Source organism: Molothrus ater, chromosome 5 (assembly GCF_012460135.2).
Source record: "Molothrus ater isolate BHLD 08-10-18 breed brown headed cowbird chromosome 5, BPBGC_Mater_1.1, whole genome shotgun sequence".
NCBI classification, from domain to species: Eukaryota; Metazoa; Chordata; class Aves; order Passeriformes; family Icteridae; genus Molothrus; species Molothrus ater.
The window spans coordinates 65,757,625-65,878,609 of record NC_050482.2 but is presented as its reverse complement, the minus strand read 5'-3'; the positions used below and the strand labels follow the sequence as shown (position 1 = coordinate 65,878,609).

The 120,985-nt window shown below is 40.3% G+C and overlaps 1 protein-coding gene across 1 annotated transcript; it reads left to right on the top strand.

Annotated features, from left to right (window-relative positions):
- Positions 1-24,708: 24,708 nt before the first annotated feature.
- Positions 24,709-101,126, top strand: ATXN10 (ataxin 10). The gene is made up of 11 exons (XM_036401663.1): positions 24,709-24,799; positions 29,004-29,195; positions 30,644-30,726; positions 47,173-47,269; positions 48,156-48,320; positions 58,532-58,612; positions 63,652-63,817; positions 67,504-67,612; positions 68,570-68,739; positions 84,232-84,295; positions 100,421-101,126. Exons 1-11 carry the CDS (start codon positions 24,717-24,719, stop codon positions 100,606-100,608), a joined length of 1,398 nt encoding a protein of 465 aa, XP_036257556.1. The 5' UTR covers positions 24,709-24,716; the 3' UTR covers positions 100,609-101,126.
- The last annotated feature ends 19,859 nt before the right edge of the window (positions 101,127-120,985 follow it).

The following is a 120,985-nucleotide window of genomic DNA, read 5'->3' as shown; positions in this document are numbered from 1 at the left end:
TACCCAGGAAAAACCAAGACAGGATAGAGGCCTTGTACCACCAGGGCTTGGAGCTCTGGAATTTGTTTTGTGTTCCTGCCTAGGGAAAGGGCAGGGAAAACTACTGGGAAAACTAGCTACAAATGCAATAATAACCTACAGAGCTCCAAATGTATGTGTAAAGAATACCAAGAATATATAAAAGAAAAAAAAAAGGTAAAACCTAATAGACATCCAAGGAAAGCAGCTGTAGTGTATCATACCATGGATGATGGGTATCTTGTCCTGGCCATGCTCACAAAGCAACATTTGCAGGTTGATCCATAAGCTGGCTGTTAACAAAAACTCCAAGGTTTTTTGTTTTGTCATTAGCTGATGGTTTTCACATGAGTGAGATCCCCAAGATGGTGTTAAGGTTTTTTGTTTTGTCATTAGCTGATGGTTCTCACATGAGTGAGATCTGGTGCAGGTCATACAGTGATTGGGGGGAAAGCTGATAAAAGATTTTGGGCTCCTCCACTCAGGCAAAGCCAAAACCAACTTTATCTGAGCTCAGCCCACGAGTGACCTTGGTCCTGATGAGAACAACCACCCCTGACTCTGGATGTGAGGTAAGTTAAATTGCATGTTGCCAAATTGTCCTAATACTGCCAACATTTTGAGAATAAATTGTAATAACAATAAAAAAGCACTACTGTAATGGATACCATCATAACTCTGTAACTGCAGTTTAGGTTTTGAAAATTACAAATATGTGTTTAACTAAGGCTAGCCAGAAAGTACTAAATGGTGCTTGAACTGTGGCCAGCTGTCTAGAAACTAGAAATTAGAAAAAAAATGGGGTTGTTCTCTTCCAAAGTGGAAAAATTGTGTACATTTGTACCTATTGAGCTGGTGACCATTTGTCCAGCTCTACCAGGAAGCACCAGATTTTCTGTGGTATTGAGAGGATGAAGTAGTTTGTAAAACAACTGCCAGAAACTTGAAGAAAAATGGACTGTCAAGCCTTCAACCTATGATGCACTTTACATCTTACAGATTAAGGGTCTCATTTGCAGCCACTAAATCTCCTACTTTTTTTTTTTTATCAGATCCCATCAGTGAAGAAGTCATGGTAAACTTTGTTTTCTTTAGCAACAGTGAGTTTCATTTTGTCTTGAATTATGTGCATTGATTGATTTTTAGTGCTGTTTCTTCAACTCATGTAAGCAGCTTGATTTTTTCCAAATCATTGTAGAAGAATCCACAATGTGGAAGAATCTCTGGCTACAGAGCTCTGTAAACGTTTGTGATTACAATTCTTTTTTACCTGTCTCCAGAGCAAGATTTACACCTGACCTCTTATTCCACTTCCCTCTCCTTAAGTTTCTCAAATGGGGAACACTTGGGAACATGGAAAGAGTATTTCAGATGCAGATGCCTGTGTCATTCAAGGAGAAATGAGATGTTCTGTCCCATAAATTCCTGTGCTGTGGAGCTGCTGTTTCTGTGTCAGAGCCCAGGGAAGGTGGTGATGGGAGTGGGATGGGCAGAAGAGGCAGGAAAGCGTCTGTGTTAGCAAGCAGGAAAGGAGTATTAATGCATTCTGAGAACTTGTGGCTTCCCTGAGCTCCTCCCAGGCAGAGGTTACTCTGAAATCAGCAGTGGCTGAGGCTTTGGTTTTGATGACTGGCCAAGTGCAGTTATCTGATAGGTGTGGGTGGCTACAAGATTGCTCCCATTGAAGGGCACTGGGAAAATGAGCTGCTGGCTTTTTTTTCCCCTAAACCCACAAGATTTCCCAGATCTGCAGATGCACTGCTCACTGGGACGGGGTCAGAAAGCCACTAAAGCAGAATTCCATGGACATGGGCTCACCTGGGCAGGGGCACAAGGACTCTGACCAGGCACACACAGTCAGTGAGGCAGGATCTGGAAACCCCCTCTTCAGCAGTGGTGTTGTATTTGATGCTTGGAGTAGAGGCTGCCTCTGCAGGAGCTTGTCAGAACCCAGGACATTCCTCTGACTGCCCTGGAGGATCAGAGACCCTGGCAGGGGGCTCAGAGACCTTGGCACAGAGTCAAAGACACCTCGATTTTAGCCCATGGAAACAATTGCCAACTTTGAGCGAGGAGTTACAAGCCACAAGGGTTTGAGTAGAATGTTAGTGAATTTATCACAGGGTGAAAAGGTAGAATTTTGGGGTTTTTAGAATGGGGGTTCAGGAGGCAAGATGGAGGAATCTGGGCATGTCCAGTCTTTCTTCTTCTTAGCCTCTATCTTCTGCTGTGATGGTGACACTTTTGGATTTGTTTAGAGTAGAGACAGACTAACATAGGGGATAGGTATTGGAAAATTATTGTAAATAAAGTACACGTAGTTTGTAGTATAAAAAGATAACACTGCCGTGAGGGCAGTCACTGTGCCTCAACCCAACCTGCTGGACAGATCTCAGCAGATTAGGAAAATAATGTTTTAGATAACAAAGAATGGGTGGTGTCTCTGGGGCCAGCCAAGGAGGTCCACGGCCTGGGGGGTTCCAAAATGATCTAAAGCAGAGCCATCCAATTACTCTCTGCAACTGCACTGGGGGCAGGACATTTTGACTTCGGTTTCATCTTCTGGCAATGGCATTAAAAGCCTAAATTGATGTCCATTGAAGTTAATGAAGACTTCCTGATTTATCAGGCACACAGCATTTCAAAGAGACCTTGAACAAGTGTTTTACTTCTTCATCTTTTATCCATTCCTTCTGTGTATGGAGATTATGTAGATAGGTATCTGAAAACCCCACATTCTGATATTTTGGAAATAAAAGCCAGTTGTACTGAACCCTTGGGTGGCAGACTCTTTGAGAGAATGTGGAAATGTTATTAACTGGTTTGTCTTTAATATGTATCTTTAGCTGTATAAAAATATTAAGAGGTTTTGGAAGTGTTTTCAATTCATAACCCAGAAACTTGATGGAAAGAGTGGAAAGGCTGTCTGGGATCACTGCAAGGTGCCAATAAGTTACTGGGGAGGTCAAAGGGGAAAATCTCTTCAGCAGAGAGCACAGCCCTGCCCCTGTGCTGCAGGGGGATGCTCAAAGGGTGGCTTCCATTGGCTCTTGCTGTGGAGGATCCTGAGCTGGGAGGATCCTGGAGGGTTGGTTTGATCCTGCAGAGCCAGTCCAAGGGCTCAGTACCCTGAAGTGCTCCCACCTACAGCTCTCGATCCTTAGGTACTTCTTTCCTTGAACTGTCAGAAGCCTTTAAAATGACAAATAACTACTTTTGGGGTGGGAGAGATCATTTTCTCCCTATAAGTGGGAGAGAGAAAATGTCATAACAAAAATAAAGATAAAGCATAGCTATAACCAAATTAGCCATGGCTAATTTACAGTGCTCTGTTGGGGGCCATCAGATACGTGTAAGTTCAACAAGTCACCTTCAAACCACAGAGGCCTCACTCAAGGCTGTAAGTCTCACATATGTGAGGTTAAAGGAAATCCAAGAATGTAATTACTTGCAGTATGTTTTTAAAAAGAGTTTACAGATTTTTTGAAGGAGTTTGTAAAAGAAGTCTATCTCCACCTATATTCTGCTTATTTAATCTCCTTTTCAATTCCAATGGTGTCCATGTTTTCCTCCCTGCCCTCTACAGTTGTTTGGCCCCTGCCAGGCTCTCTGGCGTTTCTTTGGAATATCATGTAAGCCACTGGGTTGATGTAAACTGCTCTGTTGTGTAGCTGGTAATTGTTCATGAAACTGAGCTCATGCTCAAATAAGGAGCCTTTGGATGAGTGCAGCCTTGGGTCTGCCTCAGAAATGCGCCATGCTGAAATAACTGAGTAGCATCTGTCTCTTGAGTTACCCTGCGTGTGTGTCTTGTCCACACAAGTTTTTTATTCTCTTTGAGTTGCAGTTCATGGCCTGAATTTGCTTTTTTTGAACTGCAAGGAGCATTGCCATTAGTTTTGACCAGTGAATTTCATTAGTGACTGAACATCTTTTGCTAGCTCTCTCCCTAACCTGTTTTCTTTTTGATTATTCTACAATTCTTAATGCATTAGATACTCTATAACATATCAAGTGTATTTTTTTTTTTACCAAAAATGAAACTCTTGAGAGGAGGGAACCCAAGAATATTTGACAGGTCTGTGGATCCAAAACTGTTTTCCACATGGCCAGATTTCTGAAGATCTGCAGATGCCTAGTTACGTTGTCATAGGAGTCAAGACAGATTAGCTATCTGTGGTATTTTGGTATGTCAGCGCTTTTTATTATCTACCTCTTAATCTCAAAATTTGGCTGTATAACAAATAAGAAAGTATATGCTAAGGTATTTACAGAAAGGCATTTTTTAATGCCATCCTGCTGTGACTAGAACATGAAAATAAAATACATTGAACTTGCTAGAAAGCAACATTGTGTTTTCCCACTGTCCATCCTTAAATTTAAACCAGAGATTATGCATGTAAAACTTGCAGCAAATTGAGCATGGTATTGACCCTTCAGCTGGGACTGAGGAATAGAAATGCCAGTATTTTATAAGAGTCCAAGGCAATATGAATCAAACAAACACAACCAACCTAGACAGCAGAGCAAACAGTCACTCGTTAAACAGTGGAACAAAGTCACTGATGAATGAATGAGCTGCATCCTCTCCACCTTGAGCTTGCAGTCAATAAATCTCACTTGAAAAGTGATGCTGCCACTTACCCTGTCAGCACCAAGCTGTATTATTCCTAGTCTCACAGGATTTGTCCTGTTGGCCTATTATTAGCCATGTGATATCAACATCTATGGCTGGGTGTTATCAGAAGCCAGTGGGTGGAATTGTCCCAGGTCACTGCGGAGCTCACCGATGGAAACAGAAGCACTTTTCTGTGGGAAAGGAAGAGGGAAAGGGCTTGGACAAGAGAGGGATACTTCAGGCTTCAGCAGCTTCTTTTTAAACAAGTAGACTTTAGGTGCACATGTTTTAGGTGAAAGCATCAGATCTCACCAAGGCTCTTTGATATTGAACCATTTTAAGTTTTCATTTTCAAGTGCTTAATTCTCTGCCAAACAGCATGCCCTGAAGTGTCGACCTGACCTTCAAAATTCCCACCTCCTGCCTTGGGTCATGAGGGATTTGTGGGTCAGGCATCTCTGCAGCCTCTCAGTTCCTTGGGGAGCTCAGTTTGTCAGGTGTGCCAGGCCCTTTGCTGCTCAGGCACTGGACTGGACCAATTATAGGTAATCTCTAGAATAAACCAAATATTCTGAAGGGGGCCTGGTCCTAGTTGTCACACAAACTTTGAACAAAAAGGTGATAAAAAGATAAGAAATCTTAGAATGGAAAATGGAGTTTGAAGGAAAAGTGTCTGCAGCCAATGGTGTTACAATGCTGATGAAATTAACTGTTTGTGTTCCAAGAAAGAGCATTTATTTATACAAAATCTCCCAAATCCAAGGCAGTTCTGTTCCACAGGTGGCCATGTAAATGTGGCACTCAGGCTGTTCTGCTGCAGGAGTCTGCCTTCAGCTACATTGCTTGAGAGATTGCAGGTGTCCTACAGCAGCATAGAGCTGTGACTGTTCTTACTTTGAGATTATATTTTGAAATGGGAGTAATGAATTCAGAGTAGAGCTGGAGAAGCTGCATGACTTTACTTGGTTCTAGTTGTGTAACTGGATTAAAATGGCATTACACAATAGCAGACCTGTACTTGACATCCCAATTTTTCTTCCTTAAAGGGTTTTCCATGCCTTCAGCTGCCTTTTTTTTTTAAACTTGTGGTAAGAGTTAGGATGCCAATTTGGATGGGTTAGATATGTGTTTCAGCAACATTATGATGACTTTTTCTTTAGTTTTTTTAAAATGCTGATATATGAAATATAATTTTTTACAAATTCAACTAAATAAACTGGCTTTAAAACCATAATACATGTTCATTTTAGCAGCAGATCTGTAAGGAAAGCAGGAGAGTGTCTTTGTTGTTAAAAGCTGCTGGTAAAGGGATGCACACAAAAAGCTGTTTGCAATGCATGGAAGGAAGCTTGATCTGGTCTGGAGAAATCAGTGCCATCCACTTGGAATTCATCCATCAGCAATTAGCATACCTCCACATCCACACACATCTCCTTTCCAGGATGTGCCCATTTTTCTGCTCTAGTGAAATGGAGCTGTGCAGTATGGCAGAGCACGGCCAGAGGAATCAATCTGGGGCAGAGCCCTGGGACTGTGGGAGGAATGATGCTGTGCTCCCACTGAGGTCTGATTTTCACACTGCAGTGCATTTCCCCATGCATTCATGCAGTATTTTGTCTTGCCAGCCTCTCAGGGCTGACAAATTATGGGCAGAAGCAAGAGCCAGACTTTCCGCCCCAATCCTTTGCAGAGATAATGTTCTTGCATTTAAGGAATTTCACCTCATCCCAGGCAGGTAATGGAAAGCAGGTCCTGCAGCTCTGCTCTCTGTATTGCAGCAGCTTTGCTTGGTTTTCACCCTTGCTGTCCTGCTGCTCTCCCAGTCCAAGGAGATATTGGGTGTCTGCTTTGTGTGTGCTGGCTCCTTTCCCTCTGCATTCCAAGGACAGCCCTTCCCTGGGCTCACTGCAGCATTCTCTGGGCATCTGCTCACTCTCCATGCACTGAGACAGAGCACTGATCTGTCCCACTGGTGTTTGTTGCTGTCCTTGGGCTCCTGAGCTGCCCCTGGCAGTGGAGTATGAATTTGGAGAAAGTGGGGCTTGACTGCAGATGTGAGGCAGCTTGAGGAATCTTACTCCAGTTAAATTCCTCTAATGAAAAATTTCTTTTGTATACAAAGTCTGGCTAGCCTGCTAGAAGATAGGAGAGAATCCTGAAGTCAAAACAATTAAAGGAACAAAGTTTCTCTCTCTCCTCTGAAGAGTTTAACCCACAGGCCAGTAGATTTAGTTGACGGAGGGATTGGAAAACCTGATACATGCAGACAGATGCAGACATGTATAAGATACATAAAGTAGTTACCTGTAGGCATAAGGATTAGCATACAAGCATACTGAGATTTGTCCTTGCAAAGATGGGAATGCCAGCACAAATGCTGAAGTGGTGGTTTCTATACATCACGTAATGATTAATTTTTGAACCTTGATAATGTGTGGCTCAAACTTATGTATTCTGTGGAGGAGCAGAGAAGCAATCTGCCCCTCTGATGGCTCAGGTATCTGAAACTGGCTGGGATCTTGTAAAGGTTCTTTTACAGCCTGCCTGGGCTCTGAGTGCCCCTCTGGAAAGGTCTGTTTGTTCCACAGCTCCTGCATCACCTCTGCCAGGCTGCTGTGGGTATCACAGCTAGCCCAAATCACCTACTGCCCATCTCTGCTCAGGTGCCTGAATTGCTCCCTTCAGGAATCTTGCTGGAGCCTCTATTTAGAATTTTGACCATTTTGGATTTTTGCCATTGGGAAGACCAACACACTGTGGAAGGAAGAAAAAAATTAGAATGGATTGCATTGGGATTGCCTGACTAAAATGCTACCAGCTGTGTGTTGGAGCAGGGAGTTCTGTTACTTCAGGGAGGAAAGGAAGAAAAATGCCCACTTTGTTAGCTGAGAAAACCCAATTTGTAAAGTTCAAATCTGCATTCAGACCAGAGTCCAGGGTTATTTTGATCAAAGTACAGCTTGCTGAGAGACAAAAACAGGCAGGGAGGGAGCCAAGGCTTTCAGCCACCAGCTTCTCATATCTTGGGAGCATTGAGCCTGGATACGGCAGTCTGGGAGTGAAAAAGTGCACAAAGCAGTGCACATTTGGGGGCACTGAGGCTCTGGTAGGTAGATAAGGCACTAGGAGGAGATTAGATTGCAGTGTGTTGATGGAACATGGGTTCTGGGGAACAGCAGGAGGAACATAAAGGAAAAGACAATATCATGTGCAGAAGATAAGGTTTTGACAGTATTGTCAATTATTAGAATTTCTGGATTTCCAGGAGAGTTCTCCTTGTCCAACCATTGGTGAAATTCCCTGCTGCTCCCTGCTGGCAAGGAGCTGTGTCCTTGCAGGAGGTGCAAGGAATTTGCATGTGATGGTTACTGCAGCAGTGAAGGGCCAGTTCAAAATCACACTTGATTTAAGGTAGTGAACCATACCAATGACAGGGTTTATGATGTTGTAAAAGAAGCATCTGCATTGCTCAGGGTTATTTTAAAACTGTCTTTACTGAATCACTGTTTGAGTCAACAATATGAATTTAACAGCACAAACCACTCCTGCTCACCCCTTTTTCATTTTTTAATCTCTCTGCATGTTGTGCTTTTGTCCTGAAAAAATAAAAATAAGTGGTCCTAACAACACCAGTTATTTGAAGAAATGAAAATGCTGACAGGATGGAATGGCTCAGCAGCAGAGAGCAATTTGGCACTTAGGGTTGCAGAGGCTACAGAGAGCTTCAAGTGCTGCATTCCCAATGAGAATACCACTATTGATTTATTTCATAACTTCACCTGCCTCTCACTGATAGATGGCTGCTTGTTTTGATCCCTGGAAAACAGTTCTGCACAATAACATAGGTGCATTGAATGCTCCAAAGGTCAGGCAGCTTGAGCATGGGAAAATATTTGTGAATGAGGCCCAAAAAAACTACTGAAAGAGGTGATTTCTGGCTCAAAGATTAGTCTTCATTTAGAGACTGAGAATTTATTGCTGCCCAAACCAGCATTATCAGCTTTCTGTCAGCAACAATCATCAGGATTTCCTTTCCCAATCAACATGAGCTGTGACCTCATGGCTGCAAAGGTGAAACCCTGACAGGGATTAAAGGCTAATAGAAAGAAATGAGGTAGCAGGGCTGAACAAAGAGGAGCTTGTTACACAGCAATGGCCAACTCAGGCAGAATGTTGCAGCTGAAACACGAGCCACTGAACTGAAGGCAAAAAGGAGTATTTTTAAGAGCCTGAGTAATGCTGGGTCTCCCCATCTTTCAGTGGAGAAGGAAGGCAGACTGCTGTCCTTGCCATCAGAAATTTTTGAAGTGGGATTAGCATAGCCTTGTGGTTTGTCAAGTGTTTAATTGCAATTCTGCAGGGATGCAGTCTCAAAGACACTGGAAGCCAATTTGATAATCATGCCTATCATTATAGACACCAAATTGCTCCTGTGCACAAATAATATTCAGTAGTCTGAAACAGAGAGGCTGAGTCTAGGGCAAGGTTTAGAACATGAAAAGTGATGAAAGGCAAATATATGTCTGATATTCATCAAAGCAACTTAATCCATGGTGGAAGAGTGAAAAGAGGTAAATATGGGTTTATGTTGTTGATCTGTGAGTTGCTGGTTTTTTCACTCATCCCCCAAGTTCCTGGAACCAACAAGTGAGGCCATTTTTTAGGGGGGAATTCCTTTCTCTTAAAGGTCACCCCTGACTGCTACAATACCTTTTTATCTTAAGACTTGGTTCAAGTCCCAGTGCAAGCCATATGGATCATAGCTTTCAATGGGCTCTGGATAAATCCCTTTGTCAGTCACCAACACATCCCTGCTTTTTCTAGCAGAGGTAGACTTGTACTGTAGTCCAGATCCAAGCCTCTTGGAAGTTTATGGCATCCAGGATGCTTTCTGCATGTTTCAAATATCTTCAGCCCACCAACACAGGATAGCATCTCCTCATGCTGTGTGCTGGGCCCTTTCAAAAAGGAACAGGATAATTTGACCTCTCACTGGAGCACAGAAATCCCCTAACAGGGCTGAGGGTACTTGACACCTCATGGCATGAAGTCTCTGGGCTGCAGTCTATTCTGAGGCTGCAAGTAGAGGATTAGAAACCAAATCCATCCCAAACATACAGGAATACTATTGAATTTGATGTGGACGAGATACTGTCATATTCCACATGGTGTACTTTGAGCACCTCTCAATCCAGCACAAAGAATCCAAGTGAATATGAAGCAGAAAGGATGAAAGAAAACAGTCCCATAAGTAGATGCATAAATCAGGTTACTTGCTGATACTGAGTAGGCTTCAGAAACTATTCAGAATAAAAATATCTCCAGCCTACACATTACAGAGCTTTCTGTGAGGAATCAATGCATCTTTAAAACCTCCAAGGTGCTTCATTTTTGTATTTTAGAGATTAATGTCAGCACAAATACCACAAGGTTAAGTCCTTTTCTTGTAAAGAAATCACCATCTCAAGCAGTCTGGTTGATCCCCAGCTCCCAAAAGGTGGAGCTGCAGGAACAGCCTTCAGCTGCCTCTGAAATGTTTGTAAGCTTTCTCCAAACCCTGAGGTCGAGCCATGTGGATAATCCCCAGCCCAGCATTAGGATGCAATGTTCACAGCTGCAGAGGGTAGCCTGGCTGAAATTCAACTTATGATCAAAACCTCTGCAGCAGCTTTTGAAGGCTGGGCAAAGTCTGTGTCCTTTCTGGGCAGATTTGGCTAAATCAGCCCAGAATATGGCTAAAACTTTTCACTCAATGGCAGCAAGATATTTAATTGTATGAAAACCTTAGAAATTTTAGATTTAGCAATGCTATGGCTTGAGTTCCTTTCATTTAGTACTCTCAGCCTAAATAAATATGAAGCTGATTGGGATAGAGGAATTATGAACCCTGTAGCAAAACCCAAAGCTACTACCCAGCATTGAAAGGCAAGTGACAGGTTTGAGGTTTGTCAGACAGTTTTCAGAGAGAAAGGCACGTACATAATGCTGAACTGAAGGGAAAATTTAAGTAGGGACAATGTAATTACCAGGCCAGGAAACTGGGCTAGGATCTTTATTCTTTATGAAAATGGCGTAGATTGATGTTTTCCAAACTAATTGCCATGAATAATTTATTAATTTATATTATTTCTTTTGTTTTCAGTTTCATTTTTAGTGAATTGATGGAGGGGGAAGAAAGAGACAAGTTACCTTTGTTTGCAGGTGACCACCTGCAAACAAAGTTAATTTTTCTCTTTTTTTCCCTCCATCAAGTCTTCAGAGGTGATTAAACAGGATCCATTTCAGTTGCTGCCTTTCTTGCAAAGTTCTTGTTTTGATCAACTTAATTTTGTTCATGCTATTTCTGCTTCATGCAGAAACTAAAAAGAATGCGAGGCTTCAGTCTGTTTTAAAGTTGGGTTTGACCATTTTTACCAAAGAATGGAGGTAAAATGAGAATGAAGGAAGTTTTGCAGATTTTTACAACATGGGAATGTTTTAACAACAAAATCAAAAGTCTCGTATCTCTTGTTCCCATGTCTTTGTCAGGAGTGAAACTGGAAATTTCACACTGGCATGTGGCCTAAGGCACCTGTATCTCCCTCAGCTCACAAGGCATACTGGCAGTTCTACCAAACCTCTTATCCTACTGAATTAAGATATGTTCCTTTGAGAGCTTTTCCTGGTATGTTTGAGTACCTTTTTATTTGTATTATAATCAGCTTGAAAGCGTGCCAAGGGAAATAGCTGTGCCCTCCACAACAGGACCTATTAAAGGCAGAGCTCAGCATTACTCAGCTACAACTATCAGAGCCTTCCTCATTTCCTCCCTTTCTCTGCAAACACACTCTAATCTGGAGTGAGCTAGAACTATTTTTTTTCCCCTGCATATATTGAAGACAGACTTGGTGTTTGTATTGGCACAGGGCCTGACATGGCATTTGTGAGGATGAACCACAGGCATGTGTACTTCAGCTAGGCTGAGCTAGGGAAAAGTGTGCTAGAATCAGGAAAAACCTTCTTCCCCTCTCCCTCTGCTTCCAAACCAATAAGGCAAGGGGGAAAACACCCTTTAGGCTTCTTCTTTGCAACCTGTGGCCACAAATTCCTCTCACCTCTCTTGACATGCACACATGAGGCCCCTTCACAGGGCTGGGGACTATCACGGCTGCACGAGCAAATTTTGGGAGGTGGCTTTTGCATGGGTGCAAGGGGAGGAAGATAGAAGTGGCCAGACATGGATGATGCTTTTGCTTTCTTCTCCAGTAATTTGCAAGGCAGCACAGCTAAACTTTAATGGAAGAGAAGACAATATGCCCCTAATATGGGCAGTAATTGAGCATTTTCCCAACTAGGATACAGTGAAGAGATCTCTGTATCTGAATTTTGTCTCTGGTGTGCTCCTGGAGCAGCCCTACTCCCAGCCCCAGCAGCAGTAACTTAGACACTGCCATGAGCAAAACTCCCTGGCATTTTACAAAGATGTGTTCCATGTTGGGTTCGGCTGTCTGTCTCTGCCCCGACACGGGTAGTGTGGTTCTTGGGTGGCACGCGTTTTAAAGGATGAGTCTGGACTCTTCAGCTTTTCGGTCTTCAGGTTGTTTATTATTTCTTATCTACAAAATTTTCTGTCTGCCCAACAGAGGTCTGATCTGCAAGCAGTCACAGGCACTCTCTGACCACCCACGGGGCGGTCATGTCTTTTTATACTAATATCTACGTACATAATATTTACTTTTATTTCCCAATGCTTTTCACTCATGTTAGCAAGTGCACCTTCACCATAAACCAATCTCCAAGTGCCAACATCACCACAGGAGATGGAGGACAAGAAGAAGAAAGAAGAAGGACGAGACACGCCCTGATCCCTCCATCTTGTCTCCATAACCCCCCTGTACCAAAAACCTTAAAGTCTATATTTCACCTTCTGAATGTGTCCCTTTTACACCTTTTACTCTAAAGTGATTCTCTTGTCCTCAAACTCTTGTTATTTCTGTGGATGGATCAAAATCAAGCCACCAGACACTCTTGGCAACATTCTAGTATTTTCGAGACTTCCAAGGGTTCTCCTGGCATCTCTGGACATCGGGAACGATGTGCTGAGATCCCACAGTTCCATAGTAAGGTTAATCTAAAATGCACAAAAGAGTGGTTTGGTGTGTGGAGCAGGGAATGAATTGTGGGACCTTTCCACTTGATGGTCATCAGTTCAGGTCTCACCCAAGCTGGTACCAGCCAAACTCCCCTAAACAGACTCTCCTGCTCTGGAGTGCCTTTCACAGGGAATCGTGGCTTTTTCACTGCTACTCCAACATCCACCACAAACAGCTCCCTGCTTGGTAACTTCCCAGAGACAGACTGGTCCTGTACCAACAGAGCCAAGAATTAATCCCTTTTCAACTGGGACCATCTTATGGTAGCACCTTTGCTGAGGGACATCAGTGCTGGAAACTGAGTGCCAGTTGAGCAGGCTATTGCTGTCCCTTTTTATTCATGGGAAAAACTCCTGGGATAGTGCCCTGGTGGTATTTGTGCTGTGCTCATTCTGGGGGCAATCCCAGACATTATTTTCCAGTAAATGCAGACTGATGTAAGAGGAGATGAAATTAAGTGTGGGTACATGTGAATCATGTCTGTAGAGTGTAAGGGCTTTTCAAGAACAAACTGTGAGCAAACTGGGCTGGGCTCAGACCCTCTGCACTGGCAGAGATGCTGAATACTGCAGCAACTGGACTGAGAGGGGCTACTGAGAATGGCTACTGTGCATGAGGATGCTTGTCCTTGTTTGAGGTCAGTGGAAGCTTCTTGATGCCCTAGTAACTTTTGCTTTCAAAAAAACATCTTCTTTCCACCTGTGCTCAGCAGTATGTTGTTTATCTCCTGGAGGTAACTCCTAAAAAGTATCTTGATTTGCAGTATGACTGGAAAAAATCCTGTCACTTCAGCTCATTAGATCCTTTGAGTAATTAATGGTATTATTTCTGCTGCTAAATCAGCAAATTTGGTCTGCATTTTTTTATAATAATTATTTTTATTTTATAATATTTATATTATTCCTTGAGATTAATATTGGCACTTAGTATTTGAAGTATTCTGTGCTTATATTGTGATTATAAAAGTAGTTGTGTGTTGTCATTCCTACCCAGATTAGGATACACTCTATTTACTCCTGTTTTATCCAAATGCTGCAAATCCTTTAATGAACTTTTCTTTGCTTCATCAAATTAAAATGCTCATAATCATTTTAATCCTCATTTCAAATTGGGAAAATTTCAGAGAATAATCTACCCAAGAAGGAAAAAAAAAGAAGTACTGTTTTTGTAAAAAAATTTGAAAATCATTTTATTTGATCTAAATTCAAAAATGTGCAAAGGTGATATCATCCAAAACTTAGAAAGCTTTCCAAAGAACTGAGTCAGTTTTATTAACTCTAAAAACTGGATATAGTGTGCTGGGGGGTTTCTGTGATTCTGAAATGGATAAAAGCTCTTTAAGTTTAAGGTTAGGAAGAGCTAACTGAGGCGGTCACCTTAGCATCTCCTCTAAGTAAATGATTAAGAATGCAAAGGTAGAAAAATCAGGAAACTGCAGTTAATATGTTTCCCTGATAGATTCCCAGTCATTTATACCTCCTCTTTTTGTTTAATCATTAAATCAGTCAATCTTTTCTGCTTCACATGTATCTAGCTTCTATCGCTTTGTAGCGATCTCAGACAACTTTTCTCTCAGAAACCCTGCAGGGATTGACAAGATGTTTTTATAAATCAAAGGCAAAAAAAGTCGAGAAAAGAGATTTTTTTTTTTTTCTATAACCAGTCTGGCTTTACTTTCTTTGGAATTTTTTTCCCCTTTACTCTCCATAAGAAAAAATAATCTGCCTACCTGGCTTACTGTGAAGTGCTCTTTGCAAGTTTCTTAAATGCAAAAGACAAGTAGGATGGTGGTTTTAAAAGAGATTATTAGACAGAGTGTCTGAAGAGGTTGAAATACAACTTTAAATAGAAGGTATTTTTAAGAATTTGGGCTTGAGGGAAAAAAGTTGCTGTCAGCTCAACTCTTTGTTTGCCAGAGGTCAATGAATGATGAGGAAGAGATTACACAGCAAGCAAATAATGTTGAATAACGAGTTTGAAACTCTTCTGAAACTTTAAGCTTGTATTTACTCCTTTTGTTTCTTCTGCATTGGTCAGAAAAAATCTTTTTAATCAAAAAAAATCAACATCTGGAACAAATACTGATTTGTCATGTAGAGCACGGGGCTCAACAAACGTTCTTGCTGTTTCTGGCCTTAGCAGACTGAGTGTGTGGTTATGGCTGTGCTGTACCTGCTTGGAGGATGCACTCTGTAGGGATTGGTCCATCCACCCCTTCTTGGGAATGTTTTCCCATGGATGTAATTCTCTAGAGCTATCCATGACTAGCATCTTCCTGCCCTGTGCTCAGATAGGTCTGGAGAGCCCTGCGCAGTCCTGTCCCAGGATGGGACAGAAAGGATGCAGATGTCACTCCTTTGTTCATGAGCTGCCTGTGGTTTCCTTGGGTATGTTCTAGTTCTGAGCTGTCACAGAGCTACAGGTGCTGTGCCATCTGCCCAGCACAAACTGCAAAGTTTATCTTCCTTTCCAGCTCTGACTTGTCTTCCCAAAATTCCCAATGCTCTGTAGGAAGGTGGCAATGCTGGTTATCACATCCTGCCCTCCCACACTTCCTGTCCCTTGCTCGTGCAAGCCCCCATCTCCTGCCTTGTGCTGAGGTATGTGTTGAACCACTCCATGGTGGATCAGCATCAGGAACTAATAAAAATAACAGCAAGAATATGATGATGTAAAATTGGAGCTGTTAAATCCAGTCACCAGCCCACAGGGATGAGGTGTGGGGCACCAGCAACCAGGAGCGGCAGGAGGAGGAAGGGCAGAGAGTCCTGGAGTCAACTTCCAGGTTTCCTGCTGGACCAGCCCTCTCAATCAGCTTGCTCTTCTACTGGGTCACTGACTGATGGACCTCAAACAATGGAGCAAGGATGGGAAGTGGCCCCCAGGGCAAAGCAGGACTTCCACTTTCCGAGAGCTGTCAGCTCCAACATCAATCTGCAGCCATGACGCGCACTTGGCTCAGCTCCCTGAGCTCCCTGAGCCAGGTCACCAGCAATCACCACTGGAGGAAGGAGGCCAGACCACTTCAAGGCAGACTATTTAAGTCATCTTTGGCTTCTGAAAGTTCAGTCTCCTGCAGGATACTCACTGCTGCTCCCTCCATCCTTGCCTGCCTGCCAGGGAATACCACGGGGTAGGAGTAGGGCCGTGAGGTGCATTGGCAACCTCCTGTTGGTGTTTGCCACTGCACCAAGTGCTGAAATATATCCCAGTTAATGACACCCCAGTAAAATACCAGTGTGCCGGAACAGAGCTACATTTCTCTTGTTTAAAGGAATATATGAGAGGACGGCCTGTTGAGAATGAACATATCTTCTGAAATAAGGAACTCCTCAGAAAGGCTCTTTCCAGCATATTAACAAGTATTGATACTGGAGTAAAGCAACCCAGCTTGTTAAAGACTGGGATCTTTGTTAAACAGTGCATGCAAGCTGAATGTCCTGTTGTGTTTAAATCTCAGCTGTCCTTAATGAGATGGGAGAGGGGAGGAAGAAAAGACAGAAACAACCCATTCATGACGAAACCAGTCACTGTTTCTTCCTTTACAAACAAAGGAGGGGGAAAAAAGGAAAAGAGCTCTCACAAGAACCTGTATGAATTTCCTTAAGAGAGTGTACTTTAGATGGAGAATAAGTTAAATTCTGTGAGATGTTGGGGTTACCAGGGTAACAATGTTTTGAATACAAAACCAAATAGATGTATGAGCCCAAAGTAAATCATTAATGTGCATCAGTACATTTGAGATGGGTTGGAGTGATTTATATATTGTCGTCCTTCTTTATTTTATATTTCAAAAGTGCTCTTTGATTTAAAAGCAAACACTTAATAGGCCTCTTTTCAGACAATTATGTCCCCTTTTCTACAAAGCACTTTGAAAAGAGACTAGTCATTGATGCCATCTAATAGAACAAACACACAAATTTGATGGAGTCAAACAGAATAAAGGGGCCTTGGTACATCAAGGAACTTAAACATGGGCATTATTTTGAGCTTGGTAATCATCCCAAGACTACTCTGTTTCTTGCAAATTTGCATTCAGTACCCTGCTGAATTCAAGCTTACATGGTCAATCTGCAATATACTTTTTTACTACTAGGAACATTCCTTGGTAACTATTTTTGAACTAAGTCTTTCTATAATAGATGAAAAGAGTTATTATAGATAGGTTGGGGCTGGATGCAACTGTTTCCCAAGCAATTATCTTCTTATTCATACCTATTTTCCTCGTTTAATACAATTTATTTAGTCCAGGAGACCTCTTCACAGTAGCATGAAAAATAACAGCAAAAACAAGTTAAATGGTCAATTGAAGAGATCTCTTACAGGATCCTAAATTAGCCCTGGTAAGTACTGAACCTCTGTTGGTTAACAGTTGCTACTAACTGTGAGTGATTGCTTTCTTCCCAACATTTCTTCCCATCCTCATTGCTATTCTCGGGACATACTCAAACCTTGGGCTTCATAATTAGTAGGAATAAAACACGGTCATTTAACAATGCCACTAAGCTGGAACAAATGGGGTTACTTTGCTTATTGAAATTTGGGGCAAACACCAGAGAATAATATCCTAGAAGAGAAAAAACATACTGCATGCCTAAGGTTATGGAAGGGAATTAAACTCTGACTCGCAGTTAGAAAATCATTGTAACTATTTTCCTTAGTCCAATAAAAGAAACACAGTTCTTCTCTGAAATAGGAAGAGTTAAATTTATAGCAATTTAATAAATGCTGGAGGTTTTGCAGTTCACAGTGTACTTGAATGATTATAAAAAACAAGTTCTTAAGAGCTGAAGTGTTTCTTCCAAGGATTGTTTTTGGAAGCTCCTATTTGCTGGGTGTTATTTGTGTCCCTTTCCAAGCAGATAAAATGGGAATAAGGAGTTCACCAATAAAAATAAGAAAAAGAAGTACCAATAAGAATAAGGAAAAGAACTCCTCTGGCTCCTGCAACTCTGCTAATGGTCTGACCAAACACACCTTCCTGGGGGAGAGCAGCTGCATCGTTGAAGGTCAGCACAAGAGGAAGGGGAGCTCTGCCCAGCTTCCCTGGGAAGCTCCAGCCAGATGACAGTAGCACACCACATCACTGCTGACAGTTCCTTGAGCAGATTCCTGCCATGGGCAATTAGCCTTCACAAAGCATGAACAGACTAGTTTTCTATGAGGAGACTGAATTTTAGCTGACAAATTAGACAGGTTCCCTGAGGCCAGTGTTATGCGGCTTTGCCAGTCTCACTAAAAATGTGATTTATAACAGATTCCTCAGCAGAGGCACTCCTTGCTTCAGGAATGAAGGTGCACACTGTACTCAAACTCTTCATCTAACATGATGATCTTACAAACCTTTGTCTTGTGCAGGAAAAATTGACTGTTGCTTGCTTTTGACTTATCAAGTGACTCCTCATCTGTCCATGAATGGATAGTGGGAAACTACAGTGCATATTTAGAAGTCAGGCATGCACTAGTGTAAATAACATTTTAGGAGGTAAGAGTATATTAGTTTGGGAAATTAAATCAGATGTAGCTGGATGGAGTTTCTAGCTGTGAAAACAATGCAACAGATTTTTGTCTAAGATGTGTCTCTGGCTTTTGATGACTCTGGCATACAACAGAAGCAGAGGTTGTGATGCACAGGACTGCACTATTTCTATGTGAAGTATCTCACCCTGCCTGCTCCCAGCACTGGGTGCTGGGCAGGTGACTCCTGATGCCTGGTGGTTGTGATACACCCTGGGGGCAGGATGAGCCAAGGTGGCTGTTCCATCAGTGCAGGGCTAGCAGGGGTGAGAGACAGAAATAAAGTCTAGCAGACACAAATACCATATTGTGCTTTGTTGCCTTTAGTTCTGCCTTTAAACTAGACCATTCTGAAAGAAAAAAAAAAAAAAGTTTTCCCAAAGGTAATGGAAGACTCAGAGTTTTTGTGCAGTTGCAGAGTCAAAAATAATGGGCAAGGAGAAAAGGGAAGAGAGAAGTCAGGTCCCAGACCCAATTCCTGCCAAGAGGCTCCACCTCTGACTCATTACAAGGTTTTCTCCTTGTTTCCCCCTCTGGTGAAACCAGTATTTGTATTCTGTGAATATCAGCACTTGCTCAGATCAAAAAGCAGGCTCACCCCTCCCTGACAGTGTCTTGAACATGTCTGTGTTTGCATGGAATTAACAGTTAATATTTTAATTATTAATTTGTATTACTTAATAGCTGCATGCTGTGTTTCTAAGGTATGAGGCACACTGAGAGACTGGTAAAGTATGGGAGGGGAGGCTAACAAAGCTTTGGTAGCCTAGCAAGTGGATAATGTGTGGCACACAGATGCAGGCACAGGGGGCTGATTTTATTTGGATGAGTTTTGGACTTAAGGAGAACATTGCACAGGTGAACAGATGGACAAATGCCTCCTTCAATATCTGCTTTTATCTCCATGTGTGCTGGGAAATGTATAACTCTGAAGTATTATTACTCCCAATCATTAAAGAGTGTGGGATTTTTGAATTTAGAAGCCTGGCATGCACATACCAATAATGACTTCTGCAGAGGCTAAATCTTATCATCAGTAGATGCAGATGGAAACTATCAAACTTGACTTATATTTGTGTCTGCTTAAAAAAGATGTTAAAAAAATTAATAACTTATCACTTTAGTCTTCTGATATGACCTTCTGGAAATAGACATATAAAAAAGGAATGGATCAAAGCTTCTCTTCAGATACATAATTACACAAATGGTTTTGGACAGCCTTACATATTGGTTTAAAAGAAACTTAATTTTCTTTTTTGCAGATCCACAGGTATGACAGGGAGGTTTCATCAGATATTTCTTCAATAGGTTAAGGTTTTGAAATTTAAAGGCAACAAAACATCCTTTTATCTGAACCTTCTGAAATCTTTTGATGATGTTATTTTAATAGCAATATTTGTTCTTTTTCAAAAAAAAGTTTAGATTGCATGCTTCTTTCAACAAATACTAAGCTAGCACAGGAAAATTCTGAGAAAATAAGTTCTGAGATTTTTAACTAGAACTTAACAAGCTTCATAGTATTATATCAAAAATGAATGCTCACAATTTTCAATAACTTTTTCTTGTAAGTATCGAAACCTTTCTTATAGCTGCAAAAATTGATAAAGAGCTAAAGAAAAAGATTCTGTAGAACTGAAGTTTAACCCTTTATTTCTCAGTTCTGTCAGTCTAGCAACTCTATATAACTGTATATATTTTCTCCTTAGAGACAAATAGATAATGTATGTAGCAACTTCTACTTACCAGTAGCATCTTCTCAAATATTATTTCTTAAGATGCCATTAGGCTGGCTTTCATAAATTCTGCAAGAGCAAAATTTGTAGGTATTTGTCTCCTAACATGAAGATACCAATCCCAGGCCTATTGCTCCCACCTTACAAAGCTTATCTGCTGACAGATGTTATACATATGGAAAACCTTCTAAAGGCTGAGGTTATTGGGATTTAAAATCCTAAGTTATCCTGAGTTGGAAGGGACATGTATCCTGTGATTTTAGTGCACAATAAAGATGAGCAGGCTGACTCATATTTCACAGATGGAATTAACAAATTAAATGGACTCTACACCGGCAGTGAATAATACAAACTCTGCACTCCAATGGTTTTAGGCCGAGTTCTGCTGCCCACTATTTTACCTCCACTAGATGTCAGGCTTTTGACAGAGCTGGAGGGGTTTAATCTCTATTTCTTAGTATGAAGCTTGGTCAGAATCACAGCTACAATTCTCCAATTCCAAGCACCAGCAGTAACCCAGAACAGGGGATACTATGAGTGGCTGTATGGGTGTTTCTTGCTCTTCATTCTTTTATGCCTTGTTTTTTCCCTGCAGCAAATTTCTCAGCATTGACAAGATACACCAATGCTGGTAAATGGGAGCACTTCCAAGGAATGTGGGATTCCCTGTGGGCATTTCCCTTTGCTCCTCCATTCATTGGCTTGACACATCTGTTCAGGAAGACTACATAATAACTGGTGAGTTCCTCAAAAATATTCAAGCATGTACCTCTTCACTCTCTGAGAGCAACCAGGTGGTGGAAACTTTTCAGTTATTTCTCCTCCCTAGTAGGGATATTTATTTCTATTTTCTGGGAGTGAGATACGATTTCAGAGAGTATTCCCATCTCTCCAACAGCATCTTTGTGAGGTATCTGAAGGAGCCAAGCTGGCCTCCAAGCTTAGCAAATGAGTTACATTTTCCAAGCAACAGAAGGCAGATAGCATTTCCAGGGCTTTACACAGGATTTTGTAAGACTTTGCTCACAGACGCTAAGCAGTGATTGCCACAGTCCCCAAAAGGTGAGTTTCCCATGTGGAGCTCTGCAAATATGGAGCAATCCCAGCAGGTTTAATGTGCATGTGGAGAGTGACTCCACACTGTGCAAAAGCAATGAGTCTGCTTGAACTCCCTGTCCTGTGCCACAGAGTGACTCCACAGAAGCACAAAAGCCTGGTGAGCTCAGCACAGAGCACAGAGGTGATTTATGTGCACTGGCTTAATAGCAGCTTTTTGGCTGTTCAGCTGTCTGGGCTGCTGAAGTCCAGAAAAGCTGTTGCTGCAATGAAAACCAGGGAAAGACAAGATTTGCACTTGACAGATGAGATCTGATTGTATTTGTCTGGGAAATCTACATTATATGGCAAAAGTGTCAAATCTAGCTCCCACTCCACTGCTTGTGGGAGCATTTTCACACTGGCTTCTAGGACTTAAAGCAACACTGGATAGTGGAAAAAGTCACAGGAGGAGACTAGTAAGTGCATGCTCTCACCTCCACAGCTCTCCTGGAGAATCCTTCTTTACCACAAAACCTTAAAAAAGACCCTTAGAACTTATTTCAGATATATTGTCTCTATGCAGCATTTCTGCAAGCTCATTGCTTACTGCCACATTCCCCACACCCACCATTTTTCCTTCAGCCTCTTGACTGGAGTCAGTGGCAGCCTGCCTTGTGGAGAGAGATGTCCTTCCCTGCTTTGTGTAGGCCCCTGTGCATCCCTGTCCTTTCCTACAGAAATTAAGCTGCAGTAACCAATTTCTTTCCCTTGCAGCAGTGTTAAACTACACACCACTCTCAATCTCAGAATCATGGGTAGTTTGGGTTGGAAGGGACCTTAAAGAGCATCTCATTTCACTCCCCTGCCTTGGGCCGGAGCACTTTGCTCTAGAACAGTTTGCTTCAAGCCCTGTCCAATTTGATCTTGAACACTTCCAGGGATAGGGCATCACCTGACACTCAAGAAGATGTGGAATCAGTGACTTTTTTAAGGCTTAGTTTTATCCAAATTTGTGTTAACTCTGTAACAGGGACATTCTCTATCCATGAGAATACATTTCTAAACAGAAGGAGGCCTCTCCCTGGTGCCTCATAGCATGGGAAAAGCTGCAGGATGACACGAGTTAACATACACAAAACCTCCTTGAATTCAGCACCATCCTTCTTAAAATTCAGCTGTGTTTTCTTCTGTGCCAGACAAACCCCTGACTCTAAATTCTACATATTAAAAATCAACTGGTACATGAATTCATGTACCAGAAAATTCCCCAGGCTACCAGGGAGCCAGACTTTGGGTACCAGATATGCTCAGCAGCATCTCTTTGACTCAGCTGACCAGGGCAAGGATAGTGTCTTTCCACATGCTTGTGCCACTGGCTGATATGATGAAAATTATGCTGATCCCAACAAAAACATGCTATGCAAATGTGGCATAAAACCTTTGTGAAGGGCACATGACAGTCACAAAATTCCTCATTGCCTCTAAAAACTGGACTGCCTCTAACAAATGAGGCAAGAGTCCCTGCAGTGACTCGGAGCCTGGCAACTGTGCAGCTGACAGCATTTCAGCTGCATCTCCCTCTCAGAAGACATCATTTGTTTCCAGAACAAAATGCAAGGGCTTTGAATATCTCCTCAGAGGCTTTGTGGGCTTTTTTTTTTTCCAGATGGAGGGATTTCCTTCTTATAAAGAATTAAATTTATTTATGATATTACATAACAAACAAGTGACCCATAAATCTCAACATCAAAAATAAGTGCTCTTTTATGGCCTTCAGACACATGTGTAACACCTCACCTGAAGCCAAATAAACTCTGTAGCTGGCTTCAGATTGCAGTAGTTATTCTTGGGTTTGAGACCGTCTGCAGTATCCATTTCATGTGGATTCTGTTTTACCTCTGGTGTTTAAAAAGATGGTGCTACCACCTCTCAGATCTGCTCTTCCTCATCTTAATATAGGTGTTCAGAATTCCTTGGCAAGGTAAGGAATGCCTGTAATTTGCCCAGTGTAAGCAGGAAGCTGAGGACATGATGGCAGGGTGTGCTCCACAGATTTAGCAACAGAGGCTAATGAAAAGCATTTTTCCAAGTGCATTGATCAATTTCACTAGATCCTATTAAAGAACAGAACAAAAATAAAAGCTTTTGGTCTACAGCTTCAAAGCTGTGTGGGCTAAATCGTACTTAATATAACGCAGACCCAAAATAAGAGTCAGAAAATGAGTATTTATGCCGGAAACATATAAAATATTTATGCTGCAGGATTTGCTTCTTTACTGTAATTTTTTCCAGAGCCCAAATTTTGTCTTCTGATGGAAGTTGCCCCCAATAAAAAAGAGGTACAGTCAGTATACATAATGAGATTAGAGCAAGTGGCCCTCTCACATCATTTGAGATAGGAGGGACTCAATGTCTTTGACCTGCTTTGCCTCCTGCAGAGTCAGCATTTGTTGGATGGGGCAATTTTCTTCCAGAGTCTTAGCTAAGACAGGTCCTTCCCTTTTGCAGCTTCAAACACTGCTGCCTCAAGAGTATAGTTTATCTCTTAATATAGATAAGAGACTGAGAATTATTTAAAATGAGTTCTGCACAACTTTGTTTTCAGGCATAGTTGGCTCTAGGTGGTGTTTCCCTTCTTGTAGTTCCCTAAAGCTGTGCTAAGAAAAATAAATGCTATTTAGACTCTAAACTTTCAGGGAAAAGCCTCATCTTTAAGGGATCTGCCTGTTTTTTCACAGAATTAGGTAGATCAGATGAGCTTAACATACAACATCCATGAGTGATCTGGAAAAAAACGACTCTATTTTATAATCTGTGTAAGAATTGGCTGATGATTAAACTCTGAGTGTCTTCCCTGTCCCTGGAAGTGCCCAAGGCCAGGGGAAATGGGGCTGGGAGCAACCTGGGCTAGTGGAAGGTGTCCCTGCCCAAGGCAGGGTGTTGGCACTGGGTGGGCTTTAAGGTCCCTTCCCACCCAAACCAGTCTGTGATTTGATGATGATTGTCTAATATAAAGTGTTTGGCCACAATTCGTCTTTTTAAACATTGGAAGCTAATTTCCATACAGGTTAACTTTTCATACATGTTTAGAAAATGCTGAATGATATTTTTAGAAACTAAATATTTAAAATATAGTGTTTAATTTAAAAATATTTTAAAACTGAAGCAAAGTAGTATTTACTTCACAGAAAGGCTTGGACTGGGAGGGACCTTAGAAATCGCCTATTTTCCCATCCCAGCCACAGGCTGGGAGATCTGTATATAATTAGGATGTTAAGCACGAAATAATTATTCCCGCAATTTATGTGTTTTTATATTCATTTAATATTTGTTTTTATTCATTTAATATTTGTGTGTAACCCCAAGAGCACACGGGGCGCGGTGTGGGGAGCGCAGCAGCAGCTGCGTGACGAGAGCGGGCCGCCGTGAGCTTCCCACCGCGGAAACTCAGGTACAAAAGGAAAAGGTGAGGAAGAAGGAAAAGCATGGGAAAACGAAAGACCAAGGAGCCGGTAAGGAAACAGACACGGAAAAGCCACGCGTCTCCCGGCCAGGAGCGGCCATTTTCCCGCTGGCTCCGCGCACCCACCCACCCTCCCCGGCGGGGCGGCACCGCCGCCATTTCCGCGCGGCGGGGGCGGAGCGGGGCCGGGGCGGGCGATGGCGGCGGCGGAAGCTTTGCCCGCGGCCCGCCTGGAGAGCGTGCGGGCGCTGTCGGGTCTGTTCCGGGAGGCGCAGCCCAGGTAGAGGGGAGCAGGGAGCGGCGGTGCCGGTGGAGGTCGGGCAGGACTCGCCTCGGCTCCCAGCGAGGTCCTGCCCCTCGTGGAGTCACTGCGGGCTGGAAAAGGGGCTCTCCGTACCCCCATAGGGGGTGAATGAAGCCCCTTCTGGGGAGCTTCTGCACCCCCAGGCTTGTGCTGGGGCTGTGCTTTTGGGGGGTGAGCTGTCCCTTCTCTTGTCCTGCCCCAGGGGGCCCATGAGGAGCTGCAGTGCGCTCAGTCCTTGTGCCTGTAGCAGGGAGCAAAGGTGTTTGTCTCTTAGCCGTGGGTGGCATAAAATATCCCAGAGATACAGAATGGCTTGGGTTGCAGGAACATTAAAGCTCATCCCATCCCACCCTTGCTATGGGCAAGGATACCTTCCACTATCCCAGGTTGCTCCAAGCCCTGTCCAGCCTGGCCTTGGACACTTGCAGGGATGGAGCAGCCACAGCTTCTCTGGGCACCCTGTGCCAGGGCCTCACTGCCTTCATTGGGAAAGATTTATTCCAAACATCCAGTCTAAACCTTCTCTGTCAGGCTGATGCTATTGCCCCTTGTTCTGTCACTTCAGGCCCGTGTAAATAACCTCCATCTTCCTTGTAGGCTCCTGTCAGGTGCTGGAAGGCATCAGGTCAGCCCAAAGCTGCTCTTCTCCAGGCTGAGCACTCCCAAGTCTCTCAGCCTTTCCTAACAGCAGAGCCGCTCCATCTGTTTAAACAACTTGGTGCCTTCCCTGGGTTCTCTCCAGCAGCTCCATGTCCTTTCTGTGCTGGGAGCCCACGGCTCAAGGCAAGTGGGGTCTCACCTGAGTAGGGCAGAGAAGCAGAGTCCCCCTCCCCTGCTGCCCACGCTGGGGGCTCAGCCCGGCACAGGGGGGCTCTGGCTCCCAGCACACATGGCCAGGGCATGGCCAGCTCTCACCACCAGCACCCCCAAGTCCTTCTCCCAGGGCTGCTCCATCTGCTCATCCCAAGCCTGGATTGATCCCCGGGGGTTGTCCTGGCCCGGGTGCAGCACCAGCACTTGGTCTTGTTGTCAAAGTTGTTGACACCTGGCTGTGTGATTTACTTGAGGCTTCCAGTGCTTTTAGTTAATTTCTTTATATGCTTCCTTTACTAAGCTACTAAAAATAAGAAAATGGATTTATTTTGTTCCTGGGAATGTTGTGAGGATAAGTACATTAAAGGTGTTTTAGGAATGGAGTTGTGCAAGTACCTAAAACTTAGAGTGGAAATACAGAATTGTAAATTTGTGGGTTTGTTTGTGTCATTCCTGACTAATTTTGTGATTTTTTTTTTTGGGGGGGGCCCTGGTCTTTTGAACACAGTTACATTACTGTTTCTAACTCCATGTTCACCAGAGTGGTATCTGGTAGAGTTTCAGTTTTTAACAATCAAACAGGTCTTACAAGGAGTGACAGTAATCTTCCTTTTGGCATGGGTGCAGGAATTCTGACTCTGTTTTGACTTCACAAGAAATTATGCATGTCTCCTTGTCCAAGGGCTGGCTGCTGTACCCTTTGCCTCTGCTTCCTTTTGTATTCCTGCAGAACTTGATGTGGTAAATGAAGGACAGGTAGCAATAGCAAAATGTGGAGCTGCTGTGTTAGGCACCCAGACATAGGAAACTGAAATTAGTGGAATATCCACAAAGCTGTTCTGGATGGATTTCAAGGGCTGTTTACAATGCAAGGTATTATTTTAATCTAAAATCAACTTAGGGGGCTCTCTGGTAGTATTATAAATTAAAAATTAGGGAAAAGATGTTTTCCATTTCAAAAATGCATTTTAAATATTTATAGCTGCTACTTTGTATATGAATCTTTGTTGTACTGCTGGAAAAAGATTATTTTTTAAAAAACTTAGTAAGCATTGCTGTGGAACAGTTTTCTGAAGTTAGTCTTGGCTGGTTTCTTGATATCAGCTAAATATTTTCTAGTGTTCTTGCTAATGTGAGGATTTTTTTATTCAGAAGGACAGTTTTATTTAAATTCCTTTGTAGCACACACTCAAGTTGCAGTGCTATTTGAATGCTTAGGTACAAGAGTCACATGTAAATTTTCTCAGAACAGAATCCTGCTCTATCAAACAACATTTAAGTCAGTCTGTGTTCATTTGGAATATCTTTTGCTTGCTTAGGCTTTGATTTCTGCCTGGACTGATCTGGCTTGAGCAGTGTGGATTTTCTTTCATAGTGTTTAAGAGACAGATTTGGAGTTCTGTCCTTCCTCAATGATGTAAAAAAATCAGCATCTCCTTCCACATTTACACTTCCTTGCTCCATTAGGACACACAAGGTTTTAATCTTCATATTTTACTGGAAATGTCTGTACTCTTAGGTTTTCTTTTACTTTCAATCTAATTCTAAAAGAAAATTTGTCACAGCAGCTCAGCATGCTTCTGATCCAGTGTCTGGCTAAAAGTTCTGTTCTGCTGCATAGCTCTGCTAGGAGAGCAGAGCTTTTCCAGCATAAGAATAACTGTAAGGTGTCCTTTTACCCATTTAGTCACAAAAATATGCACAAAAGTTCTTCTGGCTTCTTTAATTTCTCTTTTTACCAATTGAAATAAGTGAATGTTGTACAGTAGTATGTCTTGCACTGACCACTGGCTTCTGTATTTTGCAGCTGTGTCAGGAAATGATTGGTTTCATGGGATAATCCAACAAAAGGCACAGGCTGAAAGAAGGAAACTCCAGTGGGCTGAGTGGTCCCATTTTCAAGTAATGTCAGAGTTCAAGAACTTGGAAGAGCTAATGGTTCTGCTCAGTGTAGGAAGCACTCCCTGGCTGGGGACTGCCTTACCAGGCTTTAGCTCGTCTGACATTGAGAAAAACTTGTCTCTGGTGCATTTCCCATGGGGACTGTGGTGTGTCAGCCACTGAGTCTTCTCTTGGCACATCATGAGGTGGCAGGAGCTACACTGCTTCTTGTAAGCTGAAGGTTCAAGTTCCATGAATATATTTTCTTGGGTCTTGAAACCAAAACCTAGTTCCAAACTTTCTTTCTGGTTATGTAAGCTCCACTGTTTTCTTTAAGACTGAGGGCCAGCTCTGCTTTTGGTCATTGTTTTTTTTTGTGCCACTTTGACTTTGGTATTTTCCCTTCAGTATTGCACCAGTGTAAAATGTACATATTATCTTCCCCATAATGCTCAAGTGATGGTGGGATTTTTAATGTTTCAGTGTAGATGGAGAATGTGTAAATATATTGCTCTTGATCAGCTGTGATGTTGCAGGATAAAATACATAGTTCCTGAAGATCTGAGACCTAATGTTGTGGTAATTTAGTGACATTAGTGTACGTTATTGTATTTCTTACTGCACTCTTCCTTCTTTGTAAGTTTCCTCCATGCCCTAACAGACCTCAACATTGGAGAGACACTGTCCTGTCTGTAAGATGTAGCCTAGCATAAAAGTGTCACTATTGGAGCAACAAATCTGATAAGGAACTTTGAAAATGTAAACTGTGAGCAAAGACTAAGAGAGTTTTGTTTAGCCTAGCACAGGAAACGTGGCAGGAGCAGAGGTGGGAAATAATGGCTCCAGACATGTCTAAGGGTGTGCTTAGGGACAGGGTAGATTGGCAGTGTTTGGTCAATGTTGAACTTGATGATCTTAAGGATCTTTTCCAACCTTGCTGATTCTATGGTTTGATTTATGGACGTGATCACTTACAAAAGAGAAGGTAGAATTTCTAATTGTGCAAATGTGTGGGCATTTGAGTGAGCATCAGAATGCAGGTAATACCATATCACCCAGTAGAGTTTGATCAAGAGGACTTTTAATGCTCCTTTAGGAAGAGTTTTCTGCATGAACATTTTATTTAATGCTACTTTACATTTCCTCTCATCTCATGCAGTGTCATGTATAAACCTACCAGCTATACGTATTAGGGAGAATTTTTTGTTTCCTTTTCATTAAAATTCCAAAGACCTGTTGAAAAGTCATGAGGAATACTAAGGCAGCACCAGTCTCCTACAGCCCCTTTTCTGAAAAGGCTGATGGGAGGATTGTGTGATGTTTTTGTTCCTTTTACTTAAAATTTCTACTATGAATAGTTAAAGACTCAGAATAGTTAAATATTGTTGCAGAAGCATCTTTGAGTTTAAAATAAGAAGTGCCAGTGTAGGCATTTTGGTAGGAGTGCATTTTAATTTTTTCTTCACCACAAATTTATGTATTTCAGAGAAACTGCAGAAGAAAGTGTATTTCAGGATGTCCTGGAAATCCTGACAAGCACCTCAAGTGCCATTGAGCAGAGCTGCAAAGACTCCTGTGGACTGGCAGACCTAGACACCTGCCTGCTGCTCATAGCAGAGTGCTTCAGGTGTCTGAGGAATGCCTGTGTTGAGTGTGCCAAGAACCAACATGTCTTGAGGTACAGTTATTAACCCTTGTAACCCATACCAAGGTGCCACCTTCTGATGTTGGTGGGGTTTTATAAAAGAGATTCTTATTTTACACTGCTGTGTTAGTCGATTTATTAACTGGCATTTCCCGCTTGATGGAATCACTTGAATTCAGATATGCAAGACACAAAAACAGCTGACCTATTTGTAGGTCAGTCTGGGGCCCTGCTCAGTAATAGAGCAAAGTGTTTGGATCCACAATACAAGTTGATTACAGAAATGAAATAAGCCTGTTGGAAGCCTGACTGTAGAACTATCCTTTTTTCCCCTTTCTTTAATTTTTTATAACATAATGAATAATTATATAGTCTTAATAATCAGTTACAGAATTAGTATGTCTTTTAAGGTTCAAATCTGTCTGGCTTTCCTGGCAAAACACAGCATGTAAAACTGTGCATATTAATCCTGATTATATATATACAGGCAAGTAGAGCTTAAAGGATATTAAATCAATCTGCTTCCTTAAGTTATTTAGCCTCTCTATTCTTTGCCTCTGTCTGTTGCAGCATTGAAGGGATGCTGGTGATACAACCAGCTGTAGTTAGTGAAAACCTGACAGTCTGGTTGATGTTTTTAAAAAACCCAGCAAAATAGCAACAAACACCCTCCTTGCCTGCATGCCCCATGAGAACCCCAAACCAACCAACCAACAAAAAAAAATGGCCTAACTTGTCACAAGTTGGTTATGTCAAAGAATTACTGGAGACTACAGTCATAAAAACTGGCTTATTTGGTCGTGTCAAATTTGATTTATTGAACTAAATATAATTTTGACATGGGACTGAGTCTTAATTTCTGTGCTGGGGCAGAATTCTGTTAATGCCCCAAAAATTGCAATGCAAATCATTCTGAGAGTTTATCTATGATTCCTCCTCACTGGAGAAAGGATAAATGATTACTTGGCTTTCTCTCCTTCTCTCTTTGAGCTGGCCCTGTTGTTTTTTGGTAATGGTCCCTAATTGCTTTGTTGGCATTGAAAATCCTCCAAGTTTATTATAGATATAGATAGATACTTCTATAGATACTTATAGAAGTAAGATACATGATTTTTGTTCTGGATGCTTGACCTCCAGACAAAGCAAAGTTTTTACAGAAGTAAAGCTGTTTAAATTACAGGAATAACATGCTGATGTTTAATATCTGATAAGAAGAATAGCAAAAAGGGAGGAAAGAGTACTTAGCTCTGAAGATTCTGTGCCCAAAATTGGTAAAATGCAGAATGATGCAATAAACCCCTTTGATTTGCTTCTGATGGTAGTAATATGGCTACTGATAGGCTGGCAGTAATGTAGGAGAAACTATTTTTGTTTCAGAGGTCCTGAAGATGCTAAAGATTTCCTGTTAACTTCAATGAAAACCCTTTTAAATTTTTTTGAGTGTATTTCATATCAATGTTTTATTCCCAATTTAATAATAGGAACTTGGGTCTCATCTCTACATCTGTCCATTTGATAGAGTTGCTTCATGGAATACAAATCAAAGAAGAATTGTTGCTGACTGGTAAGGCTGGGAATTTATTAAATGTATATAAATAGCCTGCATTATATTTTTTTATACATGTGGTATGATGTCACTTTACTGATGCATTTGTTTTATAAATAAGCTTAATTCTTTCTTGAATTGCAGTTCAGAATTGGCCCTCTCTTAGACTGCTTGAAAAAGGTCTCAAGTCTAGTTCAGCTGTATTTTCACTGAACTGTTCCTTATAGATTGCTAAAGGGAAGATACTTGGAAACTTTTTAATATGATGTACAGTAATTGGGTTTTATAAAAGGAAAAGTTCGTGTACTACCTCCATTCAGAATATATTCTGCTGTTTTACTGTCTTTTTATTTGCTGATACTTAAGATAATTTATCTGATTCCAGGAAGCAAATTTTGGCTGCGACTTCTTAAAAATGGTTTTTCATTTTCATTTGGATACCACGGTTGCTGGCCAGTCAGGATGGTATCTGCCTAGAATTAAGTACTGATTTGACTAGTGTTCACATTTCCCTAACAGATGAGTTTTTTCTTTCAGTGCAGTGAAAATGTGGCTGTGTAGTACTAGTGGTAGTTATTGCTACTCATTTCACTGGATATTAAGGGTTTTCAGTAATTCTCACAATCTTGTGTTTCCCAGTGTGTGCATGTGGAGCTTTGTACATTGGACTCCAGATGTGACTGTCTGTGCTTGCAGACAGTATAGCATGTTTATTTTCTTGTGTGTCTGTTATTTCTTTTCACTCCTGTTCCTCAGATAAGGTTTTTTACTGGATTTCTGCTGCTGCTTTTCTGCTGTTTTGTGAAAGCAGGTGAAACAGCTGTCATACAGTTACAGTTATGCTATACTAAATCTATACTAAAGAAAGAGAAAGGATATATCAGGAGACTTAACAAGAATGAATAATAAAAACCCATGACTGACTCAGAGTCCAACACAGCTGGATTGTGATTGGCCATTAATAAAAACAATTCACATGGATCCAATCAAACATTCACCTGTTGGTAAACAATGTCCAAGCCACATTCCAAAGCAGCAAAACAGGGAGAAGCAAGTCAGATAATTATTGTTTACATTTCTCTCTGAGGCTTCTCAGCTTCTTGCTCAGGAGAAAATCCTGAGCAAAGAAGATACTTCAGAAAATATTATGGTGACACTGTCCAGCCTGTTACTGTCTGTGCTGGGGCCTTGGACAGCAGTGGGCTCAAAAAGCTGTACAGGTCAAGTGGGCTTGCCACCTTCAGCCCCTTAAAAGCATCAGGAATTGTGGTGTAGGAATGCCACCTGCCAGAGGGGCTGCCCAGCACCTGCAGGAGAGGGAGCAGGGTGTGCTCATTGTTGGATACAGGCATGGCCTCAGGTCTTCCCTTTGGGCTGATGGCTGCTGGCCCATCCTTGCTGGGCTGTCACGTGGGTATGCTGTTCTCTGCTCAGGGGTTTGAAGGAGAGGGAGTGCTATTGAGCAAAAAGCAAAGGGGGTAAAACTCAGTAATCTGATTATCTGCTTCAGGCACTTTTTCCTAGCCAGAGGGTGGTGTAAAAATCTACTTATCAACATTGAATATAAGGGTGGCATCAACAAGACATTTTTTAACAGGATTTTGGTAGAAGTTGTTTTGTGACTGCTACTCTACATCGCCATTCAGTAAATACATCTGAGTTATAACTAAGATTTGCTGTGTTGGCCCAGGGTAGGTGCTTCATTTGATGCTGTAAGTAGCATTGATCTCTTGGGGAACCTCTGTAATGATCATGGCTTATGTATTCCACATATGTTAGTACAACAACAAAAAAATTGTAGACAAGCAAATGTTGCCTAATTCCTTGCTGAGTGATCTGCTGAACTTTGTGTTAAGTGGAAATTAATGTAGTGCCTAGAGCACAGGTTCCTTCTGCAGGGTTTACCTCAGAAGTTAACAGTTAAATTTGGCTGTTAGTTGCACTGAAGCAAATTGCTAAATTGGACTTGGATAGCGCTGTTGAAACAAAAGAGACCCATGAAATTAATAAGTGGTACTGTATTTATTAACTGTCATTCTGTTTCACGATTCTCCTCATGTTTCATATAGGAAATCAGGTCACAGGGCTAGAGTAGCAAATGTATTTTGTTCTTGCAGATAATTAGGTGTTAAGTGGAGTATTTCAATTTGTTCATTTGGGTGTGTATCATTTCCTCCCTCAAATGGCTGCTTGGATTGGATGATCCCTCGTGGTGCCTGTGTATATTCTTAAGGTTTTTAAAATACCTTCATACTGCTTCCATAGCAACAAAGCACAAGGAGGAGGAGGTAAGGCTGTACTGCAGGGTGAGCAGCACTAAATAATGTTTATGTTCATAAATGTCACATGTTCATGTGAAAAATTCCCAGAACAAATTATTGTAGGCTAAATAAACTTGAAGTTCCAACGTTATCATATTTACAAAGATGAAATTGAAAATTCTTTCTGCAGACTGAAAAATTCATCTAACCTGATCTATGGCAGGTTTTCACTCTAATCCATTGGTAGCTGTTAAAGCTAGTAAGTGAGTGGTGTGCTAATTTTTGTAAGAAAGCTCAGTGTAGTACAATTTCAAATGGATAAAACCAGAAATTAAATAAAAGTATGTATTGTTTGACCACTGTTGTGGCCAGTGTGATGGTTAAGGGAGAGGACATGATCAAAGAAACAAAAAAGGAGGTGTTGTGCAAAGTGGTACGACTAAAAACTGTTGCTAATATTTATTCAAATAAATCCAGACTCCTTTGCATCCTCTCTGCTATGAGTAATACTTTAAAAATAGTTGTCCAGGGGTTATATACATGGTTATTTTGGCTTGTCAGTTCAGTATATTTACTGAAACAACTCTACTGCATGTTTTCACCATAGATCTTACTTTTTCTCTTTTTCACTGCTTTAAAATACGAGATAAATTACTGTATGTCTGTAATACTTGTCCCAGCTAGCTGTGGAAAAAGTTTCTGTTTTGATTCCATGGTATACCACTAAGGCAGTGGGCCAGAATCCTTGAAGGTGAGTTAGAATGTCTGTCCTGAGATAGCTCTTTGAAACTTCAGGTAAGTTGAAAAATGGTGAATTCATACATGCAGCATTCAGAGATTGTTCAATCCCATGTACAAGCCAGCTGTCCCTGTAATGAGAGTCTCCTTTCTTTTTAATACTTGCATTAAAAAGCCACAAACATTTCTAGTCCTTTCTTTTATGGTATTGCTAGAGTTAGCTGTTTGTCCCCACTCTTCCTCCTTGCCACACCATTGCTGGTACAGATTCTTTTTGGTACAGAATGTTTGGAGCCTCTGTTCGTGTCACAGGCCCTGCTGGGGATCTCAGCCAAAACCTGTGTCCAGGTGTGCTGCCTTTTAGAGCAAGGTTTGGGGTGTTCTCTGCTCTTTGCAGTCCAGAAATTTGGTTAAAATGTATTGGATTATAGCTTGAATCTGTGAACAGGAATTTGACCTTGCTTCCAATTTTCTGCAGTGTGTTCAGGTGTAGTTAAGCAGCCACAGATACTCTCTTCAGAACAGAACTTACAGCATGCCTTTAAAAGCTGTGATGAAAGATGACTCTCTGTAAATTTTTTAATACTGCACTTATTATAGTAACTTGAGCATTTTCTGGTAGGAAGTTCAGCAGCATGAATATCATATGTCTAACACCTGTTCATGCTTCCTTTTGTGAGGGAGGATGTGTGGGAAAATATGTGATATTTTAAACATTTTTCAAGTACTACAAATGCCATATTCTTACAAAGGAACTATAAAAAATGTTCCTTTCTTTGAGCTTTTTTTATTCCCCCCCTTTTTTTTTTCTTCTTTTTTTCCCCTCTCTCCATTTTTCCTTTCTCCCTTTTTCTCCATTTTTTCTCTTCTCTTTTTTTTCTGTTTTTTCTCTCTCTTTTTTCCCTCTCTCTTCCTTTTTTCTTTCTCCTATTTTTATCCTCCTTTTTTCCTTTATCCTACTTTTTTCTCTCTTCAGCCACCTTGTTTTTCCCTCTCTCCTCTGTCTACCAGTACCATTAATAGTACCATGGATTCATCCTCAGTCAGTGTTGTTGAACTGCTCCAGCTGTTCTGGACCTGATTGGTTCTCATGCAGATTTTTCTTTCAGTTAATGAAAACCCAGTTGTTCTTGACCCATGGTGCTTTATGAGTTGCTCATGGTCTGGGAAGAAAGTGCCTTTGGAAGTGTCTTGTAATCCATCAGTGTGGAGGAGAAGCACTCTGCAGAAGAGATATCAATGAGTAACCTTTGAATCCAGAACTTTATATAAATAAAAATATCACTCCTTCATAGACCCTAAAAATAAATTTTAAAAAGCATAGGGGTGTGCATGTGCTTCAGAAATGACATGTAAGGGACCTAGGCCTATCTGTAGTTTCCAGAGATTGTTTCTTGTAAAAGCCAAATGGGGTGGAAGAATTTCATCTTTGATGAAGTGAGAAGACAAAAGCTCCCCTGAGATCTACAGGGGAGCATCACATGGCTGAGCAGAGAAGGATACTTGATTTTTTTTTGTAAGCTTTTGAAGATTAAGACATGCTGCGTTTCAAAAGCCACTAAATATAAGCTGTAGGTGCTCCTGTAGTACTAGAAAATCACATTTACATTTCATTGGGAGAGATTGCTGAGAATAAATGGCAAGAGGAAATAAATTTCCAGCTGCTAAATTGGGTACCTGTTCAGTTCTAAAAAGTTGTTAGTTCAAAGTAATTTTCAAAGGTTTACAGAAAAGGAGATATTTAGTCAAATGTTTGTGTTTTTCTGAAGAAGAACATGAGTAAAACAGGGTTAAATTGTTATGTTTGCAAAAATATTCCTGAAAACAAAAATGGCTAAATACCAGTGAAGTGATTTCTATGTTTCCAGGAGGGTGTAGAGGGAAAAAAGTCTTTCAGTTCTGTCCTCACTCAGTGAAAAAAAAACAGGAGATGTTTCTTTGCTCTGACCTTTTCCATTTCTGCACTCAAGGATTGGCAGTTGGGAAATACAGTGGAAAATCAAGACTGGCTGATTTTGAAGGTACAGAAGAGCAAGGGAAGGAAATGCTTTCAAACCTGCCAAAGCACACTGAGTTGGTTTTCCTGTATTCCTTCTTAAATGGGCAGCCATGTGTCCTTAACTGTTTGCTTTTTCTTGTCAATATTTATTTATCTCTTTTTTTATTTTCTTCCTCTAGAAGAAAAGGGGAAGAAGCCTTCCCCTAAGGCTATGGTCCCCTTAAAAAGATTATTTTGGTAGTAGGAGAAGGAGCTAGAAGTAAATACTTGGACTTTTGGAAATGCATTGGAGTGGCACCTTTGCAGAATGAGTGAGTAGAAAAATCTGGGCATTTAAAGCTTAGTTTGAAAATCTGAGCATTAGAGGCTTATGTACTGGCATCACAGTCTAACTAGCTTTCACCTATTCTTGAAATTATTTTAAATGCCTGGTCAATCAGCAAAGTATTTTAAATCAACAGGAAAAAGAAAGAGAGTGGTCAGTTATGGAACCTAAATCTTCTGAAATGAATGCCAATATTGACCAAAAGAGTCAACTCTCATCTTTTGTGCTTCCCTTTTATCTCTTGTCCAGTATTTTTCATTCTTCTCCTTTATTCTTTTAAAAAGCTGCATTTTGCTTTCATTTCTTTTTGTAGTTCTTTAATCATGTTGCACTGAATGGTTTAATTTCCAAATTACTGCCAATGTTTTCTGTATAAAAAAATAAATGTTTTAAAGCTTGTTTAGAAAGTGTGGTGGAACACAGTAACTTTTTGCTAGACAGACATCACAGCAGAGCTCACCCAATGCATTTGGGAAACCATTGTCAAGTTTTATTGTCTATAAAAAGAGGCCTTGTAACTGTCTGAGCAAGTGTCTTCACACAGGCTTGTTTATAGGGATTTGGTGAAGGTGTAATTTCTAAATTGTGTCCTGGAGACTCTTATAGACAATGGCTACTAAATTTAAACCAACAGGATTAAGGAAGGAAAGTTAATCTTTCCTCTCTTCCCACGTCAGTGCCCCAAATATTTATCTATGAAGGAGGAGTCATACTGTTTTGTTGGAGATCTTGGGGGTGTTTGTGACCAAGCACAGTAAATTATTGTGCTGCAGATTTTTTTTGTGCTAGTCATGTTACTTGCTGATTTACATGGAATGAGTGAGTGGGTATAAAGCTTGAATTATTTTACTGTCATGCAGTCACCATGAATGGTTGATAGGTGACATTTCTCAAATTAGGTTCACATTAGCTTTTCTTTTGAGGGAGAGGAAGAGGGAGAAAGCAGGTTCTGAGTGGACCCACAGTCCATGGGATTAATTCCCAAAAAGTAGCATGAAAGAACATGCCTCAGCTGCATGGAAGAAAAGAGAATTTAAAAATCTGCACTACCATTTATTTTTGTATTTGGGGTGTCCTTTTGCTTACAGCTAGCATAATTAAAACTACCTATGTGGTACTGCTTAAATAAACCAGCTGCTAACATAAACAGACTTTTTTTATACATAGGAATAAAGGACAGCCCTGACCTTAAGAGTTGCCAGTTTCAGTGTGTGATCTTTGCTTTGTCTGTTAGGGTTTTTGTATGGGGGACTGGTGCCAATACTTTGCTGCCACTGTTAAAGTAAAAACTATAATTACATTGTCAAAATAATATTTATAGTATTTTCGGGGAATAATTGTGGGAGTGTGATGAATATATTATACTCATCAAACTTTTATGTAAACATAAGCATGAGTTTTTTATTTGAGTTATTGGTGTTGTTTTTGGCCTTTGTGTTTTTCCAATCTGTAAAAATAATATTGGGATTTTCATGGTCTCTAGCATTTGCAGAGTGTGTGCCCTAACAATCAGTTGATATGCTATCTGGTAGAAGTAAACTGCTAGTTGCACTTGTATTGGGATTTTGGTTTCATGTTTCCATAGCTTAAGAAAATCCTCTGTTTTTTGAGTTTTGCTATCCCCTAATTACTATAGCTCAGAGCATTTTGCTACTTTACCAAACAGGAAAGTTTTAAGTAATTGGTTTGTTCTTTTGTACCATTTGTGGCTTTTTGTTGTTCTTGTTTTTCCCTTGTGTTTACCTCTTCTTTTTTTTTTTAATGAGTCTGAGTTCCTCTTAAAAGTGAATATGAACATCTCCAAGAAACACACATGGTAAGAAGCAGTTGTGAGGTTTTCTAGCAATAGGCAGTTGTCCCTTGGCTGGTTGAAGGTACAGGCAGAACTTGCTGCTGGGCACTGGCAAGTTACCAGATGCACAGATGCTCCAGTCCTGCCCTGTATGGAAGTTTTAACTGTAGAACTGTTCTGTCTCTGCTGTGTTTTGGTCAATATTGCCACAGATTTTTAACTGACTGTCTTCAGAACACCTACAGCAAGGATGTGTAACTTCATGTTCCCAAATCACGTCAGCCTGATGCAACCTCCTGTGGCCAAGAACGTTCCCTTGGTTCTTGTAGTTTGGTCCAAAATTCATTGAAGGCTGTGGAAAGACTCTGATTTGGGTGGGTCTTGGTTCAGGTCATTGCTCCAAGGCTTTGTGTTTTGGCCTTTTTGCAGGAACTCCAAAACAGGGAACCAACCTTTACACCACTTCCAGCTGTCTGCGAAAGAAAAAGAGCCAAACCTGGACCAAGAGCATTCAAACTGATGAGTTGTCCTGAGTTAGCAAATACAGAATTCTCTTTAGCTCTTGTGCATGTAGTACTGGCCCTGCCTGCAGAGGTTAACTCTTGCCCCATTCACTGGGAGTTCCCACACTTTGCATCTTGCATAGTGCATATGGGCACAGCTCCCTGTGCCCTGCAGGTCTGGGGTATTTGTGTACATTGTTGTCATACAGCAGGAACTGAGATTTTGAGTAAATGCCAACATTACCAGTGTTTTCAACCTAACATGTCTTTATAATGCTGGCTGTGAACTCTGGTATTAGCATGGAAACTTGATGCATGCCTTAATTTCTTTTTTCATTTTTTAACGTTTGGAGTAGAGTGGGGTTTGAGAGAGTTTAGATCCACTGAAGAAGGGCATTGTAGGATCCATTGTAGGACCAGGGACTCTACTTAAATGCAGCACTTTCTTATCTTAATGGTGAAAAAAAAAGGAAGAGGGAGTGGGGCTTCCAACTTCCAGCAGCGTTTGGGTCTTCATTACTACAGGCAGCTGTAGTTGTAGGCTCTTGTGTCCAAGTATAGTAAGCTCCAGTTTGCTGTACTTATTATCCCTTATTAGTCCCATGGAAGGCTCTAATCTCATTTTAAAGCCTAAAACTCTGGTCTGTATGTCCTACTGTTTGAATGCAGTGATTCACGGTAGGGGTTTTTGTGGGCTTGATTCTGTCCTTGAGTCTTGCTGCTTCTGCAGTAGAGGTCTGATTTAGAATCACAGAATGGCCTGGGTGGGAAGGGACATTAAATATCATCTTGAAGATCATCTTGATCATCCACACCTCCCATGGTTCTACTATCCCAGGTTGCTCCAAGCCCCTTCCAACCTGACCTGGGACACTTCCAGGGCTGAGGCAGCCACAGCTTCTCTGAGCAGCTTGTGCCAGGGTCTCACCACCTTCACAGGGGAGAATTTCTCTATCATATCTCATCTAACCCTGCCTTCTGGGAGTGGGAAGCCATTCCCTCTTGTCCTGTTAGTCCAGGCCTGTGTAAATTGTCTTTCTCTGTTTAAGCTGTGCTGAACTGAATTATTTTATTGACTGTATATATGCGAGTATAAAAATTGTGGAGGCACAATTCGAACTACAGACCAGATCCTGCCTAATGAGGTTCTCCTGTCAGGTACTGATGACATGGCTGGCATTGGAAACAGACTTTGAAATAGGGATTAAAAAAACTGGTGCTTCCCAGCAGTTTGATACTTGTACTGATAGTCAAAACTGTCCTTCTGGTGGTACTCAGGGAAAGGTGTTTTGACTGCTCTACTGGGAGGCAGAGGCAGTGACTGAGTGTCAGTGTAAATCATTTTGCTTCTTCTAGGAGAGAGAGTAACCTGAGGAAACATCTCTTAAGTCAGAACAATTAGTAGGTCAATGGGCTGCCCTGTGGGCTTCCCTGGTCTCATTGCTGGTACAGCTTTTAGACAGTGTGTAGAGCTAGTTTGTTTTTTTCCTGCTCCTGCAATTTGGAGGCTTTCTAGTATAGCCTGCCAAGATGTTGCTGATTTATGCCACATGCATAGTGGTTTTATAATGTGGACTGATATCCACTTGGAGCACAAAGGAAATAGGAGTTTGCTGATGTCTATTTAATTAGAATGGTTTCTGGTTACTTTGGTTGAGGCTTGAAATGAATGGTAATGCCTGTATTTCTGTGGATCTCTAAATACAGTGTTCTGTAAGTCCTTTCCTTCCTTCCTTGCTCTTTAGTGTCCCCTACCCAACCCCAGCAAATAATGTCAGCAAGATTCATAATGAGGCAGGTTTCTGTTCTACACAAATATATGTGAACCAAACCTTGCAGAAACATCCCTAGATTTAAGATGGTCACAATGTTTTTTACAGGGACATTAGGATCTCAAGATAAAGGGGGGAAGAATGGGGCAAACAAACCTTTTAATTGCAGAGACCTTTGTAAAGATAGAGCATCATAAATGTAATGTAGGGAGAAGAAGCTTAACTTTTTGCACATGTGCTGAGAGGAAATAGCCCTTCTAAAGAGTCTCCCACAGAGGCCCCAAGGTTTTTTTTCCAGGGAGAGTGAAGATGGAATGGGGGTGAAAAGAAGCTGGAGTAAGATCTGGGCAGAGGGAGCAATGGGATGCATCTGTTGCCTGTTGGGATAAAAATCCAAGTGGTTATAATTATGTAGAAGTTACACATGTGATTCTCTCAGCTGTTTGATTAACACTGCCATGGCACAACTTCCATACTCTCCAGTTACAGGAGCATTGTTCTGGTGGAAAAGAGGGAGTTGTCTAACCATGGCTTTGCAGACACAAAGCTACAAGACTTTGATTCCCATTCTTCTCATTTCCCTTTCTTGCTAGCAGCTTTGGGCTTGGAGAGAAATATGTCTCTCCCTTTTTGCTGAGAAGTTCAGGGAATATTGCCAAGTTACATGATGTGTAGAGACATCAAGAAAGTTTGTGAGACACATCAAGTTCTTTCCTTTTCTTCCATCCTCTGGGCATATACCAGGTGTGGTACAAAAGGGGCCATAACATGGCCATGAGAAGAGGTAAGCTGCCTTTACTGGTATTAAAATACATTATAGTGCCCCAAAAAGTTTGATGCTAAAACTGTTGCTGTACATTAATGTGGCTATGCAAGTAAAAATACCAAGTGTAAGTTTGCTAGTAATTCTGTATTCCAAAAGGACTGTGGTCCATTTATTAGCCAGGTACAGAATAGAAATGGTGCAAGTAATGGGAGGAAGTCTGATACTCTTTGCACAGACTTACAGAAAAAGATCATTCAGCTCTTTGAGGGCAAATATAAGCACTTCAGGGGAAATTTTGGGTTAAATGAAACAATGTACACAGTATGTTATCAAAAGTAATTGGAGATATTTGTTCATAACCTTGGTTAGTACTTTACATGTTAATAATTTTTTCTTCTTATTTTTTTCAGACCTGTGCAAAGTATCATGTAGGAGGAGTGTGTCTCACAGTCAGACACCACTAATAGTGCATAGTGGGTGGCCAGTCCTTCTTATTTTTCTTGGTTTCCTGGTATGGTTTAAGCCTGGTTTGAGACTCCCCAGTACTTCAAACTTGCTGATTTCACTGCTGCAGGACCTTTAAAGAGACATTGCATTAGATTTAGGCTCAGCTTTTGGGCTGATTCAAGAACAAGGTTTTACATCCTAATGCCTGCAGAAAGCTCATAAAGGTAGTTCCCAGGTCTGCAAGCACTTAAAAGTGTTTCACTTCACATAGGAGACTAATCCCAGGCATGTGCTTTTGCTACTTATGGGGATGTAAAAGGAGTCCCATTTCATATGCCTTTAGATTTCAATAGATAATTTGTTAAAGAAATGAGCACATTTATGTTTACTTTCTAAAACTGAAATTATGCAATTAAAATAACAGGAGATGGATAAAATTGTTCTAGTGCTGTATTTATTAAGCCTTGTTATTGCTTATGAATCAGAGTAGATTTGAACCTGATCTCAAGAGGTCTGTCAAACTGACTCTTAGTAAATGCACAAGTCTTTTTTTAATCTCCCATTATGAGACCTCATTGGAACTTAATTTGCATCAGAGGCTAATTTGATGTGTGGTCTGATGGTTTCTTCCAGCTCCCTTCTAATGTATTTGTAACTCCATGTTTTTAATAGTGTGGCAAGAATTTTAGTTGCCTTTAAATCAAATTCTCCTTTTTAGTCAGAACAAAGTATTGATGTTTTGCCTAGACATTTATCTTCCAGGAACACAAGGGTTGTCCAATCAATGTACATAAAGTTCTGTTAAAATTAGAGTTGGCACTTCTAAAGGGAAAGAAAAAAAACACAAGAGTGTGACTTTGTTTCTGAGGTAAAGGAGATGGAGGGGAGGGCAAGCAGAAACTTATGAAACACAGCATTCTTGGTGTTCCACAGATGGTATAAATGGGTTACTAATCTGAACTGCAGCAAGTGCAGTAACACCAAGGTGAAAATATAAAAGGTAGCTAGACAATAATTTTATTTACAGCAATAAAATACTAAGTACTATTTTAATAACAGTAAATGACAGAGCCCATATATGTATTGTACATTCAATTTCAGTAGTCTAGACAGACTGTTTTCCAAGGAAAATACATTTTCATCAGTATTTGTGGTATGATTCATGGTGGTGAAGAGGGAAATAACTCTTTATGACTGGAAGTTGCTTTAACTTGCAGCCACAAGGAAACAAGTCAATGACCGGATGATAGTGGTGGAAACTGACATTTTATAGCAATAGAGGTCTGCACCTTATGCTGAGTTGGAAGTTTTATTTTTCTGGGACAGGCAGTCTATCACAGAGCATTCTGCCATTATGTACAAACAGCCAGGGCTGCTCTGCATGGCAGCTCACAGCCCACAGTTCAGATTTGCAAAGCTCACAGGAGGCTCCGAAAGTGTGCAGACTCTTGGGAGCCTGGGATGCAGTTCCAGCACTTCCTAGGCTTTGTGTCTGCCCCAGTGCACAGGGGGCACTCCAGCTCTGTTTTTCCTGTGTTATTACTGGCTGGAGCATTAAGAGACATGCAAGTTTGTAAGTCTTACGTTTGCAGTCTGATGAGCAATGTTGTACAGTTTTGTGTGTGCTTTGGTTGGATCTATTTGATATCTCTATTTGTTTTATGACTCCAGTAAAGGCAGAAGCTTGTACTCACAACTATCACTGTGTTGTCTGGCCCAAATAAAGAGAATGGAAATCTCCTAGGACTGTTAAACCTCTACAGTTGCTGTCAAGGTTTTCTGAAATGATTGCTGAGCACATTTGTGGGCTCCTGTTCTAACCATGTGGAACAGAAGGAAACAAATACTGAATTTTAAAATTCTAATGCTTAAAGTCTTTGTCCTCAGAACTTTGGGGATTTTAATTTTCATCTAACACACAATCTGATTCTGCAAGAGGCGCTGTGTGAAATGATGCCTTTGTGTGGACTGGAGCATCTCCCTGACAGGGAAAGGCTGAGGGAGCTGGGGCTGTCCAGCCTGGAGAGGAGCCCCAGCTGAGAGGGGCCCTCAGCCCTGGGTGTCCCTGTGTGCAGGGAGGCTCAGAGCAGGGCCCAGGCTCTGCTCTGGGGGCCCAGCAATGGCCCCAGAGCCATGGGCAGGAACTGATGCCAGGAGGTTCCACCTGGACATGAGGCAGAACTTCTTCCCTGGGCAGTGCCCAGGCCACTGAACAGATTGTCCAGAGAGGGTGTGGAGTCTCCTCACTGGAGATATTCCAGACCCCTCTGGACACAGTCCTGTGCTCTGGGATGGCCCTGCTGGAGCAGGGAGGTGGAACCAGCTGACACTGCTGTGGTCCTTTAGACCATATCAGGTAATTGTTAAATGAGATAATGTCGATATAATAATTAAATGAAAAGCATGCACTGGAGTCTGGCTCAGTTGTTCTGTGATAATAAAGGACTGGAAGGAAGAAAGGGAACTGGGATCTTAAACATCCTAAACTGCTGGAATACATTTAAACCATCTTCATACAGGGCCATCAAGTATCAGCTGTCTCACCTTTGTCATGGGTGGCCCTTGAGCAACTAAATGTTCAGTTTGCATGCAGACAAATATTGAGGTACCAGAATTCATTAGGTAAAGTGTTTCTGCTTGTACCCTTTGCCCTGTTGTGTAAAGAGGTTATTTTTGTAGAACCTAGAAAACTCTCCTTAAGCCATTGCAGACTGGCTGTGAAAGCAACATGTAATTTGTGTATTTGCTAAAGAACACCTGCTTTTACAGGAGCTGTTGAAATCTTGGTGAGGGGAAATCTCTTCAGCTCCAGGGTTGGTTTGTGTATCACAAGTTACATCTTAGTACATGCAATTTCACGGTGGTTGACCATCAGGTTAAAAATACTCTTCTTGACCACACACAGAGTAACCTTTTTTATAAAGTAAAATTTAGCTATGCTGATAGCTACAGAATTGTTTAAGAATATTGTTTTTAGCTGTGTAAAGGTCTGTACATTTTCAGGGATAAGTGAAATTTTCTTGTCTTTTTTTTCCTTCTTTTTTTGTTTTTCTTTTCTCCTCCCCCCTTTCAGAAAGCTCATGGTGTATTGATTGGATGGCAGAATGGAAATCTGTCTTCATCAGCTTCTACATTTTCTTGCTTTTGCTGTAAGGACATGGAAGGGCCATGGAAGGAAATTGCCTCAAATTGTGCCAGGGGAAGTTCACATTAGATACCAGAGAAAGCTCCTTCATGGAAAGGGTGGGCAGGCATTGGAATGAGCTGCCCAGGGAGTGGAGTTACCATCCTGGAGGTATTCACAAAAGGTGTGGATGTGGTACCTGAGAACATGCTTCAGTGGTAAACATGATGGTGCTGGGTGAACAGTTGGACTTCATGGTCTTACAGGTCTTTTCCAAGCTTAATAATTCTAGCTCTGTGATTTTATGATGAAGAAATTCTTAAAGAGGAGAAAAGCAGTATTTATATTGCACAGATATCCAAGTATACTTCAGTCTCATGTTGCAGCAATCAAGTCCAATAGAGGTAAAGCAGAAAAGAAAAACGTGGAAATTGAATGCTAAGAAAAGAGTTACATAGTTCAAAATACAATACTTTCCTTTTATGGCAGTGTTTGCTTTTGTTAACATTCACATACCTTGCTGTGAGTTAACTTCTCTAGTTGGATTTTTGGGGAATTTCTTACTTAAAGTATAAATACCATAGTGTAGATTTTCATTGCTTCTATCAAAATTGACTGTCTTGGTAGCTTGGTGCTAGGCTAGTACATTTTCCATGGAGTTATATTTGAAGAGCAGCACTGCATGAGACATTTATGTATTCCAAGACCGCCACCTGTGGAATTCTGGGAGAGAAGTGTTGGTTCTTTAAACGCAACCATACAGATATTGCTGTGATGAGCTACTCTAGGTGTGGTGTGATGGCTTTTCATGCATCTTCATCTGTGCCTTTCTGTCTGTGGCTGCTGGACATGGTGTGTGACCTGGACCCAGTGCTTTGCTCAGCTGCTTATATCTGTTTGTAGAATCATATCTTCCAAATTGCTGAGATTCTTCATATGAGAGTATTTTTATGGCAAAATGTTGCATTATCAAGGCATCCTCTTTCTCGACTTAGTTGGGAATAAATGTTAATAGGTTTTGTCTTACAGAATATCCACTTGCCCATATATTCATTTGTGTACTCTAACTAAAAGAAAAATCCTAATTCTTACTGGTTAAGAACAAGCACTTAGTGATGAAACTGTTTTTTTCCATAGGTGTCTCAACAGAATTGTTACTTTTTCCTGTATCTTCCTTCCTTGATCAGGAAATCACTGTTGGACAAGGGCAGTGTTGGTTGGTTTCACAAATATTGAAATTTGTAGCTATTTGTGACTGTACTGTAAATGAGTTCATGGCGTTTCCTCTTTGGTACAGTAAGAATGGTAACTTTACAAGATCTTGAACATTTTCCCTTCATCTGTAGAACTTTTTGGACAGACTAATCTCTAACAATCAAGGTGTAATAGCTGAAAAAGGTGAAGCAAATTTCAGGGAAAGATTGGAATATAGTCAACCAACCTTATGTTCCTTTGGGAGACCTTTCCTATTCCTGTATAGGTAAGGAATTCACCAAGGCAAATAATACCCTGTTCCTAGGATTTACTGCCTAGTTTTGTTTTTTTTTCTAGCAGGGAAGTATTTCCATAAAATGTCTGCTGGCATGCCCATGCTTGCTGTCCTTCAGAGACTCCTTAGTCAGCAGGATGGGAACCAGATGGGTGGGAGAAACGGAAGCACAATGATGAGCAGAAAATAATAAACCAGTGCAGATGTGCAGGGGGAGAGAACAGAGATCTTAACTAGAAGAGAATATAGTTCAAGATGCATTATGGTGAATACATACATCTTTTGGGCTTAAATATATCTAGATATATATAGGTATATATATAGATACATATGTATCTATATATATGGCCAAAAAAAGTAACTTTTTTCTAAGCACAAGTGACCACTTCTCAGACTTGCTTTCTTCTTGTTCTCAAGAGAACATATGCCCAGACCTGTTTAGGAAATCTGGCTGCCAGCTGGCACAGCAGCACAGCACCTTTCCAAGAGACCTAATTTTAGATGTGCAGAACCTGGTAATAATAGCCACTTCCATATGTATTAGGCTGTTGTTTGTATTATCTGTTAAACTGAATTTGAAAATGTAATTTCAAGTTTCTTTGCCAACTTATTAATAAGGGCCAGGCTATTGAGAGCTGTTGATAAGGATAAAATAAGTTTTAATTTCATGAAGTCTTTGGGTTCATGTTATTGTGTTTTATGACTTTACACCTTTTGGTGGCTGCTCTAGGATATTAACTTGTGTGGTGAAATCTCATCTTCTATTTTAAATCTATATTGAGAGGAGGCTAAAATAAATCCTTTGGAGTAAGAACAGAAATCAGCCATATTAAATTCAGGGTCAAAAATGGAGGCAGAGGTATTTGGAGAGCTAGCTTTCATTTTCTAGGATAGAAATTCTGGGATAGAAGGTATTGAGCACATCGTAATTGTCTATAATGATTTTTCCAGCTAACCAGAATATAATGTGAGAAGCAAGAACCTGTCAATTAGTTCTTGTAATCACCAATAGCCAGTGTGTAATACTCAGACAAGTCTTGGGTGTAATTCTGAAATACTTTGTAAAATTATTTGTATTAGAAGAGAAAATATAAATATTTATTTACAGTACCTGTGAAATACTGCACCTAAAGCTTCCTGGAGATGGATTCTGCAGTGTGTATCTGGAATATTGAAGTATGTAATTTTTGTGAAATTTATTAGTGTTTCTTTGAATTCTTGTTAATATATTTTCTGGATTTCTTTCAGCTCTTCGTTGTAGTCTTCAGTTTCTTGGAAACATTGCAGCAGGAAATGGAGATTCCCAGAATAGCATTTGGAAGTGTGCTTTCCCAGATCTCTTCTTGTAAGCATGGATGGGTTTTTTTTCCTAGTGTCATTTCTGTGGTTGTATTCAAATCTTTTGTACATGATAGTTGTGCCTTTGCTAGCACCATGAAACTCTGAAAAATAACTTTGGTGAGAATGGGCTGGTTGAGACCATATCCTGTAGATGGTTTTTGTTAGCCAACCACAGGAGTCAGAACCTTTAAAAACCTGCTTGTTCTAAACTATCAGTAAATAGACGTAATTTAACAGAAACTGGAAGAAAACTATTTTGAATGATGAGCTTCAAACATAAGCTTTATTTCAGACATGTTTTCAAGTAGTTACACACATTTACAGCAACACAGCATTATCTTTTTTCATGTTGCTGCTGTGCAGATCTGTCAGTATTGGTGGACCACATGCAGTCTGTAAAAGTTCCTTAATCTTCATCTCTTTCAATCCTTCCATCCCCCTCCTAACCTCACCAGAATATCTTCCTGGGGATTTGTTGACGTACATGTAAGGAAATATTACATAAACTATTTTGTGCAGACACATGACAGCATTGTTGATGTGTTCAACCAGATTTTTTGTAGTAAGGCACTTTGATCAATTTGATAATCATTCTCCATGGGTTTTTGGAGCCCACTTGTCAGCACTGAGTGTAGGAAGACCTTAGGGTAAGAAAAGCAGTTCCAATTTAGCATTAGTTTTGTAAACTTCCTGTAAAGTTTGACCTTCAGCTGTGAGTTGGATATTTTTCCTTGCAGGGGAAGGAAAATCCTTCTTTATCCTTCTTAGACAATGGCGAACTTGTAGTTCTCTAAAAGCCAGCAAAGGACAACTCAGCAAGCTCAGTGCCCCTTGCCTGTTTTTCCAGGGTCCATTTCAACTTGCCTTTAACTTCTTATTTTCTCTTGAAGGACATGTCTGCCATACAGTGATGAGAAAATTGTCTCCTATTGCTGCATGGTGCTGTTCACCTGTCTGAATTCAGAGCGAGTGAGAGAACTGCTGGATCCTGGAAACTTGCCTGTGGCTCTTCATGTCCTGAGAGTCTACAAAGAACAGTTGGATTCTGAGTGGTCGTATGTACAATTAAATTTTCTTTTTAATTTTCTTAAATTTTCTTTTTCCTCACCTCTTAATTAGGTGGTTTTTATGGTGTAAATCACTGTATTAAAATGTCTGAACTTGTGACACTGCAAAGTAGTAAATGAAGATCTAATTAGAAATTAGTAGTTTATAATAGAGATAATTTCCATGGTAGTTTCATGACTGTTTTGATTGTTGCTAAATTAAGACTAAATTTTTTGTTGAGGACATAGGAATTTTCAAATCATGGTCTGGTTTTCTTTCATTAATGAAATGGGGTTTAGAATGCAAACTGATTTATACTTGTGGAGATTTTTTAAATTTAGCACAGAATAGTCTCACAGACAGGTGAGACTATTCTAGGAAGACTTGTATGTCTGTTGTTTGGGAGTGCTACATAAAATGTGAGGGTTTTCCCTTTTTCCTTTTTTAACATTGCCATTTTCTACTGCAACATGCAGTCATTTTTATAGCAAAACAGGGAAGACTTTTTTTGGGAATCTTCATTTCATACTTTAGGAGCACCTAATCAGTGGTTTTATCCCTCTGAACTTTTGCATTTTTTACTAATGGCCATTCTTCTAAATATTGTTGTCAGTTATGCCTTTGATAAATGTGCTGCCCTACATAGCAAGGATGCACATTCAGCTAATTGTTACACCATGTATTCCAAGGGGAAAATCATTTATTGCATGTTTTTGTGGCATTCTCTTTAAGGTCGTGTTTGAATTAAAAATTTAATTAGGAAGAATTGTTGGTGTTTTAGAAGCTATATGGAAAGTCTCAACACACAGTTAAGATGATTGAAAGAAAAGTAAATGTCATTTTGTAGTTTGCTTTTGTACTGAAAAAAATGACCCCCAATTTGTATGTGGCTGGGCTTTTTTAATGGCAAGGGCAGTTTGCTTATGACATAAGTAGTTTTCAAAAAGCAAAATGTAAGTTTAGGGTCACACTATGAGACCCACACTTCAGTTTCAAAAGTGACAAACCAGGTCCTTAGTTTTGTCATCTGTCAGTAACACACATGTAAAGTGTTGCTTTTCAGATAATTATCCTGATTATCCTTAATTTTCGAAATTTGTTTTGACTGAGATACCAAAGTTGTAGTGGCAAATTTATGTTTTGAAGGTAAATGCAGAATAAATGCAGCATCAAAATAAATAGTGAGGGATGCATTTCCCTTACTCACAAATGACTGAAATGGAAATGTTCTTACCTAAAGTCAAAAATATCACTTAATTCCTGCCTACCTTCTTGTCTCTGAGCTGGAGCATCTGATTCTGTGTTACAACAAATAAGAAGTGACTGCCACATGTGTGTTTATTCTTCCTGTTGACTGGACTTTCTTGCTGTCAATTGCTGCTTTTAGGTATTGCAACTCTTTATTTGAATAAGTAGGTAAGTTTTCATCATAGGCAGAACCTCTATTCATTATTTTATTCCCTTTTATTGTGCACTGAAATGTATGAAATTAATGTTTGGGTACTGTCTGAGACAGTACCCAATGCATTCCACAAGTAAACAACTATGATGCTCAAACTATTTTTGCAGTTGCTGTTGTGAATTGTTAGGACAGAGAGAGGATATCCAGGATAAATATTTGGATTTAAGGTCATTGGCTGAAATTTAGTCTCTTCCATGGAGTGCTCACTACTCCACTCAGCCAGCACACTTGGGTTCTCTGTTCCTCACCCATCACAGGAATGCAGGCACACCTTTCAGGTCTTTAGTTTGATGAGCTGGCAGTTCTTTCTCTGTTAATAATCCTGTATTCATGTTTAGAGTCCAGTTTCCCATCTTCAAGTTGGAGAAGTCCTTAGGAAATTTCAGGAGGAACCTCCTTCCGAGTGTGATGCCTTTTGCCTCTTCCACAGCAACTTTATATCCAAGGAAATCTGAGATTGTTCTGAGCAGCTCCTCAGAGCTTCTTTTTTAGAGGCAGCAATTGGTAGCAGAGCTTTTGCTCTTCTTCTCTGCCATAAACTCCTCTCCAGTTAGAGACAGCAGAGGAGGGGTCTCTAAAGGTTGGATGTAGCTTTCTGGAATTTTCCTGTCACTTTTGCCTACTTCTTGAGTCACAAGACATTTGGTAGAAGGCTAAGATTTCGGGTCAAGAAAGAGGGAATATCTGAGATGTTGGCTCTACTTCCTGAGAGGGGTGGGTCATGGGAAATAAGATCTCAGTTCAACAACTTCTGATTCTAATCAGTGATGGAAAGCCAAGTCATTCTCTTCCTAAGCAGTTTCTGAAGCAGAGAAGAGCTGTTTTGCAGATCAGCATAGTGGAATTTCTAGACTAAGCACTGATGCAGTTTTAAAATCTTTGTACATTGACAACATAACAAAAAGTTGCCTTAGAACTCGAAAGAATGAGAGGTAGCAGTGCTGTGATGCACATCTAAGTGTGTTTCTTGACTGATACACATTCTGTTAAGTATTTTTGTGGTGTGCTGTGAGCTAAGAAATAGTTAATAAAGGAGGAGACAGTTTTCTAAGGAATGCCCTGGTCAAATTTTGTGTTCAGTTCTTCTGTGATCATGTTTCTCCGGATCAGATGGTCTGAAGGCTTATTTCATTAAGCTTGTGGTTACTTGTCAGCCTCAGAAATGCTTCTATCTCTGAGATCTGTGAAGCTGGAGAATGTAATACACACATTTAATAAATATTCTAATGATTAAAGAACTGATGGATCCTTCTCTTTTCGAAGCTTGATCTTCTCAACAGCTCCAGGATTATTTACATATTGCTGTCTTTGCCATTTTTAATGTTAGATGCTGAATGGCATATTAAAATAATATTAATTAACATATATTAGACAATGTATTTTTACATTGCCACTAAACTTCTATTCAGTACAGCTCCTGAGCTTGTGTCAGGCTAGCAGTCCTGTAATCCTGAATGCTGGGAGCTCATCTGAGGTTGCTGCTGCTGGTCTGACTCTCAAGAGCAATGGTCTGAGGAAGCAGATGGTATTTAAATTCTGAGATGGTGTATAAGTTCTGAGGTTCTTAAAAATACTTGTCTGATTGGCTCGTACCCCCTTTGTAGCTGGGCTTGTGGAGAGTGCCCAGAGCTTGCTACGTAGGAAAGTTGCAATGTGTGTGATGTTACAGAATGCATTTCAAAGAGTAAGTCTTTGCAAAGACACTAACTCTGCAGAAACAAGTTTGCTTCCTTTCTTGGATCTGATTTCTGGCATACCCTAATTAACTGATCCTATCTCCTCCATTGTTCTTTGCTGTGCAGTTGTCTTGTAGAAAACATGCTGTTCTTCTCAAAGTGAGCTGCTGTCTCCTAAACTCTTACTGATTTTTCTGCATCTTTTTGGGTCTGCTTCTTCCATCCCTCCCTTCCCTCTTATATTTCTATTCAACTAGATGAGCATGGTTTTCAAGCCCTTGTGTGACAGTAATTTATTTTCTGCGTATCTTCCATCTTTCTGAAGTACCTCTGATGATACACAAATTTAATTCTGAACTGTTGATATAATGAGATGAATATAAAGAATTGTAGGATGGTTTGGGTTGGAAGGGGCCTTAAAGTTCATCTAGTTCCAGCTTCCTGCTGATAAGGACAAGTAGAACTGAACAGCATTTTATTCACTTGATAAGGATAGTAGAACAGAACAACGTTTTACTCTGATCAAATAAGAGCCAATGTAGCCTTGGAGAAGCAGACAAAACAGAATTCATGCAGAATGCAAGCAGGATGCCAGCTCAGCTCTGCAAGGCTGACAAAGTTAATGCAAAACAATGATATTGCTCTTAATCAGAAGTGGGGGTCAAGGAGCAGCCACCTAAAAAGGATACTGGATATTGAAGACAGACCCCAGAGAACCAAGTCCATGAGGGCTTCCAGTAAGGGGTGTGACTGTGTCAAATAAAGTCAAGGAAGTGGAAATAGCTCATGAATATGTAATCAGAGTGTGTGATAAAAGTTCTGTTCATCTAATGCTTGGGGCACTCAGTTGAAAGAAGGATCCCCCTAGGTCCCCAGTGCTGCCATAAAGAATTCCTCCTTTCTGGGACTCAAACTGTGTTAGAAAGTTTCTGTCAGGCCAATTTTGGTATCAATGCCATGGGCAGGGACACCTTCCCCTATCCCAGGTTGCTCCAAGCTCTGTCCAGCCTGGCCTTGGACACTTCCAGGGATGGGGCAGCCACAGCTTCTCTGGGCACCCTGTGCCAGGGCCTCATCACCCTCATAGGAGGAATTTCTTCCCTATGTCTAATCTAAACCTACTCTCTGTCAATTTGTATTCATTCCCCCTTGTCTTATCACTACAGTTCCTGTTGAAAAGTCCCTCTCCAGTTTCCCTGTAACCCTTTCAGATGCTGGAAAGTTCTGTGAGGTCTCCATGCAACCTTCTCTTGTCCAGGCCGAACAACCCCAGCTCTGTCATCTTGTCTCCGTAAGGGAAGTGCTTCAGTCCCTTTATCAACTTTGTGGCCTCCTCTGGACTTGCTCCAACAGTTTAAAGTGTTAATGTTTAAATATCTTAAACACATAAGCAAACCTGCTCCATCAGCTGATTCCTGTTCTGGTGCTGCTTGCTTTCAACAGCCACTTCCTACCAAAGGATGCTATCAGGAAACTGGACGTGTCCATCCTTTAGGAAAGAAAGCTGGAATATAACTGACTATAACTGTTTAATAACTGATATGTATTTTCTACTCTGTTTCTGTGTGAGTACTTCCAGGACCTGAAGAGCCCTCTGTTACAAACTCCTATGCAGTTCCAAAGAAATGCTGTGTCTTATTTTTTTTCAGTAATAGCTTCTCCTAAACACATGCAGACAGCCTTTGGCTCTGGAATATTGTGGATCCTTACAAAAGTTGTTTCTCTGCGTTTCCACGTAGATCCACACTCACTCCCTCTTGGGTTTGTGTTAATCAGTAGCAAACTATGTCACAGAGTGTAGAAGGTACAGTATTTAGGAAAGAAGCCAACAGAGAATGCCACGTGAGATCTATTTTAGAATGTGAACCTGGAAAAATATGTCTTTTAAAAATAATTAGGAAAAAGTAGTAAAAAAAATACATTGTAATTTATCCTAACCAAGATCAATGTGTGTTCTAAAAGCTGTTTATTTTAGAAATACCTTGGTGGCTCCATTAGAGATGAGAGTATAGCTTGTGTCATCAGTTTTTCCAAGTGTGTGCATGGGGCAGTTCAGCCAATATGGATAGGAAAAACAGGTTGTATTTTTGATTCCTGAAGAGCAAAGTAGGAAAATCCTCCATTTTAAAAGAAGAGGCATAATGTGCTTTTTGGCTTTCAGAAAAATGATATTAGGAGTGTGGTCAGCTGTTTGGCATTGAAGTAAGTTTTGCTGAACATCCACTTTCTCTTTCTGAAACCACAGCTCAATGATTACTGTAAAGATTAGGCTGTGGGGCTACCCCTCCCCAGTTTTTTGCCTTTGAGTTTTTTGTCCTGGCTTATGGAAATATGTGTGGACAGAAACTGGTACTCCTGTGGCAAGGACTCTCAACTATGGGCAAGATTTAAAGGCAAGGATAGAACTCTTCCGTGCTGCTCTTTTTGCTTAATTGAGGTGTGGGGGTTGTGTGTGTGAGGTGAAGTAACTTTATTTTTCAGTTGGGCTGGCAACTCAGTTTCTTCTGTTGGACAGTTTAGAATGTCCTCTACCCCTTTCTTCTGTTCTCCAGAAAATAATTATTTTTTAATTCCAGGAAAGTTGAAGTTACGTTGCAGGTTCCAAGTTCAGCTGTGGTTTTAAATAGTACTGACCCTTGGAAAAGTTTCCTTAATTTTAGAGATCTGAGTAACTTCTACTTTCTATTTGCAGTAGCAGTGAATTGGCACAGATTTCCTCAATCTTTCAAAGCTCAGCCTCATACATTTAATTATCTTGTCACCTCTTTTTTCTTGTGAATATTGTGGAGAGGGGGGAGCAGGAAGTACTATTAGCCATTGCTAATCATCTTCCATTTATTTCTTGGTAGCTCTTCAGAAAAAAATTATTTCAATTTTACATATAAATTAGATGTAATCTCTGTTTAGTGCCTTTCAGATGTAGCTGTCAAATTCCAAACTCCAATAGTGGGAGTGTCCTCTGAATCAGAGGAATACTGCACATTATTTGAATTTAGTCTTCTAGACCGTGGAGTTTACTTGGTGGGAGCTATCATGGTCAGTAGGGAGGATGCTTTCATTGGGGAATGCCTTTGGAAGATGGGAGGATGTTCACTGTTGTGCTTGGTTCAGCACAGGAGAGGAGCATTGTGATGTTTGATAGGAGCAAGCCTTCCATATGAAAATGTGTTTCCTTATTCTCCTTCTGAGCAAGGAGTGCTGGTGTGGGAATGGGGTGAATTACTTCTTTTCTAGGGATTTTATGGCAGCACACGTTCCATTTGTTATGGAATAGCTTTATGCTTGTAATTGTTTATTTAAATGGTTTTGGTAGTGTTCTGTTCTTGTGCAAGGATGAAATATGCTTCTTCTGAAATGTGCTCTGATTCCAAATAATTCCTCATGAGGCCTATTGCTTTTTTAGCATCTAAAAAGGCTGGTGATGAGAGTTTGAAGGTTGGCTGAAAATAGCTGAACTTTCTTCTTTACTTTTCTTCAAAATGTGGATGATTTATTACATTTGTTTGTTAAATTACAGTAAAAAGATAGCTATTTAGTTCTTACTAAATATTTTGGATAGAGTGGCATTATTGTAGGGTGATGAAAAATGCTTTTGGCTTTGAGATTGAAAAAGAAGTTTGCTGATCAAGTAGAGAATTGCCATGTCTTGTTCTTTGTACTTGGAAAACATGTGGGGTTGTCTTCCTCTTTTCCTGAGACTGAGGAAATTGTTCCCTAAATTTGCTAATGGGATAAAATCAACTTAATATGGAGCATGACATTTGATGATAAAGTTGATTGCTTACACCCAGCATTGATTGGAGCAAGCTTAGTGGCCATCTGGAATATACTGAGTGCAAATGTAGCTCATACCGCTTTGTCTTGGCTGCTTCAGAACTGCAGTTTGGTACAATACAGCCCTTGTGCTCTTGAAAAGTCTTTGAACATCTCCTCCTGTATTTGTCTACTATGGAAGCACTTGATTTTTTTAGGATTTTAGCCAAACAGTTTTTAAAGAGTCAAGAAGATTGGCATATTTAACACTATTCATTTCTTACTGTGTTACGCTTGCATAACAGCTTTAATTTTCATGATTTCCTTCACTAAATTACAGTGATCTTCAGTTTATTCCAGTGGTTCTGCTGTTGGCCCCCAAAGAGAGTTTAAATCTCCTACCAAAGCCTTCTGTGTGCATTTGAAATGCCATGTTCAGTCAGTAACCCAAAACTGAATATCTTTTTATATTTCAGAATTGTGGATGATCTTACTTTTCCTCTTCTTTTCTCGTGCCACAAATGAAAAACAGGAGTGCTGAGAGGACTAAAGATAGTACATTGAATTTGCTGCATCCTTGCTTAGTTACCTCCAAAATTGCTAGGCATGGTGAAGGAGTTGGAAGTGCTTTACTCCACTGTTCTTCTGTTATCTCTTGGTGATGATGCTCATGCTCTGTTCTTCAAGATTCCATAGTGCAGAAAGTGGATAAGGTAAAAGGGACACTTAAATACAGAAGCAGATATTTCATAGAATCACACACTGGTTTGGGTTGGAATGGACTTAAAGCTCATCTCCTTCCGCTCCTGCCATGGGCAGGGACACCTTCCACTATCCCAGGTTGCTCCAAGCCCTGTCCAGCCTGGCCTTGGATGCTTCCAGGGATGGGGCAGCCACAGCTTTTTGTTTTCTGAGGTGTTACATCACATCATGAAACCAGAAGGTGTAAGAATCAGAAATTTTAGTCTTAAAATATTCCAAGCTCCTCAAGCAGTAGAGGTCTAGCCCACAGAATGTGCAAAATGCATGTGAGGAAATGCAGGAGCACTGACCCAAGGAACAGATGAACTATGGGCTTTCCACTTCACAGTAGTGATCAGGAACATGAACCTAGGAGCAGAAGATCTTTTTCTGTGATAATTATTGATCACTTTTTAATCATAAGACAAGTAGGCAAGAAGGTTTCCCCAATGTTGTCTTAAACGTGAAAATTAAGCTTTAAATTAAATAGCCCCAATAGCAAAATAGAAAAATTGGGCTTCAGGCTATCTCCTCAGATGCACTTTTTACTCTACTGCCTTGTCAGCTGAAAATTGTACATTCTTAGGCCAAGTTCTGTGTTCTGCACAGCACTGATCTGTGCTATTTTCTTCCGCAGCTCCACACAAAAGTTTGTGGCTCTGCTTAAATCCATGGAGAATGAAGTTGGTTGTGACGATTCTGAAGGTTTAACTGTGGATGGCTGTGAGATGTTAGTTCAGGAGCTGTGGAAGAGTTGCCCTTGAGTGCCCTGCTGATGGCTCCACTTGGATGTTACAGCTGAGTCTGCACAGCTCAGCTGGATACATTGATGCTGCTGACTTTGAGTCTCCGTGTTTTTTGAAATTTGTATTGAAAAGCTTTTGGATCAATGCTACACTCCTCAGCGTGCCAGTTTTAAATTGTTGATTCCTTACACCTCTGCATATTTTTTTATGAATATTAATGTGCAAATATCAGTAAAAAGAAGTGCAGTAGAAAATAGTTTTTCTTCCTCCCCCTCTTAAAAATGTCAAATTTTCAGTAACTGAATCAGATGCTGTTTTAAGTCCACAGTTAGCATTAGAAATATAATAGCTATTAATCTTTTGGACCTCTTAGTCTCCTATTTGCCCAGCTGGCATTGAGTATTTGTGCAAAACATACTTTGTTGCAGCTGGAAGACTTCGTTGTGATTTTATTGACTATGTAATAGATTATGGCTATGCAAAATAAAGGCTGTCAGCAAGAGAAAACTAGGGAGGAGGTGGAGGGAGTACTGAAATCACTTGATTTTAATATTATTTTAGCTGTTCTTTTTCTGTGACTTCATCAGCTCAAAGGATGCTCTGAGACTTGTAATTCCTAGACAAGCTACTTTAAAAATGCATCATCTTGTTTGAGTGTACCTATGCACCATAAATATCACTGCTAGTGCTCTTGGGGATGCGACTTGAAGAGCTAAATACTTTTACCTACTTTGATTTTTTACCTACTTTGATTTTTTCCCCATAACTGGGATTATGAGTCTGGGTTGAAATTAAATGAGTGTCACCTGCAGTGGACTGCTGTAGATGGTGCTTGGGAGAGCAAACAGTGAAAATACTGGCATTAGCACAAGGCCAAGGCTGACCATATTTTCCAGAGAAAGTATTAAGAAGAAAGAATGAGCTATTGCCAGTTTTGCATAGATTGTTTTTTAAATAGACTTTTTTTTTTTTGAGGAAGGTTGATACCATAGATCCCTTGCAACATTTTGGTGAAGAGAAAGAGGGAACCAGTGGCCGGTTTGTCAGCTTTAGTCATTTGTTGGACTTTTTGTATTCCAGACAGAAAACCCAAATATGGTGTGAGAAAGGGAAGGTGGTGATAATTTATTACAGAATATACTTCACTGGATTTTGACTGGCAAGATCCTTGTGTTAAAGTTGGGGGTGTCTTGTGCAGGGCCAGGAGCTGAAATTGATTGTCATTGTGGGTTCCTTCCAGAATATGAGATTCTATGATTCTATACCTACCTGCCTTGTAAAGCAAGGACTTGGAATTGGTTTTCAGCTTAGGTCTCTATTACACAAGGAGGGGATATGTTTTTGAAGTTCAGAAAAGTGCTTTGTTGCCTTGCATCTGACAAAGAAATTCCCATTTGCTTTGATGCTTTGTTAGATGGCCTTTTTTTAAGAAAACTCAATATATTATTTGGGCATTTTTTTTACTTTTTTGGCTTACAGACAGTTTGTGATGAATAGAATAATAATTTTCAAGCTTAAATTTTGTCTTTTTGTATAAACCATTGGATGAGTGTTTCATTGTTTGAATTGAGGTGTATATAACAGGCCTAAGACTCCAGCCAGCTTTCCTTCAAGCATGTGAGTAAAAGTGTGCTGAACTGATGAGAAATGGGCATTGCTATGTTAAGGGAAAAACTGCAGGACAACATGCAATTATTTTGTGCCAATTTGTATCTATTAGTGAGTAGGACTAAAAGCACAACACACATTAATCTGCAAGTAAAGCTAATCAGCACCATTTGAAGTAAATGTGGATACTGCTTTTATAGCTCTAATAAGACTTCTTTTTTCTTTTCCCTTAGGTTCCTGATTGTTACAGAACATTTGCTGAAATGTCCAGAGCTGGTAAAAGCCCTCTATGCCAAACTGAGCAATCAAGAAAGGTAACCCCAAAACCAGTGTGGCTTTTAGTATTTAGCATTCCATATAGAGTATCCTGTTCACATGATTGAAAAACTGTGTGGTTTCATAGTTGGCACAAAATATCTAAATACATGTTTCTATGTTAGTAATGGTTTTAAATTGGTTGGTTAACATTACAGCTTAGCCACAACTGGCAGTGATTTATGTAGGGTTGCAGAATCCAGGTTGGCGCCATTACTCTGTAAAGAAATACTTCACACACAAAAAAGGACAGGATTTCATGCCTGGGTCTTGATTTCATAAGAGCACCACACCCTGCAGAGTTTTACAGCTCGATTAGAAATGTCCAGAGCTCTTCATGCTTCTGTTGTTGTGTCCAGAAATTAAGAGGAAGCCTTTAAGAAAGATGGAAGTGTGTCTCATGCTGGTTAGCAGAACCTACATAACAATAGATGAGCAGATGCCTGTGATTACTTAGTCTTTAATGTTTCAAGTGTTGAAAAGCTTCAACAAACCTTCACTGAAAAAGTATTGATAGCTTCCTTCAAGTGTTTGAGTAAATGTGTGCTGAATTGATGGGAAATGGCCTCTGCTATAATGGGAAAATGCTCATTGCTTTAATAGAGAATTGAGGAAGATTAGGAAAGATACTTTATTAAGACAATCAAATTTGGGAAACACTGCTAGAATTCTGCAGCTCCTCCAACTGCTTGAAGATTTTGTGGTCTCATTTATGTGTTTACTGTGCCTACATTGTTCTGCATCCACCCAGGGAAGCTGCAAGTTCCTCTCTAGTTTTTGCAGGTGAAAGACAAAGCACTAAATGAAACAGTGCCTTTGTGGTTTTTTCTGTGTTTTGTGTTGCTTCCAGTGTTACCACGGGTCAGGGTTCAGGTACTGATTGGAGATTATAAGAAAACAGAAAGGATGTCAGACAAAGAAAGAATATGCAATAGGTGTGAACTGTAAATAAAATACCATTACTCTATAGGGATGGGAATGGTAAATAAATCCTGTGTTAATGTGATCAGGTTTTTAGTGGTATTCTGGCCTGGAGAAGTGCATGGTGTTGTGACAATGCCTGCTAGTTCTCTGGAAGGGATTACTGTAGAAGGATATGGCTATTGAGGTAAAAGAGTGTAGATTCTTGAATTCTTTGCCAGATTTGAGATTTTCCTGCATGTCTGTGCAGGTATTTGGCAGAAGTATTTAGAAAAAGCCTTGTTTGCATTCATCCAAGTTAGCCTTGAGCATGGACACACTAAGTTCATGCCTTTCTTGTCTTAATTATAAAATCTTCAAAAATGAGCACATCTGTTGTTGTCCCTTCCAAGAAGGGTTTTTTTTTTAATTAGCAGCATGAAAAAGTGCAGCTGAACAGCTTCATGTGTTTTTAAGATGCTCAAGTACTTGCGGCTCTAACCTTGATTTTAGTGTTGTTGATTTTAGTTTTTAGGTGAAGTGTCCAGAGTGAAGGATGCAGCCATTGATGGAATTGCCTGCCAGGAAATGGACACTCAGCTCCTGTAAGCAGCAGCACCACTTGCAAATGCTCAGCTACAGGGCTGCCTTTGTCAGTGCTTGGAATGGTTTTGTTCCTGGCAATGCTCACAGCCCTAGAGTAGCTGAAGGTAGCAGTGATCTACAGTTGCTCACAAATTTACCAGTTTTCATTTAATGTGACGCTTGCAAGTATCATTTGAAGATGAAAGAAGTGAAAGTTTTCAGGAAGGAGAAGCCTCAGTCACAGAGGGAGACTGTCCCAAGTGTCTGGCCCTTGCTAAGAGGTTATAAACAAAGTATATTTGATGCAAACATTGTGTGATCCTAAGAAAACCAATAGAATTTTACACTGCTAGTTTTAGGCTTAGTAAGGCAGCATTTTATTGTGTAGTAATGAGCTTCCAGATTTAAATTGCATTTGAATTCTGTTGTTTATTTGCAAGCTGCAGGAAACAGAAGTTTGTTTTACTGATGACTACAGATACCTTATAGTGGCTGTTCTAAGTTTATGCCAGTTTTGTCAGCTTCAGGAAGAACTGGTTTGAATTTGGCTAGGGGGAAAAAAAAACTGCAAGAGAATCACAAAAGTTCTCCCTCAGTAGTGCCGAAAGAAGAGGAAGATGACATGCCATGATTATTTCCAAACAGAAGTATAATAGTAAATATAATACACAGAATTAGATTTGAGATACTGAACTGAGTATTGCAAAAATTCAGCTGGTACTGGCAGTTGTCATATTTGTTGTATTTAGCTGCAGGCAAACAAGTAGGAGGAGATGCTGTCGTTTGAGTGCCTGAACAGTTGTGAGATCATTTAAAAGAAATGGGCAAATTGCATTGTCTGGGAGAACTAACTTCAAAAAGTTAGGGGTGAATCTTGAAAGAAAACTGAGAGAAACAATAGAAAAAAGTAATGTAATTGAACTTGCACCAGAACAAAGCACTGCACTCTCAAGAAACTACTGGCTGAATGGCAAGACTTGCTTGAAATTCAGGGCAAGAGGGGCATGTCCTGAATGACTGTGCCTGGAAGAAAACTCAGAAAAATTATTTGACTTGAATGCCTAAAGAGACCAAGAAACTTCAAAAGAAATTACATCCAGGTGTTTGTTTTAAAGAAGGACTGCAGTTGTTGAAAAAGGCATCTATTCATATTGCAAGGGGAAAAGTAGTGCAAAAAATTTCCCTATTCACCATTTAATCTATTAATTTGGGTTTATGGAAGTGTGGTGACTCTCCAACTTGTTTACAAAAGGATTGTTTGTCAGTTTTAAACATTTATTATTTGCATTATTGGTGCAAGAAGTGCTGACTAGAATCCTGTCAAGCAGAAGGTAGCATTTGTATTGGGTTTGCATGGCCTGGTTTTGGTAGCAGGGGGATTACAGAGGTGGCTTCTGTGAGAAGCTGCTGGAAGCTTCCTCCATGTCTAGCAGAGCCAATCCCTGGCAGCTCCAAAGATTGACAGGCTTCAGGACAAGGCTGGGACAATTAGAGGTGGTGGCAAAGCTTCTGTGATAATATATTTAAGAAGAAAGGAAAAAAGAAGTTTTTGCACAGTTGTAATTGCAGTTTGATGGGGAATGTTGCCCAGGGATGGACTCACACTGCAGCAGTTCACTGGGATCTGTTGCCTGTGAGAGGGACTCATGCTGGAGAAGTTCATGGAGAGCTGTCTCCTGTGGGAGGGACCCTGTGGGTGCAGCAGGGGAATGACTCCTTCTCCTGAGTAGCAGGAGAAACAGTGGGTGATGAACTGAGCATAACCTCCATTGCCTGTCTCCCTTCACCACTGGGGTAGGAGATGGAGCTGGGAAGGAGGGGGTGGGAGGAAGGTGTATTTAAGGTTTTATTTTACATCTTATTATTCTGCTCTGATTTTGTTAATAATAATTTTAAGTTATATCTCTAATTTTGAGCCTGTTTTTCCCATGACAGTATTTGATGAGTGATCTCTCATGGCCCTTACCTAAACTCATGAACGCTTTGTGAAGTTTTTCTCTCTTGTCCAGCTAATGGGGGTAGGAGAGGGAAGGAAAGTGAGAGGGTGGCTTTGGTAGGTGCCTGGCATCTGGCCAGGGTCAACCCACTGCAATACTGGAATAATTCCTTTGTTCATCAAGTCAAGCAGACATGTCAAGTCTAGCCCTGTGTTGGGGGCAAATGACAGATGTGTGGAGTTGGGTTTTGTATGGGAGGCCAAATGGGAAAGCCTTTGGTCAGTGGGAGTGTTGGGGAGCTGGACTCTGGTTGTTTGGAGATTGCCAGGGTTACCTGGCTGTAACCTGCAGGACAAACAGACAGTGAGCAGAGCCCCTGAGAGGCTGCTCCAGCCTCCTGCCTGAAGTCTGCCCTTTGCCAAGGGTGCAGGCAGCACCTCTGTGCTGCTGTGTTGAAAAAGCTTTTTGTCCTCCTTCAGATAATATTTTAATGCAGCTGTATTAATGACACGGAGGATTGAGTTTAGCAAGGACTAAGTAGCTGTTTTGTGATTAATAGAGGTGGGTTCTTGGAGGTTAATAAAGCAGTGACTGAGCTTTTCCACAGAAAAAGACATTTCTCTTCCTCTTCTGACAACCTGCTTGGTAAATTTAAAAGAAAAAGCATTTGAGCTATTCCACATGTTTGAATGTCATTTGTTCCATCTGAATTTCAAATATTTCACTGGAAGAAAATCCTGAGCTGGCTTTTGAATTAATTTAGTAAAGAGTGTTCTTAGAGTTTGAGGGAATGGCAGTGAGACTTCACCAGTCCCTGTGTGCTGGACTGGGGCAGGGATCTGTGGGAGGGCCTCTGCCATATCCAAGTCCTACTTCCACAAAATGCTTCTTGCTTGCCCTGACAACATTGAAAGGACATTGGAAATAAAATAACATTAAAGCTGTTAAAAAGCCCAACCCAAATAGATTTCATTCAGCAGCTTCATTTTGTTTCTCGTTACTTGCCAGCTTCATGCATTGAATATCTCTGAGTGGTACATGAGTGATTAACTTGGATTTTCTCAGTCCATCTAGTAACAATTATAAAATGACTGTAAAGAACAGAGTGTGCATATCAATTTTTATTTTCCCTGTTTGGTCTCAGAATTGGTTTGGGATTGTGGGGGAGAGTTAGTGGAGGACTATGAGCAAGGCAAGGGCTGTGAAAACCTGTATTTTTCAAACAGAAGCTGTCAAATAGTCTGTGCTTATTTTGCTGTGCTTAACAGCTTGTAAGAGCTGGTTTGCTGGAAATTTTAGATGTAGGGAATATGCAATCTCAGTAATGTTTTGTTAGGACATAAGAAAATATAAATTGAAATAGACCTGAGAAAAATATTGACTGTCTGGTCAGGTTGTATTAATTTAATGATGAATTAAATTAATTCTGTACAGAAAAAAAACCCCCGCAGACAGAAATTGATTGCCAGTATTCATGAGGCTTGTTAATTTTTAAAAATCCTCTCTGTTACTATTTTTATCTTTTTAACTATTTATTTATCATTTTTAATGCTTATTCTACTGATAGTGGTATGTGGCTCAATGAATCTGACTAACAAATTGTTTTCTGTCTCCAGAGTTACTTTGTTAGAGCTGATGATGGTGAAAGTAAGTGACAAGAACTCAGTTAGCAGTGAAGAAATGAATGTCTTTGTGAGACATGCTGGCTTCCTTGCAGACTGTTTCCAGGAGAAATGTGGAGCTGTGCTCAAGTTAACTGCTGCAGCAGCTGCAGAAGATGAGGTATGACTGATAACCATTTCAGTACTAGAATTTGATGTGATAAATCCTCATTGCCACTGTTGCCCAGGGGGACACACACATAACAGTATCTTTTCCAGTTTACCTTGGGAAAGCAGTGGCAGAGCACACAGTAGAGTCTGTAGGACAGCAGCCAGCTTTTGCTTTTAATTTGAGGATGGCAGAGGATATGGTACATAAAAATAAGTCTACCCCATTGTTAAATATTTCAAAATCTAAAAAATGTTCAAGTTGTCACATATTTGGATATTTTGTTATCTTACCAAGGATCACTTGTATAATTTATTTGAGTTGTCAATTGTGATTAATTCAAATTTAGAAGTGTAGTGACAGGACAAGGGGGAATGGCTTCACACTGATGGAGAGTTAGATGTTAGGAAGAAATTCTTCCCTGTGAGGGTGGTGAGGCCCTGGCACAGGGTGCCCAGAGAAACTGGGGCTGCCCCTGGATCCCTGGAAGTGCCCAAGGCCAGGCTGGACAGGGCTTGGAGCAGCCTGGGATAGTGGAAGGTGTCCCAGCCCATGGCAGGGAGTGGAACTGGATGGGCTTTAAGGTCCCTCCCAACTCAGATCATGACTGAGATGAGCTCAGCTGGTCAGAGCATGGTGCTGATAACACCAAGGTTTGGGTTTGACCATTCACCTAAGAGTTGGACTTGATGATCCTTGTGGCTACCTTTCAGTTCAGAATATTTTGTGATTCTGTGATGACCCTATGATTCAAATATGCACCAAACCAAAGATATTTATTCTGTTCATAGATGGGAAGCAGTAATATACATGGGAGTCAGAATAATTTTATTGTTAATACAAAGCCAATATGCAACAGTTTCACTTCTAGAAACTCTAGAGAAGAAGTGTCATAAGTAATTTACTATCAAAGTAAAAAAACATTTATCTTAGATGCCTTTATATGATAATCTTAAAAAGTGTTGGACTTGCTTGGATTTTTTTTTTGTCTAAATAGGCACAAGAATTTTAAAAGTAGGTTTGAGCTGTGTTGTGAAGAAGTACCATAAATCACTTTATGGGGAGGTGGTAGTTGGATGTGTTAAAAAAACCAAACACCAACCAGCAAGCACACAATCTCTCTTATCTGTCCAAGAAACACAGCCTTCCCCACTGCCCCAGCTGTTTAGTCTAAGTTATGTCAGATAACTTAATTGACTACTTCTGGAAAAGGTACTAACTTGGCAGTGAGAGGACATACATTGAGACAATTCCATCTTTACTTTTTTCTTCTTTTTTTGTTTTTTTATCCTTTGTGGTTACTTTCCAAACAACTTTCTGTGGTTTCAGTCATGGAAAAAAACTTATTTGTTTGCACACCAGAAGGAGGTCTCTGTCCAACCAGAAGGTGCTGGGACAGCAGTATTGTGAATATTACTGCATAACTTACCCTGCTTGACACTGACTTCTTATTCTTCTCTCACATAAACAAGAGGTATAAGTTGAGAATCACTGTTTGGTGGGAAAATGGGGCTCATTGAATTAACATAAAATATAAGTCCTAATAGATAAATAAATGGAGGAGGAATAAATGGAGGACAATATATGTGCATGCATATTTGGATACACACTTGTTCACAACATATTATTGCCATGGGAAAAGAGAAATGCCAGTCTAAATTCATAAAACTCTTTTCTTACAAGAAATTATAAAGAATTGCACCAATTTCTCCTCATTTGTAGAAGTATTTTTAGGGTTTTTTTTGTAGCAGTTGTATTTAACTGCAAAAAATGTGGTTGTGCATGTAGAGTCTGTCATTAAAAATGCTTTAGGCAACATCTGTGATATTCAGCTTGGCTTTGCCTGGCCTTCTCTGTGGCCCACAAGCAAGTGCCTTGCTCAGGCCATGTCTGCAGTAGTAAGCTACCTTAGACTCCAGAACTCTGAGGCCACATTTAAAAACTTTTGGGAACAGTCCTTGGACTGGCCTGACTCCCAGAATGTTGTCTGGGTGTCCCATCTACTGTTTAACTTGTTAAGTGTAGACACTGCTTTGTTTTCTTAAGGAACATCAGGTCTTGTAGCTTGCATCCTAAACCCATGAGAAGCTAATCATATGCTTTTGCAGTGCTTAAACCAATGTTTAAAATAGCTTTTCCATTCAAAGCCTGACTTCAGCATCAGTTTGCTTGCACTAACTTTCAGCCATACTTGCAATTGCAAAATTCTTTTGCATACTTGCAAAATAAAACCCTTCCCTGGACTTAGTTCATCTCTTTATAAGGAACATCTTTTCTGCATCTTTCTCTAAATATGTTTATTTTAAAAAGTCTTCAGTTATTTCCTTATTTACTTTTCAGATTATATCCATAGCAAGATGTCTGTCAGAGTTCAAACTATTTTGGGTTTTGAAATTCAAAAGGAGGTATTTTCCTTTACTGCCTTTCTTTTGTACAGGTGGAGGGCAAAAAAACCCCAATTTGGAAAGTCAGCAGCAGGGAGGAACTTTTTTTTTTAACTTAGCAAGTTTCAAATATACATGAAAATTCAGGAATTCTTTTATGGTTTTTAAATAATCTGTTCCTTTTAAAAATTGTAAAAAAACTGGTTACTGTCTCTGAAGTGCAGTTGAGGTATTACTACTTTGTAACAGGATAATGGCCTGATTATCTGCCTTTGTGCTGATGAAAGCAGTTTATTGAATAATTTAGGGCAAGACTTGCACTTTCCTACACCTGTACAGGTCAAAAAATGAAAATACAGCTTTAGTACCTGGGCCCTATAGCAATTTGGTGTTTTCAAGGAGCAACAAATGAATATAATTGTACTACTTAATTCCTGAACACTATTGTTGATGATTTGCATAACATTAAATGGATCCAAAATACCACACTATGGGTAAATAAACCTTTTTTTTTCCTGGACCAGACAAGGCAGTAATAGTTACTGTGACCAATGTCTGAGCCTTTTCATGGCTACTTGCAGTTTATGTAACACTCCTGGAGTGGGATCATCTTGCAGTCACAGCCTGGCTTTTGAGCAATATGTGGTGTTCCAGATTCTGTCATGTGCTCCTAAGGTATTTTCTGTAAGTGCTGGATTGTCATTATAGGCAGGACCAACATATTCTGTGAGAAAAAATAGTTCTGTGGCTGAATAAATAATATGCAAATGAAATTGTGTCTCATCCCTAACCAAAATGCTGCATCTCTGATCACAATCCTATTTACCCAAGAATAATGTAAATTCTCACAGCCAAAGTTTGTTTGACCACAGAACTTTACAGAATTCCTGCGGATAACAAATTGGTGTCTTGCAGGCGGTGTTTGTGTCTTTAAAGTGGAACACTCAGACTGAATAAACTCAAAGAAAACATTTATACAGAAATAATTTTCTCAGCTAGTAATTTTCTGTATTTCTGCTTTTGGAAGCTACTGTGTTTTTGTTAAAATTTTATCCCTTATGGCTCTGTTTTGGTTCCCCCATGATTTTTCAGGCAGATATAACACTAACTGTAGAAGAGAAATTATTGCAATCTAATATGTTATTGTTATTTTAGAAAGTTGCCCTAATTTTATATAAATTTATTCTTGGCAGTATGGAAGACCTGCACAGAACCTGAGGAGCTGAGAGTTCCTGTCCCCTGTTTACATTTCTGGGTTTATGTTTTTAGGATAACCTTCATAAGCCATTTTCAGAAATGCAGTTTTCATTCCAGGAAGCACTGGTGACAATTCGTCTTCTCGATGTGCTTTGTGAAATGACCTCAAACAGCAGCCAGCTGGAACATCTGCAGGCATTCCCTGGTTTGCTTGAAACAGCTGTAGGTGAGTGAGCAGCCACAAGGCTTAACTGTTGGTGCTCAGTGAATGAAAACATGTTTTTCACCACTGGTGGTCATTCTAATTCTGACCTTTGAATGAGATAAATAAATAGAAGATGGAGTTAATCTGCATATTCAAATATTTGATTTGTTCCTGGAAATTTTCTGCTTCTCCACTTTCTCTGTTGGCCTCTGTTGCCCAACAGAGCCTGGATTCAAGTATCAGCAATGTTCTTTTCTTACTGAAAGTGTTGCAAGGGACAGTTGCTTCCTACATTCCTACATTCCTTCCTACATTCTGGCTGAATGTGTAGAAGAGTTTCTTCAAGAAGTAGAAAAAGGACTTTTTCCTCCATGCTTTCTGTTTCCCAAATTCCTGAAATTGAAGTGCGGTTTCAATGTTATTAACCAAATCCAGTGACTTTTAAAGGTCAGCTTTAAAGAAGCTAAAAAACAGCAAGGGAAGGACTGTACATAAATAAAATTATGCCAAGATATTCCAGAGTTGCTCAAGGGAGGAAGGAGGGATGATACATAACATGACCAGTGCTTTTTTACATTTTAGTACTTTGAGACTGAGGTATGCTACCATTTTGTGAGAAAACTGTAAAAGTTTGTGTATTTTTGAGACAAATAGGTAAAAATTAAAAAATAAAGAGGTTGAAACAGCTCTATTCTAACTCTTTAGGTGGAGATCAATAGCAGCAGCCTTCAGCCTTCATGTGTCAACTATATAAGGGTGTAAAAAGTACTCAAAAATGCATTCTGACATTGGGCTGGTCTTTTATGGTTGCTTATATTAGCCCATACTACACAGTGAGGTAAACTTCCAAACTTCTTTGACATGATGTTGAATATGAGAAATTATGTTGCTTATTGTTGAACTGAACAATTAAAAATAGAGCTCCGTGCCAAGTGAGACTGATTTTCTCATGGTAATGTATTAAAATGTTTTCTCTAGATACCCTGAGATTAACTCACCTTGCTGGGAAGCAGGCTGTAAATATTTTCACTGCCACACATGCTGTGACAGGGCAGGAGGAAATTTCACATCCAGCTGTTGGTTTCAAATCTCATCTCATTCGTTTGATTGGAAATCTGTGTTACAAGAATAAGGAAAACCAAGACAAGGTGAGCTTGTAGATTTTTATGGCAGAACTCTGATGTGTAAACAGATGCCTGACTATAAGGTAACTGAAATATATTGTTGGTCTAGAAATTGATTTGTAAATTGTAGAATTGATTGCGTCAAAGAAGCTTTTTTTTTTCTTGGTGCCTATGAATTACTATCACAATTATGCTGACTTTTTAATAACAATATAATGTTTGCCTGCCTACCTTTTGTTTCAGCCCTGTAGAATGCAAGCCGGTGCCTAATTCCTTTGTGGTTTTCACTTTTGCACTTTCTTTGAAAAGTCTCAAACTAAATTTCAACTTCACTTTGAAGGGAAATGGATGTGATTTGTTGCATGAACTTAATTTTAAATCTTTGAATTAGTCTGATGTTTTTTCTCCCTTTTTCATGTCACTTTAAAAATGGAGGCCTGCCTTTATCAAATCACTTGAAAACCTTTATCTTATAAATCCTATATAGAAAATCAGTTTTGTGGGGAAAAAGAGGAAACAGCAGCAAGCTTTAAATATTAATTTTTTTTTTTGAGTGATAAAAGATGTGGCTTTCTTCCAGGATTTGTTAGACTATCTTAGTTTCAGCAAGAAAAACACTTCCAAAAGTATCTTTGTCTGACAAATTCTAGTAATATGATCCTCTGGATGGGTAATAGGGGAATGATTTTCCACTTCCTCATTCATATTAAGAGCATGTAATCAAAGCTTTTAATATGTCTGAAAAATATTACTAATACTAATAATCGCTCTTGCTTAGTTGCGTCTCTGACCCGTTATGATGTAATGCTGTTTTTTATCAATGCAGAGATGAAAAAAAGGAAGTCTTCTGGGAGGAAAGGGAAAAGAAAAACTTCTACTGTTAAAACTAATCTTAATAAAAGTAGCGAGTGAAACATCTGGATGCTATTTAGTGTATCTAAATTAGCTTGGATTTATATGTATATATAGATCTCTAAGCCAAATTGTTTTATATGACACTGGCTTCCTAATTCGAAGACTGTTCTGCCTGAAAATATGAACAAGATTTGACTTGTTTGGAATTCAGTTTTCAATTCCTTTTTTTTCATGGGGGCAAGCTGTGCAATTAATCCACTTAGCAAAAGGTGCCAACATCCATAGATCAAACTGTGACCACCCAGATCCTCAACTTCATCTTCTTGCTGTAGTGATTAAAAAATAGACAAGCTCCTATTAAAGACACAGGCTTTTTTTTTTTTTTTTTTTTTTTTTTTTTTTTTTTGCAGAGTCACAGAATAGTTTGGGTTGCAAGGAATTTTAAAGGCCACCTTGTTTCACCCCCTGCCACAGGCAGGGACACCTTCCACTATCCCAGGTTGCTCCAAGCCCTGTCCAGCCTGGCCTTGGGCACTTCCAGGGATGGGGCAGCCCCAGCTTCTCTGGGCACCCTGTGCCAGGGCCTCATCACCCTCACAGGGAAGAATTTCTTCCTAATACCTCATCTAAACTTTTACCCTCTTTCAGTTCGAAGCTATTCCCCCTTGAACTTTCACTACGCTAAGTCATTTAAAAAATGGTTCTTTCACACTTAAGGTTTTTAGAAAAACTTCATGAGCTTATCTGTTCTTCTTCAGGATGAATGTAACTTTTTAAAAATAATTGCATTCTGGCATAGGAGGATTTGAAGTTACATGCAGTGAAGATCATCCCACATTTAACTGCACATGCTATTCAGAGGTAGTGGGGGGAGAACTAAACCTCTGGGATTTCTTAAGTAGAAACTTGCATGATTGGGATTATTGTGTTTTCCCAATGTTAAACAGAAGCCTGAAATGGAGGAAAGATTCTTGGTTTACAGTTGAACAAAAGAGAGGGAGTCTTTTAGACCTGGATGCTCTGAAGTGGAGCTCCTTCACACCTACCAAAAATTCTCCATGCTTCCACTGGTTGGGTGGGGCTGTTCTCATGGAGCTCTCTGTACCTTTTAATGCTTTGCTAGATAAGGACAAAACACTCAGGGTGTTGCAGGACTGAGCTCTGTAATTGGTAAGTTTTGTCTGGGTATAGCACTGTGAAAGTCAGCAGGAAAGCTGAAAATGGACCTTCTGGCAGAAGTCCTTTTAAATGGTTATTAAAAGCTTTTTAAAGGGGTTTTGCTGTGCAGATGGGGGCTCTACCTAACTAATACAGGAGTACACCAAGTAGAAAAGTGTCTGTGGCTCAAGAGTGTCTTTCAGAGTATCTGTTTGGACATATAAGGGAGCTGTGCTGGTCCCATGTTGTTACTTATGTTATTGTGTTAGTCTTCAGCTTTGTTGCAATCATGAAGCCTTAATAAGGTGCTAAGATTTCCATCAAAGCATAGAGACTGGTAAACAAAAGAGAATCAGGCTCTCTCTTAAGGGGCAGGACAAAATGAGTAATAAAGGGTTGGTGTGAGGTTCTTGCCTTGAGGTCAGAGATGAAGGCATAGTGTGCAGTATTGTTTGTAAAGCAATGGATTATTTTGTAACAAGGTGACTCATTTGTCCTTAAAGAATAATACAAAACTTTATTCTGTTGTGCTGCCCCTTCAGCAGCAGCAAGTTAATGTTCCCTCTTGCCCTGCTCCTATTCCCTCTTCTGCCCCTCCACTTGCTGACAGCTGATACAGTTGATCCATTGTGACTTACCCAGTTTGGCCACTTGAAACCTTGATCATACAAAGAATGGAAAGTTAAAAAAGAAAATAACCTGCCTCTGTATACATTTCCAAAGAGTCTGTACCAACTTGTAGGCTTCCTGGCTTCCTTTTGACTCTGGATGGGTTTTTTTGAGCCCTGTGTGGTGTTGAACCTAATCATCATAGTGGTACAGCACAGCCCTTTCTAAAGGAAAGCTTGGTGCACCAGTGTCAAACAGCTCTTTCCAGACCTCTTTGTGCACTTACCTAAGTGTTGAAACTGCATCTGTAGCATTTCTTTTTAATGTGCCTGTTGAAGGTGTAAAATCCTCATTTTCCCAGACAAAAATCTAAAAATAAGGTAATTGACCTTTATATGGAAGAGTTCTCAAGAGATTTCTGCAACTTCTTTCCTGGTCCAGCCAGCTGAGTAATAGTTGTCATACCTGTGGTAACAACTTCAAACATGAATTGAGCTTGGTATTCACCAAAGGGTTTTGTGCTGTTGCTCCTTCTTTTCTTCATCCTCAAATGATTCTGTAAGGCATGGATTATTAAAGTTCTAGTCACTTGAGAAATATTTGGAGATGTTCAGAGATTTTTTGTTGTTACCTATATCATACTCAATGAAGTGAAGAGCACCATATCAACTAAAAACATTCCTTGCTAGTTTACTAGGTGATGAAGAACTGAATTTGTTTGGGGTACACAATGTTAGAAAAACTTACTAAAATAACACCTTCTGATGTGGTTAATATTTTTTTAAAGAGGTTCAGAAGATCTAAGGTACCCTATATTGCAGGAAGGGGGTTATGTGTGGTTCCTGGGGTTTGCCAGTGGTATAGATTGCTGGAAGCAGGAACCCCATATGTGGAAGAGCATCTACCTTTGTGAACGCTCCTTCTCTGGCTCAGATCTGAGCTGTTAATCCAAATTCTTCCCACTTATACTGGTATCAGATACAAGTGACATATTTTCCAGTGTTACAGCAAGAATTTCATCAGTTTTCTGTGTTGTTTTTCATTGTCCTAACCTCAACATGAACTGAATTTCCCCATCTTCTCTGAACTGCCATCCTGCCATACAATCTCTTCAGGATGTTTTGTTTATTGAGTTTTGGGGTTTTTTTTAAAGCTGCACCAGACTTCACAATGGGCTGATGTTATTATGCTGTGAGTGTTGAATGTGATCTTTTTTGAATATACAACTTTCTTCTCTTTCCACTTAAAAGAGGTTGTGCTTGCTATTTTAATTACCCTGAGAGACACAGGAATCATTCATTTTTTCATCTGTTTCCTGAGAAGTGACTAAGTTTTGGTTACTGTGAGATATTAAAGTTTCTCAGCTTATACTTTTATGACAATCCTGAAGTTTATAGGAACCAGCAGAAAAAAAAATTTTTCTTTTAAGTGTTGAGATTTGGCCTTCACTGCTTATAATGTAGCTCAGTTCACATTTTGAAATAAAATAGTTTCATGGAGGAAATAATGATGCATGACATGTGAAAGACTGCATTTTGTGGTGAATTTCCTGCAGTAACCTGGTTTTAGTGGCACACTGTTGCATTCAGGGTGAGGAGAGCACCAGGGAGATGTTGTGTGTAAGGCAGTAGTGGAACAGCCCTTCCCAGTGATCAGCAAGCTGGATGTTAAGCACATGCCACTGAATCCTGATCCCAACTTTCCCACCAAAATCAGAGAAGCTCTGAGCTAGACAGAAACTCACAATATGCTACCAAGTTCCAGTTTCATCACAGTGGGGTTCAGTTATTGGCTCCCTCCCCTGCGACAGCTGTTGCCAGGTTCAGTAGAGGTGTGATGCCATGCAGGCTTCAGCCCAGCTTTGCCTTGTCAAAAAGCAGCTGTCAACCTTTAGTTCTCTCTGCCTGTGTGCCTCTGAACCAGTCTGAATTCTCTTACCAGCCCTGAAAATTAGAATTATGGAATAGAATCTCCTGAGGTAGAAGGGAACCACAAGTATCATGCAGTCCAACTCCTGGCCCTGCCCATGACGCCCCAGTAATCCCACCCTGTACCTGAAAGTGCTGTCCAAACACTCCTGGAGCTCTGGCAGCCTTGGGGCTGTGACTGCTGTCCTGGGGAGCCTTTTCAGGCCTGTCCACCCTCTGGGGGAAAAATATTTTCCTAATATTCAGCCTAAACCTCCTCTGACATACTTCCAGCTGTTAATGAATTGTTTTCTAAAACTCCTGTTGAAGGATGTGAGGCCATATCAGAGCACCTAATCTTCAGACAGAGACCAAGCATTTGATTTTATTAGTTTTTTTCCCCATTTTTCCTCTTTTCAGAGGAGCCAGAAAGTGTAGTGATAGTCATCTGCAGATTTGAATTTCTGCCATTGGGTGATGCTGTTTGTTCTAAATTGTAGCCCTGCAGGATTCTCCTTCTTGCTCTTCAGCATGGCAATGCTTTAGCCAAGTTTATTCATGCCTGTGCCCGAAGGAATCAAAGGTCTGGTCTCATTTTTAAAGAGGCTGGGGATGAGATTGCACAAGTCCATGTAAGCAAAGGTTCTGCCCATTCAGCTGTTATTTGCAGAACTCCATTTAGTTATCTTTTCTGCTTGAAATGTGGGCTCTTCAAAGAGCCCTGATGTTATAAGAGGGTTGCAATAATATAAAAATAAGTGGTGGTCACTTTTGCATGCTTTTATCAACTAATTTAATCTGCCTGCTAACCAGTGATTGGAAGAAACCTACTTAGCTTTTTATGTAAGCAGTGGTAGAACAGGTGACAAGAGTAGAACTTGCAGTCTTTAAGGAGATTTTAGAAATATATCTTCAATTCTTGCATTGTTTAAGGCTTCATAAATATTCAGGATCTTCTGCTGTGTTTTGAGAGAGAACAGACTTAATATTCCTTTTACAGTCCATTGATATCATCAGCATGCTTATTCACATTAACTGTGCTGTTTGGAAGCCTTCTATTCTTTAACCAAAAAAGTTGAGTATTTCAATCAAGAAGTGACAAAGAATTGCCTCATTCATGAGTATTTAAATGTTTAGAACTGTGAGTCTCCAAGTTTGCCTCATAATTGCAGTCAATCAGATGTGTTCAGATTGTTATGGCAGAAGTGGTTTGCTGGAAGGATTTCAAAGGGACATTGACCAAAGATTTCATAAAGACACTGGAAAAACAATTGGGTTTAAGTTCCTTGAATGGAGCATGGCCTATATTTAGATATTGTAGCAGTGGGAGAAAGATCAAAGTATGTCAAGTCATCTCTATGCTGAAAGTCAGAGCACAAGAAGATATTGAATTAATCCTCTACTGTTTGTGAAATGCAGAATGAGGTAGATATGCAAAAGCCAAGATGATGGCTTGATTGTGTGTATTAAGATTTAGTTAATTAAAGACTGCTAGCAAGATTCCTTCCATTATGCCCCAAAGCCTTTCCAGTGGGTAACACCACAAGACTGATTGCTTCCATCACACATGCTGACACTAAACTCTGCTCTAACAAAAGAGAAACCTGTGCCACCAGTGTGATTTTCCTTCTTGCTCATAAGGGGGTCACTCAGTGGGGCAAGAGGAAGCACTTGCTGAGAGTCACTGCATGTCCAGGTCCCCATAGGCTCAGCCTGAGGGACACTAAGGAAGCAGACAACAGGTTGGCACATAAACTAGAATAAGTATTGAATATGAGTGTCTCTCCATGTTTTTCTGCATGTTTTAGCATTACAGTCAGCTTTGGCTTGACATTAATCTTACCTATAACAAAATAAGAAGGATTTAGATTTTCGTCTAGCAATTACTGTTCTAAAGCACAATTGTGGAGCTCAGTGGATTCATATTGAAGCTGGCAACACATGTTGAATTTTAATAAGGGGAAATGATAACATTTACCTTCAAATCAATTTTTTCCTGTCTTTTTAGAAAATGAAGGTTGCTACCCATGGAGCTGTTTAGGGCTTGAAATTTTACATAGGAGAGTTTCCAACTTCTCTAAAAATCTCTTCATCCTTGAGTCCAGGAAATGTATGAATGTGCATTTGGCTTTGGAAATATTGAAGGCCTTTATTTCAGGCAATTATTCAGCATTGTAGCTAAAAATAATAATAATAAAGAAGGGAGTGTTTCGCCTGCAAACAAAAGTGCCAACAACTCAGTGTAATTAGTCATAAATTGGTAGGTTCCCTTTAACCTGCATCTAACTTTTATTCCCTGCTACTTAAATGTCACTCCCACAGTATTTTCCAGCCAGGTCTGTTGTTGTCTCAGCTCTGCCTGTTCCCCACAGCTCCAGGCACAGGAAGCAGAGGCAGTTAGGGAGGACACTGACTACTGCCCCTTCTTTGGGAACCTGCACTCCAAATTGAGTATTTGGTGCTTGGGAGTGTCACATCTTAGTTCCAGCTCTTGAGTTATACAGATTCATGAGTACTTTACCATTCAATGCACTTTTTTAAAAGTACTTTCAGAATTTGTAGCTGCTGAGAAAATAAAAGCTTATAATTCCCCTACAATAGATCAACCTGGTGTCAGCTGATTGAGGTTCTGATTCAAGGCTTTTTCTCCTCTCACCTTCTGACCCACCATTACTGTCAACCTGTTCCTGCAGGCATTTCTATAAAAGTGTTGACCTGCTCCTTTGAAAATCAACTTCAAATGAAAATGTTTATTATTAAGCTCCTGTAGAGATTTTCTTTCTTTTTAAAAATAGTAAAAAAATACTGACTTACAGAATTCAAAGATTTTTGAAAAAGTTTCTAGTTTTTATGATTGCATTAATTTTGGTACAAATTTCATCTATGGAAATGTACCCTCAAGCTCTGTTCATATGAGATTTTTTTTTTCTTGTTAATGGACTTGCTAAGAGGACTTGGCTGTGCTTGTGTAGCTCTCCCTTAAATAATTTTTAATAATATGGTGTATATATGCTTAATGCAGACTAATGAAACAGTCTTGAAACAAGAACTCTTTACTTTTCAGTTAAAGTATACAGCCTTGTCTTTATAGGCTGTCATCAAATTAATGATCTGTGGCAAGAAATTAAATAACAATATAAATAAAGCAAAACAGAACATTCAAAATGGTCTAAAGAATTGGCTTAGTGCTTGAGTGTATATATGTATATAATATATATAATTAGTGCAATAGTATTTTCAGGTAAATTAACCCTATGAAAGGATACATTTATTATGGAGTTTTTAAAACAACTTTAACTTTGAACAACACTTTTGCAAATTTGAAAATTTTGTCACAGATACAGGAGTTCAGCTAGAAATGGGGAACCTTACTTTTGTAGTACCTGCAGCTGTTATTACCAGACTACAAGACATTTAGAGGCACAAATAGTCAGAAAACCCTCTGGTAGTTGTAATTTAGAGGCAAATTAAGAACCAACTATGCAATCTCCTTGTGTAAAGATTCATGTATAATCTCGCTCAGTAGCCTGAGGCATCAGCAAGCTTTCAGCATGAAATTTAGTGCTAGAGCATGCATTCCTGAGTTTTTGTATAGCATGCATATCATATATATGGCTTTTATAGACATATAAATCACAACATCAGGAGTCTTGTTTTCTAAATGTAGAGTTGATCTTAATCTCAACAAGGTGGCTAAATTTATCTTAATAAGAGAGTCTGATCCTGTGCAAAGGTTATGCTTGGTGAATCATTAAAAGAAAATGTGTATTCTTAGAATTTCAGGTAAATGCAGAGAATAATTGCTCAGCTTTCTCTTAAGTCTGGATTGTCAGCAAAGAAACAGTGTCAATGTCACATGAGGGCTGGGCCAGTCCATGGTAGGTACAGCAAATGTTTGAGGGCAAATGGCAGAGTTTGGCATGGTTCACATGCACATCCCAGCCTTCTCCTCTTCCTCCCCTCAATCTTCCTCCACCAAAATCAAATCACAGAAGTGCCTTTCCTTTCCTTGGGCAGAGCCCATGGCCTGCACTGTGTACTCAGCAGTTCCTGAGTGTTGCTCAGAGGAGTGGAGGTTCTCAGGAGCGGCCCCCGGGACCGCCTGAAAAACGCAGCAAGGCAGTGCCAAATTCTGACATCCCAGCTCTGTCTCTGCTCATGCACTCAGAAGCTCTGCTGGGATGAGCTGTATCAACCCAAGTTTATTGCAGCCTTCAGACTTCACCAGTGTATTGTTCACTTCAGATGAGGTTGATTATTCTTGTCCTTCCTTCCGCCCTGTGTTCCACATCTCCTGTAATGGTTTTTGTAATTTTTTTGATCACACTGGGAGGGATTAGACCTTGGGTCCTATTGGCTTGGGTAGTGGAGACCTGCACCTCAAAATGTTCTATGTGGGTGAACCTTTGGCAGATCATTGCTAGTTCATTTGCTAACCTCTTGGATCACCACATGTGGTTTTCAAGTTGTGCCCTGCTCCTGTAATAACCTCATGACATTCACTGGTTCCTAACCTATCCAGTAGGTTATTTCTTGAAAATAGTTTTCAAAATAAAAACAGCTCCCAACTCACAGAGAGGTTTGTTAAGTAGTGCATTTATCTGCTTGTCCAGGGTGGGCAGGCATTCAGGATCAGCAGTGGTATTTTAGAGTGCAGTTGAGCATTCTCTGAGTCCTGTTAGGAGATGCTGGGCTCAGCCTGGAGAAAAGGAGGCTCAGGGGGGGCCTTCTCACTCTCCACAGCTCCCTGACAGGAGGGGGCAGCCAGGTGGGGGTCAGGCTCTGCTCTCAGGAAACAAGGGACAGGATGGGAGGAAATGGCCTCAAGGGAAAGTTCAGGTTGGACATCAGGAGGAATTTCTTCATGGAAAGGCTGAGCAGGCAATGGAAGGGGCTGCCCAGGGAGGTGGCAGAGTCCCCATCCCTGGAGGTGTTCAGTGACATGGCACTCAGTGCTCTGGTGTGGGTGACAAGGTGGGGATCAGTCTCAGGTTGGATTTGGTGATCTTGGAAGTCTTTTTCAATGTTAGTGATTCTGTGGATCTGAGCTGTGTTATGGTGCATGTGGACTGTGTCATTTGATGTCTCCAGTGGTGATGGGGTGCAGTGTAAGGTGCAAGGATTTATTCTGCTTTTATTTATTGCTGTGGTTGTAGATAATTGCTGAAAGGGGGCAAATACTAAACTGTTATACTGCTGTAACCTAGAGTATCATTCAGCTTGTTTTCTGAATTCTTTTGTGGTTTGGCTGTTTGGGACTTTCAAAAACTATGATGGAAAAGATACAAAAACTTTATGCTGCCAGAATCACACTTTGTAAAAATTGTCAGTGGAAAAATTCTCTGTGAGTTACTTTTAACTGCAGTTACATCAGCAAAACGGGTTGCAAATGTCAAAAATGATGAGCCATCACAAAAAGATCATAATTCAGATTTCTTTTGCAGCTAAAAATGAAACACCATTACTGACAAAATTCTGGAATCATCGAGGAATTAATCCTGAGTATATAAAAGGTGTGAAAAAGACCCCAAACGAAAGTAAACTGCTTTCTGCTCTGCAGTGTGAGAAACATTAGACTTTTCAATAATATCCATACACAAGGATTTCCCCCACTTCTTTGGTTAAGCTGATCAGTCATAGAATCCCAGAATGGTTTGGGTTGGAAGGGACCTTAAAGCTTCTCTCATCCACCTTCCACTAGGGTTCTCCAAGCCCTGTCCAACCTGGCCCTGTTAAAGACCAACACTTGCATTCAGTCAGTTTACAAACCTTAGACTGATACTTTTCTCTTTAAAAAACAGAGAAGACTTCTTTGTCATGCTCATATACAGTGGTATTTTTCAGATTTTATATTTGCATACAGTGCTGCTAGCCACTCTGTAACTGGCTGGCAATCCAGAACACCTGTGTTAGTATATCTCTGCTTCTCATTAAAGAAAGAGATTATAGAACACACAGCTGATGAGAAACCAAGTAAAAATTGATTTTAAAAGAATAAATCAAATGTGGAAAATTACATTTGGGGAAAGAGTCACCTTTTTTTCTCAGGGTGAACATTCATTCATTAACGAATGTTAACTTGAATAAAGCTTCTCAATGTATTGAAACGTTTTTTCTATTGAAAAGTGTTTCTCTCATGCCACAGCTTCACTTGTTCTAATACTACCAAATCATTAAATACATGACTGAAAGTCTTTTATTTTCTTTGTTTCGTTTCAGTGTATGAGAGATCATTTAGTCTGTCTTGGATACTCTGATTTCAAGAGAGTATCTTCTTCAGGCAAAGTTCTTAATCATAAGGGGGTTTTATTTGTAAAATGTGTGACTGTTGTCTCAGTAAAATTGTTGCTGAAGTAGTTTGTGACATTAGCTCAGTTGTGCAGAAATAAATTTGCCTGGATGAGTGTGTGATCACTAGTGTAGAACAGTAATGAGGAAATCTTCAACAGGAACATTCAGTGGTAACCTATTTTTCAGTCAACGTCAGTGATTTTCAAAATCAGGATTTTTTTATGGATTGTCTGGAATTCTGTTCCCGAAGACAAGTTATTCTGATTTAATATAAAATGTAAAATAAGAGAGAACAAAACTTTAAGCAAACAAACAAAAAATATCCCCAAAAAATAACAAGCCTGTACACACAACCCACAAAACAAACTCTCTCATTTTAATTGAGAGACTCATAAAATGCTTTTTAAAGCTTGACATGGAAGACAAAAATACTGTAGCCACCAAAACAGTGGCAGCTTGCCAGACTGACTTGGAACTTCCTATTACAACAGTGATTATAAAGGCTGAAAGGTATCATGTGATTTTTTTTTTTTGTTCAACCTTTATCCCTGTATTTTTTCAGAACTTCAAACTGAGAAGTCTTCAGTTTTCACTTTGCTTTAGAACTAAGTACATTTTTGAAGTTTTGATGGTATTGTAGAAGTTGTCTCTAGTCACATAAGAGACTAGAGACAACTCCTAATTTCTATCTAGTTTTTTTGAAAGAAGACAAGAGAATTAGAATCACTTTTTTAGGAGTGGTTGGAAATCAGCAAACAAAGATTGTCTGATTACTGGGGTTTGTGGACTGAGAATGGGAGAGTGTGTGACTAGAAGTAGATAAATGTATACTGTGGTGTTGGTGCAAATTTGTACAAATTCACCTGATTTGCAGGGCAGTGCTGAATACTGGATGATGTTTAGCACTATTTTTCTCTTCCACTGCTGCTGCCAGGATAGGCAAAGGCTACCCTAGCAAGTATTGTGTGTTTCAAGCAAAATGAGTCTGTGTTGGACCTGCTTTATCCACATCAAGTCACAGATCTAAACCATACCAGAGCAAACAGCCTGCTTCCCATGGCAGCATCCATTTGTTGTGGCTTCTGGTTTAGGAGTTGTGCAGGAAAGCTGCATTGTTGAAAAAGCAAATGTTCCAGCTGTGTTGCTGCTGTCTCTGGTGGGAACCTATTCTGAATTCTCCAGTGGTTGTCTTATCATCCCAATGGCTGGAAACTCCTGTGTTTTGCTCTTGGAAAGTCTAGTTGAAAAAATGATTCAGCAGCTGAGTTAGCCTGTTACCCTCTCCTTTCAGCTGGACACTCTGCATCTCCTTATTTTGGCTCAGGCCTAATGGTGTGCTTGGAACCTTCCTCTTCCCTTCCTCTTCCAGAAGGCCAAAACCCTCTTTTCCTAAACTACTTCTCTGAGGAAAGGTTTAGGACATCACAAATGTACCCCACATTTAGATTCTAAGATTTTTTTAATTTTTTTTTCCCACCTCCAAGAAGGAGGCAAGGCTCTCCACTTTTGAGAGAGTTGAAATAAACCTCATGGCTCTCTGGGAAATAATGTTGAAAGAGAGCTGATATCTTTGAAATTAATGTAGCAGGAGCAACAGATTTTGTTGCCCTGGTTTCTGAGTTTCAGACATTAAAATATTAAATACATCCTTCCCTAGGTGGTATAGAGGTGGAAGAGTGTTCTGTAGATGTTGCCTTGGTTGAAGTGGACCTTGGAAAAACAAACAAAAAGCGCAAAACCAAGACTCAGAAATTAAATAAATGAAGTAATGTTTTTCAGTATCATCATAGATGCAGAGAAGCCTGTTTGAAACCTAACAGCTGCTGTGTTCCTACTCTTACTGAGCTCTTCTGGTACCCACATTGAATGCTGGATTCTGCCCAGGTGTCTAAGCACTCATTAACTATTTGTTGAGGAGGTCTTGGAGAAAAATTGACTCATGTGAGTCAATTTAGGTGTCAGGGTCTGAAGGACAGATTTCTCACTACATAAGTCATTATGTGGTCTCATGTGGTACATTCAGAAGGAGTAAAGCTTAAAAATGTCTTTAATGGTGGCCAAAGACTGACAACAAATCCCCAGTGTATATTTCATTGGAATCCTTTTCTTTGGCATAATTTAGTATTCTAGTGTGACTTTCATACCATATTTAAAATAAGATTAGGGTTTTGTGCAATATTAACTCCTTCCCCAAGCCCTGCAGAAGATCCCTGAAAAAGCTCTCCTTGCTTGCTCTACACCGAGCATTTCACAGACAGTTCTCTGCAAAGCAAGAACTCTGAGAGCAATAATTAGTTGGAAGAGTTCCCAGAGCACTTTTTGTTGGGCAGTGTAGTTCCAATGGATCTGTGAAAGAGGTTGAGGTACAAGATGATTTCTCAGTGTTTGCAAAATGTGCTGGTTTGGGAGGAAGGGAAATGAGAGCAACAGGATTCGAGAGACTCTCAGCAATGCAAGTGAGACACTGGGCTGGACAATGATTCTTCCCCCTGACTGCCTGTGGCACTCCTGTTGCACAGGTGGCTCTGCTATGTGCAGAGCAGTTGGTGAACTGGCTCACATCACAGAGCACAAATTGTTGGTTGCTATAAAATGTGTTTTCAGTGGACCACTGGAGGTTCAGGAGCAGCTGGCATGGACTGGAACTTTTCTAGTAGTGGTTGCTCAGGATTTGAGCTCTTCATCTCGTGAGTCACTTCGTGTATGTAGGGTTTGTCTTGGGTAGGTGCACTGTAAGATTTTTCTCCTTGCTCCATTTCCCTGTGTAGTAAGTCATAGGTGACATTCCAAAGCTGGCATTGTGGTGATAAAAGCTGTGCCTAACTCCTGCAAATAGTATGTACAGTTGAATTGTATGATGTTAAAGAAACTCCAGGCTGGGAGGTGCAATGCAGTGGTAGTTAGTAACTTGTTTATCTATGAAGGTATCACTGAGGCTGTGGTTTGATGCTGCTGCTGTTCCCACATAACTTTGAAGGAGGAATCTTGTCATATCTTGCAGTAACTTTTTGAAATGTGGATGGATCCTAATTAGAATTGAACTTTCCCCAAATGCTTACTCTGTTAAGTAGACATCTCATTTGAATCAAACTGGAGCATATTATTGCATGGTTGGTTTCTGTTGACAGCACTTTATCCCAATTATTTTCTACTGGTGGGAAATAGGAGGTAGCATTGCAGGCACATCAGAGTTTGGCTACAGCCTGCACATCAAAGAACCAGCATTTCCCAGGCATTTGCAAGTGCTGTGTTGCTTAAAGGTCACTGCTTGTTCAAGCTTTGAAGTGTGATACTGTGCACGGTGCGTGGCCTTTGGAGAAAACACAAACATTTCGTGGAAAGAATGGATATTTTTAAACTTGTATTATTAACTGTATTTCATGTAGGTAAAGTTAGGCATGTTAGCACAGATGTGCAAGGTGGGTTTTAAGACCTAGCAGTGCTCTTTGCTTCTTATGCCTGTAAGCATTGCCTGCCTGTCTGTCACTACTGCTTTCTCATGTAGCTTGAGACTCTGCAATAACGTTATCCGAAAAGGAACTTAAAAGAGGCACGTGCTCATCTTTGTCTCTGAATTCATTTTTATTGATCCATAGGCTGCTTGGGATTTGCCATCTAAACCTGCTCAACTTGCCTCTCTTATCACTAAACTTGTGTTGTAGAAAGCTGATGATCCTGCAATGTAAATTTTGAGATTTATTTTTTTCCTTGGTACTTAAAAATGCATCTTGTTTGGGGCAAAAAAGATGAAAGAGAGAACACATCATTAATCACAGCCTAAATTGGCATTACATTAAATTCCCTTAACTGGCAGTTCTTGGTTTGAAATTAAATTTTAAGAAATTAAAGAACTTAAGATTTGGACAGGTATAGCTTGGCTATCACAGAATGGTTGAGGTTGGAAGGGACATGTGAAGCTATAAATACGCATGTGTGATGTTACAGTGTACCTTAGGAGTCTACATAAATTTGTTATGGAACATATTTCCATAAGGTAATTAATGCTCCATGTTTATTTTTAAGATCAGCTTGTCCCAAGTACTTGGTAAAGTGTATGTTTAGGAGTCTGTTAGGATTATATGTTGTTATCTCATACACACACACAATGTAGCAGTGCAATTCATGAACTCCCTTGTGTGTGTATGCACAAGGAACTAGAAGGCACCAGATCTCATCTTTGCTCATTTGCCAGTAACATAAGGAGCACTTTCTCAAAGGAAAAACATCCATGGCTCATTGTTGAAATAAAGAATTTGTGCTGGGTATGTACAAGTAACACATTGCTACTGAAGGTACAGCAGATGTGGTCTCATCCAAACTTGTGTGTGTGTGTAGGTGTATTTTTCAACTTCTTTTTTTTCCTATTTTTGCTCATATTTTTTGGTTTGGTAGTTCTTCCTTGTGGAAGCAAGCAGGAGATTTAAGTGAGCTATGCTCACTTAGATCTGGCTTATCTAGCTCAGTGTCAGAAACAGAAAATACCTCAGTCAAACACTTGCTAAAAGAAGGGACAATATGAAATTAGAGCCCACTTGTTACTGTTTTGTGATACTCATGCTGAAAAGACCAGGTTTACTCTGCAATTCATGTTAACATGTTTTAATATTTTTGATGAAACAAACATATATATTTCTTGCATGAAACATTGTTAGTATTGTTGAGACATCTGTTAAATTAAACTTTTGGGTTTTTTTAGGTGTATGACTTGGATGGCATTTCCTTGATTCTGGACAATTGCAGCATTGATGACAACAATCCTTGTATCCTTTATCAAATAATTCTGTTTCTTGAATATGACTCATGAGAAAAGGTGTGGGGGTTTCATGGATTTATGCCAGCATTGCTTTCACAGGGTATCTAAATGGCACTGGCCTCATCAGCTTCTAGGCTATATTTAAATGGTTCAGAAGTGAACAAGGGCACAAGTAGGCTTCCATGAACTGGATTCTGAGTAAGTTAACTGTGAACTGTGGTTATATTCTATTTGCTAAAATAATAAATATTACTGGTTTGCAAGTGCCTATTCAAAGAGCTGTGTCAGAAATCTGAATTCAGACTCTAGTCATTGTATCAGATTTTAGAGCTTTTGCTTCCACTGAAATCTGTTCAGGAAACTGAAATAAGTACCTCATCAATTCTCTACACTTGTTAAATCAGATTGGAGGGCTTATTCTAAGCACAGAGACAAGGCTAGCAAGCCTGTTATGAAAATCTCTATAGTTGAGAGAATAAATTATGCAAATTACTGAAATGTTGGGGAGATTTTAATATAAATAGGCATTGTGCTTCATACTAGAGATTTTTTTTCCTGGAATTTAAGAGCAGAAACTTTCAAAAATAGATTGCTATTAGAGGGAAATAATCTTATATTGAAGATAAGTAGTACTTAAGCAGAGTCATCTATCTCTTCAAGTAATACAAGAGTGTTCAGTGACTGAGCTGTGATTTTCTGTCATCTAATCATCAGCTCTTTGTAAGTTTCTGATAATTGCGTCTGGAAATCAAATGTCTTTCCTGTATGGAGTCATGTCAGCTTTTTTATACTGAACACATGAAATAGTTTTTCAAATGATTATATAAGAAAAAGCACATTCTTTTTAGCAAGTATAACAACCAAACAAAAGGAGTAGTGAAAATGTTTCATAGTCTCTCAGTTGTGTCCTGCAGAACATCATGTACACATAAATATATCCTAAAATGATGAAATAATGTAGATGATAGCACAATGTTAACAAACTATGTGGAGGAACAATGGGTGGTAAGTATCCTCTAAGTTACCCAGTTTGATGCTTTATATCCACAAGTTTTACATCTTCAGCATTCCTGCAGTTTGAGACCTGGCAGTGCACTGAGTGGCAGAATTTTATTTCCATGGTCCAGATCTGGTAATGGGCACTGCTGGATGTGGTGGGATGGGCAGGGAAATTTACCTTTGCCTACGTGGAAAAGCAGCCCTGAGAAAACCTAGTAAGGAGTTTTTGTCCCAGGTGACTCTTCTTTGCTGGAAAGCACAGCTGTGCAACCACTTCTAGGATTAATCCTTCATTTTAGCTGTAGCAGAAGAGGATAAAGTTGGAGACTCTCAAAGGGTAGACTTGTAATTTATGGCCTCGAATGAGAGGAAAATAAAATACCATGAGAGTCTTTACTGTGTTTTGAGCAAAGTAGAACTTCTTGCACCTTTTGATACAGGCTGACATTTTATGGCTATACCATAAACTTACTAGAGGATAAAACTTTGTTTACTTGGTTTTTAAAAACATAATAACACCTCTTAATGTGAGCTTTCACCAGTGATCCATAGCATACAGTATTGGGGGATATGGAAAAGTGAGTAGCACCTGGGCACAGGGAGGACTTGCCTGCTGTGACAAAGTTTGCTGCATCAGCTTCTGGATTGCAGCTCCTGGTGATGCCTTAAGTTCTAGCTTTCATTATATTTTAGATTTTGTACTGCCTTAGTGTGTGACTCTGAACTTCATAGAAAGTGTTAGCAAGCTCTCTTCATAGGGTAGTCAGACAAAACAATCCTTTTGCAGCCTGAGAACCAAGGACAACAATTACAGCTTTAGGATCAAGAAGTGTAAGCAATGGCAAATTGAGGAAAGCAGCCTGGGAGGATGGGACTTCACTGGCTGTGGCTCTGTTTATTGTTTTGACCTCTTGCTATTCCAGGTGCTCTCGTGCTACATGAAGTTAATGCTCCCCTGCTTCTCTCCTGCCTCTAACATTCCTCATCTGCTGCTTTCGCAGCAGGTCACACACAGGGAAGCAGAGGACAAGTTTGCAGTTCAGATCTGTCTCTACTTTCATCTGCTTTGCAGTATGTTCTGCTGTTTCTGGACACCTGATGCCTGAATCCATTGCATAATGTTTCTCTGAAGAGATTTAGACAGTTTCTTTGCACTCTCTGTGTGCTCCAGTCCTGCCTGGCACAAATCCCAGAATCACTGAATGGGTAAGGCTGGAAGGAACCACAGTGGCTCATCTGCAGTTTTCCAAGGTGGGGTGGAAAGCAAGAAAGAGCTCAGCATAGCTCTTCAAACATGGCTCCTTCAGGAAGTCATGTCCAGAAAGTTCATTTTACATTCTTATTCCTAGTGCCTGTTTTTGTGGTTTCAGGCTGTGTTACTTGAATTTCACCTTGGATAAAGCTGTCTGGAAAAAGTTTCACCCTGAATCCTTTGGTATAATAACTGCTTAGATTTCTTAGTAAGACTTGGTAGATGCACATTTTTGTTGAATCTGTTTTGGAGTCACCCAGGCTCTACAGTTGTTAAGATGTTGTTATGTTTTCTCCATTTTACTAGAAAGGTTCTGCCTTCAAATTACACATACAAAATTTCTCACCAAAAAATGTAATTTTTGTTTTAAAAGCAATAGGATATTTTGCTGGATAGAAAAAAATAATTTCCCTAAAGTGTGCAGTTTATCAAGGGAAGCTGGACTGCCATGGTAGATGTTAAAGGAGCTCTTTATTACATTTGAGAGGAAAAATTCTTTGATAAATCTTTCTATTTGTAGCATATGGAAGTATATTGAGAGAGGAAATGGGTCTTCTCTTATCCTAAATTAAATTCCTTTTAAACCTGTCATTACCTTAAAATTGCTTTCTTTGAGATCCTGAACAGTTCTTTAATGTGCATAGAAATACCAGGGAGTTTGTAGCTTACAAAGTTCAACTGACATGTTTGCATTGCTGTAATTAATTGTTTAAATTCATCTTTCAGTCTGAGTTTGGGAGAACTGTTATATTGTCTGATTATATCTCAGACTTGTAACTTCTACATTTATACTAGCAAACAGGTTTTTCCTTCAGGATATTTCATCAGTAAAAACAAAACACCACTCTCATAGTTACAGAAAAGAAGATTATTATGGACAGTTAAAAATAAATTTACTGTACCTCTGTAATTATTTGAATTGGTATTTTAATTTTCCAGCTACTACAACTTTGCATGTAAATGCAACAGAGAGATGCTGAAGGGTGCCAGATTTTCTGTGGCTCTTAGGTTTTCAGCACAGGACAAAGGGTGAACAGAGTGAGACTGGGGAGAACCAGTTCATTGAGAGTTAAACTTCAAAGAAGGTTTAATACCACTTTTTCTATACCTGGAAAATCTTCCATGGGTTGGCTGTGTCCTAGTCATAACTCTCCTTCTGTTTCAAAGAAAAACAAGGTGTTTAAAAATGCAAGCAGAGTTATTTGCCTTTAGATTAAGGAGAGATTCCTGTATGAGCTAATCTTTATTTTTGAAAATTCAGTTTCTTGTTCTGCTTCTGAAAAGTGGAACATTGTGCTTTACCTTTGTAAGCTGTGCTTAAAAACAAATAAATTCAACCTGCTAAAGGGTAGCAGAGTGGGTTGGAGATGCCTATCTGGGTATTACCAGTAAAAAATTTACTCCAAATCCTGCTTTTCAGGTTACTTGTGTTGAAAAGGTGTTCTAAATTCAAATCTCTTCTATTTTGCTCTCTGAATCATCGTCTTCCTCATCTCTGACTGGCTCTATCATCAGACAAGAGCCCTTCCTTTTGTTCTTGCTTTTACCTCATCCTAAGCTCTTCCTGCTCCTTCCAGCTTCATTTCTGCCCTTTCACAGGTTCCATTTCGTTAAGGTAAACATGAGCAGGGAGGTCAGCCTGTTCTGATCAAAATACTTTTGACCCTAATCACTCAAAAAAAGGTGCTTATGAGAGGCTTTAAATACACTGACCTGCTTGTTATTGAAGACTTTTCAGTTTACCTTAACTAAGCTGCTCGGTTTTTCACTGCTTCCCAACATTTGTGCTCATAAGTAACACCCACAGTTGTGCCTCTTTTTGTTTTTCAGTGGCTGTCCATAGAAATATTTATTACTATTTGGGGGGAAAGAAATATTATCCAGAGTACTGCAATATAATAGCTGTTAGTTAGTGGTAAAACTTGAAAGTCAGAAGTGAACTGCAGTTTTGAAGATGGAATATTCTTGTTTTTTCAGGCTGCTTGCCAATATTACCCTTTTGAGATTCTTATAGCTGTCTCAATAAATTGATTTTGTGAATGTCTGGATTTAATCAGAGTGACCTTATATAAGTATCTATTTTATATAAACTGTTAATTAGCACAGTTTTCTATTAGCCAAGAAATCATACATGAAGAAAATGTATCCTGCTGTGAGGATATATATTTTTATATATATATATGTGTGTATATATAACATATGTATGTTATATATGTGAGCAAACACCTAGCCAGCTGTATTTTAGGAGTAAAAGTTTTCATCATTTCTGGAAGGAAAAGCTTGAGATATCAGAAGGACAAGGTTGATATGAATTTCCATACACAGATCCCTTAGTATGAATAATGGATGAAAATGTAGAAAGAGTAAGTTAATTTCCAGATACTCCTTCCAAAACTGCTTCTATTATATACAGTCATCTGAGAGGTAGATTGAAAATACTTTTGACTTCATGGCAGCAGCAAGTATAATTATGGTTCATGAAACTGGCTAAAGCTGGAGGAAATCAAGTTGCTATGGTCTACAACAATGGCAGTTTGTTTTTGCAAGATGCCAGCAAGGACTTCTGTGGAGCTGACAGACATTTTTATCTAAGTTACAGAGTGCAACCTTAAGCAGGCCACATGCTGTAAAACAGCCTCACCACTGAATGGGAGCCAGCAGAAAGCAAAAATAGGAGAGTGAGTTGACTTTTTAGAGTGAGCCATCACAGAGCTGAGCCTTTTCATGCATGTGTGATATCCCATGTGTGTTGCTGAGAAAATAGAACACAATGTCACTTCAGCAATGGTTGCCTTTTTTTGGAAAGCTCATTTCAAGCACTGACTGTGCATTAAGAAGTTTGCTGTGACCTATTTGATTCTGTATTTTTATAAGCATACACAAAATTATGTTATTATATGATCACTGTAAAGGACCCACTGATGAGAATTGTAATGGTCTCCTCATGCCCAGTCAAGTTCTGCCAACTTGGACAGAACTTTGTCCAACCCAGGAAATGGAATTACCATTTTCCTCCTCACAGTGACACTTGCTTTGCTGCACAATTTGAAGGCTGCCTAGTAAAAGGCAGAGTGCATTCTTTGGCAGAGATAATAATTTTGCATTATTGTTGGTTGCTCTGTGTCATCCAGGGATGACAGAGAGTGCTGCAACATCATACTTTTTATCAACCAGTACTGAATGTGTCACTGTGAGTTAACAAGCAGTGGTTGAGGTCAGCAAGGGAAGAATGGGACTTGTCAGCACAGGTTTAGAACATAAATTGGTTGGCCTGAACCCTTCATTCATAGAGCTAAAGGCAAAATAAAATAACAGCTGAGTGGGAGCCAGCTCTACCTCTTCTCACTGACCCAGGTTGCCCAGAGAAGCTGTGGCTGCCCCATCCCTGGAATTGTTCGAGGCCAGGTTGTACAAGGCTTGGAGCAACCTGGGATAGTGGAAGGTGTCCCTGCCCATGGAATTAGATGAGTTTGGAAGGTAGAGGTGGAGCTGGTTTGGAACTCAGTGAGCTTTAAGGTCCCTTCCAGCCCAAACCAGTCTGTGATTCTAGTCTGTGATTCCACCATAGATGGAACTAGGAAACCAAGAAGTCGCTGTATTGCCATGCTCCAGACCAATTCAGTTCCTGTGTGCTGAGAATTGTTTTTAAAGAGAGTGGGGAGACTGGAGGATTCCTGCCTGGTGACATATGCACAAACCTGAGCTCTGTCTGAATGTCATTTTAAGGTACAGAGAAGAACTGGTCAGACCAGAAGCTGGAACAGGTACAAGTGTGGTTATTCATTGAGCAAGAGCATCTGAGAGGGGCTTATTTCTTTCACCTTATTCAGTAGATGAAATCCTGCCCTGTTCTGCAAGTTGCTGTGAATTCTTTGTAGCTGTATTTGTTAGTGGCTGAGGGAGACCAGGGGCCTGTAGGGGTTTAGAAGGGAATCCCTCAGTGTTGTTTCAGGTTGGAGCTTTAGCAGGCTGGTTTCTGAGATTCCCAAGAGGCTTCAGCCCAGCAGCTATTTCCAAACACCATATGTGGTTGTACTTGGGAAGGTCACCTGCCTACCAATGCCTACTGCTGTCACTCTCTATCAAGGGTGTTTTTTGCACTCTTGAAAGAAGCAATACCAGATTATCCAGTCTTTTCTTACATCAGTGGTCATTGACCAAAGAGATCTCAGTTCCAGGTAGATTTTCAGTATATTGCTAAAGTGTCCTGAGTGGGATTGTTTTAAAGCTCCAAAGGGGGAGGAGCTGATTGCTGCTCCCTGTAGGAAAGGGCACATTTAAACCTTGTTTTAAATCCCACTAAACATTGGCTGCACATCCCAAGAGTTGGGATAACATAGCTTCCATGTCTTAACTCATTGTTTATCTTTTCTGGATGCTGCAAACTCTGCAGGGCAAAGCTCAGTTAAAGGTGGAGAACCAAGGGAAAAACCTACCACATTAAGCATATTTGGTAGATCTAAATTCTGACACAAAGACTGTAATTCTCAAGTATTTATTGCTAGAAAATACTTATTTTAAAATGAGAACAAAAATGCAAAGTTATCTTATGAGATGTTCTACGTTACTAATTGTGTCTTCCACACTGTTCCCCAGGAAAACTCTTCTCCTGTCAAATGCAACATTCTCCTCATACAAAAAACACTTGAGACAACAGAAAGAATGCAATGTGCAGTACAGAAATAGATACTCTGAGAAATTAAAGGACTTAACCTTTTTTGTCTTCCAAAAGCAACCGCAGATCACACTTTGTGTTTAATCATTTAACAAAGTTACAATTTCTAAATATATATTTCAATATGCTGATTGTGTAATTCCTAAAATTCATTTTTTAGAGCACCTGCAAGATGATTAAAATACTGAAAATACTTTAAATAGTTTAAAAATATTGAACTTCAGAGTTTGGGTGGGGTGGTGTTAGTAATTTCCTTGAGAGTTTATAAAATACTAACACAAATTTGCAGAGATGTGAATCTGAGTCTATTCTTCAGTATCTCCTTTCTACCCAGCTATCACCATCAAGAAACATGTGATGTACAGGGTCTCTCTTAAAGCTGGAGGAAATCTAACAGAGCTGTACAGAATGTGAGAAGTCTCTTTCAAATGTTACATTCTAATATTTCTAATCCTTTGTGAGGAGTAATCTCTGTAGGCACCAACTCATGCATGTAAAAGTGAGGAATTAAAGTTAATAAGTCTATTTCTAAACCAAATATTGTCATATTTGTCCTCTTCTCTAATCCTCTTGGTGGATTTAAATCCATGACAGGCTTGAATTCTTGAAAAAAAAACAGGTCTTTAGTTATCAGGAGCACCTAAAAAAAAATCACTGCTTTTATAGCTCAAACAGCTTCCTTGATTTTTCTGTACACTTACTTTTGAAAAATTCCCCTCTGGGCTGAGATGGAGCACTAGAAATTTGAGAGCCAAAGATTTTTGGTTTTTTTAAGTAAAGCTAGGAGTGGTTCAGAAATATTGTTGAGAATGGAATGCCTTCTACAACCACCTTATCATATTTCAGTCTGTCTTCTTGGCATTTTTTCTTGTGCATACCTCCAAAGAATATTTGGATGTCATCTGGCCAATGCTTTGAATAATATTTTTATTCTGGCATTTTTCTGTTGCCCCATTTTTGATCACTGTAATTAGAAGAGTTTTATCTTCAGCTGGTGAATGTGTTCTCCTGTGTAACCTCTTCCTGAGCTTTAAATTGTTTCCTCTCACTTCCTCAGATCGTTGGTTAAAATTTGTTCTTTAGATTTGCTAATGGTTTTTAAAACCTTTCCTTCCTCTCAGATATATTTGCAGTTCTTTCCACTTGTGGATTTGTTCCTTTCTTCTGGAGTGTGGAGATTTCCTCAAGGAGATGCAGCCATTCCCTGAAATTGTAGACAGAATTGTGGCTAATGGCTATTTTGCTAAACAAATAGCTGGTTATAATTTAGCTGCATCTTTCAAAACACCCGTTTATTTAATGGTTGTTATTTTTGGATGCACACTGGGCATCATTTGGTGTCTGTGACCATGGAACTGGAGTTTCATTTACCTTCAGTGTTATGATTATTTGTCATAAAATGACATTTGAAATGGCCATAAGCAGCAGGAGGGAAGGTATGCCACATAATTTACACAGAGACCCTGAATTAATAAAATACATGTGTACTGTGCTGAAAGATAAGGTGGCATAAAATCCTTGCTGGATCTATATAAATGGATGAATCTCTGGCATTTCTAAACAGAGAAAGAGCTTCAGTCCAAATTGTGTCAGCTCAACTCTTCATCTGTCTGAGAGTGGTGAATTATAATTAGCTTAACCACATCTCAGGCAGGAATTAGATTGGCTTTTTAAGAGTAGTGCCAAATTTCTGAAAGTTTTATTTGACTCCTGTAATTGCCAATTTAAAGCATTTTAGAAAAGATGCTTCACATCTCAGTGTTTGTGTTAGGTTTTAATAGCAATTTGATGCATGAGTTTTAACTTAATGAAATGTTGCATTTTTTTTCTGTACTTGGGAGAGAAGATAAGGTAAAGCATTTTTAAGTAAGGTAACAGCAGTTGAAGCTTTTTTAACATACCAGCCTGCTAACTCTGGTACCTCTTGCAGATAGCTAATTGATTTAATTATGAACTCATAAAAAGGAATTATTATAAAAGAAGGGATTGAAAGAACTGACTATTCTAACTGTGAAGTACTAGCTTGAGATCGATCAAGAGTGTGATTCTTTCTGTTTTAAAACCAGATGATTTGTAGTTGCTCATAAATTATGGGTTTCTATTAAAAATGTAAGTCATAATTTAAAAAAAATTGGCAGCCTAAGCAGCAAAAAATGAATGTGTCATATTCTTGGTTTTAAGCTAGTATTACAAGTCTGAGTATAGGGAAAAGGAAAACAAGCTGGAGGTTATGGCTTAATTTTTTTGAAAGTTCTGTAAGTTTTGGCATAAGAGACATTATAATAAAAATAACCTGACAGAGCTAAACATGTCCTATGGCTTTTGTAGCTCTGAAGTGGACCCAAATTTTTTGTTCAAGTTCATAGTATGCTAAGATGTCCTGGCATTGGGTTTTAAGTCCCAGAGAACATGAAAGGCTACACATAGAATATAGATTAAATGTTTAGTTGGCAGGCATTAAAAGCTAATACCAATCTGGGTGCATAATACTGCTCAGAACTGTTAACCCAGAAATACCAATGATCTAGGGAGAAAAATTCCTATATGATTCTAGTTACTAAGAAATGTCCCAGTAAATTTCACATTTCTGAAGTAGTAAACCTCATTTAATGAACATAAGGTGCCGTTTAGCTGGATGTCACTGACATGAGGATGTAGTTAAAAACAGGGAAGCCTTGGAACTCAAATGAGCCTCATGATCTGCCCTGGCTTTCAGTACTGGACAGTGCTGAAAAGGTGTGAAAGTGTGACAGGCTGGAGAGCTTGGACTCTACTTCTGGGAGCACAGTAAGTATTACATATACATTCATAATTATCTATTATATATACAGCAACTGGATATTGTGAGCTGTTGTTCTTCTGAATTACTCACAGCCAAAGGGCCAGGAAACTGTGCTGTACCTGTAATCAGCCACATAGCAAATTTTGGCAGATTTTCTTACTTAGTTTTGGTGCCTGTCCTTCAAAAAGGATGCTGAAAAACATAAATTGAGAGAAAAGACACAAAAATTACGCAAAACTTGGAATAGCTCTCTTGGTTTCTTTCTTTAGTTCATGCAAAAAATACCGAATGCTGGTTATGATCTGGGATTTTTTTATTTTAATCTATGCTGAAAAGCTGTGTTTGGAAACAATTCTAAACAAATCTAAGCCAGAAATAAATCACAGGCTGTAATGAGCGAGATATTTACCCAGTAGGAAAGTTTATTTAGGGACACAGTGAAATCTTCCAGTTCAACACTGAAAGTTTTTCAGAGAAAAGGCATAAAAGCATCTTGTGCATGAAACAGAATTGACAGGTTTGATTTCAAGAGGAGCTGACCTTTGGTCATCTTTGTTCATGCAGAAGTGTTGGGCAAAAGAGATTTAGTAGTCCATTGTGGTCTTCAAAATGCATTTGTTGGCCATAGATACTTAAATGGATGAATTGTCACTGAAAGTCATACATGAGGTTTAATGTATCTGTGCTATGTTTAATGTGTCTGGTTATACAGAAGGTGTAAGTCCCATTTTAAAGAAGCCTGTGTCTCACAAGGCACACTTTAGGAAATGGATTCATCATTGCAGATCTTGGGTAGACTGCTCAGAGTGTGAGATAAATGCAAGTAGCCAGAAGGATGGTGTTTGTCTGCAAGAGGAACTGCAGTTTCCACTGCTGGTGGGGAAGGATAATGAGGGCAACAGAACTGGAAAAAGTACCTCATGTACAATTATATTGTGCTGTGGATGTTTCCTGTTGTCTGTAGGCTGTGAATTCCAGAGAATGTTGCCTTAGAATTTAAGTTGTTTCAGTGCCTTTAAACCAAATGGTTTTGCCCATTTGTCTGTTCTGAGATGGTGGAGTTTAAAACCTCTGACAAAGCTATGTTCTGCCGGGCAGAATCCAAGCTGCAAACCCTGGTTCAGGTTTTTGGGGATAGGCTTTCTGTCTTTACTGGAATATTTTGTGGAAGCAGCTTCCTTTGGGGAGGGCTGCTGGTGAGGAGTGGAAGGGCTGCAGGCTCCTCATGCCACACGTGCTGTCCAGTGAGGCTTTGCTGCCACGCTGTGGTGGAGATGGAACCTTGTTTGGTGCTGGATGGTCCAACCCTCTGGCTGATTCCTTGGGCCAGGTGAGAGTTGCTTGTAGCAGAAACATCTGCTTTCACTTCCCCAGTGTTAGAAATCTTATCCCTGAAATGTGTGATCAGGAATAAATACCTCTGACAGCATCCAGCAGTGCCTCTGTATTTTGGAGGCTTCTGGACTGGATGGGTTGAGCTACATCAGCTGTGCAAGAGCAGAGTCACACAGAGGGGGGAGGAAGGGACATTCCCAGCTTACACAGTACTGCCCATTTCTAGCTTTGGAACCCAGAATGTGGTGACTGCAATCACAGGTGATAAGAACAGCTGTGGAATAAATGAAAATACAGGCAACTGAAATATTCTAGACTTTTTCTTTCTTACCTTCTAGGCAAAATATTGTAAGTTTGTATAGGATGAATTCCTGATGTTTTATGGTGCTGTTAATTCAATGTCAAGTATAAATAGAGTCTATAGCATTAATTCTAAAAATATAAATTAGCTTTTTGAAAATAAGTAAGTAAATTAAGATAAAGCATTTAATTCATTGCATTTTCTGTTACTACTTTTTTTGGTAATGTCTTAATCACAGGTAGAAGTCATAAAAATATAGAGGAGTTATAAATAATTACTCTGATCTTATATAGCTTCTAGAACTTCACTGAACTGCTAAAACCCCAGATAGAAGGAAACTTTGTAAGCAGTTTGGCTGATGGTGAGTCCTGGCTATCATCTATGTGTGGTCCATCATAGCTCCAAACTGTGACAAATTGCTGTGGTAGTTGGCTAGAGACCTCTTTTAGTGGTGGCAGGAATTATCTTCAAGGTGCTGTGGAACAAAAGTGCTTGAAAGGACTGAAAGACTGGAAAGAAAAACGGTTTATGTTTTTTTCAGTGCCATCCAGTCAGGTCTGCAAGTGGAAGTGACTCTAAGTGATGCTTAAGTATTTCATTCCAGTCTGCAGAGGTTCTAGTGATGATTGGATTACTTGTTGAAGGCCAGAAAGAAGTATAATTATTGTGCAATATAAATATTGTATTTTCATTACCTCTGTTTTTTAGTCATACAGTCCTGTTCCAGAATAAGTTTTAGAAAAATTGGGTGGCTTTAAGAAAGGGATTACATGAGCAGCGCATATGATGAGGGCTCCAACCTGTGAGTGCTGGCTTTCTTAATAAGGTTTTGTAACTCTTCCTGTATTTGATTAGAATGTAGTTGCTATTGAAATAATAAAAAATTTGATTTAAATGAGGTAATGGGATTGGGCAAAGAATACCCTCTTTTTCACAGAAGACCTAATTACTCGTAAGGAAGAAAGTTCCTAAGTAATAATTTAGTTGTGGAAAACTGACTGTAGTGCAGGAAACAGTCTAATTAAAAAAAAAAGTCCCTAGACTATGTAATAAATCAAACTATCCACTAAGAATGTTATATTTAGAGACCCTTCAGTATTAATAACTATGAAGGGGATTTAGGAAAACAGATGTATGTATTTCATTCTCCTTGTCATCCCTTCAGTATCCTGTATTAGTTAATGATAATAATTAACTTCTAAAACTTGCCTTTTTCAAGCAACATACTTCCAAGCTTACTTGTGCATTGCCTTTTATCTACCTCGTCAGCTTCCAACCTCATTAATATTTTTTTCTGTCCTCTGTCATCCATAGAACCCAAATTGCTTTATGGACAGTTATTTTGGGTCCTGGTGGCTACAGTGGGCTTGTCAATAATGTTTAGTTCTAATTGGACTAAGAATGAGAAGGTGGAACCCTCTCCCTGAGAAATGGTCTGTGTGTCCTCTGCAGCAGTATTGGTTAGCGGTTCCTGGCAGGACATCCTTGTATTTTCACACCCCATTAAGTTTACAAACCAGTCCCTGTGCTCTTGCATTGACTCCAGCAACCTCTTGTAGCAGAATCCAAGTGAAAAGAACTGGGAGAATTGTGAAAAGTTCCCTTTGCAGTCAGGGACAAGACTTACACAGGATTTAGTGGCACAGATTTTCATGGCTCTCCAGATAGTAATCTTTTTCATCCTTAAGGGACAGTTTTCTCCACCTTTCTTCCTTTCTCTTTGTGTTCCCCTCTCCCTGACAAAGTTATGACCCAGAGGATGATTTTAAATTTTAAATTGTGGAGTGAAGATGTTACTTAGGCATAGCAGACAAGGCAAGTTGATTCAGTTTTGTTATTTGTATATGTCAAAATAGCATAGGAATTCCAAAGCATACCGTACTGAAAGATTTTGAAAAAATGTTGCTATAAGTGCACAGAAATGTTTGTTTTCAGTCCCTAAGCACAGATGTCTAGTGATGAGGCTTCTGCAAAATAAAATGAATTGTTTTCTTCCTTTTGTATGCCCTCTTCTCTGTGACAGAATATCATAATCTTCACTTGTCTATAATACTAATTTATTTGAGAGTGTAATATGCCCAGTTGGGAAAATCTAGACAAGTCTGTGCAATCAGATCTGCTGTGCTTGCTGTGTTGCTTCTCTATGGTGCAGTTTCACAACAAACAGGCTCACACTCATATTTTTAGTAACTATGGCAACTTTAGAAGCTCTCTTTCTAAAGCTGAGCATACAATAAAGTGCCGAAAGTGTAGGTAGGATTAGAGACTCTCGAATATGTTTCATTTTCTCTCTGTGTCTGTGTCTTTGGAGAGGAGCAAGAGGGTAATGTGAGTATTAGCTGGGGACTGGCTTTAATCTCCACAGACACTCAAGTCTGCCAGGGTCTGCTCCCAGCTGTCCAAAGGCCTCATCCTTCCCCAGCATGCGAACAAGGGGATGATGAATATTCATGGCTGTGGTCACAATGGAAAACCTACACACAGAAAGGGGTTTCTGAAGGAGTGAAAATGTTATTGAAACCATTTTGCAGCTTCAGCTACAGTAGTCAGTAATGATAAATGCCACAATGGTGATAGAGTTCATAAGATAATGGGGATGTCTTAGATATTATGTAAGCATGAATGGATCTGGTAATAGGAAAAGAGCATTTGCCATGGGGTTTAGCAGCAGGTTTGTGTTGAAGTACATAAAGACTATAGTAGCAGGATCATTCTCAAGGCTAATACAAAAGTTTTGAGAGTACTTTTTTTGTCTGTGTGGCACTTTGTGTGATTGAGAACTGTCAGTCTCTGCAAATTGCTGTTAATATTACAGAAAATATGCTTTTATGCAAGTGCTGTATTTTATGCAGAAGCTGTATTTTAGGAACACAACAAGGGAAGTCTGCTTCTCATCCAGGAGCTGAGCCAGGGAGGGTGGTAGGGTGTTTTTCACAGTCTACTGGGAGAACTTGGTGTTACTTTATGGCACTCATGACATGCCCTAAATCAGACCTGGAAAAGACCTGCTGGGTGTAAGCCTTAGTTGATCTGCATTCATCAGCTTGCATGCTTTGCTGGTCTGAAATCTGTTCTCACCATTGGCACTAATGACTGACAGTCTGCACATATGTAATTTTACTACTTTATTACTAGCATCTTATTGTTTTATATAGTCAAATGTAATCTTCAGTGCAAATACCAGGTTTATGTAACTTAAATGTAGATTGGCACTTGTCTTTTTTACTTAATTCTAGTAGTGATGCACTGACAGAAGACAATATATTCATATTCTCTGTTGTGTTCACCTGTTAAGGCTTTGATGAGATGAATAATTTGTTTTGGTCTTAATTTCTCTCCTCTGTCATTACCTCACACTGGAATTTTTCTGAATAAAGAAGGTGTGCAGCATGCTTCCTGACAAAGCCTAAAGAGGTCTATCAGGAAAAGAAAAAAAGCTCCATAATAGTTACACTTTATTATTTTTTATTTTCAATTCTGGACTTCTTGAATTTGAAAATAAACATAAACTGCTACAAAAAAGCTATTTTACTGAAACATGCCAATGCAGGGCTGTTCCCTTATGTTTATGTCCAAACTACTTTTCATCTAAACTCTTCTCTCTCTGTTGAGGTTGTGTAAGATTAAGTCCAGTTCCTCTCTTCTGTTGTTTTGTCTGAAGTTCCCCTCTGTCTGAGTTTTCCCCTCCTGTCACCCTGTGGCAAATGCCCACAAGAACATTTATCTCTGTGCTTAAGATGCTCCCCAACCCAAAAGACGTCAAGGAGATGAGTAAATTATGCATATTCTTCTACTGGATGTGAAGCTACATGTAGTAAATAATTGGTGCCCTGCAGGCAAACCACTCATGGGATTCAGAAAGGCTTGGCTCCTGTATGAGTAACTTGGGAAAGATTATATCATAACAACTTTTCAGCTGCAGAATTGGGACCAACATCTCTGACACTTCATAAAAGGAACACTGTAGTTCACTTGGAAGATGCCTGGCTGATAATCCTGGGAATTTAAATCCTTTGTCTACATCCCTGACATGTGCCTCAATCCTGGCCTCAAGGGACCACCTTGGGAGGTGAATGAGTTGCAGCTTGTGCCCATTTAAACATCAGCAGGAGCTCCCTGCCAGTGATCATAGTGTCTGGTCTCCTGGCAAGTGTGTAAAAGCACCCAGGCATAAAGGACTGAGTTTAGGTAATATTAGAAGTCAAAGAATTTTAAGTGTCTCTGATATTATTTGTGCTATTTTCAGATACTAGCTTGGAAAAGTTGTCTTTTTCTACATCTCTTCATCTTTTGCAGTGAAAATAATAGTCATCTTTCCTGTGTATGATGTACAGCTTATTTTGTTTGCCAGTGCTTGGAACTGTAGTGTTGAAGTGTTCAGATCATAAACAACTGACTTATTTTTTATTTAAACTCACTAGGAAGATCATTGGAACATTTCAATTGACTGTAATTTTGGTTTAAAACAGTATGTCTTTTTAATTCCTGCAGTTCATTTGCTTGGAGTTTTTTGTTTGCTTGGGTTTTTTTTTTTTTTTTTTACTTAATATAAACCCTAGTAAATTTGTGTGAAGTTTAAGGGCAAACCTCTTTTAAAATTAAATTGCCTCATATGCAAGTATTTGCAGGTTCAGTGTCAGCACTTGTAAACGTCTTACTTGTTCAAACCCTTGATTTTTACTTGTTTTCTGAGTTTAAGGAGGAGGGCTGGGGGAGGTGAATGCAGTAATAAATCAAAATAATCAATATCTCATCTTTTTATAAATGTTCCTTGACCCTGCCCGACAGTTGTGAGCCAGTGGGCAGTTTATGCCATCCGGAACCTGACGGAGCAGAACGAGCAGAACCAAGCGCTGATCGCGCAGATGGAGCACAAGGGGCTGGCAGACAGCTCTGCCCTCCAGAGCATGGGCTTGGAGATACAGCAGAGAGATGGCAAGTTAATCCTGCAGTCAACCAGGAAAAAGCCCTCCTGAGCAAAAATATTAGCAATAGACTGAAAGGGTATTTCTCTTACAAAACATTTTCCCTTGCTCAGCAACCGTTTTTTTCACTTTTAGTCCCTATCTGTTGAAAATGTTGTGTTTGTTCTCACAAAACTGCCAGATGATAATGCAGCCTCCTTTTGCTGTAAATAAAAGGTCACCTGTGTGTTTTCTATGTACCTTGAGTGAATCAGGTCCTTCTTGTCAGTTGGTTGGAATTTCATCACTTCCTTTTTCATCACTAGAAGATGTCACACGTGCAGTATCGACTTGTCATAATTTCCTTTGCTGAAGCTGGAGATATAACTATCATTAAAAACTCTTCAAAGAAAGAGCTCCTTTGCAGGCTGCCTTCTCCATGTAAAAGATCTGTGCTGAGTCAGGGCTAAACAAGTAAGTTAATAATTTCAGTCATAGGACTTAAATATATTTCTATAAGCATCAAGAGAATGTTGGATGTACTTAAATATTTAGTGAATTAAACACAACATGGCTTTTGTCTATTTAAATTATTAGTAAACTGTCTTTTCTACCTTGATACCTATCAGTCTTCATGACAAGTATATTAAAACCAAAGCTGAAGCTGTTGTGGCAACAGATGCTGCATTCCTTTGCACTGGGGCATGTCTCTGTTTTGGAGACTTGGGTGTTTGTTTGAATGTTATTTGTTCCTTTGGAGGGTAAGTCAGCCCACTTTCCTTTTATTTTGCACTTCTCATGGGTTTTCTGAACTTTGGCAGACTGCTGAAGAGGTAGTTTCTCACTGTGATTAATTCTAGCAGTTTCTTTTCACCCCTCTGCCTTTCCAAAACATTGACAAAACTCATTTCCAGTTAATTAATTCAAGAGAGGCAGAAGAATAGAAGGCCCTGCCTCTTCATTTTGGGTACCCTCCTATATTGTTGTTGGACCCTGCCACTGTGGAATGTGGCATGAATGAGATGGGGGAGAAGGGGGGGTGAAACTGGGGGGCAGGGGGAGGAGGGCACAGTTAACTCTGTGTGTGCCACAGCTTTGCCCTGGAAGCCAAAAAACATAATCCTCCCTGCAAAACAGGAATTACAGCTTTATATTGCTGGTACTTGTGTACAGTTACTGTCATTGGGTTATCTTCAGCCATGTCTAACTCACAGGTGTCAGAAAAATTAACATGTTCATGTTCTTGTTGACATTTAATCCCATTCTTAAATAGAAAGGCAAGTTCATGTCCTTAAACTCCATATTACATGTAAACAGACCTTCTGTCCATGTGTGTGAGCTTTTGCTCCTCCAGCTGGATTTTTGATTTAAAAATGGAAGAAAGTACACAGTGCTTTGAGAGACACATTGTACTGCTCAAAACTGATGGTGAGTAGAGCTGGACTGCTGAGGTCATTTCAAGTTAACAGAAAGATGTTGGTGTCTGCCATGCCAGCCTGGTGGGACTGTGGAATTGACCCAGTGGGATTTTAGACACCTGTTGGTTTTAAAGGCAAGGATACAAAATTCCTGTCTACAGCTGTTTGTTAAGTAAATTATGTCTGAAAAGGGACAATGGCAATAGGAGCAAGGCCTCTAACTTTTATTTCTTTTAGTGACTTTTTACTTTAAAAATTAATAGGGGAGAAAGTTTTTCTTCCCTTTAGCAAGGAGTAAATGTGAATATAAGCAAATTGATTTGTTTGCTTTTAAAAGGTAGCTTGCCAGGACTATTTTGTTGGGTGTTAAAATGTGTTGAAGTACTGTCATATACAGGTAGGTTTGTTTGCTTTTGCTGGCTGAATGGAAATGTGATTGTAGTTCTTCTTGAGCACATGGTTTCTCAGTGATTTCCTTAAGCCTTAATGATTGTGTTTAGGCTAGAATTCATTTAGTGTTTTCATTACTGTCACATAGGATTTACAACTGTAGGGGGTTATGCTCTTATCTCCATAACACAATGGGAGATTCATACTTCTACCATCTAAATGGAAAAAAAAATAATTCTATTCTTACAGAAAAAGATTTTTTAAAAGGCGGTTATTTGGAAGACTGCATCATTTAACTTTAAAAGGAAAGAATTAAACTTTTGCTAACAAAGGAGCATCAAATATGACAGTATCTGAAATAAAGTGAAGTTGTTCTTAATTTGGTAATTAGAAAAATACAAACTTTTATTTTAGTGGCACTACTTAGGAAATTCATGGTAGATAATTTAACAAAGTGAGGAAAAAATTATTCTGAACAGAAAATGGACTTTCTGTGTAAGGAAAAAAATGCAAAGAATTTCCTTTTATTTAGGGTGATAAAGAGTTAAAATCCTGTTCACAAAACAAATCCAGAGAGAACTTTGGTTGTGGAAAAAGCAGTGGGAGTCCCTTTTCTTTTTAAGCAATGAGGAATAGACAGGGTGGGGTTTTTTTAACTTGATGGTTGTATACCCACCAATAGAATACACACAAACCCATAAATATAAGCCAAATAATAACAAACACAAAAAAGATTAAAAGAGTTTTGTGTGTTTCAGTACATAATGGAGTAATAGTTGTGTTTTCTAAAAGGGAAATGTAGGGCTTTCATAGTGGAGAACATGCTGATTACTGTATTGTGAGTGGCTGGCTTTTGATTTTCCAGGATGGATTAATTCTCGGAAGACAACAGCTTCCCTGTCCTCCCCCAGCGGAGTCCTGGTCTCCAATAGACTCGTTTTATATACTTGGGGATTAATACAGCACAGCAATCAGTCATAAAAAGCAAGCTTTAGTGAGTCTGTAAAGGGGCAGAACAGGCAAATCAAGTCTTGTGACCATCTTACTGCTTTCGAGTGCTTTCAAACAATAGTGATCAGATTTTTTTTTTCCTTTTTTTAAGGTCCATTTGTTATTAAAAGAGAATAGGGAGTTGGTTTTTCATCGTAAGTGGAGAGATTCTGGAAGAGCTTTCTGGCAAATTGCGAGAGATAACCTGAAATGTTTGCAAAGCTCTGAATATGCTTCTAATAATTTAAGTGATTTTTGCCTAAAGTGCTTGTAAAATATGTTTTTAAATACAACCCAAAAAAGGAGAAAAAGTCACAGGCAGTTTATGCCCTTGTCACAACCTTTATTTAACAGTCATTTTGTATTTTGAGGTTGGTGCAAGTGTTTGTGTAGTGAGAATCAAAAAAAAAGTCTACTTCATTTGAAAATGAGAAAATGTGAGGCTACTAAAACTGTGAGGCTCTACCCAAAATTACCCCCAGTTTTTGTACCAAGCCTGAGCTGTGTCGTTGGGTTGTATTAATGTAGAAATCCCTGTCTTCTTAGTGTGGACTTCTTTGTATTAAATGGAGGGAGTTTATGAAGCAATGCAGAAGCATTTTAGTAAGACGTTGTTCCCTGTGGGGCTGGTGAGGCCCTGGCACAGGGTGCCCAGAGAAGCTGTGGCTGCCCCATCCCTGGAAGTGTCCCAGGCTGGGTTGGATGGGGCTGGGAGCCACCTGGGATAGCAGAAGGTGTCCCTGCCCATGGCACAGGGGACTTGGAACTGGGTGATCTTTAAGGTCCCTTGCCACTCAAACCATTCTGTGATTCCCTGCTCTTTCCTTCTGAAAATCCCCGTGTCCCCCTTAGGCTGCTCCGCCGGCTCCCTGCGGTGCTGTCCAGGGTCCTGACAGAGAGCTGCCCCCTCTCTCTGGAGCTCTTTCTGGAACGAGCCTTTCCTTGTCGAGAGCTGGTTCCAGTCTCTTGCAGCTTGGCCAAGGCATGAACATTCCAGTGGGGGGGGTTCCATCCTGCTTTGGGCTTAGTGGGTTTCTCTAAGGGAACTTTCTCTTCCAGTAGTTTCTGATAACATCCAGCAATTTATGAGGATGAGAAACTGGCATTGATTTTGGAAGAGGTCTTTAGTATCCCTAAAACAACTTTGTTTTGGAAGCTTTAGCTGTTCCCAACTTAAATGATGGTAGTGAATTTTCTTCTTGCATAATCCAGCCTGAACTTTGCCACATTGTAAGCTCTGGAAAACTTTAGTTTGTACATTGGAAGTAGAGACATGGGGCTGAGCTGCTAAATTTTCTGAATTGATGCTCTAGTCATGGATCCAGTGTCTGTACAGGACATTTCCCACAGCTATTGCCCCTCACTAGGGTGGTGCTGGCAAAAGAAGGCAAGAACTGAAAGACTCCCTGCATTTCTCTCAGACCTGCCTGGTGGTGTCAATCTAACACAGAATTAGGAACCAGACTGGAGAAGGCAGAAGCAAATAAAAGTGGATTGTGGGGTGAGAGAGGGAGGAGTTGAGGTCCCAGGGAGAACTCCTGGGAGATGGAAAACACGTCAGTCAAATGAGAGAGTCTTGTTAGTTGGCATCTTCCCTCCTGTCTGGACACTTGCAGAAATTTGCTGTCCAAAAAGAATCTTTTTAGGAAGAGCCTCCCCTTCCCCAGACTAAGATAAAAGAGTTGTCTTCTTTCACTCCAGATTTCATTTGGACAGAATTTTAATTGCCTTATAGAATCATGAAATCATAAACGTTGGAAAAGAGCTTCAGGATTATCAAGGATACTCTGGAGTTTTGCTCAGCATTTTCTGCAGCCTTACACCTTACTCTAAAAGTAGTGTATAATTCAGAGAGTACCTCAATAGTTAAAATATTTAAATAGTAAAGAGAAAATATACAAACAAATTAGAGAATTCTAGTCTTGCATGGATTTTCATGGGAAAGGAAAGCACAGCTGGAGGGTAAAGACCAAGGGAAGCCCAGAGCATTTTAAATTAACTTCCTGGGTTTTGCTGCACAGCATCTCATCTCATCTCAGTTCAGAAGTGGAGCTGATGCCACACTGGTGATGATAACATAGAGATGTCACAGAAGTTCCTGAGCAAGACACACTGTAAGTAGCACTTGGTTTTGTTTAAATGTAAGATGGCTTCCCTAACACATTTATGCTAAACTTTAAAGCATCCTTTCATTTTTGAGTGCAACTAAGTATTAATGTAGAAACATAATTGCACAAAAGTGATTTGTGTTTGATTTTTTCACTTTGTTATTCAGGAAGTATTTCAACCTGCTTGTCCACTTGCAGAATTGTCACACAATGCCTTTAGTTCTGTAATATTTCGAGAGTTCTGAAAATCTTCATGCTTTAGCATACATTCACAGTCAGTATTTGTTATAAGACAAACAGTCCAGTCAGTTGTGTGGTTTTTTTTTGTGGGCCTGTTCTTCTCCTGGAATTTGAAAGTGTGACCAAGGTAAGCACGAAAGCTGTGTTGCCTAAGGGAAAAAGTCTTAATAAATCTCTGAAGTGGTAGTGCATTAGTCACTGAGAGGAACATTGCCATGGCAGTGTTAACTCTGAAACATAAGCAGAACAAATGGTGATGATCCCTCTTCAACTGCAGACCTTGTTTTCAGAAATACATGTTTATGTAGTATTCATAGCACAGTAATAAGGAAAACATTTAAGATAAATTATCCATACCTCAATCCAAGGTATGGATTATCCAAGTCCTCAGTCTGGGTGGAGAGGGGATTTTCAGCTGTTGTGCTGAGCAGTTTTGGTTTTGAAATTGTGTTTACTGTGATTATTTATTATAATCATAGAATGGTTTGGATTGGAAAAGATCTCTTAGGACCATTGGGTCCAGCCATTCCCCCAGCACTGCCAAGGCCACCACTTACCCATGTCTGCAAGTGCCACTTCCATATGCCTGTTAAACCCCTCCAGGAATGGTGTAGTGAACAGGTAAAAAGTAAGGAATGTTTCTCCAATGCCTCTCTGAATATTAAGTTTTGAAAGTTTGTCTTGAACTGCCTCTAATAAAAATTTTAGCAATGGCTTTATTTTAGAAAATACGCCATCCTGTTTGAAGGCCATTACAATCACCTGTTGATACATCAGGCAAACAAGCAGTAAAGTTTTGATAAATAAGAAAAGCAAGCAATAAATTTTTCATGCATCAAGGGAACTTTGCCTGGGTGCCAGTGAGCAGCCAATAATTTTAAGGGAACAGAGATGAAGTTCTCCCCAGACATGCTGCTGCTCTAAGGTAGGTACAACATGGCCACTCTCCAAGCAAGTGCCCAACCTGCTGCAGGTTGTAAAACCTACAAAGTGTTAGAGTCTTTGCTGTGTGTGCTGTTATTTGCTGTCCTGGCTGCTCCTGTGAGGCTGCTTGTGCTCCACCCTGCTGCTCCTGCTGCTGGGGCTCTGCCCTGCTGCTGAGTCCCTGGCAGCTCTTGAGGGGCTTTTCTGGGCATGGTTTTCCCCAGTGCACTCCATGAGCCAGGACTGGACTCATAGAGGAGGGAACCCCTTTCCTGTGCTTCTTGTAATTGTTCTTGGCATTTTCCTACTTTGCTATTTTATCTCTTTCTCTCCTTCTTAAGAAAAAAAAAATGGAGCTGAATGATCGCTTTGGATTCTAACATTTAAGCTCATTTGGGTTTTAATCTTGTTTTCCACTACGCTGAGAACCTAATTCCTTTCTGCAATTTTAGATTGGGGTAAAACTCACCTGTCCTCACCTTAAGCAGATCAGAACAGATGGGGATGCCACCACTGCCCTGGGCAGCCTGTGCCAGGGCTGGATGGCCCTTTCCAGGAGGAGTTTTCCTAAACAGCCACTCTAAACCTCCCTGGCACAGCTTGAGACCATTTCCCCATGTCCTGTCTCTTGTTATTCAGGAGAGCAAACCAATCCCAATCTGGCTGCTCCCTCCTGGCAGGGAGTTGTGGAGAGCCAGAAGGTTCCCCTGATCCTCCTTTTCTGCAGGCTGAGCCCCTTTCCCAGCTCCCTCAGCCACTCCTGGTGTTCCAGCCCCTTCCCCAGCTCAGTTCCCTTCTCTGGACATGCTCCAGCCCCTCAGTGCCTTTCCTGCAGTGAGGGACCCAGAACAGGCTCCCAAATTCACAGTGCCTCAGCAGGGCCAGCACAGTGTGCTGTTCAATGGCTGCTCATAAAAGCATTTGCCTTTCATGATAAATCCTATGTCTATTGCTTCTTTTAAATGTATTTAAACAACTTTGACTAGGAATCAGTTTAACACTGAGCATTTGCACTTTGTTGGCACTTCTCTCATGGAACAAGGTCATGGAAATAGTGTCCATGGGCTTTTTTGAGGGGAGGAGTTGGGGGAGAAGAACCAGTTTGTTAGTTCAGATTACCTCTGTATTAACTGTGGAGGAGGTTATCTATATTTCCCACAGAGCTATAAGCCCTGTCCAACCTGGCCTTGGACACTTCCAGGGATCCAGGGGCAGCCACAGCTTCTCTGGGCACCCTGTGCCAAGCCTGACCACCCTCACAGGGAAGAATTTCCTCCTAATATCTAATCTAAGCCTACTCTCTTTCAGTTTGAAGCCGTTCCCCTCTTGTCCTGTCACACCATGTTCTTGTGAATAGTCTCTCTCCATGCAAGTCCAAGCTGACAGTGTCTTAATAAAAAAAGTTGAAGCAAGCCTTGCAGATCAAGGCACTGTGGCAGGGGAGAAGGAGGTTTTTACTTCAGCAGTGATTTTAAAAGAGAAAAAAAGCAAATTCTGAATTTTTTAATAAACCATTTACAAAACCACATTTTCCCAGACATCGGTTGTAGAGTGGCTGATATTTCTGTTCCTTGCCCCCTTTATTCTGCACCATGCATTTCTTTTCTTATGAACAACACAGGCTCTGCCTACTTTTGATTAGAAGTGAGGCTGATTTACATACACAAGGGGGGAAAAAAGGCAGTGTTATGTGTCCAATAAATGGGAAAACATTGATAAGGAAATAATGGATGAAAATGCCCAGATATTTTCTGAGGGTAAAAAGCATCCTTAGTGACTCCTTTGAGGAGCCTCACCCTTAATTTTAAGTCTTCTAAACTGGGCCAACAGGCTTGAGCACATCATTTCTGCCCCTCACCAAGGGTAAAGGGAGCGCATAACAAGGCCACAAATAGCTCTTACTAATGGTGTCATTAAAATTACAGCACATCCCTTGTCACTGTAAACGTCTGTGTGTCAGGTAACTGTTGGCTTCACTCTCTTCTCCTTGTCTTGCAATCTCTTCCTTAGTGGAATTGTTTATTACTACATTTAGGCAGACCTTGGCACCTCTATCAACTGCTCTCTTGGCCAACATTAAATTTTGTTTTAGAAGCAGGTTTTTTAGCCACATATTTTATAAAGTGGTGCAATTCCAGTATTTTCCCCAAGCCCACGTTTGATGATACCAACATGTGTCTTGAAGAGTTTCCTCCTCAGTTCTGTGTATTTCTCGTTGCCAGGGCTTTTTTTCTAAATTGCAGCCATCTGTTGTGAGTCTGCACTGCATGGGTTAAAGTTTATTTTTATATTAGGACAAGCTTTCATTATGTTTTCCCTCTTTCCCCCTTTCTCCCACCCCCCAGTTTGGAACTTTAGGCTTTCTAGTTAAGCTTTTATGGTGGCCACAAACAGGTGCGTGCTTCACAGAGGGTCTCATTCTGCAGCTCCCACTGGCATCCCTGGCCTCCTGAACTCCCTTTTGCTACCTCCTTCCCCCTCAATAATTTTTTATGAATGATAGCTTTTCAGCACCCTGGGAACAGCCTGTTGGGAAGAACGCTCTTTGTGGGGTGCAGTCAAATCCTACACATTTCTCTGAGGGTTTTCTGTGAAAGGGCTGGTTCTGTGCTGCAGGTATGACGTACGTGTGGACTCCCCCTCCCTGCTGCTCCCCCACCTCCCCCCTCTGTGATTCACTGTGATAAATCTGCTTTTTAATAAATGCTGGTAGACTCTCACCACAGGTGCTTCTCAATTAAAATCCACTTTGTTTAAAAACTGCAGGCTTGTTTAACTGAGCCCCTGGGGAGAGTTGTCAGATCCCAGGATAGGTGACACAAATGGATTGGTGACCCTCTGGAGCTGCATTGAAAATACCATATCCTGGGGGACCAGAGGGCAGCACCACTCTGAAAACAAATCCTCACATTTGAGAAACCCTGGGACTTGTCATTTCAGTGTGGGGCCTTTTTAATCCATCTTTTAACATTTTGTTTTGTTCCCTGCTACCCTTCTCACACCCCCTCCCCCCCAAGTACTTTCTCCTTCTTTCTAGTACTGATTTAGCTGTTTAGAAAACACAAAGGTAAAAAGGAACATTTATTTTTTTCCAAGAACAGTCTCTCTTTTCTAAAGATATTTAAAGTATTCTAAAGATATTTAAAGTATTCTAAAGATACTTGCAAGAAGTTAATTGGAATGGCAAAGCAGGGTGTGGAAAAAAGTATTTGGGGAAAAAAAAAGAAAAAGCAAATGGAAATTTTTTTAAATTTTCTTTTTAAAGAGAAAGGAAAATGTACTTTTGAGTGATCTGAACTTTTCCCTGCCTTCTTAGACGTGTATTTTTAGCATTTTGAATACATGTAATGTTCTCAGATATTGCTTACCAGAGCACTTTGTAATAACTATAGAGGGTGGATGGGATGACTCAGGGGACTGGTAATTGAATGCGGAGCCTTTTCACCTCCAAGTCCCCAGCTTGAATCGAGCCCAAGCTGAGAGGGACCTCGTGGTTACCCTCAGATGGGTGTTTAGTGGCCTGTCTGAAGTGAGTTGGTGGTCTCAGTCCAGCTCTTGGCAAGCAGCTCCCACATCACAGCAACCGCGGCCGCAGTCGGTGCCAATTATCAGCCGGGCTGGCAGTGCCGGCAGCGAGGGCAAGGATGGAATTAGTGTGTGCTGTGCTGCTGTCAGAGGTGGTCCCTGCTGCTCCTGGAGCCCTGCAGCAGCAGCAGCAGCAGCAGCTGGGTTTGGTGCTGGTGGCCTTGAGGGATGTGTGTTCCTGCGCTCTGGGGTGATGGTAGGTCCCAAGTGCTGAGCTGGGTTTGGTTTTGCTTTGCCTCTGCAGGTTATCAGTCCCTCGGTTCAAGGGCATCTCCATGCATGGGAATTTCCTACACACCCTTTGACATCTCTGCTAAGCATGCCAAAAAAGAGATTCGTCACATTTGTGAGTCCAGAGAAGGGAATGGAACTGGGGAAAGGGCCTGGAGTACCAGGAACAGCTGAGAGAGCTGGGGGAACTCAGCCTGGAGAAAAGGAGGCTCAGGGGGAGCCTGCACAACTCCCTGACAGGAGAGGGGTATTCAGGCTCTGCTCCCAGGGAACAAGGGACAGGACAAAAGGAAATGGCCCCAAGCTGTGCCAGGGGAAGTGCAGGTTGGGCATCAGGAGGAATTTCTTCACCAAAAGGGTGCTCAGGCATTGGCAGGGATGGCCCAGGGAGGTGGTGAAGTCCCCACCCCTGGAGGTGTCCAAGGAATGTTTGATAACAGTTGTCACGCTTCTGGTAACTCTCAGCTCCCAAAGTTTCCATACCACCCCATTATTCTGCAATCCTCTTTCTGGAGTGGTTTTACATTTCATCTAAAGTTTTATTTTTCTAAAGCTAAACTAAAATATAGTCATTTTGAAAGTACGACGACAAAATAGATAATTCTTATCCTTTAAAATCCCTTATAGCTGAAAAAAAAATCTTGCATTAATTTCTTGTATTTTGAGAGTTTTAGAGTATAACCCTCACAGAGATTCTGAATGGAGCTTTAATGGATTCCAAAGGCCACAGAGGATCCCTCTGCTGGCAGTAAGATTTTGGGTTGATAAACAAATCTTATCTGTGGCAATCTGTCTGCAAAATCATGACAATTTTCACATGTTAAAGAAAAGTTGAAGTAAATATGGTTTGCAACATTTTATGCTGAGAGACAGTTCTTTCCAAAAATGGGGAGTTCATTTTTCACACTCTACATTTCATTCAAGGGAACAGAGTAACACAATTCTAATCAAAATAAAGTGGGTTTTTCCCCAAGTACTAAACTAAGTCCTTAGAAACCCATTTTTTATTTTTTTGCCCCTGACTCTTAATGTTAACTGTGGTTTCTGTAAAAATAAACATTTCCTCAAGGTATTGGCAGCCCAAATAGAGATGCTGAAACTGAATGTAACAAGAGTGACCTTATGAGGATTTTTTACCTCTAAATTGAGACAAATGACTGAAGTGAATAGCACAAACAGAAACAATGAAGATTTTTAAGCTTTTGATTAAGCTTAAAAGTTTAAGCTGGTGTTGGTAAATTGGTAAGGAGGATTTTGTATAAACGGAGATCTAAGTATTGCCTGTTGAGGAGGACAGGGATGCAACTTTTGGAATCTGTAGTTTAGGTTAGGGTAACATCCGGCTGCACACATCCAAGTAACTAGTTAGGTTGATTTCCTCATTTCTGGTGACTCACTTATAGATGATTTGGCCAGGTTTCACTGGGAGGGGATGGATTTGGGCTATCTTTGCAGAATATGGTTTATTTTTATCCAAGAGTAAGATTTAAGGAAGCAGGTGGAAGACCAGCTTTCTGGCTGGGAACACCACTGCTGGAGATGAAGGGAAGCCTGGCTCAGGGCTTTCTCTTGTCTCTTGGGCAAGCTCAGGAAATTAACTCTTGGAAGGGTCTACAAGGATAATCCCATGCTTGGTGTCTTGAGCAGCCCAGAAAAGAGGCAAAAATAATTGCTGTTTGCAGGTTGAGATTAGTGGGAAAGGCAAGAAGTTGTTGTGAGTGATTTGCCTCAGTTGAGAAACAGATGTGTCCCTCACCTGGAGCTGATGGTGGCAGACCTTTCCCTCTTTAAAGGTCAGGCAGGAAGGAGGACTGTGCATAAGACTGCCCTGAAAACTTGCCTTGGAGCAGATGTTCACAGTTGAAGTGCTGTAAGTCTGGAGGAGATGAAGTCTTCTAAGTAACGATGGTTTTATGGAGGAGGTGAAGATTTCTTCTCACAAAGGAAGGACATGGAAAAAACTGAAGTGGAAACAGTTGGCAAGGTCACTCTGTCTTGTCTCAGAATGTCAGGAAGGAGGCCTCCAAACAAACCAAAGCCTTAGGAGTGGGGCTATCACCATTTCTTCCTGCTCAAATAGAATTCTTGTTCAAGGCATTTCCAAATAAGGGTGCAGAACTGAGCACTGCAACCGCAAGATGACAGTGCAAGGCTGTTAGAACCAAGACTCCTTCTTCTCTCTACTTAAAATAATCCATGTCCAGCCATGAATCAAAGTGCCTCTGTAACCTGCCTTGCTCCAAAATAAACTGAGAGAAACATATACAAATCCTCCTGGAAAAATAAATTATGAGAAAAGCTTTAGCTGGAAACTCCAGAGTAAGAATGATTAGCAAGTTGCACTTAATGTGATTTTGATCATGGGCTAATTGTTCATCTCAAGGCTAAAAATGCCATGAAGGCTAAATGCCATGATGAGTGAGGTGAGAACAAGGCACATAGAAATTCCATGGCAAAAGTAGCATTTGCAGAATATGGTAACAGTAGAAGCAAAAAAAAAAAAAAAAAAAAAGAAGAGGGGGCAGAATTTCCTGGCTGGTACGAATTAGCCTGAAATCAGTGGAGCTTTACTAATCCATACCTTTGAAACCCTCCCCTTCAGCATGCCAGTGCTACAGCAGCAGTGAGCCATGGGATAGTTGTTGAGATGCCTCACTGAAGTAAGAATCAAACCACTGTGCTACTGAGGGAAAGAAGGAAAGAACAATTTTAGCATGTAAGATGAGGGCAGTGCTGTCAGGGTGGGACCAGCCTGGAGTTTGCCAGTGCTTGAGCCCACTTACACTTTGTATGAACTTCTAAATATTCGGGAAACCTTTCCATGATGTTTTGATTTCCAAAGCTATCTGGCAGCCTGAGTGCCCATACCTAACAATTAAACCAAGAAATTCAGAGGCCAGTCTTTAAAGTTCAGAGCTTCAAATGCTCTCACTAGTGCATTATTCATGGGCCTGGTTTTTTCCTTTGATATCTCTCTATGGTGTGATCTGTAGAGCAGAAGAGAACCCACATCTGTCTGTTTACACCACCCTGGAAATTCTTGTGGGCAAACAAAAAAGTCAACCACAAATAACTGCTGGGCTACCAACAAACATAGTATCTGGAGTGCCTCCACCCACCTGCCATCAGGCAGACTTCTAAATCTCATTTGAAATGGGAAAAGTCAGATTGGGGTGGGAGGGAGAAGTAGAGGGAGGGCTGGGGGAAAAAAAAACTAGATTGAAAGACTAACCTGAAATTAGCAGAACTAGGAATTTTGCTTTTTTCTTTTACATGGAGCAGGTCACATGTGGGCCCTGAGCTGAGCATCATGGCATGGCACAGTGGGTGTCCTTCAGTCAGATCCTTTGACTCATTGTGGGGTTGAACCCATTTGTGCTTCTGAGCTGTGTCTTGAGGAAAGGTGAACAGAAAACACCCTGTAAACCATTTTAAAATTCATGAAAGATTATCCAGTAGGATGTTGGGAAAGGCTGTAAATTCCTGGGGTTTTTTTTGAGTTGCTGGGGACTCTGGTCATTCTCACTTTATCTGCTGGGTCTCTTTACATTGTTGTGGGTCTTATTGGAGGGAGTTACAATTTCTATTGGCTTGAAAAGCTTCCCAAATCTTCCAGTGGTAACTTCCTTAGCAAGGCTTTCGCTCATCCAGATATTTTCATGTACCTGAACTAAAGTATTTGGGTAGTGTTCTCAAAAATGGAAGTAGTTACAGGCTTAAAAGTAGGCATCCAAGAAGTTGGATCTCATCCTATGACCCTTTAATTCTTGAGAAGTATGGAAAAGACTCTGATTTATTAAGCTGATCCTACACAATGCTTCTTGATTTGCAGTGTTCAGAGAGTTTTAATTGTTATTTATCTCACGCTAATATCCAATCACTTGGATGTTTCACCTTAACTTGATTTATGACTAAAAAATAAAGCTGTGGTGGAGATGAGGATTTCATTGTCCATAAATAGCTTTTCAGTCAGGTGTTACATCTATTTCTGAGGCTTTAAGTCTTGGTGAGGTAATTTCTCCTCAGTGTAGATCATCTCATGCACTGGAGTAATACCACACTGATGTGGACTCCCCTGCTTGGAAGTTTGTTCATCTTTCAGCTTTTATTTCCCTGAATCTGGGGAACAGTTTTTCCCCTTCCAGTTGTGTTCATTTTTCTGAGAAAGGGGTAGCCTTTTTGACTTGTCCTGACTTTCTCCCTTGTTCTGTTTATCCTTGCTGCAGAAGATGGCCACAATTCCTCCATTTCGTGCAAGTTGGAGGTAGTGCTGGGGTCCCTGGCAAGTTCCCAATACAGGTCTCAGATGACTTAAATGCTTCCCGTGGGTACATTGACACATTATTGAGCAATTACATTCTCTTGTGGCAGTCATCTGTGGAATAAGTAAACTGCCTCTGTGAGCCCCACGGTGATATCATGCACCATAAATGCATGCTTGGCCTCCATTGTGTCAACAATCCCTCACGTTCTCAAAGGCAGAAATGCCAGAATAATTCTCAAACTACACTGGCTAATAAACAGGTTAGTTTTATTACTTGTTTCTACCTTGAAGGGCAAGATTAAATTTAATTTATAAGGCTGCCATAAAAGAAGAAGGCCTATGGGTAAGCATGAAGTGATTATTTGTTTATTCACTCTAAATTTATTAATCTGGGGTTTGGGGAGCAAAAAGGGAGGCCAGAAGAAGAAGAGTGACTTACATTTAAGTCTTATTTTTTTTTCTTCTGGGTAGGGGAAGGTTGATCATGAAGATCATTTTCTCATCAATAACTTTGGCAAGACTATGACATGCATTACTGATAACTCCCAGATCTGCTTGCACAAGCAGAATATTTATGCAACAAGATGTCAAGTAACAGTCTCCTGAAAATTAGGAGATCTTTGATTACACAGTCTAGTGTAAAGTTAATGGTGTAATGAGTCTTTTTTTTCCCCCCTCCCTTCAAAAAACTTGTGTCTAAGTGCTTTGTTAAACTTTGAACACTCCCAAGGACCCAGTAACTAAAAAGGTGTCATTGTGTACTCATTAATAGCTTGCACTAGCTATCATTAATGGGATAGCCTGTGCTTTGGTGCTTTCTCCAGCCTTTGTGTGTCGTTCAGTGATGTGTGGTTGAGGCTGATTGCTCTCAGCCCAGCACAAGGGGCCCAGCTCTCACCCACCAACACCCCCAAGTCCTTCCCCAAGGGCTGCTCTTCATGACACTGTCCTCAGATAAATTTTATGGCCACCAGGTGTGCTGAGGCCTCTGAAAGAGGGAAGCCCAGCACTCCTGCCTGAGTCACCCTGAAGGTGGATGTGACAGCACAGGGTGTCCTACACACGAGGCCAGTCGGGTTGTTTCCTGTGGATCTTTGTTGTGGCTGGGGACAGAGCACAGATCCCAGTGTGCTTTTCAGGGTTGTACAGTATTATTCAGTCTGGTTGAATGACTACCCTCTGCTTTGTCATCAGAGAATATTTATGACCATCGAAGGAAGGCCGAGTTCCTGGAGACGGGATAACGCACGGCTTTCTGCTGCCAGACACAGAGTTCCTTTCCGTGGTCACACCAATGTTTGTTCATACTCCCACGGACACCACAACTTTTTTGGATAAGGAAGAAGATGATGGAACACAGATGAGGGAAAGAAATGGCCTCAGAGAACTTGGATACGTGGGGGTATTTTTACCCTTTGGGGTTTTTTCTTCCTGAATTTCAATGAGTGACTTATTGGAAACTTCTTTGGGTTTGAAGTGTTTTTTTTCTTGTTCCACACACACGAAACTGTTTTGGGTTGTTTTGTTTGTCTTTGTTTATAATGCAGCTGAGATAGGGTGACTTGATATTTTTAAAATAGAAAACTGATGCCTTCTGAGGGAATAGGCGGAAGAGAGGAGGACTTCACTAGCTGGAAAACTCCTGTGGGTCATACCAAGGACAACTTGCTACTGTGAAGGTTGTGCTGGATATGGCAGGGAGGATTTGGTGAGAGCTGGTATGGAGGCAATAGTGCTGCTTCTCCTTGGGTGCCAAATCCACTGCTGGTTCTCCAAATGCCAGATCCCAAGGATCCCTGCACCACAGCCACATATCTCTTTTGATTTATTAACTGTTTTTCCCCTCTTTTGATTTATTAACTGTTTTTCCCCTCTTTCTTTTAAAGTAAATTCTAGATTACACTTTTCCAACCCATGGCATTAGAAACTATCAGGCACTGAATGCCAAGCAGGTGCTTTCAGTTTCACTCACTGACATCCTGCTATCCTCAATCACTCAATGAAAATAAACCTAAAACAAAACAAAAATCTTGTGTTATATGTGAGGTAAACGAGTGGGATTACAGATCCAGTTTTTTAACTGCTAAAATGCAGAACTCTCAGAGAAAATGCTCAGCATCTTGTCCCTTCTCATTTTGGTTATTCCCAAAGCCTACAAAGCACTGGGAGTTTAGGAGCATCTTCTGGAGCTTATTATGTGCTGGAGGCTGCCCAGCACGCCCTGAAGTGACAGCAGGTTTTCAGAGAAAGAAGTTGTCAGTGAACAGGAATGCATGGCAATGACAAAGTGTCTTCCAGGGATTACCAACCAAATGAACAGCGTGAGTCTCCACAAGAGGCCCCTCCACTTGATGCCTGTTGGGAAAAGCACTGTGCTGTTTTCCACATTGTGCAATTAAATTAGTGAATAGTATAAGGTATTCTACTTTTTCAAAGCCATCACCCTGGGGATAGCTTAATATTTTGAAAGGAATATTTCATATTTCCTTGTCATTTCTATGTCTGTGTTAAAAGTATTATGCGTATGCTAATATTGGCAAGTGATCACTGTAGGGTAAGTCTCTGTGATGGTAATCCTCTTTCCCTTCTCTGCTGTCATTGCCATTTCAAAGCTTCCAGAGGGGAAGCTGTGGGAATTATTCCATCTGGAGACAGGGACTAGAAATTAATGAAATAAATGCTGTTGTTCTGAGATTTCTGAAAATCATGTTTGCACTGGTGCTGATGGGTTCAAACCCAAATTTGGATATGCTTTGCTAACTCCTGCAGGTGGACTGAGAGAGAGGGAGAAGATGGCTTTGGTTTTGCATATCTATTATCACCTAATTTTGATTTTGTTGTTCTGAAACACTTGAGGGTTCATATATTTTGAGAAGTTTAGCAAAGGTCTACTTTGTGCAGATGCACTTCAAGCATCAGCAGATGAGCTCCAGGAAATCACGTTGGACAGGGCACTGTTACAGTCATCCTTTCTACCACTTCCTCTCAAACTGATATAAACAGATGCATGTTTTTATGTTCTTTCCCTTGGGAAAGGGAGAACTCTGAGCACAAATGATCAATATGTGGCTTTTCCGTGGTTACTTGGGAAACTTCATCCCTGAAAACTTTTTTTAATCACAGGACAGAATCCAGCTTTTTGTTTTTCATCTACTGTAAGTTATAGAATCTGGACAAGAGGAACAAAGCTGAATGAGCTGGTTTATGCAACAATAAAAGCAGGTATGTGTGTTTGTGAAAAATAAGGAGGTGCAAAAAGGGAAATAATCAATGCTTTTAAAACAGTGATAATTTTAGATTTTCTATGTACTGTAGACTTCCATATTAATTTACTGCTCCTTCCAAACATTTTTCATGTTTTATTTTTTCCTTCAGCATTTTTAGAAATTTATGGAAGCTGTATTTGATGGCTTCTGGCAGGCACACCATGATTTCTCTTCACTTAGGAAGGCCCTAAGGGAGGCAGTTCTGTGTGAACATGAGGTGCAGTGGCTGTTCTGTGGTGATCAGTGCCAAGACAAGCTGGTGTGCAATTCCTAAATTGTATTTCTGGTTGTATTGCAGCTCTGGACAAATCACACCTGGGAGGTTTTGGAGGGCACATGTCTGGTGTTTATTTCCCACTGGCATGCAGTAACATGAGTGGTTAACAGCTGGTTGAATTTTTCTGATTCCCTCCCATACAGCCTTTCAGTTTCCATGCTCTCAGTTATCCCAAATAAAAGGTGAAGGCTTTGGAGTTATCTTCTCTGGAAATGAAGCTCTGCAAAAATTCACTTGCAAAGGTCCCTCCAAGAGCAGAGGCAGCTCATTCCTCCAGCTGGAGCTGCTGGGCACCAGCTGAGTATGGGCATCCCAGACTGGATATGAAAGGGGTTCTTGAACCACAGATTCCTTCTAGACACTGATGGGGGTGGGTGAGACTTTGCACACCGTGCTGCCAGATTTGCAGGTTTGGCAAATGAATTGTGAGGCAGATTGTTCAGAGGGCTGGGGGAGGTGGGAGGTGTTTGTAGGATGGGAGGGAGATGGGATTGTCAGTGCTGTATGATTGTCATCTGCTGGGAGATGCTCCTGGACCTTGCCCCAGCTTTGAGGGGGGGTTAGGACTTGTGAGGCCAAACATGGGGGGTGTTGGAGGTGAGAGCTGGTGTTTTCCAATGGTTTTGAGAGCGATTTTAACACTGCCAGTGAGGACAAACACTGTTACAGGTACAAAATACCGACACTAGTCAAAAGGCACAACAGGCCTGTGGTGCACACAGGAGAGGAGTTGGCAGCTCTTGGATCAGTTTTTGACTTTGCCACAGACCTCCAGTGTTACTCTCAGGAAGTCACTTAATCTCTGCATCCACCCTCTGTGAAGCAGCCAGGCTTGGAACAGTTTGTGTCTCTGGAATCATGTATCTAATTCAGCTGTTATTATCAAAGTTAAATATTAAAGAACCGTTGTGTTATCATAGGATAAAACCATGCCACACCATTTTCACTGTGAACTTTGTTCTTTTGCTATTACATTTTCTTTACATTACATTTTTCAGGAAAAACAATGTTTTCACTGCATAAAAGTTAGTTAGGCAGAAATTCATGATGCATGTTGTGCAAGCTAGACTTGTAGATTTGATGTCTGACACTAAAATAAGAGATGCATGTTAAATGCCACTAGGAAGGCTTCAGGGCTGGTTGTTCCATAAAATGAAGCACAAGTCTGGGCATTGAAAGTAAACAAATAATGTAAGACCTTGTAGAGATCAGCCTTCCAAAGCTGTTTGGAAAGTTCCATAGCCTGGTTCTCACTGTAGGCACTCCTCATCCCCTTGGTGACAGGCATGCTGCCCTGAATTTGATATTCAAACTTCCACTAATATTCTGTGTCAGACAAGGAAATAACTTAGATAAGATCAATTTTCAAACATGTTTCTTCAGGAAGGAACTAAAGAGCAGTCCTGAAAAATATCTACTGCAATGGAAAAATTCTGATCTTTGGGAGAATAAAGGAACTGCTGTGTGAGAGGAAAAACGTCAATACATTTGGAGGACAGGTGAGTTTGCTTGCCAAGCAGCCTTCAGGTCTGTCTTTGGAAGTGCATGGTCAGTTTATGAGGAGGTGCTTTCAGTTTTAGGAAGCACTGGTAAATGTCAAAGCTATTTACATTTTTAATTTAATGGAACATGGAAGCTTCCTGTGACAATTGGCAGTTTGTCCATGTGGAGGAGAGGGTGAATGGCGACTTTGGAGAAGTTCAGTTTGGGCTTAATTGTGTTTTTCAGTATTCATTGATTCTGTGGAAGGTGGTAATTACCTGGTTGAAGTCTGGACAGTGTAACTCCCCAGCAGACACCTACAGCACTGTCCCATACACCCAGACAGGGAGGGATTTGGGCAATTTGGGGCCATCCATGTGCTCTTCAACCAGCAGTTCCCCCAGTCCCACCCTGCAGTGTCTTTGGTCTAGCTGATGAGAAGTTTTACAGCATAAAGGCAGCTTATGAGGGAAGGGAACCCTGAAAGCCACATCTTTTCTTACACCTCCAGCCCTCAGCAGAATGTAATAATAACCCACAGGTTTTTACAGAATTTCAAATATTTCACCTGTGTTGCATCTACATTGCCACATGCACTGATGTGTCATCCCTGAAACATTTCTACTGCCCTGTTAAGCATCCTGTTTCAGCTATCTCAAAACACCTTTTATTTTTTTTTGAACCACTGAGTATTTAAAATGATCCACAGACTATTTCAGATTGGTTGTGAACAACTCCAGAACAACATTTTGAGCAACTTTTGCTCCAAGATCTATAGGATAGATCTTTCCATAAGCTCCAAAAAGCATGCCTGGAGCCTCCAAATCAGGGAGAAGTATTCAGTTGGAAAAACTTTCCCCTTTAGAGGAAAAAAAAAAACCCACCCGTATTCTTTGGATGCCCTTTTGTAATGCAGGGACTGTCACAAACCTCTAAACCAGAGACCTCCTCCAGCTTCTGAAAGAGCTGCATCTCTGCCTGGGTATGTCTTGCTCTGAGGCACCTCCCTATCCCTGTCTCATCTGCTGGGACAGGTGAGGCTGGTGATGTCTCTAACCTATCCTGAATTATTCATTTTGTCTCCTGCAGTAGCATCTTCAACAACACCTGCTGTGTTCCTTCTGCTGGCAGAGGTTGTATTTTTGTGTTATTGGGGTTAAATCAGCACATCTGGCTGTGCTTTGTATCATTCTGTGTCAACTTGAGTCTTTGAAGCCTAAAACGCTTGGGATGTCTTTTTTTTTCTTTCAGTGAAATTGTCAGGAAGAAAACAC

Coding starts and splice junctions, on each gene's coding strand:
- ATXN10 (XM_036401663.1), top strand. CDS start 24,717: ATGGCGGCGGCGGAAGCTTTGCCCGCGGCCCGCCTGGAGAGCGTGCGG. Junction 48,321..58,531: donor CAGTTGGATTCTGAGTGGTC/GTATGTACAATT, acceptor CTTTTCCCTTAG/GTTCCTGATTGTTACAGAAC. Junction 63,818..67,503: donor CAGCAGCTGCAGAAGATGAG/GTATGACTGATA, acceptor TTTTCATTCCAG/GAAGCACTGGTGACAATTCG.